The sequence below is a fragment of the Carassius gibelio genome, chromosome A3, assembly GCF_023724105.1.
Source record: "Carassius gibelio isolate Cgi1373 ecotype wild population from Czech Republic chromosome A3, carGib1.2-hapl.c, whole genome shotgun sequence".
Taxonomy (NCBI): domain Eukaryota; kingdom Metazoa; phylum Chordata; class Actinopteri; order Cypriniformes; family Cyprinidae; genus Carassius; species Carassius gibelio.
This window is the reverse complement of record NC_068373.1, coordinates 30467577-30584475: the sequence shown is the minus strand read 5'-3', so window position 1 is coordinate 30584475 and position 116899 is coordinate 30467577. Positions and strand designations below refer to the sequence as shown.

Genomic DNA, 116899 nt, shown 5'->3' with positions numbered 1-116899 from the left:
AGGATATTGCACATTTTTTTTGCATAAGCATTAGTAGGGAACATTTAACTGTTCATGAGGTAGATTGCCTGGGGGAAGAAACTGTTCTTGTGCCTTGCTGTTCTTGTATTTGCGGCTCTGAGGCGCTGGCCAGATGGCAAAAGTTCAAAGATGAGGTGACTTGGATGTGAGGGATCCAGAGTGATTTTCTGAGCCCTTTTCCTCACTCTGGATGTATACAGTTCTTGAAGGGTGGGTAGAGGAGCACCAATAATCCTTTCGGCAGTCCGAACAGTTCTCTGTAGTCTTCTGATGTCTGATTTTGTTGCTGAACCAAACCAGACAGTTATTGAAGTACACAGCACAGACTCAATGACGGCTGAGTAGAACTGTTTCAGCAGCTCCTGTGGCAGGTTAAACTTCCTCAGCTGGCGAAGGAAGTACAACCTTTGTTGGGCCTTTTTCAATTATAAAAAAAGATAAAGGATAAATTAAATTAATGTTAAAGTAGAAATCAGTTCACTTAATAATAAAATTGACTGTTTCACTTCCACTTTAAGGGAATATTTGTGTTGTTTATTATAATTTTTGAGAGCACACCCCTAGTATTTGATGATTTGTAAATTGTATTTTAAAAGTAAACAATCAAAACAATGTTTTCAATCGGCTGTAAAAGGCATTTGATGCATGTTTGGCCAGTTCTTGTACTGAAATACAGTTTTGACCAGCAGGCGTCAACAGCATGACAGTGAATCATTTTGCAAATTAACTGGTTCAATCAGTCAATCAGCTAATAAATGAATTCCTCCAATTAAGTGTGTTTAAATATCGCTGCCAACAGTGCAGCTGATTGAGAGTGACTGTGGAGTTTGTTAAAGGTTTGCAGTGTTTTTGAAAATCAAATCAAATCAAATCAAATCAAATCAAAACAAATCAAAACAAATCTAGTCTTGGCTGATCGCTCTTCATGGCTGTGAAGGAGTTATGTGTTTGGAAAGGGCTCGTTTTAGTCCTTTTTCTCTTTGCTGTTGGTGGACAGAGATCAGGACCGTGAGTAAATGGGGTTTGAAATGAATAATAAAGTGTCTTCTGACTTTCTCAGTTTACGTGTCTATGGAACCTATCTCTTATATATTTACATGCATGTGTTCTGATATGACTTGGAGTGTGTTTGTTTCCACAGATCCTTCTTGGTGATGTTTTCTGCAGTGATCGAGTCTGGCTCTAATGCCAAATTGTGTGCAAGTCTTCTGAAACCCAATGAGAGTCTTGCAATGAACATCTTTCTGGTTGATGACCAGAACCAGACAACACCGCTTGCGCAGCAGAGTTCTTCAACCGTGTTTCACCGTTGTTTTAGTTTCCAGGTCTGTCTCAGTGTGGCACATGCAGTGTTTTTTCTTTCCTGTATTAAAGTGTTTCTCTACAGGCTCCTCAAGTAGATGGAGAATTAGTGCAGAAAGTGAGGGTGGTTCTTCAAGGGAGATTCTTCAAAATGACCGAAGAGAGGAAAGTCATGTTCAGAAGTTACCTGCCTCTGACCTTCATCCAAACCGACAAACCCATCTACAACCCAGGACAAATGGGTGAGCTACAAATGACCTTTGTATTAATATTAGAAGTGATCAGAACTTGTGTAATGGACTTTGAACACCTTCAAGTGCATTATGTAATCCAAGTGAGCTGTTTCTCTTCTGCAGTGAACTTCAGGGTTCTGACCATGGATGCTAAATTTGTTCCTCTTGATCAAATGGTAAAGCCTGAGCTGCTTCTGGTCTTCCAGGATTTTTTTTTTTTAATAGAAGTTGCCTAATGTTATGTTTGTCTTTACAGTACAGTCTAGTGGTGGTGGAGGTGAGAACTTGTTCTGGATCAAGTCTTTGGATAGATACAACACTGGTTCACCTCTACATGTTCTTTGTGGTTTTACTGTTCTTTCTTGGGCTTGCATCATATTCCAAGCTTTTTCCCTCCAAATAGGACAATAATAAGAACCGGATCGGTCAGTGGACAAATGTTTCCTCAACTGGGTGGATATTGCAGCTTTCTCACCAGTTAAACCCTGAGGCTCAGGTTGGGATGTATGCTCTGAGGGCTTTTATTGGTGACCGTATGATTTCTCAGGATTTTGAGGTGAAAAAGTATGGTAAGTTACCACACATGATGTGCAGTGGGTAGTCTTGATGACTGACTGGGGTCCTAATTTAAAGCCTTGGTTTCTGGTTTAGTTTTACCCAAGTTTGATGTCACCTTGACCACACCACCGACGTACAGTGTGGGAGATGAGGGACTGAAAGTTGAGGCTTGTGCCAAGTAAGTGTGAGCTCTTATATTCTTGACTTTTTGGTTGGTTATCTTATTCCTTAACCCTCTACCCCCAGATACACATTTGGGCAACCTGTACCTGGTCAAGCGTTGGTGGAAGTATGTCGTGAGCCGTTCCCGTTTTCTGTGGTACCTGGTGTGTCTCGTGTGTGTCTTAACAAAACCGCTATGGTAGGAGACCACTGTGCAGAGCAGGGTTTTTTTTTTTTTTTTTTTTCTGCAAGTCTACACCTGAATCTTACCACCTCTTTGTTCTGCTACCAGATGAACAACACCGGATGTGCTTCCCTTACTATCAGTACGTCAGAGTTTTTCACCACCAAATTTGAAGAGCAACTGCAAAATTCCTTCCTTGTTAACGTGAACGTCACTGAAGAGGGAACGGGTGAGAACCTGGCTGATTTGAACAATTTTAATTTTTTTGGTGGGGGGTTGCAGATCTAGTCTCAGTATGGCAGCAGTGGAAGAATGTGAACCAACTACTTAATGGCATTAGCACCCAAAAGGTTGGGGATGAGGTGAGAGAATTAAGACCAGATGGGCAGAATCACACTGATAGAAGTGCTATCTGACACCGTCCACTTTAGTTCTCAGCACTTCCAGCACTTGATCCGCGCTCTAATATACATAGCAGTCCAAGTGTCTTGTGTAATGGCTTAGATTTAAGTGACCGTGACTGGGTGGATAAACTGAACATGTCAATATTGCATGCCTACCGTCTTGAAGGGACCGCATTCCTATCTATCCCCATCGTCATAACCAACAAAACATGTTAAATAAAGTACTCCTACTTGATCTGAAAAAGGAGTTTTATTTGTAATGCTCCTGTATTTGTCTTATTCTGCTTTTCAGATATAAAGCTGCTGCATTTTCACTACTGTCAAAGGGATAGTTCACCCAAAAAGGAAAACGGTCATTCGAGTTTTTGAAAATGCAGTCCTTGATTCAAATTTGAGCTAAATTGACTTGGCCTGAAGAGAATGACTTGAGACAAATGTTGGCAGCTACAGCTTGACTAAAAGTTGATTAATGCAGTGACTTAATCCCATTAGTCCTACAAGTCTTATGGGGTTGACAGACTTAATCTTAGCCTTTCTGGATGAAAAGGCCTGGTCTCAAATCCCTGTCAACTAACACTGACTTGAACATTTCTTATTTGGTGCCTTTTTTTTTATTTCTCCAAGGTGTAATGATGTCAAAATCCACAACCGTCTTCATTACGTTTGAAGTTGGCAAGGTCTCGTTTTCGGACCTCCCAGGTTTCTTTAACTATGGATCAATCCTTAATGGGAAGGTGAATAAAGCTTCAGCTCTTCGACCGTCCTCATTGGTTCCCTTTCCTAACCTTTTCTGTCCCAACAGATCTCTGCATCTTATTTCAATGGGACTCCAATAGCAAGGAAGGCAGTCTATCTCCTGGATGTTAGCCAATGGCCCAACAAACTGCTGCTGAATCTGACTACGAACCTGAACGGAGTGGCTTCTTTCTCCCTCAACACAGCTGATTTCCCTAAAGCTGGTCTGAATCTGATGGTACGAAAGGGTTTTCTCTATAAACTGACTTCTGTAAGAAGCTAATTCTATTAACTCGTTCCTCAGGCAAGTGCAACATCACAGGATTTTTATGATTCTAAATCGCCCTACTTCACTACGGAAACGAGGAATGTGCCGCTTTTCCAAACCGCTACAGACTACCCAACGTTTAGTGAACTGACTATAGGGACGCTTGAGCAGCCGCTAAAATGTGGTGCCAAGTATCCAGTGACAATCAAATATTCTTTTGTTGGAGAGACTGGTGACTACAGTGCCGACATCGTCTATATGGTGAGTGGATGCTGGTTTTGATGACTGCACTTGTTGGTTCTCTTTTTGGCACCTCTTATGCCCCAGTCTGTCTCTTGTCAGGTCTTGTCCAAAGGAGTGATCGTCCTGCATGGATTTCAGACGGTTCAAGTGAGGGCCCTGAATGCACCAAGTGGCACAGTGTCGTTCCAGCTGTCTGTCAGTGTCGATATGGCTCCAGTAGTGCAGATTCTGGCCTTCTGTGTTCTGCCCAGTGAGAATGTGGTTGCTGCTACTGCAGCTCTTGACACTGAAATGTGTTTCCAAAACCAGGTGTGTGGACATATAGCACCTCTACTCTGTGGGTTGTGGCAGCATGTCCTTCAGCTTGAGCTTGTTCTTGTTCCAGGTGTCTCTGCAGTTTTCTCCCCCTACAGCTGTTCCTGGTGAGGGAAATGTTTTGACCGTGTCTGCTCAAGCAGGATCCCTGTGTGGCCTCAGTGCTGTTGATCAGAGTGTTCGGATCATGGAGCCAGGAAGACGTCTGACTGCTGAAGCGGTATCCATGTGCATTTCATTAGTCTTGTCATACTTTATTTTGACATCCAGGTTTTGCAGCTGGATCAATTAGACAAACCAAAGCAATTGTTGCAAGCAACCTAATATTTGTCAAACTACCACATCTACAGTCAAAGGCTTTTTCTCCTGTGCGATTTGGTGGTTTAACTTAGCAATAGCTGCTAATCCAGATGAGACTTATTTTATATTTCCCAAGTGATCTTGCGTATTTGCCTGGTATTTCACCAATGTGCCATGGGTTTTATCCTGCAGGTGTTAATCCCTTATCCATAGACCGGTCTCTAGTTTTTAAAAACTAGACCAACACTGCGGTTTGCTACAATACTTGTGTATCTTAAACTGCTCCGTGAGGTGGGTTTGACCTGACCCTTCTCTCCCCTTCCATGTTTTTAGGTGTTCAACCTGCTCCCAGTACGATCTCAATCCTATTATCCGTTTCCTGTTGAGGATGAACAGGAGTGCCTGAATGTTCGACCCCGTCGAGCTGTTCCTACAGACCAAGCTTATGACGCTTTCCAGGTTGGAAATTGTTTGCAGTCATTCAGCCACTTACTGACTGATTCTTCAAATGCATCTTTATGCTTGTCTTTTGACAGAGTGTGGGGATGAAGCTTGCAACAAATCTGCAGGTCAGAGAACCTAACTGCCTGACCTACAGAGGCCTGAATTACTATCGCAACTTTGGCTGTAGGTGTCTTCGGGTGTTTTCCTATATAGGACAGCCTGGTGCATGGCCCTTATTTATCTAATGTGTATATTGAATTTGACGAGACCCAATTGTTTGTTGCAGTCCTGGCTTTTTTTTTCTTTCAGTCCCTGGTCCTGTAGCCTTTCAAATGGCTTCTCTATCAAAGGACTTTGGAGGTGGGGGTGCTGGAGGTGATGTTGGTTCTTCTGATGTGACTGTCCGGACTTATTTTCCGGAAACCTGGATCTGGCAGCTCTCTCAAGTGGGGTCAGTGAAGAATCTTGTTTCAGCAAAATGACTCCCCATCACCAGAGCCTGTCTACCCACACAGCTTTTTGTGGTTTGGCCACTTGTTCACACACACATGCAATATCTGGTCCCAAATGGAACCTTAAACTACTGCCAAGGTGAAGATTTACAGATTGTCCAGTTTCACTGGTTGGACAGCATTGCTGGTTTAAGTGCACTTATTTCCTTTGGCCAGTTACAGACTTGCCCCATGTAAACTGGCTTTAGGGTCAGGCTTTATGCCACCTGCTAGGTTTTCTTCACTGTGTCAGTCTCTGCGTTTTCATGTGGATTTAACTTTAAATGGAGGATAAATCAATGTACATGTGGACTAGGCTTTAAGCAGGTGTCAAACTGTTAAGTTCCAAACACTGCCCCAACACATGCCATGTAGGCTTCAATTGAGCCTGTAGGACTTGTTCTGCTGAATTGTTTTGGTTGAATCTGAACTCTGCTGGGCTGTGGCCCCCCAGGAATGAGTCTGACCATGATCTAAAGCCACTTGGGCTCCACTTACCCCTCCTGGCCCATGTTAATTAATAAATGTATATTGTGTGCTTTTCAGAAACACTGGATCCACAAGAGTTAATCTGATGGTTCCTGACACCATCACCACATGGGAGACTGAGGCATTCTGTGTGTCCTCCAAAGGCTTTGGCTTGGCTCCTCCTGTTCAGCTGACGGTCTTCCAACCCTTCTTCCTGGAGCTCTCCCTGCCTTACTCCATCATCCGCGGAGAGTCTTTTGAGCTGAAGGCCACGGTCTTCAACTATCTGTCCAAGTGCATCATGGTCCGTATTCATTAATGTTGTGTGGGGTGTTTTTTTTTTTTTTTTTTTTTTTTTTTTTTCCTCCTTGTGTGTGGAGGCTTCATATCACCTTGCTTTGAACTTTTCATGTTTAGCTGTAGCCTGTTGTAACTGTCAGAAAAGGCAATTTAAAACTGGGCCACCTTCCACTAGTATTGCACTGTCAAAATTAAGCTGTATCAAGTGCCAGAATTTCAGTACATGATTGTGACTGTCATGGACTGACCACCACACTACATATGAAGACTTCAGTAGACTGTCCCTGTCAGGCCTAAGCTAGCTAAGTTAACCGTGCAAGAACTCCATCTTAGAAATGATGTCAATCTCACCCCTAAATGAAACTGGAGAGACCTCTTTACTGTGTACTAATAATACTGTTTATTGGCAGGTTAAAGTGACTCCAGGGTCTTCCTCTGACTTCAGTCTTCGACCTTTTAATGATCCGTATTCATCCTGTCTCTGTGCCAATGGGAGAAAGACCTTTAAATGGATTCTCTCCGCATCGGTCCTTGGTCTGTTTTCATGGCTTGTCTTCTAAATTGAGGAGTATGAGATGTTGCTCACTTCCCGTCTGTATTATAGGATCTGTAAATGTGACTGTCAGTGCTCAGGCTGATCAATCCCAGGTTCGATGTGGCACTGAAGTTGTGACCGTGCCAACAAGAGGACGCATTGACATTGTTACTGAAAGTCTACTTGTTCTAGTAAGTGTTAACCGTCTTTCTGGAGTTTGATCATGGAGCTCATGCAGTTTTACTGATTTGGTGCACTTCTGCTCTTTATAGCCTGAAGGAGTTGAAAGGATCTTCGCCCAGAGTTGGTTATTTTGTCCAAAGGGTTTGTTTGCACTCCGTGACTTTCTAAATGCATTCTTGCTCTACCAGCAAACTGTAGGGCTCTCTGCTGATCTGTTCGGTTTTGTCCACAGGGAGTGTCCTTTCAGAAGATGTGTCTCTGACATTTCCAGCAAATGTGGTTCTGGGATCTGCCAAATGCTCTGTTTCAGTCCTTGGTAAACTTTCCCTTTAATGAATCGGAAAATTTCAGCAAAATGACTGGTTTCAGGCGGCATTGTTTTCCTTTTTCTTAGGGGACATAATGGGTCGTGCACTAAATAATCTTGATGGCTTGCTACAGATGCCATCTGGCTGTGGAGAACAAAATATGATAATTCTTGCTCCCAATATCTACATCCTGCAGTACCTGGAAGGCACTGCGCAGCTCACCCAAACCATCCGACAGACTGCCACTGGTTACCTTCAGAGCGGTACAGATGACCGAATCCTACAAGTCCTACTCCTCGGAGTTCATTTGGGATAATGTGAATCCTGACCAAGGTTTTTTTTTTTTTTTTTGACTTGAACAGGATACCAAGGACAGCTAAACTACAGGCACAGTGATGGTTCATACAGCACATTTGGCTACGATGCTTCCAATACATGGTGCGTTTCAATCTTTTCCTTTTGTGCATCATTGAATTGGGTTGTAATGCAACTCTTCATGGCCAGGTTGACCACCTTCGTCATGAGGTCTTTCGGCCTAGCAAGGCGTTTCATCTTCATTGATCCCAGTGTCCTCCAGAGTGCACAGGATTGGTTGATCAGCAAGCAGGGTTCAGATGGCTGTTTCATGCAAGAGGGAACCCTGTACCATATTGACATGAAGGTGCATGTTTCTTTAAATGTGGTGTAACTGATCTGAAGTCTACGTCGGACCTAAAGCGTCATGCTGCTCCATTTTTAGGGTGGTGTTGGTGATAATGTGACCATGACTGGCTACGTTGTTGCATCACTCCTTGAAATGGGCGTCCTTGTCACGGTAAAACATGCCTGCCAGTTGTTTATACAAGCTCCTTGACCTTCCAGTTGTGTAGTCTCCAGGAATTACTGGACCCCTCAACATTGCATGTTTTCCCTGTCTTAAATGGCCTCCAGAGACTTTGTTTGGAACCACTGGTGTAGTGACACTTTCTGCTTTGCTTTCAGGATCCGGTCATCACCAATGCTCTGTCTTGCTTGAGGCCTGTCGTTGGGAAGCTGGGAAACACTTACACGACGGCTCTGCTTGCCTACACCTTCAGTCTGGCTGGAGAGACCAGCACTCGCGCTCGGCTTTTAACTGCCTTGAAGAACATTGCCATTTCTGAAGGTGAGGTTCACTAGTCTCTTGACGTTCAGGTTCTTTGGCATCAACTTTCTGTCCTCTCTCGTCCTAAGGCAACAAGCTCCACTGGTCTCAGACGTCATCTGGTGACACTCTGGCGGTGGAGATCAGCTCGTATGTGCTGCTAGCGGTTCTCTCTGTACAGCCTCTCACGACCACTGATCTGAGCTATGCTAACCGCATTGTCAACTGGCTTGTGGCCCAGCAGAACCCTTATGGAGGCTTTTCCTCCACCCAGGTGAGACCGCACACCAAACAGGAGAACAAATGATGTCTGAGGGTTTTTTTTTTTTTTTCTTAAATCTCCTGTTTATTTTTAGGACACTGTGGTGGCTCTTCATGCTCTGTCTCTGTTCGCCACTAAAGTGTTCAGCCTGGAGGGCTCCAGCACTGTTACTTTACAGTCCTCTGTGGCAGGAGAGGTGTATAACTTTGATGTGAATCGAGACAACCGGCTGCTGTATCAGGAGAAGCGGCTGAAGAACATTCCTGGCAGATATAGTGTTCAAGCCAAGGGCTCCACCTGTGTGTCTGTGCAGGTTCGTAAACTTCACATGCTTAACTTCTATGCTTGTCCCTGTTCGGTCATAGTGTAGGTGTTTATTAGTGTGGGTGGGTTTTTATTATCCCCAGGTTGCATGTTTCTACAACGTCCCAACACCCATTCGAGTTTCCAGTACACTTAGTGTTGAAGTGAAGGTGGCAAGAGACTGCAGAGTGCGTGGATCTGATCTCCTGCTGAACATCACTGTGACGTAAGAACCACTTAAATTGTCTGACCACTTCACAAAGCCAGTCCAAATGTAGTTATCCCCTTTAGCCCCTAATAAAGTATACGGTTGGAATAGCTGCACAAATGCAACTTGTGCCAACTCTGAGCAACCTTGAGCTGTTGTTTTTCTCGATGTGCCAAATTGCAGTGCTTGACTTATTTTTTTTTTTTTTAATCAAATTCTTCACTCCTTCAGATACAATGGTGCAAAACCAACTACGAACATGGTTATTGTGGACATTAAACTCCTGTCAGGTTTCACAGCAGATACATCACTGGTTCGTATGTTTTAAGATGACTTGTAACATCGCAAGATGTTTGAAGCTGCTACAGTTAATGGACTTTCTTTCTCAGCTTGGATCCCCACCAGATTCATTTGCTCCACTAGTGCAGCGGGTTGATGCTGGAGATGACCATGTGCTGGTGTATCTGAAAGGGGTGAGATGTGCACAGGGTAGCTTCTCTATCTAATCCTCCTTCATGTGTGCTTATGTGCTTCTCCATCCCTCCCGTCTCGCAGGTTGCTAAGGGTGTCCCCATGACCTACAGGCTACAACTGAAACAGGGTCTTGCAGTGCAGGATCTCAAGCCAGCAGTCGTTGAGGTGTATGACTACTATAAGCCAAGTAGGTGTTCAATGGTTTATGCTTTTTGGCTGAATTCCTGGTTGAACATGCCTGTCAAGCTGACTTGCTGTTTTCACTTTCAGGTGACTCATTTGAGACCACATACGTGCCTCCCTGTCTGTGATTTGTGCTTAATTTCTGGCTATAGGATGTATGAAATAAAACTCCTTTAATCCAGTCCTTGTCACTTTCTTTCATACAAAGCTGACTAATTTGCATAAACCAGGGTTTGTTTACAGCTGGTAACCTTTAAAAAGCAAACTGGCAAATGTGGAAGCTTTTTCAGTGTTGTGGCCCTAGACCCTTTCTCTAGTGACCTGTTAAATACAACATCCTGTCTCAGACCAGCTTCGGTGATCAGACTAAGGCAGTGGTCCCCTGCATGTTTTGGAAGTCTTTAGTTAACACCTGATTCAGAGGTCACCTTGTTAGATCTGAGCTACTTGCATGGACTGTTTGGTCCCTATGATTCCTGTGGTGTTCAATTCTCACTACTGCCCTAGCAAGGAAGTCATTTGAAGTTTACATCACTTTGGGAACACTTCACCGATTTGCTGCAGGGTCTCTTCACACAGACAGAACTTGGTGAAGTGATATTTTGTCTCATACAGTCATGCCACTCTGAATAGAACATGCATGTGAAATGTGCATATTGGGGTGCGATTGACTGGAATTGGTAACCTTTTGTAACATGTAAAGAGTAGGGGTGTATCCCTGAAGTCCTGGCCAAATTCCCTCCACCTGACTCTTGCCAATCATGGCTTCTCAATGCCCATTCATTGAATTGGCTCTCCCTCCACTCCACCTATGGCTGCGATCACATCCAGGTGAATGCTGCACACTGGTGGTGGTTGAGCAGTTGGTTAAGTTTTCCCGTTGGACTTGCTTCAGGTGTGGGGATCTACACAGGCAGGCACACAAGATAGCTGCATGACGTTCACACAACACCCAGGATCACATGTTCTGAAAAGTCACATGACCAATTAGGAAGTAAGTGTCTGTTGGTTGCAAGGCAGATTCTCTTTGTGTTGGTGCTGGACACGGTGCGTGTTGGGGGTCATGGTAGAGTACGAGTAATCACTGCCATTTTAATACTTTGTTTTATCAGGGTAATTTCTAGAAGTACGTGTCTACTCTTCATGGAGGACACGGGCTTCTGCATGGAGTTTTAAAATTTGTTATCCCATTGTGACTTGAGCTGCTGGGCTGCATCGGTAAATGCCTTAATATGCACATTTGTCATTGAGTGTTTTATATCTGCATTGGAACATGTTTTAAAATACTTTTGTCTGTCTGTAGCAACGGAATGTTCACCTTTTGTCTTATGTCAATGAGCTGTGGGACAGTTGAGCATACTGAAAAGTAGGCCTATATTTTCTAGCCATGTTTGAGTTGACTATGCTGTTTAATGAGGCTGGCAACTAACAAGATTTGTTCCAAAAAGGGACCAGGCTAGTCACTTCTATTTTTCTTTTTCTTTTATGGTTTGTTTGATTTGTGTAATGTGATTTTTGCTTCTGGGCCTAACACCCATGTGCACTACTTGTAGTAGCATTGTTCCTTAACTTCTGGTGCCATCAATGTTGGTGGTTCTCCTCTCTAATTATGTCTTCCGCTTGGGCTATCCCTGTACAAGGCCGGATCCACACTGATGCTTTGCCCCTTCTTGCCAAGGGACCACATTGTTACAGACATTGGTTTGGGGTTTATTTATAAGCATAACACGGTGTGAGATTTTTGTCGTGGTGTCTGAAGATCTTGAACGTGTGGTGCTTGCTGTGTTGCATGCTGCTTCTGGAGCTAGGTTGCGGTCTCCTCTTGTTTCTTTTTGTCTCACCAGGGTCCTCCTGAGCAGGGGTTTCTCATTGGCTGATCCGACCTTCCTAGACTGAGGAGAATCCACCAATTGAATAGCAGTATAAGATTCCATTTTAATAACTTTTTTTCCCACTTTTTGTACTAAATTGTAATAAACTTGAAATACATGTATATATCTGCCCCTTTTCAACTGTCCCTTTGTGGGGAAATAGAGTTAGCTACACTACATTAAGGGAAGATTTGTGGGTCCTCCTGCCCATCATCAGGGGGTGGTGTACTCAGACCGTAAAGATTTACTGCTTGATGGGTACCACACAGGTTTAACTTTAGGATTTGAGTTATGATGTTGCTGTTACATTAAACATTTTGACTTTTGTGACCATAACAGACCACAACAGTAGTGCATTTAGTTCAACAATTTTAGAGACGTGTGACATCCCAACACTGTTGTTTCAGGTGTTCAACATGTTCCCGCATGACACCAAATCACCGCTAAAGCATTGTCGTCTACTTTCCGATCACTCCCGCTGCACACTGACCTGTCCGTGCAGTGTCAATGCAGAATGAACAAGCCGAAACGAACAATGAGCAATGGTGGGCATTGCATTGCTATTGATGTTAATGGCTTTGTAAATCTACATCAGCATACACAAATTTGTACGTGTTAGTGTCGCTATTTCAAAAATGGTTTAAAGCTGGTGCATTGTGTCTCGAAAGACATGGAACATGAACTAGGCTCTTGGTCCGAGCCAGCACAAAACTGCCTTGGTGGAAAAGGGGTATGTGAGGTGTTACTCGTTAAAGGACTGCACGGTAATGGTTATACCTGGTAACCACAATTGTTGTAATTTTGATTTTTGATATTTGCATTTCATCTGAACTTTCATGTAAGTACAAATAAACAGAATGACATTTCACATGTATGGTTTATTTTACCATCTAGTTTCCTGGTAATATTAAGTCAAATTATATAAATAAGTTAACGCTATATTATTAAAACCAGCTTTTTGCAAAAGCAAAATACAATTCCAAATAACTCCAAATCCAAATTTTTACTTTCTTTATTAAAACAACAAAAACTTTGTATTGTTACAAAGGTTGTGTCTATTCAACAACATTAAAGAGAAAAGCTCAGATTGAGGGGGGATTTGATTGCTTGGTGCCTAGCAACCACGACCATGAAAGCTTGTGGAGGCTGTTATTTATGATTAACTGAGAGGCAAACATAATCAATTAAAACACAATTTAGCATGTATCCTTACTCAATCCTGTCTGTACTGCTGGGTCTGTAAATGTGATGATGCAAGTGTCAACAAGAGGATGCACTGATACAGTTCCTAGTTATTCCACTAATTCCAAAATTCCAATAGTCTATTTTTCTATCAAAGGGGTTATGATATTGCAGAAAATAACATTAGTATGTGTATGGTGTAATGTTTATGCAGTTTAAAGTAAAAAAAAAAAAACAATATTTTTCCACATACTATACAATATTGTTGCTCCCCTATGCCGCGCCTTTCTGAAACGCGTTCTGAAAAGCGAGGTGTGCTCTGATAGGCCAGCTACATGCATCAAGTGTGTTGTGATTGGCTGAGTACCTCAAGTTTATGACGGAAATGTTACACCCCTTGGCATACTATAATGCTTTGTCCCGGCCACAGTGACAGGACAAAAACATAAAAAGCCATTATAAATGAGGCATTTGTTGCATCTAGTGGGGACATAATTACTGATTATAATGACTTTCTTTTTATGTGTTACGTTGCATCGTGCCGTGTAAACAAAGCTATGTCTGCATTTGTCATCAGAGAAATGACAAACAACATGTGCTACTCTACACTGCTCAAAACTCATGTTTGAAACATCAGTGGCAAATCCTTTAAATATTTAGAAGTACTTACAGTCTGTGAGTCAGAACAGTCGGTATGTGGTCTAATCTTTTAGGATCAGGAAATTGTCCTCTATAAAATGTACTGCACACATCTGAATATTTGGGTTGAACTGTTCTGGAACAGTGTTGTAAAAACAGCTTAACCACTGATTTCTAGTTATGCCCTCTTTTGGAAGGCCAAACTAAGTATTTTCGCTTTCGCAATGAAACCGCACCTTCACAACATGGTGGCAGCAACCATTAATGTTGTGCCTTCTTTGTGTGAATGTTTAGGCGCCGTTATGCAAACCTTCTCACATCATTACATAGACATGTGGGGCATGTTCAAAAGAGGCGTTTTAGGAGGACATGGACAAGTATTAACTTTTGATAATATCTCTTTGGGTTTGAGACTAATATTTGCACTTTAGGGATCTTATCTATTCACGAACAGCTTGTAATACTCCAAAGAGAAGGGAACGCTTTACATCTCATTAGTAAATCTATGGGCTACTATACACAAGCCATCCACAATATTGGAAAGGTCAACTTGAGGTCATTCACCACAAGGAATATTCAACTGGCATTGTCACCTGTGAAAGGTTTCTCTTTTTTAATCAAGAATTTAAATCCCTGCCATTTTTACAATAATCTGTTGCGCAGAACTGTAGCATCTTTTAGTAAATGACTAAGTTGACTGTTGTTAAGATTGCAGGTGTGTCTCTATGCTTGGAGCGGTTGAATGAGGCATTTACTGAATCAGACTATAGAAATGTATTGGACCAAATTTATTTTGCACACTTGATTGAAAGGTCCCGTTTTTCACGCTTTTTTTGAAGCTTTGATTGTCTTTACAGTGTGCAATATAACGTGTTCATGTTTCGCGTTTAAAAAAACTAGTGGTGGACATAGATTATTTTTTTTAATCTATCACTGTGATCATGAAATTAATCTAGATTAATCTAGATTAAATTGGCTCATTCAAATTCTGCCGACTGCATTCAGAATATGTGTGTTACCCAAATAAAATTGACAAACAGTAAGTCTTTGAGAAGGGGTTTATCAAGCTAGATGGTGCATTAGAAAAGGGGCTCACCTCCTGTTTCCAAAATGCATCACAAAGTGCTTGAAAAAGCTGTAAACTAATTCCACATTTCAAAAGGTGCAAACAACCTTATGCCTGTTTCTCACATACTCCGTCTTCAGTGTTTACGTTCCAGTTGCGTTCCAGGAGCATTGCGTCTGCACAGAGCTCGTTACATATAGTGGAAAAGAAAAACGGCCAGCTCCAAATCTCTCTGGATCTAAGAGATCTAAATAAAGCCATCCAGAGAGAGCACTTTAAGTTACCCACTCGAGAGGAAATCATGTCACAATTTGCAGGGGCAAAATGGTTCAGCAAGTTGGACGCTTCTACAGGATTCTGGCAGGTGAAGCTGGACGAGGTGTCATCAAGACTCTGCACTTTTAACACCCCTGAAGGCAGATACAGGTTCCTGAGGTTACCATACGGCATACTCTCAGCTCCAGAGGTATATCAAAAACCCATTAGAATGATCTACGAGCACATAAAAGGTGTGGAAACAATGATGGACGACATCATAGTCTATGGCGCAACCAAAGAGGAGCATGACACCACACTTCTAGAGGTACTTGAAGTGACTCGTAAAGTCAATCTGAAGCTCAACAAAGAGAAATGTGAATTTGGAATGAAATCACTAACCTTTCTAGATGTCATCTCGGAGGAGCGCATAAAGCCTGACCCTAAGAAAACAACTGCAATTGAAAACATGGAGAGACCACAAAACAAAGATGATGTTAGATGCTTTCTTGGCATGGTTACATACCTGGCAAAATAGTCTACTGGAACAAAAAAACAAATGGATGTGGTCACATGAACAAGAAACCTGCTGGAAAACCTTGAAATAAATTCTGATAGCAGAACCTGTGCTAAAGTTCTATGATCCAGAAAGACGCATAAGAATTTCAGCCGATGCATCACAGTACGGTGTGGGAGCTGTGTTACTCCAGCAGTATGATGATGTTTGGCAGCCAGTGGCTTATGCGTCCAGAGCGCTATCTGCTACAGAAACAAGATACGTGCAAATAGAGAAAGAATTGCTAGCCATTACATATGCATGTGAGAGGTTCCATCAATTTGTATATGGACAAGCATTCACTGTAGAGACTGACCATAAACCACTGGTTCCCATTATGGCCAAGTCACTGAATGATTGTCCCCTTAGAATACAGAGAATGGTCATCAGGCTACAAAAATATGATGCAAATTTGATTTACACACCGGGCAAGTACATGTTTGCAGCGGACACACGGTCTCGTGCCGTAGATAGTCAAGAGGAAACAGAAACCTGTGCTACAGAAATCAAAGCTTACGTGGACATGATTGTAGCCTCGCTCCCAGTGTCTGCAGACAGGACTGACCAGATCAAACAGGAGACGGAGAAAGATGAAACAATGAAAGAAATGAAGGTGGCTATTCAGGAAGGATGGCCAGAAGAAAAAAAAGACTTGTTAGAATTAGGGATTACTGGGCCTGCAGATCAGAGCTTACGGTTGTAAATGGAATAATCTTCAAAGGCTGTAAATTTGTCATCCCAGCAAGCCTAAGGAAAGAAATGCTAAAAAAAAATCCATGAAGGGCACCTCGGAGAAGAAAAGTGCAAAAGGAGAGCTAGGGAAGTGATGTACTGGCCCAGGATTAATCTGGACATTTCGCAGTTGACAGCTGCATGCAAGCTTTGTTTAACCTTCAGGCCCAGACAGCAGGCAGAGCCTCTTCTTCCACATCTTGTAACAAGTAGGCCTTACTACAAGGTTGGAGCAGATTTATTTGACTGTGATGGGAAGAGTCACATTGTAGTAACAGATTACTGCTCTTATTATCCAGAGGTGGCCACACTGCACTCCACTGCTAGCAAAGCAGTCATTGCCTTCATGAAGTCCACGTTTACTTGCTATGGTGTCCCCTGTGTAGTCTTTACAGACAACGGACCTCAGTTTTGTAGTGAATTTAAGAAGTTTTCAGAGGAATGGGGTTTTCGCCATGATACATTCAGTCCAAATTACCCCAGATCAAATGGACTGGCAGAGAATGCCGTGAAAATAGTGAAAGGACTCATGCGCAAGGCACAAGCTGGTAATGAAGACTTTCGTAGAAGTCTCATGATTTACAGAAGTGCACCACTGGAGAATGGGTTGTCCCCAGCACAGATGCTCATGGGTAGAAGAATTCGAACAAATTTGCCCATTAGAGAGGATCTTCTGGACACTCCACACACTAGTCAAGTGAAAAGCTTTAAGCTGAAACAAAAAAATCAAACAAAAGAGGTTGTATGATAGAAAAGCGAAACCACTGACAGCCCTGAAACCGGGAGACACCGTCAAAATAAGGAACCACAATACAGGTATGTGGTCTCAAAAGGGCAAAGTGGAAAAACAAGTGGCTCCAAGGTCTTATGAGATTTTGACGGATGGCGGAACAACACTGCGACGGAACAGAATTTATTTATGTCCTAAGCAAAGCTCTGAGTCGATTACAGAGAATGGACAGGTTGCAGAGACAGTACCAGAGACAATGAAGAAACAATAATAATAATAATACATTTTATTTATATTGCGCTTTTCTTATACCCAAAGCGCTACAAGTACAGTACAAAAGTAAATACATTAAAAATACATTAAAAAATAAAAAGTAAACAACAAGAAGTATAATAGAATATACATCGAGTGTCACCAATTAGGACACAGACATCTTAAAAAGATGGGTTTTTAAACTGTTTCTTGAAACTTGTTAGTGTTGGTGCATTCCACAACCTGGGGGCGGACACAGAGAAGGCTCTTTCACCCATCATTTTCAGTCTGCAAGAAGGCTGTTTAAGTATAAGGGAGTTGGCAGAACGGAGAGATCGAGAGGGCATATATAATGTTATTAAATCACATATATATGATGGTGCAATTCCACGTACAGCTTTATACGTTAAGATACGAGTTTTAAAATCAATACGGTCATGGACCGGGAACCAATGCAGGTTCCGAAGCACCCCAGAGATATGCTGACGAAAAGGAGTATGTTTAAGAACACAAGCAGCTGAATTCTGTATATGTTGCAGGCGCTTAATAGATTTTGCTGGTAGCCCAAGATAAAGAGCATTACAATAATCAAGCCTAGAGGTCACAAGTGCATGGACAAGGCTTTCTGCATCAGGTAATGAAAGAAAGGACCTGATCCTAGCAATATTCCTTAGATGGAAAAATGCCGATTTTGAAATGCTCTTGAAATATGTGCTTCAAGTGTCAAGTGAGAATCAAAAATTACTCCAAGGTTGCGTACTTGTGGTGATGCAGACAGTACATTGTTTTCAATCTCCAAATTACATTTTTTACCATTACAGGTAGCTGCAGGGGTACCAACTAAAAGAACCTCGGACTTTGTACCATTTAATTTAAGAAAATTTTGGTACATCCATAATTTTATTTCCTGGAGACAGTCAGAAAGGGTTTCTGATACACCTGTGATAGTTTTTGTGCTAATATAAATCTGTGTATCATCAGCATAGAAGTGGTACCCGAGACCATACTTTCTGATAATCTGCCCTAAAGGAAGCATGTAAATATTAAAAAGTATCGGGCCAAGGACAGACCCCTGAGGAACACCATGACACACCTGTCCAACATTAGATTTATTATTTTCTAAAATAACAAACTGGGTACGATCAGTCAGGTAAGATTTAAACCACTCCAACACTGTTCCAGAAATACCAAGCCAGGTCTCGAGTCTCTCAAGCAGTATAGAGTGACACACCGTGTCGAAGGCTGCACTCAAATCTAAGAGCACCAAGATAGTAAGGACACCAGAGTCAGCAGAGACGAGGAGATTGTGCATAACTCGGACCAAGGCAGTCTCAGTACTATGTCCAGAACGAAACCCAGATTGAAAAGGTTCTAAAAGCTTGTTCATGGACAAGTGTGAATGAAGTTGTGACACAACAACACGTTCCAAAACCTTCCCCAAAAAAGGAAGATAAGATATTGGCCTGTAATTAGACAGATCAGACACATCACACATAGGCTTTTTAAGAACTGGTGTGATGGAGGCAACCTTAAGGGCTTGAGGAACAAGTCCAGTGGTAATAGAAGTATTAACAATGTTCAAAATGAGAGGACTGATAGCTGGCAGACACTCTTTGAGAACATGAGTTGGAATAGGATCCAAGGTACAGGTAGAGGAACTAATAATTACAGTAGAGTCATAACTAATTTGGAAATGTAATCAATGGTGACCGTTTTAAAACTAGAGAACCAAGTAGACTCACAATTTAAAGGCTGAATCTCCGGAGGTGCACTGAGAGAGGCACAAGTAATAGACAGATAAATATTATCAATTTTTTCAGCAAAAAATTTCAAAAACTTATTGCACTGCTGCACAGTGGAACAAATAAGTGAATTGGAAGGTTTAAGAAGTTTGTTGATTACTTTAAACATCTTATTTGGATTAGCAGTACCATCATTAATGATTTGAGAGTAGTATTCAGTTCTTGCTATTTTGAGGGCATCGCTGTACTGAACCAATTGCTCATCATACATAAGTTTATGGACAGTGAGCCCTGATTTTTTTTAATTGTCATTCCAACTGCCTATTTTTTGCTTTAAGAGCCCTGAGCTCAGTAGTAAACCAGGGTGATGATTTCAAAAATGAAACGACACGTTTGTTCTTGGGGGCCAGCACATCTAGAGTTGATGATAAAATTGAATTATAATGATCAACAGTATTTCCTGCAGAACTGTTATTTATCATACATGAAAATTGATTAAGATTTATATTTTTAAGATTCCTAAAACTAATAACCCTCTTTTGTAGTTTTTGCAGAGAAACAGATAAGTTAAAACTCAAGAGCTTATGGTCACTAATACACAAATCTTTACCTTCAAGCTGATTTATATCAGCACCAGCTGTACTTACTAAATCCAGTGTATGACCTTTTCTATGAGTTGGAAATTTGACATGCTGTATCAGGTTAAAACAGTCTAGAATCTCCATCAAATTAGCAGTATGATTACAACTAGGATTGTCAACATGAATGTTAATAACTCCAATAAGAGTCATAGATGGACAAAGGGGATTCACAAATGCAATTAGCTCTGTGAGTTCATCAAAGAACAGAGGGTTACTCTTCGGTGGCCGATAGATGAACAAGATCAGAACAAGAGAAGCACCGCCAATTTTAAAAACAATACTCTCAAACGATAAAACAGAAGGAACAACAATTTCAGTTACAGAGACATCAGAACTGTACACAACAGCAAGGCCACCGCCTTTTCCAGTTGCTCTGGATTTGTCAATATATCTATATCCCGGTGGAGTACATTGTTGGTCCCAAGTTTCAGAAATACAGAAGACATCAAGTTTTTTGTCCAAGATGATGTCATAGAGTAAATCAGACTTTTGTTTAAAGAGCGTACATTGAGATGGGCAAACCTGATGGAATCAGGGCATACTTTATCAGAGTATGTTGTAGACACTTGTTGTGGATAACATAAGTTCGCAGGGCAAATGTTTTGTTTAATATCAGTACATGCGAGACGGGAACATAAGACCTTAATGTCAGTCCCTGTGAAGTTAAAATTCCGCTGTGAACCCCTATGAACATATTTAGAAGAAGGTGACGTAGAAGGTGAAGTGATCGTAAAGTTTCACGAACACGTATATTGAGCACCAACTGGTGTTTCTGTGAAAGCAGTTCAGGCAGAGAGTACCTTATCATAGTGTGGTCCGGGTGTTCGAGGATCCGCTCTCCACAGAGCCCAGTCACTGGCAAAATACAGATGACAGCAGATAACAGACAGATCCACATAGCAATGTCAAAATAAGGACAAAGATGTTGTGATGAACCTAAAATCAGAGACTGCTACACAGGACACCGTTTGATCTAGTCTATAGTCTAAATCCAAAAGCGTTGTAATAAAACAGATCTTCTGAAGCACGGTTACACGAGCAGGGTGAGCACACAGGAGTGAAAAATCCAGGCACTGCGTGAGTGTGTCCGATCCCAGTCAGGAATGTGGTAGCACAACCAAAGGATGGAATCCAACAATAACGTATAATAATAAATAAATAAACAATGAAAAATAAAAAACAATTAAAATTGCAGAGTGGAGAAGCGGCAACCAAACATGCCAGAGTTGTCTCCACCGGAAGTCAAACAGTGATAATGTTGTGCTCTGCTTTAATTGGCTCATTTCAGTGGCTCACACAACAAATACCAAAAAGAAACGTTAAACCTCCTGAAAGACTGATTGAAGTTATGTGAAGTGTTGAGTTGCAAGGGACTTTAGTTTCTATGGTAAAAAAGGGAATAGGTAGTAAAATCAGTTAGTGATTCAAAGTTATCGCATTTGAATATTGTTGTTACTGTTGATTAGACTCACTATGCAATATCAAAGCAATTTCATTTCTTATATATATATATATATATATATTTTTTTTTTTTTTTTCTCTCTTTAGGGTAGAGATGTGTTGTTATGCATGGGTGCTTTAAAGAGGTGTGTCCAGGAAAAGGTAAAAGGTGAGGAAATAAAGATGGTTGACACGGCTAAAGGATGACTGTGTTCGGGTCTGTCTGTAAAGTATAAACACAACAGCCTCCACAAGTTCGTAGTTGGTTTTGCACCATTGTACTACCTAAGAGAAAAGTTAACTTAGCAATTGGGTGCAACTAAAAAAATGGCTTCATGCTGCTCAGAGGTGGGATTAAAAAAGAAAAGAAAAATCATATGAATTAACATTGGGGGCAGAGGTGGGAGAGAACTACATTCAGACTGGCTTTTATGTGACACGGTTACAGAATTGAGTAAGCACAGTGGAGTCTTGGCTCAGCTGTGTAAAGAGTTAAGGGTCAAACAGGACACAAAGTGGTTCTTACGTCACAGTAATGTTCAGCATGAGATCAGCTCCAAGCACTCTGCAGTCTCTTGCCACCTTCACTTCAACACCAAGTGTACTGGAAACTTTAATGGGTGTCGGGATGTTGTAGAAACACGCAACCTGGTGTAGTACTGTACATTAAAATAGAGAAATAAACCCACAAGTGACAAGAACTGGGACAAGCATAGAGGTAGAAGTCAAGTAGATGAAGTTTACGACCTGCACAGACACACAGGTGGAGCCTTTGGCTTGAACACTATATCTGCCAGAAACATTCTTCAGCCGCTTCTCCTGATACAGCAGCCGGTTGTCCCGATTCACATCAAAGTTATACACCTCTCCTGCCTTAGAGGACTGTAAAGTAACAGTGCTGGAGCCCTCCAGGCTGAACATTTTAGCTGCGAACAGAGACAGAGCATGAAGAGCCACCACAGTGTCCTAAAAATAAAAACCAGATTTAAAAAAAAGCCTCAGACATCATTTGTGCTCATGTTTGGTGTGCGGTCTCACCTGGGTGGAGGAAAAGCCTCCATAAGGATTCTGCTGGGCCACAAGCCAGTTGACAATGCGGTTAGCATAGCTCAGATCAGTGGTCGTGAGAGGCTGTACAGAGAGAACCGCTAGCAGCACATATGAGCTGATCTCCACCGCCAGAGTGTCACCAGATGACGTCTGAGACCAGTGGAGCTTGTTGCCTTAGGACGAGAGAGGACAGAAAGTTGATGCCAAAGAACCTGAACATCAAGAGACTAGTGAACCTCACCTTCAGAAATGGCAATGTTCTTCAAGGCAGTTAAAAGCCGAGCTCGAGTGCTGGTCTCTCCAGCCAGACTGAAGGTGTAGGCAAGCAGAGCCGTCGTGTAAGTGTTTCCTAGCTTCCCAACGACAGGCCTCAAGCAAGACAGAGCATTGGTGATGACCGGATTCTGAAAGCAAAGGAAATTTTAGACTACATTACCAGAAGGACCTTGTATAACTACTGGCAGGCATGTTTTTACCGTGGCAAGGACACCTAGCTCAAGCAGTGATGCAACGATGTAGCCCGTCATGGTCACATTATCACCAACACCACCCTAAAATGAAACAGCATGATGATTAAGGCCAGCCTCAGACTTCAGATCAGTTACAGCACATTTAAAGATGTCAACCTGGCTATGAAAAAAAAAGCCACATTAAAAAGTCCCGATTCAATGCACAATAAAAGAACAGTATGAAACGCACCATGTATTGGATGCATCGTAGCCAAATGTGCTGTATGAACCATCACTGTGCCTGTAGTTTAGCTGTCCTTGGTATCCTGTTCAAGTAAAAAAAAAACCTTTCACATTTCACATTACACCAAATGAACTCCGAGGTGTAGGACTTGTAGGATTCGGTCATCTGTACCGCTCTGAAGGTAACCAGTGGCAGTCTGTCGGATGGTTGGGGTGAGCTGCGCAGTGCCTTCCAGGTACTACAAGATGTAGATATTGGGAGCAAGAGTTATCATATTTTGTTCTCCACAGCCAGATGGCATCTGTAGCAAGCCATCAAGATTATTTAGTGCACGACCCATTATGTCCCCTAAGAAAAGTAAGAAAAACGGACAAACCAAAAAACCCTTAGAAAACAAAAGTTAATTTGCTCAACATCTCCGGGTCCATTCCCCCTTAATGAAGTGCCTTACCAAGGACTGAAACAGAGTATTTGGCAGATCCCTGGATCACATTTGTTGGAAGCTTCAGAGACACATCTTCTGAAAGGACGCTCCCTATGGACCAAAAAGGAACAGATCAGCGCAGAGCACTAGGTTACACCAGTTTTACACACTCTGTCTGCAGAGCACTTGCAGCCCGTGTGGGTTACGTATACAGTGCAGAAGCCAGACTCATGCTTTCATATAGGACTCATTTGTAGTATGCTACTGATCCATGGCTGTATATTACAAAACTTATCCATTTTTGATTAAAAAAAAAAAAAAAAAATCCGTCTCACATTTAGTTTAAACTCAAACACCACATTCATTGGATTTAACACCAAGTTGCAAAACACTTCAACACCATACAGCCTACTTTTTAACGTTAAAGCCAAATGTTTTCAAATAAACTCACCACTGACAAGATCAACTCGTGCCCTCTTTTGCATTTAAATCTTTATTTTAAACAATCCCATGAGTCTTGAACGGTTTCTCTACCACCACAAGTGAATCTTATGTTGCCTCATTTAAAAAGTGCACTTTTCCTTCATTTTAAATCTAGCCCAAAAGCTTGTTACTTCAATTTGTGAAATTGGTCTCGATACATGCTCATTTTACCATGAACAATGTGTTGCCACTTTCACTTATTTTGCTGTGCTGCATACTCCTGGAATGCACAGATAGACTGCAACCATGTAAAGTGAGAACGTTTTAATCCATTAACCTCTTTGTACTCAAACCCAAAACACTACATAGCAGACAGTGCTCACATTGATTTCAGTGTCTGCCGTCTCACTAAATGAGGACAGAAACACATGACAAAAGTCTCCAAAACTGCTCTGAGAGTCCAACTGAAAAGTATGAACATGTACAGCACTCAATACTTAGTTGTGGCTCCTCTTGCCTGAATTACTGCAGCAATGCGGCGTGGCATGGAGTCGATCAGTCTGTGGCACTGCTCAGGTGTTATGAGAGACCAGGTGTCTCTTATAGTGGCCTTCAGCTCTTCTGCATTCTTGGGTCTGACATATCGCATCTTCCTCTTCACAATACCCCATATATTTTCTATAGATGGGTTAAGGTCAGGCGAGTTTGCTGGCCAATTAAGAACAGGGATACCATGGTCCTTAAACCAGGTACTGGTAGCTTTGGCACTGTGTGCAGGTGCCAAGTCCTTTTGGAAAATGAAATCTGCATCTCCATAAAGTAGGTTAGCAGCAGGAAGCATGAAGTGCTCTAAAACCTCCTGGCATTCGGTTGCATTGACCTAAGACCTCAGAAAACACAGTGGACCAGATGACATGGCACCCCAAACCATCACTGACTGTGGAAACTTTACACTGGACCTCAAGCAACATGGATTGTGTGCCTCTCCTCTCTTCCTCCAGACTCTGGGACCCTGATTTCCAAACGAAATGTTAAATTTACTTTCATCAGAGAACATAACTTTGGACCACTCAGCAGCAGTCCAGTCCTTTTTGTCTTTAGACGCTTCTGATGCTGTCTGTTGTTCAAGATTGGATTGAGACAAGGAATGCAACAGCTGAAGCCCATGTCTTGCATACGTCTGTGTGTAGTGGTTCTTAAAGCACTGAGTCCAGCTGCAGTCCACTCTTTGTGAATCTCCACCACATTTTTAATGGGTTTTGTTTCACAATCCTCTCCAGGTCAATGTTCGTCTTTTGGACAACTCTCAAGTCAGTAGTCTTCCCCATGATTGTGTAGCATACAGATCTAGACTGAAAGACCATTTAAAGGGTTTGCAGGTGTTTTGAGTTAATTAACTGATTAGAGTGTGGCACCGGGTGTCTTCAATATTCAATCTTTTCACAATATTCACATTTTCTGAGATACTGAATTAGGGACTTTCCTTAGGTGGCTGTCACACTGGCAGTGTGGAACGGGGTACGGTTCGCATGAAAAATCTCTAATGTGAACGCTGTCATTAGACTCTGGTGCGCACTGGGGTAGTGAACCCAACACTACCTGGGGAAGGTGGTCTGAGTTCGGTTGCTCCCAAACTGTGGCACGGTTCACATGAATGTGCAAGCAACACGGACTCGGGTGCGCACTTGTTCAGCAAGTAAAGTACCCACGCAAACACACCTGGGTTTGATACAACTATTGATTGTGAAAGCAGACCAACACTGCGGGCAGCGCCGGGAACAATCACACTCGGGCTCGGACCGCAGCAAACAAGCCAAGTGTAAAAGCCCTCTTAGTTATCAGTTATAAAGATCAAAATTAAAAGAAATAAACATTTGAAATATATCAGTCTGTGTGTAATGAATGAATATAATATACAAGTTTCACTTTTTGAATGGAATTAGTGAAATAAATCAACTTTTGGATGATATTCTAATCATATGACCAGCACCTTTACTTAGCCTACTACTACTTCTACTATTACAAAAATGAAACAAACATTATTTTTAAAGGATTAATCACACAACATTTCTTCCATGTTTTATGTTAATAGTAAATCCCCTTTGTTTGACAAAAAAATAAGTTTCTTAATTTTCAATTAATAAAAGATAAAGGATAAATTAAATTAATGTTAAAGTAGAAATCAGTTCACTAAATAATACAATTGACTGTTTCACTTCCACTTTAAGGGAATATTTGTGTTGTTTATTATAAGTTTTGAGAGCACATCCCTAGTATTTGATGATTTGTAAATTGTATTTTAAAAGTACAATATCAATACAATGTTTTCAATTGGTTGAAAAAGGCATTTGATGCATGTTTGGCCAGTTCTTGTACTGAAATACAGTTTTGACCAGCAGGCGTCAACAGCATGACAGTGAATCATTTTGCAAATTAACTGGTTCAATCAGTCAATCAGCTAATAAATGAATTCCTCCAATTAAGTGTGTTTAAATATCGCTGCCAACAGTGCAGCTGATTGAGAGTGACTGTGGAGTTTGTTAAAGGTTTGCAGTGTTTTTGAAAATCAAATCAAATCAAATCAAATCAAATCAAATCAAATCTTGGCTGATCGCTCTTCATGGCTGTGAAGGAGTTATGTATTTGGAAAGGGCTCGTTTTAGTCCTTTTTCTCTTTGCTGTTGGTGGACAGAGATCAGGACCGTGAGTAAATGGGGTTTGAAATGAATAATAAAGTGTCTTCTGACTTTCTCAGTTTACGTGTCTATGGAACCTATCTCTTATATATTTACATGCATGTGTTCTGATATGACTTGGAGTGTGTTTGTTTCCACAGATCCTTCTTGGTGATGTTTTCTGCAGTGATCGAGTCTGGCTCTAATGCCAAATTGTGTGCAAGTCTTCTGAAACCCAATGAGAGTCTTGCAATGAACATCTTTCTGGTTGATGACCAGAACAAGACAACACCGCTTGCGCAGCAGAGTTCTTCAACCGTGTTTCACCGTTGTTTTAGTTTCCAGGTCTGTCTCCGTGTGGCACATGCAGTGTTCTTTCTTTCTTTTATTAAAGTGTTTCTCTACAGGCTCCTCAAGTAGATGGAGAATTAGTGCAGAAAGTGAGGGTGGTCCTTCAAGGGAGGTTCTTCAAAATGACTGAAGAGAGGAAAGTCATGTTCAGAAGTTACCTGCCTCTGACCTTCATCCAAACCGACAAACCCATATACAACCCAGGACAAATGGGTGAGCTACAAATGACCCTTGTATTAATATTAGAAGTGATCAGAACTTGTAGTGTAATGGACTTTGTACACCTTCAAGTGCATTATGTAATCCAAGTGAGCTGTTTCTCTTCCGCAGTGAACTTCAGGGTTCTGACCATGGATGCTAAATTTGTTCCTCTTAATCAAATGGTAAAGCCTGAGCTGCTTCTGGTCTTCCAGGATTTTTTTTAAATAGAAGTTGCCTAATGTTATGTTTGTCTTTACAGTACAGTCTAGTGGTGGTGGAGGTGAGAACTTGTTCTGGATCAAGTCTTTGGATAGATGCAACACTGGTTCACCTCTACATGTTCTTTGTGGTTTTACTGTTTCTTGGGCTTTCATCATTCCAAGCTTTTTCCCTCCAAATAGGACAATAATAAGAACCGGATCGGTCAGTGGACAAATGTTTCCTCAACTGGGTGGATATTGCAGCTTTCTCACCAGTTAAACCCTGAGGCTCAGGTTGGGATGTATGCTCTGAGGGCTTTTATTGGTGACCGTATGATTTCTCAGGATTTTGAGGTGAAAAAGTATGGTAAGTTACCACACATGTGCAGTGGGTAGTCTTGATGACTGACTGGGGTCCTAATTTAAAGCATTGGTTTCTGGTTTAGTTTTACCCAAGTTTGATGTCACCTTGACCACACCACCGACGTACAGTGTGGGAGATGAGGGACTGAAAGTTGAGGCTTGTGCCAAGTAAGTGTGAGCTCTTATATTCTTGACTTTTTGGTTGGTGATCTTATTCCTTAACCCTCTACCCCCAGATACACATTTGGGCAACCTGTACCTGGTCAAGCGTTGGTGGAAGTATGTCGTGAGCCGTTCCCGTTTTCTGTGGTACCTGGTGTGTCTCGTGTGTGTCTTAACAAAACCGCTATGGTAGGAGACCACTGTGCAGAGCAGGGTTTTTTTTTTTTTTTGTTTTTTTTTTTTCTGCAAGTCTACACCTGAATCTTACCACCTCTTTGTTCTGCTACCAGATGAACAACACCGGATGTGCTTCCCTTACTATCAGTACGTCAGAGTTTTTCACCACCAAATTTGAAGAGCAACTGCAAAATTCCTTCCTTGTTAACGTGAACGTCACTGAAGAGGGAACGGGTGAGAACCTGGCAATTTTAATTTTTTTGGTGGGGGGTTGCAGATCTAGTCTCAGTATGGCAGCAGTGGAAGAATGTGAACCAACTACTTAATGGCATTAGCACCCAAAAGGTTGGGGATGAGGTGAGAGAATTAAGACCAGATGGGCAGAATCATACTGCTAGAAGTGCTATCTGACACCATCCACTTTAGTTCTCAGCACTTGATCCGCGCTCCAATACACACAGCAGTCCAAGTGTCTTGTGTAATGGCTTAGATTTAAGTGACCGTGACTGGGTGGATAAACTGAACATGTCAATATTGCATGCCTACCGTCTTGAAGGGACCGCATTCCTATCTATCCCCATCGTCATAACCAACAAAGCATGTTAAATTAAGTACTCCTACTTGATCTGAAAAAGGAGTTTAATTGGTAATGCTCCTGTATTTGTCTTATTCTGCTTTTCAGATATAAAGCTGCTGCATTTTCACTACTGTCAAAGGGATAGTTCACCCAAAAAGGAAAACGGTCATTCGAGTTTTTGAAAATGCAGTCCTTGATTCAAATTTGAGCTAAACTGACTTGGCCTGAAGAGAATGACTTGAGACAAATGTTGGCAGCTACAGCTTGACTAAAAGTTGATTAATGCAGTGACTTAATCCCATTAGTCCTACAAGTCTTATGGGGTTGACAGACTTAATCTTAGCCTTTCTGGATGAAAAGGCCTGGTCTCAAATCCCTGTCAACTAACACTGACTTGAACATTTCTTATTTGGTGCCTTTTTTTATTTCTCCCAGGTGTAATGATGTCAAAATCCACAACAGTCTTCATTACGTTTGAAGTTGGCAAGGTCTCGTTTTCGGACCTCCCAGGTTTCTTTAACTATGGATCAATCCTTAATGGGAAGGTGAATAAAGCTTCAGCTCTTTGACCGTCCTCATTGGTTCCCTTTCCTAACCTTTTCTGTCCCAACAGATCTCTGCATTTTATTTCAATGGGACTCCAATAGCAAGGAAGGCAGTCTATCTCCTGGATGTTAGCCAATGGCCCAACAAACTGCTGCTTAATCTGACTACGAACCTGAACGGAGTGGCTTCTTTCTCCCTCAACACAGCTGATTTCCCTAAAGCTGGTCTGAATCTGATGGTACGAAAGGGTTTTTTCTCTATAAACTGACTTCTGTAAGAAGCTAATTCTATTAACTCGTTCCTCAGGCAAGTGCAACATCACAGGATTTTTATGATTCTAAATCGCCCTACTTCACTACGGAAACGAGGAATGTGCCGCTTTTCCAAACTGCTACAGACTACCCAACGTTTAGTGAACTGACTATAGGGACGCTTGAGCAGCCGCTGAAATGTGGTGCCAAGTATCCAGTGACAATCAAATATTCTTTTGTTGGAGAGACTGGTGACTACAGTGCCGACATCGTCTATATGGTGAGTGGATGCTGGTTTTGATGACTGCACTTGTTGGTTCTCTCTTTGGCACCTCTTATGCCCCAGTCTGTCTCTTGTCAGGTGTTGTCCAAAGGAGTGATCGTCCTGCATGGATTTCAGACGGTTCAAGTGAGGGCCCTGAATCCACCAAGTGGCACAGTGTCGTTCCAGCTGTCTGTCAGTGTCGATATGGCTCCAGTAGTGCAGATTCTGGCCTTCTGTGTTCTGCCCAGTGAGAATGTGGTTGCTGCTACTGCAGCTCTTGACACTGAAATGTGTTTCCAAAACCAGGTGTGTGGACATCTAGCACCTCTACTCTGTGGGTTGTGGCAGCATGTCCTTCAGCTTGAGCTTGTTCTTTTTCCAGGTGTCTCTGCAGTTTTCTCCCCCTACAGCTGTTCCTGGTGAGGGAAGTGTTTTGACCGTGTCTGCTCAAGCAGGATCCCTGTGTGGCCTCAGTGCTGTTGATCAGAGTGTTCGGATCATGGAGCCAGGAAGACGTCTGACTGCTGAAGCGGTATCCATGTGCATTTCATTAGTCTTGTCATACTTTATTTTGACATCCAGGTTTTGCAGCTGGATCAATTAGACAAACCAAAGCAATTGTTGCAAGCAACGTAATATTTGTCAAACTACCACATCTACAGTCAAAAGCTTTTTCTCCTATGCGATTTGGTGGTTTAACTTAGCAATGGATGCTAATCCAGATGAGACTTCCTTTTTTTTTTTTTTCAAGTGATCTTGCGCATTTGCCTGGTATTTCACCAATGTGCCATGGGTTTCATCCTGCAGGTGTTAATCCCTTATCCATAGACCGGTCTCTAGTTTTTAAAAACTAGACCAACACTGCGGTTTGCTACAATACTTGTGTATCTTAAACTGCTCAGTGAGGTGGGTTTGACCTGACCCTTCTCTCCCCTTCCATGTTTTTAGGTGTTCAACCTGCTCCCAGTACGATCTCAATCCTATTATCCGTTTCCTGTTGAGGATGAACAGGAGTGCCTGAATGTTCGACCCCGTCGAGCTGTTCCTACAGACCAAGCTTATGACGCTTTCCAGGTTGGAAATTGTTTGCAGTCATTCAGCCACTTACTGACTGATTCTTCAAATGCATCTTTATGCTTGTCTTTTGACAGAGTGTGGGGATGAAGCTTGCAACAAATCTGCAGGTCAGAGAACCTAACTGCCTGACCTACAGAGGCCTGAATTACTATCGCAACTTTGGCTGTAGGTGTCTTCGGTTGTTTTCCTATATAGGACAGCCTGGTGCATGGCCCTTATTTATCTAATGTGTTTATTGAATTTGACGAGACCCAGTTTGTTGCAGTCCTGGCTTTTTTTTTTTTTTTTTTTTTTTTTCAGTGCCTCGTCCTGTAGCCTTTCAAATGGCTTCTCTATCAAAGGACTTTGGAGGTGGGGGTGCTGGAGGTGATGTTGGTTCTTTTGATGTGACTGTCAGGACTTATTTTCCGGAAACCTGGATCTGGCAGCTCTCTCAAGTGGGGTCAGTGAAGAATCTTGTTTCAGCAAAATGACTCCCCATCACCAGGGCCTGTCTACCCACACAGCTTTTTGTGGTTTGGCCACTTGTTCACACACACATGCAATATCTGGTCCCAAATGGAACCTTAAACTACTGCCAAGGTGAAGATTTACAGATTGTCCAGTTTCACTGGTTGGACAGCATTGCTGGTTTAAGTGCACTTATTTCCTTTGGCCAGTTACAGACTTGCCCCATGTAAACTGGCTTTAGGGTCAGGCTTTATGCCACCTGCTAGGTTTACTTCACTGTGTCAGTCTTTGCGTTTTCATGTGGATTAACTTTAAATGGAGGATAAATCAATGTACATGTGGACTAGGCTTAAAGCAGGTGTCAAACTGTTAAGTTCCAAACACTGCCCCAACACATGCCATGTAGGCTTCAATTGAGCCTGTAGGACTTGTTCTGCTGAATTGTTTTGGTTGAATCTGAACTCTGCTGGGCTGTGGCCCCCCAGGAATGAGTCTGACCATGATCTAAAGCCACTTGGGCTCCACTTACCCCTCCTGGCCTATGTTAATTAATAAATGTATATTGTGTGCTTTTCAGAAACACTGGATCCACAAGAGTTAATCTGATGGTTCCTGACACCATCACCACATGGGAGACGGAGGCATTCTGTGTGTCCTCCAAAGGCTTTGGCTTGGCTCCTCCGGTTCAGCTGACGGTCTTCCAGCCCTTCTTCCTGGAGCTCTCCCTGCCTTACTCCATCATCCGTGGAGAGTCTTTTGAGCTGAAGGCCACGGTCTTCAACTATCTGTCCAAGTGCATCATGGTCCGTATTCATTAATTGTGTGTGTGTGTGTGTGTGTGTACAGGCTTTGTATCACCTTGCTTTGAACTTTTCATGTTTAGCTGTAGCTTGTTGTAACTGTCAGAATTGGCAATTTAAAACTGGGCCACCTTCCACGAGTATTGCACCGTCAAATTTAAGCCGTATCATGTGCCAGAATTTCAGTACATGATTGTGACTGTTATGGACTGACCACCACACTACATATGGAGACTTCAGTAGACTGTCCCTGTCAGGCCTAAGCTAGCTAAGTTAACCGTGCAAGAACTCCATCTTAGAAATGATGTCAATCTCACCCCTAAATGAAACTGGAGAGACCTCTTTACTGTGTACTAATAATACTGTTTATTGGCAGGTTAAAGTGACTCCAGGGTCTTCCTCTGACTTCAGTCTTCGACCTTTTAATGATCCGTATTCATCCTGTCTCTGTGCCAGTGGGAGAAAGACCTTTAAATGGATTCTCTCCGCATCGGTCCTTGGTCTGTTTTTCATGGTTTGTCTTCTAAATTGAGGAGTATGAGATGTTGCTCACTTCCCGTCTATATTATAGGATCTGTAAATGTGACTGTCAGTGCTCAGGCTGATCAATCCCAGGTTCGATGTGGCACTGAAGTTGTGACCGTGCCAACAAGAGGACGCATTGACATTGTTACTGAAAGTCTACTTGTTCTGGTAAGTGTTAACCAGCTTTCTGGAGTCTGATCATGGAGCTCATGCAGTTTTACTGATTTGGTGCACTTCTGCTCTCTTTATAGCCTGAAGGAGTTGAAAGGATCTTCGCCCAGAGTTGGTTATTTTGTCCAAAGGGTTTGTTTGCACTCAGTGACTTTCTAAATGCATTCTTGCTCTACCAGCAAACTGTAGGGCTCTCTGCTGATCTGTTTGGTTTTGTCCACAGGGAGTGTACTTTCAGAAGATGTGTCTCTGACATTTCCAGCAAATGTGGTTCTGGGATCTGCCAAATGCTCTGTTTCAGTCCTTGGTAAACTTTTCCCTTTAATGAATCGGAAAATTTCAGCAAAATGACTGGTTTCAGGCGGCATTGTTTTCCTTTTTCTTAGGGGACATAATGGGTCGTGCGCTAAATAATCTTGATGGCTTGCTACAGATGCCATCTGGCTGTGGAGAACAAAATATGATAATTCTTGCTCCCAATATCTACATCCTGCAGTACCTGGAAGGCACTGCGCAGCTCACCCTAACCATCCGACAGACTGCCACTGGTTACCTTCAGAGCGGTACAGATGACCGAATCCTACAAGTCCTACTCGGAGTTCATTTGGTGTAATGTGAATCCTGACCAAGGTTTTTTTTTTTTTTTTTTTGACTTGAACAGGATACCAAGGACAGCTAAACTACAGGCACAGTGATGGTTCATACAGCACATTTGGCTACGATGCATCCAATACATGGTGCGTTTCAATCTTTTCCTTTTGTGCATCATTGAATTGGGTTGTAATGCAACTCTTCCTGGCCAGGTTGACCACCTTCGTCATGAGGTCTTTCGGCCTAGCAAGGCGTTTCATCTTCATTGATCCCAGTGTCCTCCAGAGTGCACAGGATTGGTTGATCAGCAAGCAGGGTTCAGATGGCTGTTTCATGCAAGAGGGAACCCTGTACCATATTGACATGAAGGTGCATGTTTCTTTAAATGTGTTGTAACTGATCTGAAGTCTACGTCTGACCTAAAGTGTCATGCTGCTCCGTTTTTAGGGTGGTGTTGGTGATAATGTGACCATGACTGGCTACGTTGTTGCATCACTCCTTGAAATGGGCGTCCTTGTCACGGTAAAACATGTCTGCCAGCTTCTTGACCTTCCAGTTGTGTAGTCCAGTAATTTCTGGAGTCCCCTCAACATTGCTTGTTTTCCATGTATTAAATGGCCTCCAGAGACTTTGTTTGGAACCACTGGTGTAGTGACCCTTTCTGCTTTGCTTTCAGGATCCGGTCATCACCAATGCTCTGTCTTGCTTGAGGCCTGTCGTTGGGAACCTGAGAAACACTTACACGACTGCTCTGCTTGCCTACACCTTCAGTCTGGCTGGAGAGACCAGCACTCGAGCTCGGCTTTTAACTGCCTTGAAGAACATTGCCATTTCTGAAGGTGAGGTTCACTAGTCTCTTGATGTTCAGGTTCTTTGGCATCAACTTTCTGTCCTCTCTCGTCCTAAGGCAACAAGCTCCACTGGTCTCAGACGTCATCTGGTGACACTCTGGCGGTGGAGATCAGCTCGTATGTGCTGCTAGCGGTTCTCTCTGTACAGCCTCTCACGACCACTGATCTGAGCTATGCTAACCGCATTGTCAACTGGCTTGTGGCCCAGCAGAACCCTTATGGAGGCTTTTCCTCCACCCAGGTGAGACCGCACACCAAACAGGAGCACAAATGATGTCTGAGGGTTTTTTTTTTCTTTTTAAATCTCCTGTTTATTTTTAGGACACTGTGGTGGCTCTTCATGCTCTGTCTCTGTTCGCCGCTAAAGTGTTCAGCCTGGAGGGCTCCAGCTCTGTTACTTTACAGTCCTCTGTGGCAGGAGAGGTGTATAACTTTGATGTGAATCGAGACAACCGGCTGCTGTATCAGGAGAAGCGGCTGAAGAACATTCCTGGCAGATATAGTGTTCAAGCCAAGGGCTCCACCTGTGTGTCTGTGCAGGTTGTACACTTCACATGCTTAACTTCTATGCTTGTCCCTGTTCGGTCATAGTGTAGGTGTTTATTAGTGTGGGTGGGTTTTTATTATCCCCAGGTTGCATGTTTCTACAACGTCCCAACACCCATTCGAGTTTCCAGTACACTTAGTGTTGAAGTGAAGGTGGCAAGAGACTGCAGAGTGCGTGGATCTGAGCTCCTGCTGAACATCACTGTGACGTAAGAACCACTTAAATTCTCTGACCATTTCACAAAGCCAGTCCAAATGTAGTTATCCCCTTTAGCCCCTAATAAAGTATACGGTTGGAATAGCTGCACAAATGCAACTTGTGCCAACTCTGAGCAACCTTGAGCTTTTTTTTTTTTTTTTTTCTAGATGTGCCAAATTGCAGTGCTTGACTTTGTTTTTTTTTGTTTTTTTTAATTCTTCACTCCTTCAGGTACAATGGTGCAAAACCAACTACGAACATGGTTATTGTGGACATTAAACTCCTGTCAGGTTTCACCGCCGATACATCACTGGTTCGTATGTTTTAAGATGACTTCAAACATCCCAAAATGTTTGAAGCTGCTACAGTTAATGGACTTTCTTTCTTTCTCAGCTTGGATCCCCACCAGATTCATTTGCTCCACTAGTGCAGCGGGTTGATGCTGGAGATGACCATGTGCTGGTGTATCTGAAAGGGGTGAGATGTGCACAGGGTAGCTTCTCTATCTACTCCTTCATGTGTGCTTATGTGCTTCTCCATCCCTCCTGTCTCGCAGGTTGCTAAGGGTGTCCCCATGACCTACAGGCTACAACTGAAACAGGGTCTTGCAGTGCAGGATCTCAAGCCAGCAGTCGTTGAGGTGTATGACTACTATAAGCCAAGTAGGTGTTCAATAGTTTATGCTTTTTGGCTGAATTCCTGGTTGAACATGCCTGTCAAGCTGACTTGCTGTTTTCACTTTCAGGTGACTCATTTGAGACCACATACGTGCCTCCCTGTCTGTGATTTGTGCTTAATTTCTGGCTATAGGATGTATGAAATAAAACTCCTCTCTTAATCCAGTCCTTGTCACTTTCTTTCATACAAAGCTGACTAATTTGCATAAACCAGGGTTTGTTTACAGCTGGTAACCTTTAAAAAGCAAACTGGCAAATGTGGAAGCTTTTTCAGTGTTGTGGCCCTAGACCCTTTCTCTAGTGACCTGTTAAATACAACATCCTGTCTCAGACCAGCTTCCGTGATCAGACTAAGGCAGTGGTCCCCTGCATGTTTTGGAAGGCTTTAGTTAACACCTGATTCAGAGGTCACCTTGTTAGATCTGAGCTACTTGCATGGACTGTTTGGTCCCTATGATTCCTGTGGTATTCAATTCTCACTACTGCCCTAGCAAGGAAGTCATTTGAAGTTTACATCACTTTGGGAACACTTCACCGATTTGCTGCAGGGTCTCTTCACACAGACAGAACTTGGTGAAGTGATATTTTGTCTCATACAGTTATGCCACTTTGAATAGAACAAACATGTGATGCATGTGAAATGTGCATATTGGGGTGCGATTGACTGGAATTGGTAACAATTGTAAGGTTTTCTTTTGTAACTTCATTTAAAAATCACATGTAAAGAGTAGGGGTGTATCCCTGAAGTCCTGGCCAAATTCCCTCCACCTGACTCTTGCCAATCATGGCTTCTCAATCGCCATTCATTGAATTGGCTCTCCCTCCACTCCACCTATGGCTGCGATCACATCCAGGTGGATGCTGCACACTGGTGGTGGTTGAGCAATTGGTTAAGTTTTCCCGTTGGACTTGCTTCAGGTGTGGGGATCTACACAGGCAGGCACACAAGATAGCTGCATGACGTTCACACAACACCCAGGATCACATGTTCTGAAAAGTCACATGACCAATTAGGAAGTAAGTGTCTGTTGGTTGCAAGGCAGATTCTCTTTGGCTGCGTCCGAAATCGAATACTTCTCTACTATATAGTATGGAAAAAGCAGTATGCGACAAATTAGTATGTTTAATCTTTTGCGTTCATAAGAGTAGGCGAGAATTGCAATAATGCTTACGAGATTCAGTTGTACGTATACTTTGAGTTCTAATATGCCTACTATATAGTAGGGGGAAAAGAGTATGTGAAGAAAGTACGTTCAAAACCATAAAACAGTAGGCGAGTAATCCCCGGATGTCCTACTGCTTCAGCGAAGATTCTGAAGGGTTCATCGAGGGATACTTTTCAATCCCAGAATGCCACGCGAAAGGGATGAATCGTCATCGACCGTGAAGGAGAGCAGCGTAGAGGGTGTTTACAAAGGTGAGTATTATAAAACAAAACACGGTTCCCATGTGATAAAATCGTATTTGTTGAGCTACTGTTGAGTAAACTGTGATTTATTAAGGTGTAAAGACGCTAGCCAGTTACATCATATTATATTTGTGATGAACAACAACATTAAAACATGTTTTATTATGTAAACAGACAGCGGATCTCCAGTAAGCATATGTACGTCTCCAAAGTGGATTTGCATGAACCATATATCCTACATCTTAAAGACGATTAATTGTCTGTTTAATATGAGACAGAGAAATGTTCTAAGAGAACTGCAAAAGAGCAAATCACATGAACAGACATTTGAGTGAGAGATGTGTGTGTTATGTAGAATCAACTGTCTACATTGCTTTAGATGAATGTAAGTAATGTAAATAAATCTACATTAAGTAAACATAAGTTATCTATTTCATTTGAACATTAGTGTTGATAAATTGTTGAGCTCTTGTGTTGGATAAAGTTCGTGAACACATCAGCATCTATCTCAACATGTAAATGCAGTATATCACAGATAAATCACAGAGACTGACTCTTGTCTGGATGTTACAGGGACAGATGAGACACATGTGTTTATCTGCTGCAGAGAGACTGATGAAGAAATGCTGCCATCAAAGATTCTCAGTGAGTACACTACAGTTATCAAAACATATTTTTAATTTTAAGTTGTAGTTTATTAATAAACAGTTATTACAGCACTTTTCTGATTCTTGTTTGCTGTACATTTGATGCAGATCTTTTGTGGTGGAGCAGGTGACAGCAGCATCTGTGGAAAAAACCTGAAAGAAAAATCCAAAGTAAGATCATTATGCTACTTCTAATACAGAAATGAATTGACACTGTGCTGTTAAAATGACTGCTTTTGTTTTGTGTTTGTGCATCTTTGTAGGATCTGAAATGTCTGCAGACTGCCGTGTGCACTGAAGATGGAGAGTCATGGATGAAATGCTCCATCACTGCATCTCCACTTGTTTTCTCATCAGGACCAGATGATGCTGTGTTCTCTTCATCTTCAGTGACCCCAGAGCCAGAGAGAACATCTAGAGAAAGACCAAAAGACACTGAGGATGTGATTTTGGTCAAGTTTGTTCTGCTGGTTTCTGTTCATACAATTTCAGTCAATAAAGCCTGAGTTTCAGAAGTTTCTAAAGTATCCTCAAATAATGTCATGAAGAATCTGAAAGTCAGGCTCCATTGACTGATACTGTATGAACACAAACCAGCAGGAGAAACCTGACCAACATCACCTTTTATGTTCAGGCAAAGGATTGAACAGAATGGAGGCAAGTCATTAATGACTGAATTTATGTTTAGATGACCTGACCCTTTAAAACCCCAAATAGAAACTGTATTAAATGTATGCATGCATTAATATTATAGTAGAACATTGAAGAAAAGAAGCTTTAAGAAATAAGCAGCTTTATTAAGCATTTTTCTGCCCAAGACACAAAAAAAGCATTCACAAAATTCACATTTACATGTATTAATTTGCCAGAGACTTTTATCTGAAGTGACTTACAGTGCTGTTATTATAGGATCTCAATCCCTCTGGAGTCACCTGGAGTAAAGACACACCGCTGGAGATTGATCCAGAAACCTTCTGCTCACCAGTTCAGTTCACTAAATCACAGAAATAATGAAGCTTTATCAAATTAACATGCAATTGTAAAAATATCAAATTTAATTCAGCAATAAATAGAATGCTGACAACATGACAAAGTGTTTTACTCTGTGTAAGTGTTTTCCAGGTCTTGGTGCTCATGGAGAGCAGACACAGCAGCAGTCAGATCGTCCCGCACATGTTCTCCTGCTCTTGTTCAGGGTTGTGTGGTCCAGGGTCTTCATCATGGTCTTCCTCATCCTCTCTCTGCACTCAGACAAGGACTCGATGTCCCTCTCTCATCATGATCAGATTCAGTCTGACTGCAGCAGTGAGGGATGTGATGGACGGATGTGGATTCACCGTCTGTAAACATTCAAATACAGAACTATTTCTGAATAAAGTTTTGTTTCATGTGTTGTTGACTTTTATTTATTATTTTACTTGTTTATTCATGTCTCCTGTTGTTGTCAGTAAATAAAATATAGCCTAATTGTTTCATTAGCACATACATTAATTCATTACTTGACTGAATATTTAAATGTATTCATCTTAGCTGCATTTGTCTTGTGTGACGTTATGCATAGATATGAAAAAAAAATAATAATAATAATTATTAGTCACCATTTATCATTATTATTGTTGATAAGTGTTGGGGTGGGCTAGAAATGCTTTCTGAGGTAATTTTAATTTTTAAGTAGTAATATTTACATTTTTCAAGTGTAAAATCAACATTCTTCTCCAAAGCCGAGATCTTCAAGCACCTGATCAACGTCTTATTTGTGCAGATATCAGCAAAAGCTGAGGAAAACCGTACGAGCTGGGGTTGTGGAGTTACTGATGAAGGGTTTAATCTTCAAGGATTAAACTGTGGGTCATTTCAATAGAGTTCAAACATAAAAACAACACAAATACATTGGTTAAACTACAATAACAATAAAAGGGCATTTGTGTATTCAACAAGACCGCCCACAAAAGGAGCAAATTGCATCAACATCAAAATATTTAGGTAGTAAATATTAAACCTGTAGCAGTCAGTCATATATCTGAAGTTGTTATAACGTCATAGGTCACATGATAACGTAAACATGGCGGAATTCATTCATACTCAACGAGATTTGGCTGTAGAGTACGTACTCTTTTAGCGCTCGTTAAGTAAGTAGGCTACTTATTGAAATGTATTACCTACTCGTTAAGTATGTGATTTCGGACGCAGCCTTTGTGTTGGTGCTGGACACGGTGCGTGTTGGGCTTCCTTTTCATGTAGGTACTGTTGGTCATGGTAGAGTACGAGTAATCACTGCCATTTGAATTTTAATACTTTGTTTTATCAGGGTAATTTCCAGAAGTACGTGTCTACTCTTCATGGAGGACACGGGCTTCTGCATGGAGTTTTAAAATTTGTTGTGATCCCATTGTGACTTGAGCTGCTGGGCTGCATCGGTAAACGCCTTAATATGCACATTTGTCATTGAGTGTTTTATATCTGCATTGGAACATTTTTTAAAATACTTTTGTCTGTCTGTAGCAACGGAATGTTCACCTTTTGTCTTATGTCAATGAGCTGTGGGACAGTTGAGCATACTGAAAAGTAGGCCTATATTTTCTAGCCATGTTTGAGTTGACTATGCGGTTTAATGAGGCTGGCAACTAACAAGATTGTTTTATTTCCAAAAAGGGACCAGGCTAGTCACTTTTCTTGTGATTTAATACGCTTTTTTTTTCTTTTCTTTTGTTTGTTTGATTGTGTGATGTGATTTTTGCTTCTGGGCCTACCACCCATGTGCACTACTTGTAGTAGCATTGTTCCTTAACTTCTGGTGCTATCAATGTTGGTGGTTCTCCTCTCTAATTATGTCTTCCGCTTGGGCTATCCCTGTACAAGGCCGGATCCACACTGATGCTTTGCCCCTTCTTGCCAAGGGACCACATTGTTACAGACATTGGTTTGGGGTTTATTTATAAGCATAACACGGTGTGAGATTTTTGTCGTGGTGTCTGAAGATCTTGAATGTGTGGTGCTTGCTGTGTTGCATGCTGCTTCTGGAGCTAGGTTGCGGTCTCCTCCTTGTTTCTTTTTGTCTCACCAGGGTCCTCCTGAGCAGGGGTTTCTCATTGGCTGATCCGACCTTCCTAGACTGAGGAGAATCCACCAATTGAATAGCAGTATTTAAGATCTCTTTTTGTACTAAATTGTAATAAATTTGAAATACATTTATATATCTGCCTCTTTTCAACTGTCCCTTTGTGGGGAAATAGAGTTAGCTACACTACATTAAGGGAAGACTTGTGGGTCCTCCTGCCCATCATCAGGGGTGGTGTAGTCAGACCGTAAAGATTTACTGCTTGATGGGTACCACACAGGTTTAACTTTAGGATTTGAGTTATGATGTTGCTGTTACATTAAACATTTTGACTTTTGTGACCATAACAGACCACAACAGTAGTGCATTTAGTTCAACAATTTTAGAGACGTGTGACATCCCAACACTGTTGTTTCATAGTTTCAGGTGTTCAACATGCTCCCGCATGACACCAAATCACAGCTAAAGCATAGTCGTCTACTTTCCGATCACTCCCGCTGCACACTGACCTGTCCGTGCAGTGCCAATGCAGAATGAACAAGCCGAAACGAACAATGAGCAATGGTGGGCATTGCATTGCTATTGATGTTAATGGCTTTGTAAATGTACATCAGCATACACAAATTTTGTGTTAGTGTTGCTATTTCAAAAATAGCAGTCATTTCAAAAATGGTTTAAAGCTGGTGCATTGTGTCTCGAAAGACATGGAACATGAACTAGGCTCTTGGTCCGAGCCAGCACAAAACTGCCTTGGTGGAAAAGGGGTATGTGAGGTGTTACTTGCTATAGGACTGCACGATAATGGTTATACCTGGTAACCACAATTGTTGTAATTTTGATATATTTGCATTTCATCTGAATAATTGCACTTTCATGCAAGTACAGATCAACAATGACAATTCACATGTATGGTTTATTTGACCATCTAGTTTCTTGGTAATATTAAGTCAAATTATAGAAATCATAAATTAACACTATCCTCCTGAGAACCAAGGAAAATATTTTTTTCCTAATATTTTTTTTTTGTGATTCCAGACCTGTTTAGGGTTAAAAAAAAACATCCTACAATTTAGACATTTTTATTTTTGTTTTACAGCATGTCAACTGTAGTGGACAATAGGATCATTTGAGTATGAAAACAAACACATTTGGTAAATTTTACCAGATTATAAGGTTTTTTCTTTTTTTTTTTTTTAACTAAGAATACATACATTTTGGGCTGTAAATTGACTATTATCCAAGAATACAGACATTTTGATTATACAATAGACACATTTATCATTCTTCAATCCTTTTCCTTACATTTTGCAAGTATATCTTTACTATTAAAGCTTAACACTTTATGTCTGTATCCTTTTATTGGTCCCATTGAATCATTTTAGTGTTATTTGAACAATGAACATAGAACTAAGGTGAAACTGATTTTTGGGGGATTTTTTTTTTTCCTTTTTTCAAACTGAATCAAATCTAGTTTTTCCTTCACTTTTCATTTGGTTCTTTGTTAGTTCTGATAGTCCTGGAAGCAATTTCTCTTTTTGGTAATGCAGAGGAACATCTTGCATTTGGTACATCTCATGTACGTCTTGCTCTTGCAGCCCTTATTTTTGCATCTTTCTGCATGCTTGGTATCCAAAAATATTCAATTGGACTCCAGTCTGCACGTGTTGTAGGGTCATCTTGACACACAGGAAGCCCAGGTAACACTGGTGCAAATCTGATATGAAGGAAAAAGAATAATAAATGATAAATAATAAGTTTAAATACTCAATGCAGCTGAATTAAAAATTGTGGAGCTGCATAAGACATATATATTACTCCTAGCCCACAGAGGGTGTCGAGTTTCCTGCTCATCCCTTTTGCCATAAAGTGACATATCAACCATTTGGTAGAGGCCGATATTTTAAAAATTATGGGACGTGTTGAAAAAAAATACATTGAGTGTGGTAACTAATGACATAAGGAGATAAGAAATGCAAACAAAAAAATTTTAAAATGTTTTTTTCTTGGTGGGGCAGTTAAAGGGTTAATGAACAAGAAAATATATCATAGTTACAAAACCATAGACAATATTTTACTCACCTTTTATCTTTCCATAAAATGTGCTTGTTCCTATGCCGGCCTCCCAGCCAATCAAATAACATATCACTGAAAAGCCCAGGATGTCCTCTGTACAGTACAGCGGGAATTAAGAGACTTGCACAAAAGATCCCAAGGAGAGGTGTTGAAGCTGCCATCGTAACAAAGGGTAGAAAGCCGACTAAAACATGACAGAGGAATAAACTCACGTAGCCATCGGGTTTCGTTTGACTGGCGTGCACACTCACAGCGGCATGCAGTCATTTATTAAATTGCAACATCTGAACAGCATAATGAATGAACCACAGCCCTTAGACTCACACCCTCTTAGACAACAGTCATAATAAGAGCACATTCAAGATCACCAATGTTCAACACCCCCACTTGCTCTTAGGCTGAATAACATACAGTTATCATGTACATTTACATCACACCAAAAATAAAACACAAATCTATCAAGCATGGCTTTGGTTACAGGTTTGGTCATAATATCTGCAACCATGGCTGCTGTGGGACAATATTCAATAGTTGTCTTTCCATCTTCAAGTGCAGATCGAACAAAATGATACTTAATATCAACATGCTCACACCTTTGACGGCATATAGGGTTCTTGGACAAAGCAATTGCCCCTTGATTGTCCTCATAAATTGTCACTGGTGTGTAAATACATTCATTGTCCATTTTGTTTAATAGCTGGACAAGATATAGGCTTTCCTGTGCAGTAGCTGCCAAAGCCATATACTCAGCCTCGCATGTGGAAAGAGCAACTGTGGATTGTTTCTTAGACCTCCAAGAAATAACAGGACCAGTGGCAGACAAACTAAAACAGTAACCAGATGTACTTCTTCTATAATTTTAGTCTGCTGCCCAATCAGCATCACTAAATGCAAAGAGATTAAGATTTACATCATTTCTCCTATAACACAATTCCTTGTACACAGTTCCCTTTAAATATCGCAATACATGCTTAGCAGCTACCCAGTGTTGGTTCTTTGGTTCAGAAAAGTGTTGTGACAGCTTACTGACAATGAAACCTAGATCTGGTCTAGTACAGGTCATTAGATAGATAACGCTACCAACCACTTCTCGATACAGTTTTGGATCAACACGTTAACCTTCATTATCAAACTGCATTTTGTTTTCGCATGGAGTTGACCTCGGTTTACAATTAATCATATCAAACCTCTCCAAAATCTTAATAATGGACCTTTTCTGGTTCATTTTTATTTCACCATCTCCTTGTGCAAAATCAATACCCAGAAAATGTGTAAGTTTACCAAGATCTTTCATTTTAAATCTTTCCTCCAACATTCTTTTCACATTTCTGAGTGTCTGACTATCGCTTGCTGCAATAAGAAGATCATCAACCCAGACTATCAGTATGATTTTCTCACCTCCAGTTTGTTTACTGTAAACACAATGGTCAGCAGGATTTTGACTAAAAACATTTTTAATCAAAAAAATCATCTAGCATTTTATTCCAATTCTGCCCTGACTGTTTCAAACCATAAAGTGATTTGTTTAGTCTACAGACAAGCCTCTCACTTGTTTCTGACTTGACCTCAAATCCTTCTGGCTGTTCCATGTATAATTCAGTATCAATAGGAGCATGCAAATATGCAGTCTTTACATCCATTTGATGCAGTTCTAAACCATATTGAGCTGCAATTTGCATTAAGCTACGTATTGATGTCACATCAGCAGTTGGAGAAAAAGTTTCATTATAATCAATGCCTGCAACTTGACTATACCCTTTTCTCCACACTCCGAGCTTTGTATGTTGTTCCAACTGGGTTTTCCTTCACTGTGTAGACCCATCTGCCCCCCACTATATTTTTACCTTCAGGTAATGTTGTAAGGGTAAACGTATCATTCTCCTTAAGAGAGTTCATCTCCTCCTGCATGGCTTTACTCCACAACTCTGACTCTGGTGAGCTTATAGCTTCCTTTAGAGTGTGGGGTACATCACATGCAACTCTATAACAATAATCAATACTGGTTAGTGCATGGTCATCATCACATTTTATTCCATACTCATAATCCCTCAAGTACTGTGGAGGCCTCTTCTCTCTCTGTGGATAACGCCTGCTCTCAACCCTTTCCCTTTCACCTGTATTGGGGCTTGGGTCACACGTTTCAGATCTTATGTCCTGGGAATTTATTAATTATATTATCTCAGGTTTTGGTAGGTGAGTTTCAGCGCTCTCCCTACGCACATCATCTTCACACATTGACTGACATTGACTGACATTGACTGACATTGACTGATATTGACATTGCATTATGTCCCACTCTTTGTGAGAAATTCCACCAACCTGTTTTTGTTCACTTTTCCTGAGTCTGGATAGAAAACTAGATTTTTCACATCGAGAGTCTAACTTTCTCTTGTTCTGTTTGTATGCATAACACTGTGACCCAAATATTTTCATTCTTGAAAGATCAGGCTTCTTTCCAGTCAGCATATAATATGGGGTCTGTCCTACACGTCTGTTATAACATCTGTTGCGAATAGCAGCTGCAGTCTGGATTGCATACGTCCATAACATTTTTGGTAAGCTACTCTCGATTAACATACACCTTGCCATGTCAAGCAAAGTTCTCCAGCTCCTCTCAGAAGTCCCATTCTGATGGGGTGAATAGGGGGCTGAGGTTTCGTGTCTAATTGCATTTTTACTGAGCAGAGACTGAAATTCCCTGGATGTAAACTCGGTGCCATTATCAGATCTCATACATTAAATTTTGCCATAGGGTGAAACATCAGCAATGAACTTCTCTTTTCCTTTGACTGTATCACTCTTTGCTCTCAAAAAATATGTAAATATTGCACCTGAATAGTCATCAGTAAATGCCAAGATATATCTGAAACCATCTTTTGCTATCTGCTCCATAGGTCCAGCTAAATCTGTGTGCACAAGTCCAAGGGGAATTTTTGCTTTTTCATCTGCCTCCCTATTCCTGCTCTGAACAAATTTACCCTGTGTGCACACTTCACATTTTAGATTAGACATTTCAGTTCTACCTTTGATTTTCATCCCTTTTGTAACATTTTCCAGCTTCAACACGTCCTCATAATTACAGTGACCGAGAATTTCATGCCATGTGTGGATATCATAACATCCATGACATTGATCAACATCATCTGTAACAGTGCTTAAATAGAACAGTCTATCATACACCTGGATGTTAAATGTTACACCGTTCTTATGAACAAGTCTGTTCTGACCTTCTTTGAAAATGATGTGGCTCCTGTATCAACCATGAGGACTTTTTCCTTCACTCCGCTGACCGAAACGGCATCCACTTGGCCCACCTTAAAAGCAAAGTTGTGGTCTTCCTCATCCACCACCCGCTTCACGTTGTCCCGCTTTCTCCGTCTGCAGTTCACATCCTTATGCGTGGAACTCTTGCAAAGATGACACCACTGTCGCTGTTCTCTATGCTCGCTCATAGCAGAAGTGCACTCCACAGCCTTATGTCCCTTCTGTCCGCAGTTAAAACAGGTCAGTTTCATGTTCCACCCGTCTCTTGCTTTCACCTTCATCACGCTGTCATCCTCTGAGCAAGCAGCACTAAACTTTTCTGTGCTCTCAAAGCTCCTCAGCTTTGTTTTAAACTCCGTGAAAGTTATCGTTTCATCACTTTGGGTTATGTGAATGGAAAATGGCTTAAAAGAGTCCGGTAGGCCCTTCAGAATCATTGCGATCAACAAGCCATCACTTAAAGTCTCTTCCACATTTCTCAAAGCTGTAATAGCGGTCTCTGCGCGAATGACATAATCTGTGACGCTCTCATTGACAGCTTTCTGGAGAGACATAAGCTCTGTGTATAAGCTGATCACTCGTGGTTTCCCTTTACCAGCATAGTGTTCTCTCAGAATCTTCAGCGCCTTTCTTCCATCATCCGCTGCATCTCTCATCACAAGGGAAAGGCTTTTATCATCCAACAGCTGAACCAGTTCTGCATACACGTCCTCATTTTTCTTTGCGTCTTCTTCTGCACCGTCACCGTCATCATCAGGTGGTTCGCTCAGTATGGTTTTCTTCAAACTGAGCAGACGCATGTGCGCCAGAAACTTAGTTTCTCACAGTTCATAATTTTTCTCATCCCCGTCAAAACATAAACGGTTCCACCGGCTTCCAAACTCCTTCCTGGGCCCATAACCTGTTGAAGCTGCCATCGTAACAAAGGGTAGAAAGCCGACTAAAACATGACAGAGGAATAAACTCACGTAGCCATCGGGTTTCGTTTGACTGGCGTGCACACTCACAGGGGCATACAGTCATTTATTAAATTGCAACATCTGAACAGCATAATGAATGAACCACAGCCCTTATACTCACACCCTCTTAGACAACAGTCATAATAAGAGCACATTCAAGGTCACCAATGTTCAATAAGAGGGATGAAACTCAAATGTCCACTACAGTGGACATAAGTCAATGGGCTGGGTCTCAGGAGCTTTTCTCAAAAGCAAAAAACAATACAATTCCAAATAATAACTCCAACAATTCCAAATTTTTACTTTCTTTTCTATTAAAACAACAAAAACTTTGTTACAAAGGTTATGTCTATTCAACAACAACTACTGGATCTGTAAATGTGATGATCCAAGTGTCAACAAGAGGATGCACTGATATAGTCACCCGAAGTCTACTTGTCCTGGTCTGTGTGTTTACCAGATTTCTGCATAATGGAGCTCATTTTGGTGAGGTGTTTATTGTTTTTGTAGGCGGAAGGAGTTGAGAACCATTACCCTTTGGTAACTGTGTTCAAAGGGTTTGTTTGTGCTCATTGACTTCCCTAATGCGTTCTCCCTGTACAGTCAAATATTAGCCTAGCACTCTGTGCTGATCCGTTCTGTTTGGTCTGCAGGAAACTTTGTTGACATTTTATACAAATGTGATCCAGGGATCAGCCAGGTGCTCCATTTCAGTCCTTGTTTAAGTGATGCATTTAAGGGGAAAGAAACACTGTTACATTTATCAGAATAACTTGGGCTTTTATTGTGGTTTTGTATTTAGGTTTTTTTTTTTTTTGGCTTGACCTCTTCTATCTCTTTCTCTCATAGGGGACATAATGGGCCATGTGCTGAAGTATCTTGATGGATTTTTATGGATGCCATATGGCTGAGGAGAACACTATATTTCCAATACTTACATGCTGCAGTATTTATAAGTCATGGCACAGTTCACCGCAGCCATCTAGCAGACCTCCATTGGTTACCTTCAAAGAGGTGTGGAAGACAATATTCTTCTTTTTTATTACTTGGGAGACTAAATCCCAAGGATGTTAATTTCTTATCTTCCCACTAGAGCATGTCAGGTTATCCACTTATGTACTCTTTGACCTTAAGATATCAAGGACAGCTGAACTGCAGGCATAGTGATGGTTCATACAGAACATTTAGTTACGATGAATTGAACACGTGGTGAGTTTCATGCTGTTTTTCTAGTGTTGTGTATCATCCATTGTGGCACCATGTTTGTATGTTCACTTTGTCAAGAAACTTCCTCCATGGCCAGGTTGACGGGTTTTGATATTTTGGCCTAGCAAGGAGTTTCATCTTCATTTATCCAAATGTCCTTCAGAGTGCAAAGGATTGGTTGATCAGCAGGCACGGTTCAGATAGCTTTTTCATGCAGCAGGGAACTGCAGTACCACTATGCAATGAAGGTGGTCATGTTTCTTCAAATGTGCCATAACCAATGGTTTTAAGGGCTGAGATGTTATTCTAAATCAATACTGCTAACCGCATTGTCAACTGGCTTGTGGCCCAGCCGAATCCCTATGGAGGCTGTTTTTCTCTACCCAGGTGACTCTGACTACCAAACATGAAAATAAACCATGGCAAATATTATAACAGTGAAATTCCTAGTAATTCCACTAATTCCAAAATTCCAATAGTCTATTTCTCTATCAAAGGGGTTATATGATATTGCAGAAAATAACATTATTTTGTGTATTTGATGTAATGAAATCTTTATGCAGTTTAAAGTTAAAAAAAACTTTATTTTCCACATACTGTACAATATTGTTGCTCCCCATGCCCCGCCTTTCTGAAACATGTTCTGAAAAGCAAGGTGTGCTCTGATAGGCCAGCTACATGCATCAAGTGTGTTGTGATTGGCTAAATACCTCAAGTTTATGACAGAAATGTTACACCCCTTGGCATACTATGATGCTTTGTCCCGGCCACAGCGACAGGACAAAAACATTAAATGCCATTGTAAATGAGGCAATTGTTACATTCAGTTGGGACATAATTACTGATTATGATGACTTATACTTTTTTACATTTTATTCTCGCTTTCGCAATGAAACTGGGCCTTAACATGGTGGTCGCAACAATTACATTTGGTGCCTTCTTTGTGTGAATGTTTAGGCGCCGTTATGCAAACCTTCTCACATCATTACATAGACATGTGGGGCATGTTAAAATGAGGCGTTTTAGGAGGACATGGACAAGTATTAACTTTTAAGAATATCTCTTTGGGTTTGAGACTTTAATATTTGCAACTTTAGGGACCTTATCTATTCACGAACAGCTTGTAATACTCAGAGAAGGGAACACTTTACATCTGGCCTCCTTCCCAACATACCAAAGCTGCAACATTTGCATTAGTCGTTTTTTTTTGGGCTAAAAGTTGCAGGCATATGTATACGTAGATGCCTCATTAGTGAATCTATGGGCTACTATGCACAAGCCATCCACAATATTGGAAAGGTCCACTTGAGGTCATTCACCACAAGGAATATTCAACTGGCATTGTCACCTGTGAAAGGTTTCTCTTTTTTAAATCAAGAATTTAAATCCCTGCAGTTTTTACAATAAACTGTTGCGCAGAACTGTAGCATCTTTTAGTAAATGACGAAGTTGACTGTTGTAAGATGGCAGGTGTGTCTCTATGCTTGGAGCGGTTGAATGAGGCATTTAATGAATCAGACTATAGAAATTTATTGGACCAAATTTATTTTGCACACTTGATTTAATGTTTGAGTAATATTCAAATTAGTGCTGCACACATTGTCTTCCACTGTCAGGATTGTGTGTGTGTGGGTTCGGTTCACCACTGCAGTGAGACATTGCCACCTCATATGTACACTAACTGAAACAGCTGATCCATCAGACACCTCTTCAAAAACCAGCCACTGACCAGATACAGTGGTCTTAAAAACAAAAGAAAAAGGATCTCATGAACTGTGCAAGTTCCAGTGAAAGAGGCAAACAATGACTAGTTAAGAGTTTATTCATGCGTCTTATAGCCAGAAATGAAGCACAATCATGGACAGGGAGGCATATACTTGGTCTCCGATGAGTCATCTGAAAGTAGAAGAGGAACAGGAAGTTAGCTTGACCTGTTCAGCAGGGAATTCAGCAAGCAGCACGAGTTAGCAGAAACACATACTTGGCTGATAGTAGTCATACACCTCAACGACTGCTTGCTTGAGATCCTGCACTGCAAGACCCTGTTTCAGTTGTAGCCTGTAGGTCATGGGGACACCCTTAGCAACCTGCGAGACAGGAGGGATGGAGAAGCACATATGAAGGGGAAGATAGAGAACCTACCCTGTGCACATCTCACCCCTTTCAGATACACCAGCACATGGTCATCTCCAGCATCAACCCGCTGCACTAGTGGAGTAAATGAATCTGGTGGAGATCCAAGCGGAGAAGGGAAAATGGTTCAATATCGGAAGCAGCTTCAAGCATCTTGGGACTTTACATACAAGTCACCTTAAAACATACGATCCAGAGACGTATCTGCGGTGAAACCTGACAGGAGTTTAAGGTCCACGATAACCATGTTCGTAGTTGGTTTTGCGCCATTGTACCTAAGAGAAAAGTTAACTTAGCAATTGGGTGCAACTACAAATAATGGCTTCATGCTGCTCAGAGGTGGGGATTTAAAAAAAAAAAAAAAACATGCAGAAATCATATGCATTACTATTGGGGGGCAGAGGTGGGAGAGAACTACATTCAGACTGGCTTTTGTGTGACATGGTTACAGAATTGAGTAAGCACAGTGGAGTCTTGGCTCAGCTGTGTAAAGAGTTAAGGGTCAAACAAGACACAAAGTGGTTCTTACGTCACAGTAATGTTCAGCATGAGATCAGCTCCACGCACTCTGCAGTCTCTTGCCACCTTCACTTCAACACCAAGTGTACTGGAAAATTTAATGGGTGTCGGGATGTTGTAGAAACACGCAACCTGGTGTAGTACATAAAATAATAAACCCACAAGTGGCAAGAACTGGGACAAGCATAGAAGTAGAAATTTACGACCGGCACAGACACACAGGTGGAGCCCTTGGCTTGAACACTATATCTGCCAGGAATGTTCTTCAGCCGCTTCTCCTGATACAGCAGCCTGTTGTCCCGATTCAAAGTTATATACCTCTCCTGCCACAAAGGACTGTAAAGTAACAGTGCTGGAGCCCTCCAGGCTGAACACTTTAGTGGCGAAGAGAGACAGAGCATGAAGAGCCACCACAGTGTCCTAAAAATAAACCGATTAAAAAAAAAATAAAAAATAACCTCAGACATCATTTGTGCTCCTGTTTGGTGGGCGGTCTCACCTGGGTGGAGGAAAAGCCTCCATAAGGATTCTGCTGGGCCACAAGCCAGTTGACAATGTGGTTAGCATAGCTCAGATCAGTGGTCGTGAGAGGCTGTACAGAGAGAACCGCTAGCAGCACATAAGAGCTGATCTCCACTGCCAGAGTGTCACCAAATGACGTCTGAGACCAGTGGAGCTTGTTGCCTTAGGACGAGAGAGGACAGAAAGTTGATGCCAAAGAACCTGAACGTCAAGAGACTAGTGAACCTCACCTTCAGAAATGGCAATGTTCTTCAAGGCAGTTAAAAGCAGAGCTCGAGTGCTGGTCTCTCCTGCCAGACTGAAGGTGTAGGCGAGCAGAGCAGTCGTGTAAGTGTTTCCCAGGTTCCCAACGACAGGCCTCAAGCAAGACAGAGCATTGGTGATGACCGGATCCTGAAAGCAAAGCAGAAAGTGTCACTACACCAGTGGTTCCAGACAAAGTCTCTGGAGGCCATTTTATACATGGAAAATGTGCAATGTTGAGGGGTCTCCAGGAATTACTGGACTACACATCTGGAAGGTCATCAAGGAGCTTTTATAAACTACTGGCAGGCATGTTTTACCGTGACAAGGATACCCATTTCGAGGAGTGATGCAACAACGTAGCCCGTCATGGTCACATTATCACCCACACCACCCTAAAAATGGAGCAGCATGACGCTTTAGGCCAGACGTAGACTTCAGATCAGTTACAACACATTTAAAGAAACATGCACCTTCATGTCAACGTGGTACAGAGTTCCCTCTTGCATGAAACAGCCATCTGAACCCTGCTTGCTGATCAACCAATCCTGTGCGCTCTTGAGGACACTGGGATCAATGAAGATGAAATGCCTTGCTAGGCCAAAAGACCTCATGACCAAGGTGGTCAACCTGGTGGAAAAAAAGCCACATTAAAAGTCCCAATTCAATGCACAATAAAAGAACGGAATGAAACGCACCATGTATTGGAAGCATCGTAGCCAAATGTGCTGTATGAACCATCACTGTGCCTGTAGTTTAGCTGTCCTTGGTATCCTGTTCAAGTAAAAAAAAAAAACCTTGGTCAGGATTCATATTACACCAAATGAACTCTGGATGAGGACTTGTAGGATTCGGTCATCTGTACCGCTCTGAAGGTAACCAGTGGCAGTCTGTCGGATGGTTGGGGTGAGCTGCGCAGTGCCTTCCAGGTACTGCAGGATGTAGATATTGGGAGCAAGAATTATCATATTTTGTTCTCCACAGCCAGATGGCATCTGTAGCAAGCCATCAAGATTATTTAGCGCACGACCCATTATGTCTCCTAAGAGGAAGACAAACAATCAAACCCAAAAACCATCAGAAACCAAAAGTTAATTTGATGAACATCTTCAGGTCCATTTCCCCCTTAATGAAGTGCCTTACCAAGGACTGAAACGGAGCATTTGGCAGATCCCTGGATCACATTTGTTGGAAGTGTCAGAGACACATCTTCTGAAAGGACGCTCCCTGTGGACCAAAACAGAATAGATCAGCGCAGAGCGCTAGGTTACACCAGTTTTACAAACGCTGTCTGCAGAGCACAGGCAGCCCATTTGGGTTACATATACACGGTGCAGAAGCCAGAAACCAGGTCCTCAAAGTACTGTAACAGGTCACAGACGTTTGGTTTAAACTCAAACAACGCCTTCATGCATTTGACTAGGATTTAAAAACCAGGTTGCAAAATACTTAATGCAAAAGCCTACATATTGCATTAAAGCCAAATGTTTTAAAATAAACACCACTGACAAGGTCAACTCGTGCCCTCCTTCACATTTAAGTCTTATTTCAGTCTTGAAAAGGTTTCTACCACCACAAGTGATTCTGTTGCCTTCTAAAAAGTGCACTTTTCCATCATTTTACAGTCTAGCCCAAAAGCCAGTTACCTCATGTTGTGAAATAAGTCAGTACATGCTCATTTTTCACCATGAACAATGTGCTGCATGCTCCTGGAATGCACTGATAGACCACAACCATGTACAGTGGGAACAATTTAATCCATTAACACTGGTATACTCCAACTCAAAACACTACATAGCAGACAGAGTGAAAAACCAGGCTCTACAGTTTACTGGTACAAGAAGAATGCACTTAGAAAGTCACTGAGTGCAAACAAACCCTTTGGACAAAATAACCAACTCTGGGTGAAGATCCTTTCAACTCCTTCAGGCTATAAAAGAGCAGAAGTGCACCAAATCAGTAAAACTGCATGAGCTCCATGATCAAACTCCAGAAAGACGGTTAACACTTACTAGAACAAGTAGACTTTCAGTAACAATGTCAATGCGTCCTCTTGTTGGCACGGTCACAACTTCAGTGCCACATCGAACCTGGGATTGATCAGCCTGAGCACTGACAGTCACATTTACAGATCCTATAATACAGACGGAAAGTGAGCAACAACTCCTATTCCTCAATTTAGAAGAGACAAACCATGACAAACAGACCAAGGACCGATGCGGAGAGAATCCATTTAAAGGTCTTTCTCCCATTGGCACAGAGACAGGATGAATACGGATCATTAAGAGGTCCAAGACTGAAGTCAGAGGAAGCAGCTGGAGTCACTTTAACCTGCCGAAGAATTACATTAGTGCACATAGAGTAAAGACAAGATTCCTCTATGAATTTTTAGGGTGTGATCTTGAAAAGCTTCGTTTTCTGGGATGGCATTTTTGCGCTAGCAACTTGGCTGGTTTAGGCCTGTCAGGGAGAACGTCAACTGAATTGTCCAGATTAAGTGGTGGGCAGGTCATAGTGGTGACCGAAATTAAGCTGAAATCATTCTTGCACATGATATGGTTTAGTTTTCATGGAATACGAGACTCATGGAAGGTGGCCCTGAATTTGTTATTGCTAATTCTAACAGCATTACTATAGGCTACATCTTTCTGTGAAAGACTGGAGCAATGAGATGCTATCAGCTTGCACATCTCTAACCAAATTCAAACACCCAAAACACCCATTACACTAATAAATATGTATCCAGACCATGATGCACTTCGACAGGTAGTTGAAGACTGTGGCCTTCAGCTCAAAAGACTCTCCACGGATGGAGTAAGGCAGGGAGAGCTCCAGGAAGAAGGGCTGGAAGACCGTCAGCTGAACAGGAGGAGCCAAGCCAAAACCTTTGGAGGACACACAGAATGCCTCCGTCTCCCATGTGGTGATGGTGTCAGGAACCATCAGATTAACTTTTGTGGATCCAGTGTTTCTGAAAAGCACACCAGAAGATCAGTGAGGGCAACTGCAGTTCCTTGGAGGACCACAGCCCAGTAGAGTTAATCTTAACACACCATACACCCAACCCCCCCCCCCAAAAAAAAACCCTTGTCCACATGAAAAATGCAAAGACCCTGAAGTGCTGTCAATAGCATGCCAATCCAACAAGTGGCAATATAAACCCAAACATAAAGTCACAATGGCCAATTACAGACTAGTCATGTAAAGAGGAACTAACAGTGCACCCCAATGTGACAAGCCAAAAATCTCCAGTTGCATCGTTTCTGAATATTCTTTTTGGCAGTGGTTCAAGAGGGTTTCCTTTCAGTGACCCAATACTGCAGGTGTGCTTCAAAAGCACCAAACTGAATAGAAAAAGCTGCAGTTTTGAAGATACCCATGTTCGTGGACAGGGCCTAAGTTTGCTGAAATGAGATTCTTCACTTACCCCACTTGAGCAAGCTGCCAGATCCAGGTTTCTGGAAAGTCCTGACCGACATGTCAAAGGGGGAGCCGTCATCACCTCCAGCCACCTCGATTGCGGAAGCCACACGAGGATTGTCTAAGCCTATAAATAAATAGACAAGTCAGGACTGTGCACCATGCCATCCTATAGCAAGAACAACATTTTAGTAAGACTCCCTGTGCAATGGAAAAGCACCATATTACAATGAGACATGCTTTTTTTGGGGGAAGGGGGGGGGGGTCCACTGTGTACAGTACATGGTACTTTTATACCACCTTGGCTGAGGTTCTAAAGAATCCATACATTTACAAGGAGGTGTAAACCTAGATCATCGGTTGGCCATAGAGAAGTAACTACCTACATTAAACTTCCAACTTAATCTGTGAAGTTGCTTTGCAGTGATTTGTATAGACCCCTTAAAATCGCCTACGTCACTGCTCTAGCTGGAGGCAAAACAAAGGCAACACTCATAGCAGGTGCGCTAAAAGTTTGAGGTTTTGACTTTAAAATTTCTTTTTGTATGCCAGAATAGAAGGAAAAGCACTTGAGTTTCAAAACTAAAAAGTTTTACCAGATCCCGGCAGACATTCCGTCACAGAAATCAAGACAATTGTGGTTGAATGCAACACGGCGTACAGACTGGACAGAGAGGATCATAAAGCTTGTGTTTGAAGTGCACACTTCATATCAGGTCAAATAATCTATGCAGATGAACTGATGTGTTGGTTTTATCTAGTAAATCAGCAAGTTTCTGTTTTATAGGTGAAAAGTCGCCAACCTTCAGCACACTAGCTAGTTTAAAAGTTAAAAATACAGCGATAGATGTGTGTGCCAGCCTTTGATGGTCTCTTAAAATACACATTGCTAATCATAGTTAGTCCAGTGATAGGTTACATTAGAAAATAAGCCTTGACAATTCCCCAAGCCACCCAAAAAGTAATAAATATGGCCATATGGCATACGTGTCAGGTAGCCTGCTTCCATCCACGAGAGTTGATTTACAAAAATAGCCGTCACGGTCCCGCGGAGTCAGTGACTGTACATATTCAGACAGTTCCGAACCTTCTTCTGTATCCAGGTTTAATAAATCCCTCCTTAAACGTGCTAGCTTACGCTTGTCAACATTGCGTCCACACGTCTTTTTGCCTCCAGCTAAGCCCCACCCAGAGACGTTGCAATGTTTACAAACATTTAAGGGGTCCATTGTAGAAAGCACGATACTTAAAAAAAAATAAATAAATAATAAATCCCAGCGAACCCTTGAGGAAAGAAAAAAAAAAGGGGAGGGGGGGGGGGGTGTGATCTAGATCAAGAACCTAAAAAGCCACGGAAGTTGCGTTAGTAATTCAGGCCTCTGTAGGTCAGGCAGTTAGGTTCTTGGACAGCCAGATTTGTTGCAAGCTTCATCCCCACACTCTGTCAAAGCAAAGCATAAAGATGCATTTGAAGAATCAGTCAGTAAGTGGCTGAATGACTGTAAACTACTTCCAACCTGGAAAGCTTCATAAGCTTGGTCTGTAGGAACAGCTCGACGGGGTCGAACATTCAGGCACTCCTGTTCATCCTCAACAGGAAACGGATAATAGGATTGAACTCGTACTGGGAGCAGGTTGAACACCTAAAAACATGGAAGGGGAGAGAAGGGTCAGGTCAAACACCTCACTGAGCAGTTTAAGAGGAAAGCCAGATGGACATGTAACAAGCTACGGAGTGTTAAACTCTTTAGTTTTAATGACTAAACCTAACAGACCTTTGGATGAGACTGAGACAACGGATACAAAGCAGAAAGATACAGCCATTGCACATTGGTGAAATACCGTTCACAGACGTGCCAAAAAGAAAAAAAGCATGCCAACAGGCAGCACTTAAGTTGTTTTTTTTTTTTAAGTCACATAGGTCTGAGTTTCAATACAATATTTAGTGGTTTTGTAATAGACCGGTTTAAACATGTGACAAATGAATTTTAAACAAAGTTTTGATGGCACCCAGTGGCTGCAAGTAGTATAACAACCTAAATAATCTCAGGAAGTCCAACCTTAAGGCGGGCGTACACAGTGCGATTTTTGCTGTCATACGAGTTCGCATGCGTTTTTTTTCAATCGTGTGGTCGCGGCTCGTATCATTTGCGATTAATTACGAGCCGAGCAGAGTGGCTTATGAGCACTTCCCGACCATTTTTAAACCGGTCTAAAAAGTTTGTGAGCTATCGGTTTGAATTCGTGCCATTTGTGTGGTTGAACGAGCCGATTTGTTGATTTATCTGAAGTTGACCAATCACGAACTAGGAAAACCACAGAAGAAGAAAGACGGCAGTGACACGGCGAATGTGGACGACCAGGAGGAAAAACCTCGCTGAAGTCTGACAGGAACAGCGAGCACTGTATGAGGTTTCTAGCAACGTGTTCCAATGCCTTTTTAGTTCTCGCTTTCACACACACGCACATGTAGTTTACAGGGACTCTTCATAAACGTAACGGTATTCATACACTGTCTAACGTTACCTCTATCCATCACGGAAAATGCAGGATTAAAATTTCTATTAAACGCTGTATAGTATTTTTTAAAGCCATTTGGTTTACGAGGGCACATGAATTGTCCTCACAAACCATGTTTACATTGTAATACCCATTTCAGATATTTATAAATCATATACAAGAACACACACACACACACAAACCAAAAGTCCCGGTTTCCTATTGCTGAAAAATAACCTGTACATGTAGGAAACAGTCACGGCTCATATCAATTAGGACTGCCTATGCATAGGGCCCGGGATCTTGTGCAGCGCCCCTGGGTACACCCCCAAAACACTTTAAATGAAAGTTTATAAAAAAGGATTGAACAGAATGTTAATTCAGGAACACCACACAGTCATTGCTCTCAGGAGATGCAAGTTACAATTACTTGTCAAAATAGAAAAGACCATATTGGGTCTAAAACGCAAGTCTTCGTTTTCTTGCTGCTTTAAAAAAAAAAAAAGAAAAAGAAAAAGGGCGGGGGTGGGGGTAATAGTAACACGAGTAAACGCAATTCACCACCTTCCACCTCTGAATAGGTAGGCAAATAGTACCACTAAATTCAGATCAGCTTTAGGGAAGTCAGTAGTGTTGAGGGAGAAAGAAGCCACTCCATTCAGGTCCGTAGTCAGATTCAGCAGCAGTTTGTTGGGCCATTGGTTACCATCCAGGAGATAAACTGCCTCCCTTGCAAGTGGAAGAACGCCATAAGATGCAGAGATCTGTTGGGATGGAAAGGTTAGGAAAGGGATCCAATGAGGACGGTCTAAGAGATGCTTTACTCACCTTTCCGTTGATCACTGATCCATAGTTAAAGAAATCTGGGAGGTCCAAAAATGAGACCTTGCCAATTTCGTATGTGATTAACATGGTTGTGGATTGACATCTTAACACCTGGGAGGAAACCGGAATAAGGAAAAAAATAAAATAAATAAAAACTGGTCACTGGTTCAAAATCAACCAGCTGCTCACCGGTTCCCTCTTCAGTGACATTCACGTTGAGGAGGAGGGAATCTTGCAGCATCAATTCAAAATTGGTGGTGAAAAACTCTGACGTACTGATGGTAAGGGAAGCACAACCGGTGTTGTTCATCTGGTAGCAGAACAAAGAGGTGGTCAGATTCAGGTGTAGACATGCAGGAAAAAAAAAAAAAAAAAAAAAGTCCTAATCCTGCTCTGTACAGTGCCATACCATAGCGGTTTTGTTAAGACACACACGAGACACACCAGGTACCACAGAAAACGGGAACGGCTCACGACACACTTCCACCAACGCTTGACCAGGTACAGGTTGCCCATACGTGTATCTGGGAGTAAAGGGTTAAGGAACAAGATCACCCAAAAAGTCAAGAATATAAGAGCTCACACTTACTTGGCACAAGCCTCAACTTTCAGTCCCTCATCTCCCACACTGTACGTCGGTGGTGTGGTCAAGGTGACGTCAAACTTGGGTAAAACTAAACCAGAAGCCAAGGCTTTAAATTAGGACCCCAGTCAGTCATCAAGACTACCCACTGCCCATCATGTGTGGTAACTTACCATACTTTTTCACCTCGAAATCCTGAGAAATCATACGGTCACCAATAAAAGAACCTCAGAGCATACATCCCAACCTGAGCCTCAGGGTTTAACTGGTGAGAAAGCTGCAATATCCACCCAGTTGAGGAAACATTTGTCCACTGACCGATCCGGTTCTTGTTATGGTCCTATTTGGAGGGGAAAAGCTTGGAATATGATGCAAGCCCAAGAAAGAACAGTAAAACCACAAAGAACATGTACAGGTGAACCAGTGTTGCATCGATCCAAAGACTTGGTCCAGAACAAGTTCTCACCTCCACCACCACTAGACTGTACTGTAAAGACGAACATAACATTAGGCAACTTCTATTTAAAAAAAAAAAATCCTGGAAGACCAGAAGCAGCTCAGGCTTTACCATTTGATCAAGAGGAACAAATTTAGCATCCATGGTCAGAACCCTGAAGTTCACTGCGGAAGAGAAACAGCTCACTTGGATTTCATAATGCATTTGAAGGTGTACAAAGTCCATTACACTACAAGTTCTGATCACTTCTAATATTAATACAAGGGTCATTTGTAGCTCACCCATTTGTCCTGGGTTGTAGATGGGTTTGTCGGTTTGGATGAAGGTCAGAGGCAGGTAACTTCTGAACATGACTTTCCTCTCTTCGGTCATTTTGAAGAACCTCCCTTGAAGAACCACCCTCACTTTCTGCACTAATTCTCCATCTACCTTTGGAGCCTGTAGAGAAACACTTTAATACAGGAAAGAAAGAACACTGCATGTGCCACACTGAGACAGACCTTGAAACTAAAACAACGGTGAAATGCATCTGAAGAACTCTGCTGCGCAAGCGGTGTTGTCCGGTTCTGGTCATCAACCAGAAAGATGGTCATTGCAAGACTCTCATTGGGTTTCAGAAGACTTGCACACAATTTGGCATTAGAGCCAGACTCGATCACTGCAGAAAACATCACCAAGAAGGATCTGTGGAAACAAACACGTTTAATAGAAGGTCAGAAGTCCGATCAGCACACATTCATGTAAATGTATAAGAGAAGTAGGCTCCATAATAGAGACTTAAAACAAACTTTGAGAAAACACATTAAAACATAAAGACATTTTATTTCTCATTTCAAACCCCATTTACTCACGGTCCTGATCTCTGTCCATCAACAGCAAAGAGAAAAAGGACTAAAATGAGCCCTTTCCAAACACAAAACTCATTCATAACTGTGGATAATGATGATAATCCAAGACTAGAATCAAATCAAGTGCCTCTTTCAGAAACCCTGCAGTACTTCTACTGCTCTAGTTACTCTCAATCAGCTGGACTGATGACATTTATATTTAAACGCTTTTAATTGGAGGAGTTCATTGAGCTCGTTAATGTCAATAATTAACCTCCAGCTAGTGATGGGAGAAAGGAACTTTTTCAAAGCTTCGACTCAATTGAACCAATTGCTGCGCAAAATGATTCACTGTTTCAAAGTGCTCGAAACACCACACTCTAGTGACGCCTGCTAGTCAAAACTGTGTAAATGCTACAAAAACTCAGGCTAAAACATGTTAAAAAATGCTTTTTGTAAAACACATGCAAATGCTTTCTTTAAAGTATAATATATGAATGCAATCAAAGTAATGAAATACCATTAAATATTAAGTGTTTTATGTGTATAATATATGTTTTAAAATACGTATTAATCATTTGCAGGGTTTGTTTTGTTTGTTTTGTGGAGAGCTTAAACAGGCCAGTAAGAGACTACAGCTCATCCTTTAATTATACAAATGTCTCGTTAAAAATGTCTACAAATTGATACAACTGATCTGAGATCAGAGACAATCAATGGTTCGCCGCTGGGAGGCGAGCTCAACCAATACAGAATGTAAATATATACTATGTAAAATATATTAATTTCCGATATATGTCCACATATAAATTCTTAAAATATTGCATGTATACCTACATATTTTTATAAATGTAAATAAATTTTAAAACATTCAAATATTCAATTAATGCTTCTTTTAACTGTACATTGCATATAAGTAAATAAACTTAAGCATGTTCACATAATATACTGTAAATAAATCTACATCTACATATATATATATGTGTGTGTGTGTGTGTTTATTTTATATAGATTATAATTTGCCCCTTAATAATAAATCAAACAGAAATTGGAAAAATCTCCAGACAATGCAACTTAAAAAAAGTGAGAATATTAATTGAATTAATTGACATTCATCAACACCAGTTCAGCATGAAACAACAAACAAAAAGTATGAATCCTCTTGATGTTTCTGGCACATAGATTAATAAGCTTCTGCTGCCCATACAATAACCCCACCACCACCATGGGCCACTCGTTGACATCAGCAAACCGCTCACCCACACTGTCTGCCATCTGCCATGTCCAGTGAAAAGCGGGATTCATCCGTGAAGAGAACACCTCTCCAAAAAAAGCATTTGCCCCCTCAAGTCGGTAACGACGACGCACTGCAGTCAGGTCAGCTGAGCTTCCCTGAGATGGTTTCTGTCAGTTTGTGCAGAAGTTATTTGGTTCTGCAAACCAATTGTTGCAGAAATTGTCTGGATGGCTGGTCTCAGATGATCTTGGAGGTGAAGATGCTGGATTTGGAGGTCCTGGGCTGGTGTAGTAACACATGGTCTGCTTTTGTGAGGCCACTGCAAGTGAACGTCACTTGTGTGTGTGTAAAGAGCTCTAACACTAACTTGTATACAGTTTTGTTTCTAATGCTTCTCTCTCTCTCGCACACACACTGTCCTATGTTCGGGTCCCATCATATATTTAATTCTCATGATATATTTTAAGTACTAATGTAAAAATTTTTAATTATTTCCACAGATGTATCGATGACCACCAGTGATGCAGTGGACAACTGTGAGGGTGATCAGATCCACATGCCCCCTATCTTGCTGAAAGTAACCAGAAGTTAACTGCTGTAATAGTTATTTTTACGAACCTTTACAGTGTCACCTGACATTACCTGCTGTGAAAAGTTTTTATTTATTTATCTTAGTTTGATTTTTTTTATCTTTAATCTCCGATTTGAAGGAATAAGTCATGTCAAGTTTGCAAGTTAATTCCATCTTGGTTTATTACATATGGAAATTAAATGTTGAAATTTTTCAAACACAAAACACAGTCTGTCTCTTGTTTAAAACAACTGATTTAAAACAACTTATTTAATATAGTTACAGTCTTCACTCACACCCTCTACATCCCACCCCAATTACCTAATATCCTATCCTTAACCCTAATTATTCTCATCCCTGCTTCTTTACAAAGCTGCAAGTATCTTGTGGAGAGCAGCAGGTCGCCTGCCTGAAACTCATCTGACACGAGGAAGAATATACTTAAAATAAAAGGTTTTTAGTCTAGCTACAGTCTTGGCACAGAATTGCTCATTGTATGGCACATGTAACTTGTAACACTTACCTTACTTCACTGTACAATTAAGATATTATACAAAATACTTAAGTCTGATGATGTTCAGCAGCTGTGTATGTCACAAACACATTAATATACTTTTAAAAACATTTATAACTTAGTGTATGTTAACAACACAAACAACTAACCAGCACCCACGCTGAGAGGCTTGGACTGCTCGACTGGCTGGTTGCACGTTCATTTTTAAAAACCCTGACTGTGTAACAGTACACGACCCACTTTCTCACTATGTAAATTCTGGTAGGCCTCTGTACTTTTATAATTTTTCCTTGCTGCTCCATCAACTCCTTCTGACAGGATGAAGTAGTTAAATATATAACGTTAGGTTACCTCTGGCCTCTTCTTCAAATCATTTAATGTTACCCCTGTTAACAGCGACGATGGATGGGACAATTTGAGACCATTTGATCGTCGTAAAAAGTTTTCATCGTGCTTTCAATTTATAACATTTACGGTATTAAAGTTCTTTGTCATTTCGTCACAGTTATAGCTAGCTATAAACAATCGTACAACTACTGAACTAGTTACCTGATGTGCCGTATCAGTTTAGCGGGAGTCGGATCACAAAATGCGGAAATGCGAAGTATTAAAAGTGGGTGGGGCGTAATAAGGTGAATAGCAACAATATAGTAGAATATACTGGATATACTGATCCAAGATGGCGCCATTGTGGGTGGCTTGCCGTCTGTCGCTCAGTGCAGCACTGAGTTTGTCTGTTTTAACCCGTTTTATGCTATGTCTAATGCATTGTGCTTCATCAGTCTTAACCTATGATCGATATTCTCTTTTAAATCTCTTTTATCAGCGGTTATCAGACCGATGTGTGTACTTCTAACATGTTTGGTTGGTAAAAATAATTGTTGTAAATTCAAATCAGTGAGTATTCCGTGTCTAGAAAGGATGCATTCTTGAGTCTATAAGGTAACAATAATATAATTTTGTTTGAAAAGGGTTTGGCTAAAAGAAAAATTTGGTTTCGTCAATATTAGGTATAGGGTTAGGGTAGGGTTAGGGTTAGGGCTTATACTATATTGACTGGGTTAAATAGAAGTACATTACTAAAAAGAGACTAAAATACAGACTAAATGTCATCAGTTTTCATGGACTAAAATAAAGACGAGCATGACTAGACGACTATAGCTGTGTCCCAAAGTTGAGTGTATGCACTTTGAAGGCCATGGACTTCGAAGACTGGTCTCCGAAGTGCACGAAGGGCCCTCCGAAGTGCGTGGATGCTCCGCCTTCGCAGGATTTCCTAATTCCTCCACCAGGTGTTTCCAATTAGCGCTCTGTCACATAGCAACGGTGCGAGCGAGAGGTGGAGCCAGAGCGGTTTTTGTTTTTATGTTTTACGTCAAAGTGGAGAAGCCTCCAACATAACCAAGACCGAGGCCAAGTTACACTGATTTGCTGTCGGATTACAGCTTTAAATGCAGGTACTGGTTTGTAACGTACTTGAATAATTTAACGTTAATGATACATATGAAAAACTACAAAATACACGAACACACATCAGTTAAAATGCTTACTGATATCTTACAAAGGTGCGATTTTATGTAATTTATTGTCTTGACCATGGTGATCATATGTAGACATGTTTGCAACTTGTTTTTATTAAGCAGTTAAGCATGAAAATAAAACTGAAAAAAAGCGCATAGTATGAACAGTGCTCTGTTTGATTTTAATATTCAGACAATAAATGTTGTTACTTTAATCAGACGTGGACTGTAAGGAAGTACTTTAAGTTAAGTTTACTCAAATAAACAAATATAAAGTACTGTGTTTTATTTTTCTCATAGACAGCAGCACTACAAAAATATGGTATTTTACAACATAATGCATTGTTGTAGAATAAACTACCCAACAGTCTATTAGTAGGCAACTTTAAATTGAATACATTGAAACTTTTTTGGAAATTAAACATTATTTTTCAGAACAATACTGTACATACCTTTACTTTTACTATGTAGTAAGTAGTATACAAGATAATACTTCTACTTAAAGGTTAGTTCAGCGAAAAATGACAGGATCTGTGATCCTTTGCTCACCCCGTTGTTCCAGATTTGTAATTTTCCTTTTTGGGTTAACTGTCCCTTCAGCTAAGGTTTTAAACATGACTAGTAGATTTTAGCCAATATGGTATTGGTAGTTATTAAAAGTAGTTTACTTAAGTATCTCAATATTTCTTCTACTAATTACATTGTCATGGAGCTAAACAATTTATCTTTTCCTTCTTTCCCTAAATCAGACTGTACCCCTGTACTGCAGGATGAAGCTGAATGTGGCAGTGCTGGACAGGTGTTTAATGGTCTTGGCCCTGAGAGTGCTGCTGGATCTTCTGAGAACAGAATGCCAACAGTGATGGTTGCCACAGTCCAGACCCTGGTGTTTCTCTTCTGTCCGCCAGTGGTACATCATAAAGATGGTCTCCAGAGTGTTTGACATGTGCCTCATTCCACTGTCACTGCATTGTCCTCCAAGTCTCTGCTTCACCAAGAGATTCACCTCCTGAAGACCTCAGAACACATGGAAGCAGTTCTGGGCTTAAATTGATGTTGTTTTTCTGATTTTAAACCTAAACTATGCTGTAATTGGTTGTAAAAAGTACTTTCAATTATAGAGCATTTTGTTTTAATGTGTAAAAAAAATATTTACAGGATGAAAAAATAAAATAATGTTTTGAGAAAAAAATGTATAAGCTGCATTAAACAAATGAACAACGTTCATAAGTACTTCTTTTATTTACACGTGAATATGCAAAAAAAAAAAATATATATATATATATATATATATATATATATATATATATATATATATATATATATACAAAATGTACTTATTTACAAACAAATTACACACAAAAAAATAATAATGTATACAACTTGCACCACAAAAATAAACTACAGAAATTAGGTTGTTTCATTGACAATATGATATTTAAAAAAGATACTGAAAAACTGTAATGTACCCATTTTTCCCCACTGTTTTCTCTTGATTAATCAAGAATATTTTTAAGCATTCTCTCAAGAGAGAGCTCTCTCTCTCTCTCATTCTCTCTCATTCATTCATTATCTCTCTCTCTCTCACTCTCTCACACATTCTCTCTCTATCTCTCTCTCTCTCTCTAGTTTGATGTCCTCCCTGAGCAGCTCCACTCGCTCCCTCACCTGTCCCAGGACACTTACCAAATAAACCATGCCTGTTAACAACGACAGCACAATGAATTTCAGCAATAAATTGTCTATTAACTTTGTATTAAGTCTTTCCCCAGCAGGCTCACTTTCTCCAGAATAGTACTAAAATGAGAAAATGGAAACACAAAAAAAAACAAAGAGATCTTAACATTAGAAAATATGACAAAGCAGGACATGCATACAAAATACTGAAGTGCTAACATTTGTAGACATCTTTTGCATGACAGCACTTCAAAAACACAACAAAGGGAAAGACAATTGCCTTATACTATATATAATCTTGACTTGACTGTCTTATTGTTTGTGGGCTTTATGTAAAAAAAAAAAAAACACTGCCTTGTTATTTGAATATAAACACCATCATCGTATGCACGCAAGTGATTCTGGGATATGGCAGTGTACGAAGTGTCTATCACATGTACACTTCGTTTTCATGGGAACTGAAGGGCGCATTTGAAATTCGTCAGCCTTCGTCGCGCCACGGTGATGCATTCGCACTTCAAATGCGCCCTTCCAAGTGCCCATTCTGACTTTGGGACAGCTTACGTCGTGACGCTGTGACGCAATCACACTCCACATCCGCACTTCGGAGTCCACGCACTTCACTTTGGGACACCCTTCGTCACGCTGCTGTGACGCATTCGCACTTCAAATGCGCACTTCGGAGTCCACGCACTTCACTTTGGGACACAGCCTATGAGTCACTGCATCACAATCACTTTGCCACACCTGCACCTCATTCATCAGCCACTTTCCTTGCCACACCTGCACCTCATTTATAGACACATATAATCACTCTCACTCACTCTGAAGTCTTGTTTAGCCTGTCTGACATTTCTGAGCGGTTTTCCCCTGTGTTTGTTATTATGTGTGTGGAATTGGACTGTGTATTCGACTCTGATTTCTCTGCTGCATGCCCTGATATCCGCTTGTTTCTGGTTTTGATTCTGGTTATCCATGACACACCTGACATTATTCCTGATTTCTGCCTGTCTGACCATTCTTGAAATAAATACTGCATTTGGATCCGAACGCCTCTGACTCTCTTCATAACCAGACTAAAACTGAAATTAAAACAGGCTGCCAAAAACAACACCATTCATTATGCTCCACCTCCCTTACTGATGTTGAAACCTGACTGTCTACACCGTTAGCCATGCTCCCTACAAGATAGAAGGCTTTTGCGTGGAGGTGGAGGTGTCTGTACGGGCCATCTTCATTTGCTATCTGATGCAAAACAGTCTATGGATTCTTCTGAACACCCACCTTGGCTTAGGATTTTTGTTTTTTTAGTTCACCATTTACTATGGGATGAGGTGGAGGTTTGACCTCCATATAAAAAGACATGTTTTCCTGCTGTCCCATTGCTTCAAATTAATATAATAGTTTTGAACTGTAGTTGTTTGCACTGGAAGTGTACAAGCCTCTTTTGGTTGCACAGATTTATTGATTATTGAGATTTTAATGTTCATGTTTGTTGTGCAGTTGATTTTTTAGCAATGGAATTTATTAACCTTTTAGATGCTTTTGATTTAACTCTTCAGGTCACTGTACTCATTCATCAGCATGGCCATACACTTGATTTAGTGTTAACATGGTTTCTCTCTGTGTGACCTAGAGGTGTGTAAAAATGGTTTTCTGATTATAAGACTTTGTTTAATGTTGATTGTCGAACCGATTTCTTCTGCTTGCTGGTCTCTGTTCATTATCCCTACTACAAAATAGAAGTTTGTCCACTGCTTGAAACACAGGGCATGCATCCCACCGTTTTTGCAAATTTTAGGCCCATTTCAAATTTGTCATTCATTACAAAAATTCTGGAGAAAACAGTTCTTGAAAAATAGCAAACTTCTCTAGCTGACAATATGATCTTTGAGGTATTTCAGTCTGGTTTCCGAAAATATCACTCTACTGAGCATGCAGATATTATGGGCTGTCATTCCATTGTAATGCTGACTATACACAAGTTTATCTGCCCATAAAATGGAATTCGGATGGACTGATCTGACTTAAATCGGAAGCTATTGTTTTTTGCCCTTGCCTCGGTACTGGGCTCTAGTTTTTTTCATCTGCGCTCTTTTTCCAAAATTAAATCTTTCCTATCTAATGATTCTCTCGAATTTGCTATTCATGCCTTTACAACATCCAGGCTAGATTATTGCAACTCTCTTTATTATGGGATTTCCAAGAATCAAATCTCTAGATTACAAATTGTTCAGAATGCAGGAGCACGTCTTTGGAAGGATGCAAAAAATTTGATCATGTGACAACTCTTTTGAGATCCCTTCACTGGTTACCTGTCCAATATAGAATCGACTAAAAAAATTTACTATTAGTCTACAAATCCTTAAATAATCTTGCACCATCATATTTATCATATTTACTCCACCCATATACTTCAAAGAGAGAACTGAGATCAGGAAAAAATCCCTCCTTAATATTCCTAGAACCCGCTTGAAAAAAAGGGGGAAATAGAGTTTTTGAAGTGGTGGGCCCTACCTTATGGAATATTCTTCCTATTCATCTTAAAATGGCTTCCACTTTATCGGAGTTTAAAACCGCGCTAACAACATATTTGTTTGGAGTAGCTTTTAATGTGTGATATACTTGAACTTATCTTTTAATGCATTTTAATTGATTGTTGATAGTGACGTTGTTGGTTAGTATGTATTTTGTCGTGATTACTGTAAAGCACTTTGGTCAGCTAAAAACCAGAAGTAAATGTGCTCTAGAAATAAACTTGACTGGATGCCCTCTTGGCCTGTTTGACAGATGTAAAGGCATTGTCACTAAACTTCAAGAATGTAATTGATGAAAAAACCCACTCTCTTGGTGGGTTGTCATGTGTTAAGATGTAAAACATTTAAGTGTGGTACTTCATGAATGCCTGATGTTTTTAAATTGTAGGTCCTAAAGTGAAAACTTTACTTTTACAAAACTTGTGCCTTTATTGCCTCTAGAGTAGATAACTGCAACTCACTGTATGCTGGGATTAGTCAAACATCTTAATCTAGTACTAGTTCAAAATGTGGCAACTAGACTTTTGACAGGGATTCATGTGCATTAGAGTGGACTTAATTTTACTACTGGTCTATTAAGTCACTAAATGGTATGGCTCCCTCGTATACATTGGATTTATTATGCACTATGCAACTAGACTTCTTCAGTCCTCCAAAGACTCTGGTTTATCCCCAAGACAACACTGAGTGGATCACACTTGTTTCAAATTGCACGAAGACTCTGGAATCATCTGCCAATTTTTATTAGAATGGCTTCATCTGTGGCCAGTTTTAAATCCTAAATTAGAAACCTAGCTGATAAGTAAGGCCTTTAAATCTGGTTGAAGAACTTAATCTTTGTATATATTGCTGCATTTTAAGGCCCCCCCCCCCCCCATTGCAGTATTTGTAGAGCACATTGGTCAACACTGGTTGTAAATAGTGCTATAGAAATAAAACTGCCATAGTATTTTGATTTCATATGTTGACCAGCAAGAGAGTCCAAAGTAAAAGCCATTGCAAGAAAAAAAAAAAAAAAAGCCACCATGCAAGAAACTCATATCACAGGGTTAAAAAGGAACCCATTAACTGAGTTTAAGATGTCCAGCTTTAGACATGGCATCTGTTCAACAAAGAGGCAAGTTATTTTAAAGGAGTTTTATTTTGTTCATGCATCCTGTAGCCAGAAATGAAGCAGAAATCATGGACAGGGAGGCATATATGTGGTCTCAAACCCATCACCTGTAAGTGAAAGGAACAAGAAGTCAGCTTGACACGTGTGCAACCGGGAATTAAGCCTAAAAGCACAAGTCACTGAATGCATACTTGGCTGATAGTAGTCATAAACCTCAACGACCGCCGGCTTGAGATCCTGCACTGCAGGACCCGGTTTCAGTTGTAGCCTGTAGGTCATGGGGACACCCTTAGGAACCTGCAAGACAGAAGGGATGGAGAAGCACATAAGCAGATATGAAGGAGTAGATAGAGAAGCTACCCTGTGCACACCTCACCCCTTTCAGATACACCAGCACATGGTCATCTCCAGCATCAACCCGCTGCACTAGTGGAGCAAATGAATCTGGTGGAGATCCAAGCTGAGAAGGAAAAATGGTTTAATATCTGAAGTGGCTTCAAGCACCTTGGGACTTTAAATACGAGTCCTCTTAAAACATACGAACCAGTGATGCATCTGCTGTGAAACCTGACAGGAGTTTAATATCCACAATAACCATGTTCGTAGTTGGTTTTGCACCATTGTACCTAAATGAAGAGGTTTCAAAGTTAAAATAAGTAATTGGGTGCATCTACCAAGATGGCTTAATGTTGCTCAGGGGTGGCATTTAACCCAACACACGTCGTATGCCTGGATATTGAGGCCAGAGTTGGGAGAGAACTACATTTAGACTGGCTTTCATGTGACCATTACAGCGTAAGCACAGAGAAGTCTTGACTCAGCTGTGTAAAGAGTTAAGGGTCAAACAGGACACAAAGTGGTTCTTACGTCACAGTGATGTTCAGCAGGAGATCAGCTCCACGCACTTTGCAGTCTCTTGCCACCTTCACTTCAACACCAAGTGTACTGGAAACTTTAATGGGTGTCGGGATGTTGTAGAAACACGCAACCTGGTGTAGTACATAACCCACACATGACAAGAACTGGGACAAGCATAGGAGGTAGAAGTCAAGCAGATGAAGTTTACGAACCTGCACAGACACGCATGTGGAGCCCCTCGCTTGAACACGATATCTGCCAGGAACGTTCTTCAGCCGCTTCTCCTGATACAGCAGCCTGTTGTTCCGATTCACATCAAAGTTATACACCTCTCCTGCCATAGAGGACTTTAAAGTAACAGTGCTGGAGCCCTCCAGGCTGAACACTTTAGCGGCAAACAGAGACAGAGCATGAAGAGCCACCACAGTGTCCTAAAAATAAACCAGAGGTTTAAAAAAAAAATTAAAAAAAAAACCTCAGACATCATTTGTTCTCCTGTTTGGTGTGCGGTCTCACCTGGGTGGAGGAAAAGCCTCCATAAGGATTCTGCTGGGGCACAAGCCAGTTGACAATGCGGTTAGCATAGCTCAGATCAGTGGTCGTGAGAGGCTGTACAGAGAGAACCGCTAGCAGCACATACGAGCTGATCTCCACCGCCAGAGTGTCACCAGATGACGTCTGAGACCAGTGGAGCTTGTTGCCTTAGGACGAGAGAGGACAGAAAGTTGATGCCAAAGAACCTGAACATCAAGAGACTAGTGAATCTCACCTTCAGAAATGGCAATGTTCTTCAAGGCAGTTAAAAGCAGAGCGCGAGTGCTGGTTTCCCCAGCCAGACTGAAGGTGTAGGCGAGCAGAGCAGTCGTGTAAGTGTTTCCCAGCTTCCCAACGACAGGCCTCAAGCAAGACAGAGCATTGGTGATGACCGGATCCTGAAAGCAAAGCAGAAAGTGTCACTACACCAGTGGTTCCAAACAAAGTTCCTGGAGGCCATTTAAGACAGGGAAAACATGCAATGTTGAGGGGTCTCCAGGAATGACTGGACTACACAACTGGAAGGTCAAGGAGCTTGTATAAACAACTGGTAGACATGTTTTACCGTGACAAGGACGCCCATTTCAAGGAGTGATGCAACAACGTAGCCTGTCATGGTCACAGTATCACCAACACCACCCTAAAAACGGAGCAGCATGACGCTTTGTCAGACAGACTTCAGATCAGTTACACCACATTTAAAGAAACATGCACCTTCATGTCAATGTGGTACAGGGTTCCCTCTTGCATGAAACAGCCATCTGAACCCTGCTTGCTGATCAACCAATCCTGTGCGCTCTGGAGGACACTGGGATCAATGAAGATGAAACGCCTTGCTAGGCCAAAAGACCTCATGACGAAGGTGGTCAACCTGGCCATGAAAAAAAAAAAAAAAAGCCACATTAAAAGTCCCAATTCAATGCACAATAAAAGAACGGCATGAAACATACCATGTATTGGAAGCATCGTAGCCAAATGTGCTGTATGAACCATCACTGTGCCTGTAGTTTAGCTGTCCTTGGTATCCTGTTCAAGTAAAAAAAAAAAAAAAAACCTTGGTCAGGATTCACATTACACCAAATGAACTCTGAGGTGTAGGATTCGGTCATCTGTACCGCTCTGAAGGTAACCAGTGGCAGTCTGTCGGATGGTTGGGGTGAGCTGCGCAGTGCCTTCCAGGTACTGCAGGATGTAGATATTGGGAGCAAGAGTTATCATATTTTGTTCTCCACAGCCAGATGGCATCTGTAGCAAGCCATCAAGATTATTTAGCGCACGACCCATTATGTCCCCTAAGAGGAAGAAAAACAAAATCAAAAACCCTTAGAAACCAAAAGTTAATTTGCTGAACATCTCCGGGTCCACTTCCCCCTTAATGAAGTGCCTTACCAAGGACTGAAACTGAGCATTTGGCAGATCCCTGGATCACATTTCTTGGAAACATCAGAGACACATCTTCTGAAAGGACGCTCCCTGTGGACCAAAACAGAACAGAGACAGCACTGTGTTCAGTGACAAGTGTAAAAGTGCTTCATAAATAAGGAAGGAACAGATCAGCACAGAGAGCTAGGCTACACCAGTTTTACACACACTGTCTGCAGACCACATGCAGCCCGTGTGGGTTACGTATACAGTGCAGAAGCCAGACTCGTGCTTTCACATAGGACTCATTTGTAGTCTGCTATGGATCCACGGTTGTTTAGGTCCTCACAGTACTTTAACAATCACAGCCTTTGAGTTTAAACTCAAACGTCGCATGTATGCATTTGACTTCTAGGATTGTATACCAAGTTGCAAAACACTTAAAGCATACAGCCTACATCTTGCGCTAAAGCCAAACGTTTTTACCATGCACTGATAGACCACAACCATGTACAGTGGGAACGCTAGTCCATTAACACTGGTGTACTCAAACCCAAAACACTACATAGCAGACAGGGTGTGAAAAACCAGGCACTACAGTTTACAAGGAGAAAATCACTTCAAAAGTCACTGAGTGCAAACAAACCCTTTGGACAAAATAACCAACTCTGGGTGAAGATCCTTTCAACTCCTTCAGGCTAAAAAAATAAAATAAAAAAACAGAAGTGCACCACATCAGTAAAACTGCATGAGCTCCATGATCAAACACCAGAAAGCTGGTTAACACTTACCAGAACAAGTAGACTTTCAGTAACAATGTCAATGCGTCCTCTTGTTGGCACGGTCACAACTTCAGTGCCACATCGAACCTGGGATTGATCAGCCCGAGCACTGACAGTCACATTTACAGATCCTATAATACAGAGGGGAAGTGAGCAATAACTCACTCAATTTACAAGAGACAAACCATGAAAAACAGACCAAGGACCGATGCGGAGAGAATCCATTTAAAGGTCTTTCTCCCATTGGCACAGAGACAGGAGGAATACGGATCATTAAAAGGTCGAAGACTGAAGTCCGAAGAAACAGCTGGAGTCACTTTAACCTGCCAAAGAATTATATTAGTGCACACAGAGTAAAGACAAGATTCTTTGAGAGTGTGATTTTGACAAGCTTCGTTTTCTGGGATATAATTTTTTGCACTAGGAACTTGGCTGGTTTAGGCCCATCAGGGAGAACGGTCAACTGAAGTTTTCCACATTTAGTTGTGGGCAGTTCGTAAACAGTGACCGAAATTAAGACTTGAAGTCATTCTTGCACATGATACTGCTTTGATGGAACACAACTCATGGAAAGGGGCTCTGTATTTCAAATGGCTTATTCTATCAGCATTAAAATAGGCTACATCTTACTGTGAAAGCTCGGACCATTGAGCCGCTATCAGCTTGCACATCTCTAAAACAATTAGAACACCCAAGACACCCGTTACACTAATATGAATCCAGACCATGATGCACTTGGACAGGTAGTTGAAGACTGTGGCCTTCAGCTCAAAAGACTCTCCACGGATAATGGAGTAAGGCAGGGAGAGCTCCAGGAAAAAGGGCTGGAAGACCGTCAGCTGAACAGGAGGAGCCAAGCCAAAGCCTTTGGAGGACACACAGAATGCCTCAGTCTCCCATGTGGTGATTGTGTCAGGAACCGTCATATTAACTCTCGTGGATCCAGTGTTTCTGAAAAGCACACCAGAAGATATAAATGAGGGGGCAGGAGAGGCAAACAAGTTTAGCCCAAGTGGCTTTAGGTCAGTGAGCTCAACCGCAGTTCCTGGGAGGACCACAGCCCAGCAGAGTTCAACACACCATACACCCAACCCCCCAAAAAACCTTTTTCCACATGAAAATGCAAAGACCCTAAAGTGCTATAGATTCTTCACTTACCCCACTTGAGCAAGCTGCCAGATCCAGGTTTCTGGGAAGTAAGTCCTGACAGTCACGTCAATAGAGGAGCGGTCATCACCTCCAGCAAACTCGTTTTCAGGCGCCTTTAAAAACACTGAGAGAAACAAAAGAACAGCCACACTTTATACCAGAACTGCAACAGCCAATTGATTTGTTTAAGCCTATAAATAAGTGGGCAAGTCAGGACTGTGTGCCAGGCTAGCCTATAGTAAAAAAAAAAAAAAGTTTTAAGTGCCACAGTACAACATGTACATTTTGGGTCGGGGGTTACCCGGTGTACAACATCTGGCACTTTAGTACCAGCTTGGCTAAAGTTCTAAACAAGCCATACAGTTACCAGAATGTGATGTGTAAACCCTGATTTGCCAGAGAATGCCCATCCCAGAATTTTATTTCTGAAAGTCTGGAAGAACACTATTCAGGCAGTGGTTGTGCCACTTCACCCAGTAAAAACCTTTACCAAAAAAAAAAAAAAAGTGTGTGGGTGGGGGGAGGGTGGGATGTCTAGATCAAGAACCTAAAAAGACTTACTGCCACGGAAGTTGCGATAGTAGTTCAGGCCTCTGTAGGTCAAGCAGTTAGGTTCTTGGACAGCCAGATTTGTTGCAACCTTCATCCCCACACTCTGTCAAAGCAAAGCATAAAGATGAATTTGAAGAATGGATCAGTATTCAGCGACTAAAATGACTGCAAACTACTTCCAACCTGGAAAGCTTCGTAAGCTTGGTCTGTAGGAACAGCTCGACGGGGTCGAACATTCAGGCACTCCTGTTCATCCTCAACAGGAAACGGATAATAGGATTGAGCTCGTACTGGGAGCAGGTTGAACACCTAAAAACATGGAAGGGGAGGGAAGTGTTAGGTCAAAACACACCTCACTGAGCAGTTTAAGAGGAAAGCCAGGTGGACACATAGCAAGCTACCAAGTGTTAAACTCTTTAGTTTTAAGTAATAAATTTAGGCATTTGGATGAGATCAGTTACCAAGCAGAATGAAATACAACCATGGCACATTGGTGAAACACCAGTCAAATAAGCTCTCAGGAATCTCAGTTTCTTTTTCCTCACTCTTCAAACTGGGAACACAACTTAAAGCAAACGTACCATTTTTCATCTTTAATTTAAACCATATTTCCACTTTGAAATTCCACTTCTGCAATATGCAGTTTTTTTTTTTTTTTAAACAAAGTTCAACCTTAGGTTGGGATTCTAAAGAATCCATGAATTATCAAAATCAAAGTCTGAACCGGGTACTCGCATCTATATTCCAAAAATGGGTGTTGGCACTTAATGGATTACTGAGAAACAGATGTTTTTCCTAATAGGCATTTCAGCAATGGATGCGAATCCAGGTAAGTTTAACCAGCAATTGCATCAGAAGTCAGTGAATCACCTGGGACTGTCAAACAATAATTTGACACGTTTTATGCAAAGTAATGTATGACAAGCCACAGTAGCTTTGGTCCGTCCAATTGATCCATCTGCAGAACTCAAATTCTGAGACTAAACCAGGATGTCAAGTCAAGTCTGACAAGACTAATGAAATGCACATGGATACCGCTTCAGCATTCAAACGTCTTCCTGGCTCCATGATCCGAACACTCTGATCAACAGCACTGAGGCCACACAGGGATCCTGCTTGAGCAGACACGGTCAAAACATTTCCCTCACCAGGAACAGCTGTAGGGGGAGAAAACTGCAGAGACACCTGGAACAAGAACAAGCTCAAGCTGAAGGACATGCTGCCACAACCCACAAAGTCGAGGTGCTAGATGTCCACACACCTGGTTTTGGAAACACATTTCAGTGTCAAAAGCTGCACTAGCAGCAACCACATTCTCACTGGGCAGAACACAGAAGGCCAGAATCTGCACTACTGGAGCCATATCGACACTGACAGACAGCTGGAACGACACTGTGCCACTTGGTGCATTCAGAGCCCTCACTTGAACCGTCTGAAATCCATGCAGGACGATCACTCCTTTGGACAAGACCTGACAAGAGACAGACTGGGGCATAAGAGGTGCCAAAGAGAGAACCAACAAGTGCAGTCATCAAAACCAGCATCCACTCACCATATAGACGATGTCGGCACTGTAGTCACCAGTCTCTCCAACAAAAGAATACTTGATTGTCACTGGATACTTGGCACCACATTTCAGCGGCTGTTCAAGCGTCCCTATAGTCAGTTGACTAAACGTTGGGTTTTCAGTAGCAGCTTGGAAAAGCGGCACATTCTTCCTTTCGGTACTGAAGTAGGGCGATTTAAAACCATAAAAAACCGGTGAAGTAGCACTTGCCTGAAAGAACAGAAAAAAAAACCATTTAGCTTCATGCAAGATAAATCTTAATTGATAAGTGGGATCAGAGGTGGAGATTACAAATTCTACTCCAGTACTATTATTAAAGTGAACTTACTACATATAGTATCACACTTCATGTACTCAGTAAAAATGAGTTGGTTAAACTTTAACAGTGGGGAGGCAAAAACGGGATAGGCTAAAAGGTGTCAAACTCCAAAACCGGAGGGTAACAGCCCTGCACAGTTTAGATGTAACTAATTAAACAATTTAATAGGCCTGGGATAGACCTACAAAATCTGAAAATCTTTGATATACGAGACATTTTACATGAGACCTCAAGACCACCAGAATGTGGAAGTCACTTAAGACTCTGCAATTGAACGGAATCATTCAGATATTGAGTCATTGAGGAATGCCACACATTCATTGCTCAAGAGATGCAAATTTCAAATTACTTGTCAAAAATGGAACGAACAGGCAATATGTGGGTCTAAAAATATGTATCTTAACTCATGCTGCATGAGAGAAGACAAAAACCCTTATAGTAGCACAAGTAGATGCAATTCATCACCTTCCACCTCAGAATAGGATTAAGGCAAATCGTACCACCAGAGTAAGACCAGCTTTAGGGAAGTCAGCTGTGTTGAGGGAGAAAGAAGCCACTCCATTCAGGTTCGTAGTCAGATTCAGCAACAGTTTGTTAGGCCATTGGCTACCATCCAGGAGATAGACGGCCTTCCTTGCTATTGGAGTCCCGTTGAAATAAGATGCAGAGATCTGTTGAGATAGAAAGGTTAGGAAGGGGAACCAATGAGGATGTCTTAGATGTAGCTTTACTTGCCTTTCCATTGATCACTGATCCATAGTTAAAGAAACCTGGGAGGTCCAAAAATGAGACCTTGCCAACTTCAAACGTAGTGAACACGGTTGTGGATTTTGACATCATTACACCTGGGAGGAAACATTGCGAATAAAGACGTACCAAACAAGTCACTGGTTTAAAAAAAAAAAAAAAAAAAATTCCAGCTAGCTGCTCACCTGTTCCCGCTTCAGTGACATTCACATTAACATTGAAGGAATTTTGCAGGTTCTCTTCAAATTTGGTGGTGAAAAACTCTGACGTACTGATAGTAAGGGAAGCACAACCGGTGTTGTTCATCTGGTAGCAAAACAAAGGTGGTCAGACTTGGGTGTGGACAGGTTTAAAAGAAAAAAAAAAAAAAAAAGCTAATCCTGCTCTTTAAAGTGGTCTCCTACCATTGCGGTTTTGTTAAGACACACACGAGACACACCAGGTACCACAGAAAACGGGAACGGCTCACGACACACTTCCACCAACGCTTGACCAGGTACAGGTTGCCCATACGTGTATCTGTGAGTAAAGGGTTAAGGAACAAGATCACCCAAAAAGTCAAGAATATAAGAGCTCACACTTACTTGGCACAAGCCTCAACTTTCAGTCCAACATCTCCCACACTGTACATCTGTGGTGTGGTCAAGGTGACGTCAAACTTGGGTAAAACTAAACCAGAAACCAAGGCTTTAAATTAGGACCCCAGTCAGTCATCAAGACTACCCACTGCACATCATGTGTGGTAACTTACCATACTTTTTCACCTCAAAATCCTGAGAAATCATACGGTCACCAATAAAAGCCCTCAGAGCATACATCCCAACCGGAGCCTCAGGGTTTAACTGGTGAGAAAGCTGCAATATCCACCCAGTTGAGGAAACATTTGTCCACTGACCGATCCGGTTCTTGTTATTGTCCTATTTGGAGGGAAAAAGCTTGGAATGATGAAAGCCCAAGAAACAGTAAAACCACAAAGAACATGTAGAGGTGAACCAGTGTTGCATCTATCCAAAGACTTGATCCAGAACAAGTTCTCACCTCCACCACCACTAGACTGTACTGTAAAGACAAAACATAACATTAGGCAACTTATTTAAAAAAAAAAAAAAGAAAAAATCCTGGAAGACCAGAAGCAGCTCAGGCTTTACCATTTGATTAAGAGGAACAAATTTAGCATCCATGGTCAGAACCCTGAAGTTCACTGTAGAAGAGAAACAGCTCACTTGGATTACATAATGCACTTGAAGGTGTACGAAGTCCATTACACAAGTTCTGATCACTTCTAATATTAATACAAGGGTCATTTGTAGCTCACCCATTTGTCCTGGGTTGTAGATGGGTTTGTCGGTTTGGATGAAGGTCAGAGGCAGGTAACTTCTGAACAGGACTTTCCTCTCTTCAGTCATTTTGAAGAACCTCCCTTGAAGAACCACCCTCACTTTCTGCATTAATTCTCCATCTACTTGAGGAGCCTGTAGAGAAACACTTTAATACAGGAAAGAAAAAACACTGCATATGCCACACTGAGACAGACCTTGAAACTAAAACAACGGTGAAATGCATCTGAAGAACTCAGCTGCGCAAGCGGTGTTGTCTGGTTCTGGTCATCAACCAGAAAGATGGTCATTGCAAGACTCTCATTGGGTTTCAGAAGACTTGCACACAATTTGGCATTAGAGCCAGACTCGATCACTGCAGAAAACATCACCAAGAAGGATCTGTGGAAACAAACACGTTCAATAAAAGGTCAGAAGTCCGATCAGCACACATCCAATATAAATGTATAAGAGAAGTAGGCTCCATACTAGAGACTTAAAACAAACTTTGAGAAATCACATTAAAACATAAAGACATCTTATTTTTCATTTCAAACCCCATTTACTCACGGTCCTGATCTCTGTCCATCAACAGCAAAGAGAAAAAGGACTAAAATGAGCCCTTTCCAAACACAAAACTGATTCATAACTGTGGATAAGGATGGTAATCCAAGACTAGATTCAAATCAAGTGCCTCTTTCAGAAACCCTGCAGTACTTCTACTGCTCTAGTTACTCTCAATCAGCTGGACTGATGACATTTATATTTAAACGCTTTTAATTGGAGGAATTCATTGAGCTCGTTAATGTCAATAATTAACCTCCAGCTAGTGATGGGAGAAAGGAACTTTTTCAAAGCTTCGACTCAACTTCACCAATTGCTGCGCAAAATGATTCACTGTTTCAAAGTGCTCGAAACCCCACACTCTAGTGACGCCTGCTAGTCAAAACTGTGTAAATGCTACAAAAACAAAACATGCAAAAAAAAAATTATAATTAGAATATAATCAAAAAGTTTTATTTATTTCACTAATTCCATTAAAAAAGTGAACATTGTATATTATATAAATTCATTACACACGGGCTGATATATTTCAAATGTTTATTTCTTTTAACTTTGATGATTATAACTGACAATTAAGGAAAATCCCAAATTCAGTATCTCAGAAAATTTGAATATAACACACTAAAAAACGCTGGGTTGAGACCGCTGCGTTGGACTTTGGGTTGTTTTAATCCAAGTTTGGGTTGAAAATGAGTCTCGATTTTAACCCAGCGGCGCAGTGTTGGGAACGCGGATGTGAAGGAGAGCACGTACGTATGTCTCCGGTGCAAGCAGCCGCCATTTTCTCAGCATGAAAGAAGCGAGAAGCGAGTGAGAGACTATGGTAAGTAAAGATTCAAAATGTAAAGTTATCGTTGTTTGTTTACCCGGTTGTATTAAAGGCGGAAAGTTTTATGAAAGGCAGAAACAAAGGAGCTTAACTTTTTATTTGTAAAAAACATGGACGCGGTTTTCGCCTCAGACACGGAGGACTTAACGGCCTCATTTAACGTTACTGAACGGAAGAGCTACTTTTAATATAACGTTCGTGAATGTCTTTTGTCATATTTACATAAGATTTTACATTATCTGCACTTTTTCAGGTGTTAATAGACGGATATGGTTTTCGCGGTTAAACTGAATGTATGTTAGTCTCCTAAATCAAACGGCATTGTGTAGTAAAGTCTAGCATAATTATTTTGAGGGTGTTGAAGTGGTAATTGTTAAAAGTATTTTGCATGTAATATTTCAGACTTATCGAGCTTGTGTCTTCATTGTCCCCACAACGAGAGTTAAAGAGACAGAATCTGTTTGTGTGAGAGATAGCAAACATGTATGTTCAAAATAAAATACTGGTCTTCCTGACTAGCAATGGAGGACACAAATTAAGAGAATATTAATGTCTAATGGTTAGAGAGTCGGACTTGCAATCGAAGGGTTGTGAGTTCGAGTCTCGGGCCGGCAGGAATTGTGGGTGGGTGGAGTGCATGTACAGTGCCCAACTGCTCCACGTGCGCTGCATAAATGCTCTGGGTGTGTGTGTGTGTGTGTGTGTGTGTGCATTTTGAATGGGTTAAAAGCAGAGCACGAATTCCGAGTATGGGTCACCATACTTGGCTGAATGTCACTTTCAATTCACTTTTAATATATTTATTGTTTTCCAAAAATGAGCAAAGTTTGTATGGGTATGGAATAACATGTGGATAGTAAATTATGAGCATTTTTATTATTTGGTGAACTAACAGTTTGAAGAGCAGTCCTCCACGTACATGAACATTTGTGAGGTATGTGAATGTCATGTCTGTTTTAATGTTTCAGTAAAGAAGCTTTCTGAAGCCCAGAAATAGCATAATTATTTTGAGGGTGTTGAAGTGGTAATTGTTAAAAGTATTTTAGAAGATTTGTAGGTTTAATGCCTAGCTCAATTTGGGTTCATTTTAGCCTAGCAATGCATTGTTTCCCACAACCTTAAACTCAATTCATGGCACCACTCCGCAAGTTCATTACATGCTAAATGAAATCGAACATTTTCTAGTAGGTTTCCTTCTGAAATACAGTGATAAAAAAATACCCGCTCTGGATTTTGAAACCCTGCAAATGTAATAATTTTAAACCATAAAATAAGCAACCCAAATTAGGTTGTTTTCAACCCAGCAGTATTTAGAGTGAACTTAAGACCAATACAAAGATAGGATTTTTAGCAATCTTGGCCAACTGAAAAGTATGTACATGAAAAGTATGAGCATGTACAGCACTCAATACTTATTTGTGGCTCCTTTTGCCTGAATTACTGCAGCAATGCGGCATGGCATGGAGTCGATCAATCTGTGGCACTGCTCAGGTGTTATGAGAGCCCAAGTTGCTCTTATAGTGGCCTTCAGCTCTTCTGCATTCTTGGATCTGGCATATCGCATCTTCCTCTTCACAATACCCCATCGATTTTCTTTGGGGTTAAGGTCAGGCGAGTTTGCTGGCCAATTAAGAACAGGGATACCTTGGTCCTTAAACCAGGTACTGGTAGCTTTGGCACTGTGTGCAGGTGCCAAGTCATGTTGGAAAATTAAATCTGCATCTCCATAAAGTTGGTCAGCAGCAGGAAGCATGAAGTGCTCTAAAACTTCCTGGTATACGGCTTTGTTGACCTTGGACCTCAGAAAACACAGTGGACCAACACCAGCAGATGACATGGCACCCCAAACCATCACTGACTGTGGAAACTTTACACTGGACCTCAAGCAATATGGATTGTGTGCCTCTCCTCTCTTCCTCCAGACTCTGGGACCCTGATTTCCAAAGGAAATGCTAAATTTACTTTCATCAGAGAACATAACTTTGGACCACTCAGCAGCAGTCCAGTCCTTTTTGTCTTTAGACACTTCTGATGCTGTCTGTTGTTCAAGATTGGATTGACACAAGGAATGCAACAGCTGAAACCCACGTCTTGTATACGTCTGTGTGTAGTGGTTCTTGAAGCACTGACTCCAGCTGCAGTCCACTCTTTGTGAATCTCCACCACATTTTTGAATGGATTTTGTTTCACAATCCTCTCCAGGGTGCGGTTATCCCTATTGCTTGAACAGTTTTGTCTACCACATCTTTCCCTTCCCTTCGTCTCTCTATTAATGTGCTTGGACACAGAGCTCTGTGAACAGCCAGCCTCTGTTGCAATGACCTTTTTTGTCTTGCCCTCCTTGTGAAAGGTGTCAGTGGTCGTCTTTTGGACAACTGTCAAGTCAGAAGTCTTCCCCATGATTGTGTAGCCTACAGATCTAGACTGAAAGACCATTTAAATGCCTTTGCAGGTGTTTTGAGTTAATTAGCTGATTAGAGTGTGGCACCAGGTGTCTTCAATATTGAACCTTTTCACAATATTCAAATTTTCTGAGATACTGAATTTGGGATTGTCCTTAGTTGTCAGTTATAATCATCAAAATTATAATAAATAAATATTTTAAATATATCAGTCTGTGTGTAATGAATGAATATAATATACAAGTTTCACTTTTTGAATGGAATAAATCAACTTTTTGATGATATACTAATTATATGACCAGCACCTGTATAATATGTTTTTTAAAATATGTATTATTAATTAGCAAGGCTAAATTTGTTTTATATATATATATATATATATATATATATATATATATATTTAAACCTGTTTAACAAGGGAAAAAAACTTTTACAGGGTTTTAAAAGAGATAGGAAGACAAAATAGCAGAAAATAATATATAAAATAACATACATAAATAAAAAATTTAAAAACATTAAAAAAACATTTATAGACTTTCCACAAGATGGGTGCCAATCCGGGGCATCGTCCCGTCATTCAATTCTGAGAATTTTAACACAAAAAAGAGAAAGAAAAAAAAACTTATTTGTAACTGTTTTACTACATTAAATACATAATTTATAAAATGTAATTATAAAAGTGCTCTTTAAAATAATACCCAAATTGATAAGACAATTAGTACATTTTATTTCTAAAGCATATTTGAAGGTCAGCTGACACTGACCAGAACACATAATAAAAACACTTAAATTAGGTAGTTCAATACAAAATCAGCTAAAAACAACAACAGATACACAGTGAATAAGATAAATATGATTAAATAAAAATAAATTAATATACAAATAAAACTGTATAATTTTATTTTACATTTAGAATTAAATGAATAACAAAGAAACACATTACAAGCAATAAAATGAGTGTTGAGGTATTTGAAAGTTTTCAAACAAGAACAGTGAGCAATTTTCTAAAATTTTTATTTTATCAACATTATTGTTGTTTGATTATTATATACATATCTTGTGCAATGAAGTCTGCTATTATTTTACGTCCACTTTTCAGAATTTCATAGAGTTTCAGAAACATTGGACATTCGTGTGGAATTGGCAGCAAACTATGGAAATTTGTTTAACATATTTTTTTAAAGTGCTACATGAATGAATCTGACTTTTATTTTGTATGGACCTTTAATTACTTTTATCTTCCAAATACATATTATTTAAATGTCAAATCCACTTTCAGTGGGCAAACAAAACTAATAAGCATAACATCCGTGTCATATATATATAGAGAGAGAGAGAAACAGAGTAGTATGATTAGTAGATTCCACACTGAGACTACAAACACCCCAGACACGCAAAATTAAATAAACATCTATAGAAATTATTAAAAATGTCATGCAATAAATAAAATGTTAGCACAAGTAAATAAGGCATGAAATATGTACTACATTTTTCTTTCATGAAAAATACATATATGAGTATAACAGTTCATTATATAGAACTAAAAACAACTGAAATAAATGTATTACAATAAACTTTCTTTCTATCTGAGCGTTAATACTTTATGCATTTATTTCAATGTCTATACAGATTTGTAAACATTTTTATTTTATGTCTGAGTGGTTTTAGTATAACAGGTTTTTATCAACATTAATTTATACATTTGTTCTTGCTCAAAGCATAAACCCACATATTTTGATAAATCTGTGGTATTCACAAACTGACATATCTTTGATAAAACTGTTCTTGTTTTAAGCATAAACCCACTTCATTTTGAGAAAATATGTTCTTGTTTTGAGGATAAACTCACCCAATTTTGGTGAGACATTTATCATGCTCACAGTGTACTCCGCATGCAAATAATGTTTGGATTACATATTTAATATACATAAGTGATGGGGGAGAGAATCAGCTGAACTGAATCAACTGAACAAATTGCTTTGCAAAGTGATTCACTATTGTAAAGAGCTCAGGAAGCATGTTGATGACACTGGCTGGTCACAACTGTGTAAATGCAATTACAGGAGCAACCGAATAATGCTGAAAGACTCCTATCGCAAATGTTTTCATTAAGGAGTAATTTTATTAAATGGAACCTAAAAATGCAAAATGATTCACTCTTTTGAAGCTCTTGAAGCTGGACAAAACAGTGTAAATGCAATAAGAACTCTATCCATAAACGCATAGTAACTTTTTATAAAGCAATTGAAAATCTCTTCTACAAGTGTAATCTATTAGACACAGTCTGCCTGTGCTACATGATTCACTCTTTTAAAGCTAGTGAAACTGGTCAAAATGGTGTACATGTAGGAAGAAAATGCTGACTTTTTCAAAGCAATGGCATATTTTTACCATGATTTGGTTACATAGTATTTAGTTAATTAGTTAGTTTTACCCATTTATGCAAACATTTGTTATTAAAACTGAATCTTGATTACATATGTGAACCCAAATTAGTTAAGAACCTGTTAGACATTAGTTAATTGAATTCACCAGATGTTTTTAAAATGCAAATTGCAATAGCAAAACAAACACATGGAATATATATATATTTTTTTGGTTATACTTTATTTCGATAGTCCACTTTAGACATTCTCCTAACAGTAAGTAAATTTGCAACTACCGTATTTTCCGTACTATAAGTTGCACTTTTTTTAATTGTTTGGCTGGTCCTGCGACTTATAGTCAGGTGCGACTTATTTATCCAAATTAATTTGACATGAACCAAGAGAAATGAACTAAGAGAAAACATTACCGTCTACAGTCTCTATGCCGCTCAGTGCTCCTGTAGTCTACACTGAAATCATATAGGCCCTCTCGCGGCTGGAGACGGTAATGTTTTCTTATAGTCCAGTGCGACTTATATGTGTTTTTTTCCACATCATGTCGTATTTTTGGACTGATGCAACTTGTACTCAGGTGTGACTTATAGTCCGAAAAATACAGTACATGTCATCTAGCAGTTAGTAGAGTATTAGTAAACTGTCTGCTTAATATCTTCTAACATTTTCTTTGTCAACTTATACTAACCCTAAACCTAGACCTAACACTGACACTAACCCTAAACCTACCCCTAACCAGAGATGTATAGTAACGAAGTAGAACTACTTCACTATTGTACTTAAGTACTAAAAGGCGGTATCTGTACTTTACTAGAGTATTATTATTTTTCTCCTACTTCCACTTTTACTTCTTTCTGACAGTTCGATTCAATAAACCAGTTGAAGAAAACAGTTCACCGATTCTTTTGCGCTCGACGCAATGGCGTCATTGGCGTTGACTGCACCTGGGCTCATAACATTAACACAGAATTAGTTCAGAATCAATCACCAAAAGAATCAGTTTGTTTCAGACGCTCTGTGTGTCGGTTTGCTTCACGCTAAATCACACATGCGCAGTATCATCAGCTCCTCGGTTCACGAATCGGACGCGTCTGACAGAAACGGTTCTTGACTCGTGAACGAGTCATTATCTGGCTCGGCTCGGTGTTCATCTTCAGTTCTCTCTTCACAGCAGTTCAGTCAGTGTACTGTTTGAGTCAATGAATTACTCCGGGATATTGGTTTGTTTTAACTCAGAAGGAGTGTCAGACACATTAAACAAGTTAACAGCTTAATTCATCTGTGGATTAATGCGTATTTGAGACGCGAACCGTTTAAAACGATTCAGTTCGATTTGGTGAACTGTTTCAAAAAGATCCGGTTACGAATGATTCGTTCGCGAACCAGATATCACAAACTGCTTTGTTTTTAACTGTCTTACAACAGACACGGAAGAGAAGACAATGCTGAATAAAGTCGTAGTTTTTGCTATTTTTGGACCAAAATGTATTTTCGATGCTTTAAAAAATTCTAAATGACCCTCTGATGTCTTATGGGTTTGAAACAACATGAGGGTAAGTTATCAATGACATCATTTTGCAAATTGGGCTAACTAACCCTAGTAACCCTTTTTTGTTTACAAGAAGTTACAGTCAAAGGAATTGTGATTGTCCTTTAGGTTAATCATTTGAAAAAGTAAAAACAATATGTTCAAACTTTTGACTACTTTCTTTAATAGCTACGTAACACAATACTTCTACTTTTACTTTCAGTACTTGAGTAGTACATTTTAAAATAGACTACTTGCAATACTTAAGTACAAAAAATATTGAATACTTTAGTACTTCTACTTGAGTGTGGTGTTTAAAGAGCACTTCAACTTCTACTCAAGTCACTTTTTTGATAGAGCACTTGTACTTTTACTCAAGTATGGGTCTCTAGTACTTCATACATCTCTGCCCCTAACAGTCTAGTCTGAGAGTTAGTAGACATGTAGCAGCAAATTAATGATAATTAGTTGACATGTAGTTAAAAAAGTTACTTCTAGTGAGTAGAATGTCTAAAGTGGACTATCGAAATAAAGTGTAACTTTTTTTATCATGACTAAAATTCTCATATTCATACATTATTTACTAAACTTGATATTTTTTAAATAATAAACCGTCCCCTCTTTGGGTGAAAATCTGCTACTGTCAATTTTTCTGTTTGGTCTTTGACAGTCATAAAAAAAAATTATTAAAAACTCAAAAACTACTGTCAGTATAGATGTTTTATCTCTGGCTTTTGGTGTGTAGTTTCGTGAAGTCCTTTGGCGTGAATGACGACGCAGTGTTTGGAAAGCATGTGTCATGTTTTGCATCTCCCCGGCTCTGATGATTCTCTGTGGATACTGACTGGAGTTCAGCACCTCGTCCTCGTCCTGCTCGTCGATCACCTTGTGTTGTCTCAGACACAGTCTCAACATGACCAGGTTTAAGATGCGAATCAGTTTGTGTCGCACTACTTCCACAGCTCCTCGTGCTGCTCCTCCTCTGACGGAGAAAGGAGTGAACTCGCCTCTCCCAGCAGCCATTCGCCATTCAAAACAAAACAGAAGAGTTTTACGATCTTACAGTCATAACACGAAACAGCTGTGACTCAACACAAACCACTTCTCATTCAAACCTGACTTGCTTAAATCACATTTTAGAGAAAAAATAAATAAAATGCAAACGAATGATGGAAAAATTATTTGTTTCTATTCAGGTCCATTTGGTAAAAGCACATTCATTGCAATATTTATTTATTTGAAGTTCAGACCTCTTTGGTTAGACTTGTGCAGACTTCTTATATCAGTAAAGTTAATGCACCTTCATACCAATGAATCAGTGAACGAATCTGAGCAAGATTGTCTGATTCAAATCTCATGCAGTGATTGTACATCACTACTAACAGAACACAAGCACAATGAGTCCAAATGTCGAACAAATGCATGCAACACTCTCACGGAAATTCAAAACTATTTTATTCTGTAAAAAAAGTTTTTAGTTATAAGTTGTAAATAAAACAAAAAAATATTTGAGTATGTTTTAAAAGAAAAGACTATTTCATTCTTTCTTATCAATGTTAACTAATGTGATACTTGCTGTTTCTTTGTAATTGAGAACTTTACTAGCTTCTACTTTTACTAGTTGCTACACTAGGTTTTTATTTACTTTTATTTATTTACTTTTTTCCAGTTTATGTTTTGGTGATCTGCTATCTTTGTATGATAATGTACAATCTCATTCACTTTGTTTTTGTATGATATCAGACATCCCAACCTGCAAAAAGTCATTTCCAGGAGGTATCCCGAAGACCCCACCCCCCACCCCCCAAAAAAGGAAGGAAATACATCTCAGATGTAGTCACCACCTCAGTGAGACTTTGTCTATCTGAATTGGAGAACTTCCCTGCGCTTAGCCTCCCTAACATGTTGTGGTCCCTAAAAGATAAGCATAAAATATTATTTCTATAAACTATAGGCCTATGTAATTATTTGTTAATTATGTTTAAATATGTAGATTACTTATACTATTTATATAATCTGCTTATACAATTTATGTAAACTGCTTTTATTTATTTTCCATTGCAACTTTAAACAGGTCTAAAGAGTTTGTTGTTTTCATGTAGCCTTGGCAACAAGTCTGAATAATATGCAGATGAAATGAAACTTGTCAACTCACCTCAACATGCCTTTTGCAATCATTTAACCCGCCATGGGCAATGCTTGAGCAAGACTCATTATGTTTTACATCTATAAGACGGGTACACATTCGTGTAGTCTGCCGTAAAATGTGTCTTATACTTTTTTTTTTTTTTTGTGGCACTTTCCCTCTGCCATAGTGCTCCTGTATCTAGATAGACTTTTTTTTCTTCTTATCATAATAAACAATGAAAACATCTGACAAAAAAGAAGAAAAAAAAAATTACATCCTCAAAATGTACAATATCTTAAATCTTATTGTATCATAAACTAAGAGTCACACCTCCAGCAAATAATCTGAGAAGACATTTTCTATAATGTTCACATGACAAGGGAGAACAAATTAGATTGAGAAAAAAAAAACAATAAAAATAAGCTAAAACAAAGTAAATAAAATAAAACAAACCAAATAAAAGGGACTCAGCATATCTGAAGCGTTATTGAATGTTTATGCAGTTTTTTTAGCCTGGGCATTCTCAACCTTTATGAGACAGTTTTGGAACAGCAAAACTTCATTGTTTCTAGATAGACATAACTGATTAATTTTGTTCGGGAGAAGAGATAAAAGCCCGCCCACACTGAAAATTGATTGGTTGATTTGCAGAAACAGGCCAATCAGGACGCTCTCTGTCTGAAATGCGCTTCGCACACACGCACATTAGCACACACACGCAAGGTCTCTCGCTCCCTCTCCCTCTCTGCCGTGCGCGCGCTACATGCACGCTTTTGCTCGCTCGGTCTAGATTCCGGGAGATTTTAACTAATTTGCGGGTCTCAGTGAGCTGCTTTCAAAATGCGGGAGAATCCCGGAACTTCCGGGAGACTTGGGATGTCTGTGATATTTATGACAACAAACTGTTAGAAAAAAAGGGATAATTGGGGTTCTTTACTCAACTCCAAAGAACCTTTTATGCTAAAAAGGTTCTATAATGACAAGAAAGAACCCTTTTGGCACAAAGGGTTCATATCTTGAATTTTGTGATCATTCACATCCTTTCATATATGCATTTAAATACACCAAATAATGCAGTGAAAGAACGCACTCAAAATGCGCACGCGCACTAGTATGACTTTATCATGTAACTTTAAATTAGCCTAGATGCATGCACTTTTTAGGCACGATTTGTTTAGTTTTTGAATATATTTGATACTGTTAAAAGGCACATCATTAAAACAAAAAATACGAGTTCACATTTCACACCTTAACAAGCGTGGAAATCGTAATTATAACTAGCTACTAAATTAGTTAAAAATGCCTATCCATATACAGCTATGATTCGCGAACCCCAAACTGACTCAAATGATTCGCGAAACCGCTACGAACTCCCGAACTGACTCAAATGATTCGCGATCCCGCTCCAACTCCCAAACTGGAGTCAGATGACTCAAGAGATTCGCGATCCCGCTACGAACTCCCGAACTGATTCAAATGATTCGCGATCCCCAAATTGACTCAAATGATTCGCGATCCTGCTCCGAACTCCCGAACTGACTCAAATGATTCGCGATCCCGCTCCGAACTCCCGAACTGACTCAAATGATTCGCGATCCCGCTACGAACTCCCGAACTGACTCAAATGATTCGCGATCCCCAAATTGACTCAAATGATTCACGATCCCGCTCCGAACTCCCGAACTGACTCAAAAGATTCGCGATCCCGCTACGAACTCCCGAACTGACTCAAATTATTCGCGAACCCACTACGAACTCCCGAACTGACTCAAATGATTCGCGATCCCGCTACGAACTCCCGAACTGACTCAAATGATTCGCGATCCCGCTACGAACTCCCGAACTGACTCAAATGATTCGCGAACCCGCTACGAACTCCCGAACTGACTCAAATGATTCGCGAACCCGCTACGAACTCCCGAACTGACTCAAATGATTTGCAAATACATGCTATAAAAGTGTGCAGATCGAGAGAAATAAACAGAAGATGTTCATGTTGACAACTTCTTTAACTTGAGCAAACGCGGCTAATACACATACATTTGTTAATAAAGTAAATTAAACGAAAACATGAATGTTTTAATGCTACTGAATAAAAATAAACGATCCATTCGAAAGTCTCTGCTCATCATAACAGGACCTGGATCAGTGAGCTGCATACACGCCCCCGTCCATTGACTCCGCCCCCACGTCAAAACAGTGCCACAAAGAGAGATGTGCAGAAAAGTGAAGCGCAAAGGGAAAATGGTATTGCAAGCTCAAACTAGACTGACTCGCAAAATAAAAGCAGAGTTGCAAATAAATTAATAGACCATGGAAAATATGTAGGCTATTGCAAAATCATTGCTTTCGCGCTGTTTCATTTGTTTTGCAATTCTTAATTTTTGTTTGCAAAAAGCAAATGTATTTTCCTCAATACTTTAAATAACATGTTTTAAATTTGTTTTTGTTTTTATTGTTCTTGTATATTTTAAACAAGGTAAATCTTTCTGATTTATTAAAATAAAAAGTCACATACATGGATTTTTCTGGGCCCCGGATCTTCACTCACCCTAGACCACCCCTGATATTTATGGTCCAATAACACCGCTGGAGGGAAACACAAACTGCACTTTCATCCAGGCCTGCTTATAAACCTGCACAGCAAAATATTACTGCTCTGAGGTTACGATTCATTTAACCATCACCTTTGCCTAGATACTTCTAAAATTCCTTCACAGGAATGAAAACACACTCTAACGACACAATTGCCATCATCTAGTGAGAGCGCAGAGCTATAAAATCACTCATGTTGACATCTCCAACTTTTAATTGCAGACTCAAATCTGAGCACAGTTTGAGGCATTTAGAAGATCTTATTTGTGATTGTCTTGTCTAGAAACACAGCAATACACTGTTTCCATGGTCTTCCTCCTGAGAGATGATGAAGATAAGGTCTGTGTTCAGGTCAGGTAGGTCCAAACACATGCAGGAATCTCAGGGAATGCTTCATAGTGAAGGAATGTAGTGTAGGTAGCTACTGTACAAAACATTACTGTACACTAACACACATACACTATAACAGATCATCTTATATAAACAAGACACACAACACTACAGCAATATTAACAGTGCTAGCATAAAAATACTAATATGCTAAACTTAAGTTTAAAGATTACTGAAAAAATAAAAGTATTTCAGTCTTTCTACGGTCACATTTAATTCACTTGTAATTACTTGTGAAATTTACTACAAATTTTTAAGTGAAATTTGATGCAACATAAATCCTTTTTTTTTTTCATTAAAGTACACTAAGTGACACTATACTAGCAAACAGTCGGCTTCACTACACACTAATAGTGAATCATAATTAGACACCATTACGAAAGGAAAATATATTTACCAATATATTTCTTAAAATATATTGTGATATATTGTAATATATTATTTTCCCTTTTTATTTTCTAATATTTTATAGAATTGAATACATTTAATAATATATTGATGATACATATATTATATAATATATTGCAAAATATACAAATGATTGGCACTTTTAATATATTGCAATATATTGGAAAAAATAAATATATATAAGAATATATGCCTAATATATTACATGATATTTTCCAATATACTGCAATATATTTTTGTTTCATACGGGCAATCACCCCCATAATGCTAAATGGATCATTGAATCAAACATTTGATTCATTAGTTGATCTTATATTAACTGATCTTAAAGAAGGTCTTACCGCTCATGATCCACAGGTGATGGACGAGTGAGATGAGAGGAATGAAAACAGCAGCAACATTCAGACAGACACAAACGCCTCTCTCTCTCTCTATCCCTCCATCTCAGTCTCTCTCCCTCTCAGTCTCTCTCTCTCTCTCTCTCCCTCTCAGTCTCTCTCTCTCTTTCTCCCTCTCAGTATCTCTCTCTCTCCCTCTCAGTCTCTCTCTCCCTCTCAGTGTCTCTCTTTCTCCCCCCCCCCCCCCTCTCTCTCTCTCTCAGGAGTCAAAGCTTCATTGACATGATTGTTTATGCACGTCTCTCCTTCACCTGTCCTATTTTAATTTAAACTTCTTGACTCGATTTAATGCAATTAAATTCCACTCAAAAAATGTTCTTTAAGATTTTGGGTCTTAACAACTTTCCCCGCTATGTCTATCTTTCCTCAAAAAAAAAAAAAAAAAGTATATATAGGTACATTTCTGGCACAGAATTACCTAAATATCTTAAAGTATGAACTTGAAAGCAATACAAAAATATGCAGTATTTAAGATGTTTTATTTACTTATTTATTGTCTTTTTTCTTTATATATACCCCTGACATGTTGGCATATGTATTTTTGTTTGCACAGAATGCTTGGTTCTCAATAATAATAATAATTATAAAACAATTTATGTATTAACTGTACCTGCTGTAGAAAGTCTTCTTTAGATGCCATATTGATTTCTACATGGACGGACAAAGTTTTAGTAAAGATTTTTCCTCAGCTGAATTGTTATGTTGTTAAACAGCAGCACCCTGTCCCTCTATCACCGCCTCATCTTAGTTCCTGGCAGATTCAGTACGATGCCACCCTGACTGAGCTCTATTGTGTTGATGATGTGTTTCAGATGTTCACCTCGGCGTTTGACAGTTTTATAGTGTCTCTTCATGCTTCTTGGGTTCATTCGTCTGTCTTGTGCTCAATGGGCTCTCTGTGCCACCAGCACAGCTCTGAACACTGGACCAGAAGCAGAAGAGACGTCCAGCGGTCCTGCGAGGGAGGAATGCAACAAAGGACAGCCCAGCGTCCAGCAGCTTCTGTCCGTCTGATCCAAACACATAATCAGAGCTTTGTGCTGCAGAAGAATGACGCTTTATGACTCCTTTCAGACACATTTAACTGCTGTTGAGCCATTAATAGACAGCTGAATAAGATCTGACATCATCAGAGCGGCTGCGGATGGAGAAACACATTACCGTTCCACTGCTCAGAAGAAATAGAAAAGAGCATCTTTTTCAGATCTTTCTGTTCATATGTATGAAGCACGGACACAGATTAATCAATCGGTATCATACAGTATAAGAAAAAATAATAATGTAATGAGAAATGTTGGAGTTCATATTGAGATCTGTGACTATAAGTTTGATATGGTAGAATAATTTGAGTCATTTCAATAAACTGATTCAAATAACAAATTAATGCGAGTCATCAGTGCTCACACTGTCCCTAATGTGAAGTCTGTTTTGTACTAAGTTAAAATTGTTGTAAATACTTTTAATTATGAGTTGATTGGCAAACTACACGTCAAAAAAAAAAAAAAAAACTTCACCATGTTCAACCAGTCAGAAAGTGACTATCTATAAGCTTTTAGTAAATCTTGCCCACTTGATTGTTTATATTGATGCAATAAAAAAATAACTAGCCTACTGCACAGCTCTAGGCTATAAAGTTGAATATATAATATATTTTATCTTTATTCTCATACAGTACACGAGTAATGTGATATATATGTACATACAATATATCCTACTTTATAGCAAATATGAAATGCTTGATTTTGTATTTTGTTGAAAAACTTCACATCACCTAGCTCTTTATATGAAGTTGGGTGTGTTAAACTTTATTGGGATGCGTACAGTAGGCTATACTCACATAAAGCAATATAAGTGTGATATACCAACTCTCAACTGCCTGATTGTTTGTTTCATTCCAAAATATTAAATACAACACAGATCTCTAAATGTTCTGTTTTTATCAAAATATCTGAAAACTTTTAATGCATTTTGGCGATTCACATGAAAAAGCTTTTTGAGGGCCTAAAAACGCAAACTTTTGAAAATGGGTTTTTAAAAATGCATGTTTTTGAAAACCATACCGTTATTGTCTCAGTATGAACTACAAAAACACACATTTGTAAAAGCGTCGTGCACATGCATATTACATTTTCAATCCAACACTTTTGTGTGACAGATCCATGTGAACGGGGTTCGTTTCGACAACATTATGATTTTTCTCTTCGTATAGACATATTGTAGACGAGCAAACACTAAAAAACATGTTTTGCAGATGCCAAATAGACATTTCCGGGATGTATGTGTGCTATCAGGGTGTTGTGCAAGATTTCTCTCCTGCGGCTGCTCAGCACACAAACTGTACAGTGAGTGTTATCTCTGGACTCTAGTTTGTGAACTTGTGAAAACCAAACCAAGGAGACGGCGCTCGGCTCGCTGTGGAATTCTGCTGCGGAGGCTAAAATAAAGAAATCTCTGACTGTGAGCTTCCTTCTGCAGTGATTGATTCCTCAAAAACATGGGAATGTCCTCACGCTTCCCCGAGCGCTCCAGTTGTCCCGACACCAGCTGCAGAAGCAACAATGTTTCCTGGAAACATGGGGGAACATTCATGAGACCGGTTTAATTTGATAATTAAATATACAACATCTTAACTTGAAACACACAACAGTCATAGAGAAGCTGGGTAGCCTACAGCAGGTTATGTGCAGTTTCTTTAAGAGTGTGTTCATATCTACAAAGTGAGTTTCCAGTGAAAGACACATTGAGGGAATCCTGGGATTGCTGCCGAGTCATCCGCGATCAAAATCCCCCAAAACACAATCATCCTCTTCATTACTAGAGAATCATTCTCTTCTCTCTATCTCTGCATGATGTCATGGTTATGGATGAGTGGTGCGGGGAAACCTCAAACCCCTCAAACAGACCTACTCTCACACAAATGCCTCATGTATTAGTAATTCAGGCACAGAAAGAAGGTTTTATATAAAATTTTATTCAATTGAGGCAATGGTTTTTTACTATTTTGTGGGAACTGGACAGTCCAGAGGTTACAACATCTCTTTAAAAACCATCAGAAACACACTATGATATTTTTTTTTATTTTGTATTTATGCATTCCGTAGATTGTTTTATTCTAAGTGCATTTTAACAGTCAATATATTTCCTGGGAATCAAACCTATAACCTTTTTAGTTGCTACATGTCACCACTTCTAAGCAACAGAAACACTATTACACTATTATTCACTTTAACAATGTTGTATGGAAACATTGGGATCGTCAAAACCATCAGCCCACACCAGAAAATACCAGCAAAACCATTTCTAAGCATAACCGGACCGTGACGGATCCTCGTGTGACGTCTGGAGAGTTTGAGGCTTCATAAACCCGAGTGGCAGTACGCAGACACTATTAAAAGTTGCATAAATGTTGTGAGAAGGTGGTAAAGTGTTCTGGAAAGCCAGTGTGGGCAGTTTGGCTCGAGGATCAGGGTGTGTCTGTGGTCACAGACTTTGAGAAGAAACAGCAGCTGGAGGAGCCTGACGGTTCACAAGCATCAGAGCGGAGGAATCGGCCTGTGAAACAGAGAATATGCACAGAAGAAAGATCACAAATCCACACAGTGATCTTCACAAGAACAAGAAAAAGAAACGCAGATGACAGCAAAGAAATTTTGTCCTCGCAGTGGGAGCGCTCATCCGCCGTCAAGTCCTTTTTCACTTCAAGCTGAATAAAGTTCCTCGGCTGGAGATTGTTTTACTTGGAGATGAATGGAATGAGAATCAGAGGGAAAAGAAGAGAAAGGAGGAGCAGAGTAAAAAAAGATGTCTAGGAGAAGTCACGTTCATTCTCCTAATGCACTTACACCAAATGCACACAAACATATCCCAACTAACAAAAATGAGTTTCATCAAGTCATGAAAACCTTAATTCTGAATGCCCTCTGACCATTCAAGTTGTATAGTGTTTAAACGTTTTAAAAAAAAAAGTTTTTGAGAATATTAGAGAAAACATTAAGGGCATATTCCATTTTAGAATTTTCTAACGTTATGGGAATGTTACTTTTGAATGTTGAAACTACTAAGTATTAAATTTTATTTTATTATTTTTATTTTATTTTTTTTAAGTTGCACAAATGACCAACTAATAATATTTTTTGTGCTAACGTGTTGAGAAAAGATTAATTTGAACATTCCATTAATATTACTGGAAGAATGTTTGTCCATAACTTCATAACATCAGCTGTTAGCTGCGTAGCACAAACCTCTTACTGTAAACACCTTCAGTACACTCTTCTGAACCTCTGCACAAAAACACCTCCTTAAACTCTTCAAAGCCTGATAGCAGATACTTTGTGTTTGGGAGCTTCATGTTCAGAGGTCGAATGTCCCTGAAGGTCAAAAGGTCATGGCTGATCCAGGATTAGAACTGAAACGATCAGTGTGAATTCATCCTGGTCTTTTTGAGAGTGACTTGGACTTGGATCATTTCACATTTCACACGTTCACAAACTTCCTGTAAAATGTTTGTATTATTTGTCGTGTCTCTCGGAGTCTTTACAAAACAAAAGTCAACTCTGTTTTCCAGAAGCACGCGCATGACTGTGAATCCGCCGTGCGCATGCGCGTGGTCCTCGCCTCTCGGGAGCGCGCTCAGCGGTGGCGCGTCTGGTCTGGAGTTTATTCATCAACGCTCTCAAACTTCGGTATTAATCTGCGTTTGAGGTAAGATTAAATGTGTATAACGTTAAAGCAATATAAAATTGGCTTTTTAATGAACATTTGATCAGAAACATTAGAAACTAATGTGAAAGATTAGTTATTTTATTATGTTATTATGAGTTCGGTTATTGTAAGTAAACAAGTGTTCTTTCGCTAAACTGAAGAGTTTTAAATAAACTGACACGTTATACAGACAATGACATGGTTCAGTTATTAGTTGAAAATCTTAATAGTTTATATATATATATATATATGCAGGTGTCTCTATGATTATGTGTTGCATATGGATCTGCTACGTCATATAACTTGTAATGTTTTTAGCCAGCTTTTGTAGTAAAAGATTGACTGCAAATTAAAAACTTTTCTTCTGTAAATAAAAACAGATTTTAAAAAATATTTAAAATATGTTAATGATGTTGCTAGATATTGTCAGGCTGCCAAGGAGTTGATATGCACATGAAAAATCGTGATAAAAAGCATAATGCATGGTCTTTGAGTGAGAGAGAGCAGCACGAGCTAAATACATCACAGACTGTTCCCATTACTTCCCACTCACTTCCTCAGACTGTCTGATGGGCTAAACCAGTGTGTGTGTGTGTGTGTGTGTGTGTGTGTGTGTGTAGAGAAACACACAGAGGTGTAATTAAACCCCAACAATAACAGTCTGGATGGAGAAGTGTGTTTGTACTGTATGTTAATTTGTGTAAATGAGTGTGTCTGTCAGGAGAGACTTTAATCTTTCAAGTTTTTGAAATTAAATGAGAATATAGGTAAAAGAAATACTACCATGTGCATACATACCATACAGTATACCATATGCATATACATGCCACAAAAATGTTCATCATTACTGTATAAAGATGACCTGGCATCGCTCTAGTCATCTGCTGTTGACTCTCTCTTTCTCAGGATGCGTGTCACGGTGTGAAAGGAAAATACTGACTGACGTGCGGCTAATTGGATTGAGACGGTCCGCCGAGAGGAAGAATAAAAGAAGTGAGTGAGAGGGAGAGAGCGAGGACGAATAATCCAGCTAATCCAGCCGTTCAGACTCCTCTGAGCCACAGACCAAACACAGCGGATCATATGTGCGTCTGATGCGCTTCAGACGGGCTGTTTGGGGAGATCCTGCGATGCTGAAGTCCTGCGGTGGGATTCGGAAACACTAAAGTAACTTCTCCGAGCGCTGGTGGACGTCAGGTGTATCGGGACAAAGCCGAAGGAAGAGGACAATCCTGGATGTCACTCATCTTACAAAACCTCACTTTTCTGGAGAAACGCTGTTCAACTTTGGTGTGGACATGCACTCAGATGCAGCTTTAAAGGAGACGTAAAAGACGTGATGGTGTGAAAGTGATGTTTGGAAGAAGTTCTGCTTGATGTAAATCTGAACGTGTCTCTAAAGAGATTCAGTGATTCTTTTACAAGCATGGCGACATGTTAGTTGGTTTTTGAAGTGTTTTTGTGCAAGAAACATAATTTAGTTCTACCATCAGAGAGGGTGCAGGGTTTCTGCATTCGCTAGAAGGTGTTTAAGTTCTTCGTAAATCCTATTAGGCTTCTTTAACAGGTTATTTATAAACTCCGGCTCGGGATGGGCAGCAGCTCACAAACCGGTGCAGCTCATATATTACAGACGTCTGAGCACTTAAAAGCATTTGGTTAATTGTACTAAGTATTCATTAGTAGTTATGATGGCGTTCATATCTTTCACCTGAGAGTTTGTCACAGTGCTTCAGATCTTCAGTGACATTTTTGCAGGATATTATAATCAAAGTGAGAGTTTTTGTGTTTCTGCTGCTCTTTCTAAAGTGAATCTGATCAGCTCACAGAAAAACACTTATTAGCTTATTAGCAATTAGCTTAAACTACTGTTTGAATTAATGTCTTTATATATACAATTATTTTCTGCCATTTTTCTCTCTTTAGATCTATAAAAATTATTATTTGAAGTTAATTTAGCATTTTTTTTTTGATTGCTTTGTCGAGGTAGATTTTTTAAAGTATTTTTCCACAAATAATCTTCCTCTAAATATCTTTTAATGATTATTTGACATTAACATGTACTCAAGTGAATTTTTCCTGATTGATTAATTGCTTCATAAAACTAACATTAATCTTTTTAGTATTTTTTCCACCAGTGTTTTCTCTCTGGATCTGTTGTCAGAATGATTTGATGTTAATTCTTCTGGGTATTTAATCACTTCGTTAAACTAGTTTTTTTATTTGTAAACAATTTGTTCCACGTGACTTTTTTTTGTAATATTTTCTGATACTTATTTGACATTACTGTACTATTCATTCTGCTGCAGTCACATCTGGCATCGGTTTTAATTTGAGTAGTACGTCATCATCAGCTTATATTTTTGACAGACTTTTTGGCTTTGATTTTAAGGATCATTCAAGTCATATTTCTCGCCATGAGTCTGGGAAAGCTGCCGGCGATCAAGGGCCTGGTGTCCACGTCTCAGGGCAAACGGCGGTTTAAGAGCGACCTGTCGGTGGACATGATCAGTCCGCCGCTCGGAGACTTCCGCCACACCATGCACGTGGGCCGCGGTGGGGACGTCTTCGGTGACACTTCGTTTCTGAGTAACTACGGCGGATCAGGTAACAGTGATGGGATACGGTACCCGGATTCGCCCTCAGGCTCCAAACCAACGCGCTTTTTATCGCGAACCCTGCAGCATGTGAGAAAGACTCCTATGCCCCGGCTGAGAGGAGGGTCACGTGACTTCTCGTCCCCTCCGCCGCCCATCTCACCCATCATTAAAAACGCCATCTCTCTGCCTCAGCTGAACATGAACGACGTCGGCCTGATGAGGGCGCTGTTGCCCACCTCCACCAGCTCACCGGACGAACCGCTCTGCTCCTACGGTACCAACACAGACACCACACTTACCAATTATACAACATATATCATCACGTTTATCACTAGTCATCGTTATAGTTCTTGTTGTAGATATTGTAATAATTATCATTATTGCTATTTGCCTTGTCAAAAACCACTCTGCTCACACCAACCGTTTTGGTGCATGTCTCTTTAAATGATAATGAGTTACTGTGCACCCCACCCCCCTTCTGGGATTTCCACAAAAAATAAAATAAATCCACTCTTCTCTCGTCTCCTCTGAGACTGGGACTCTAAATAGTGATTTGTGTTCGTCTGTGCAGCCACCGGGAGAAGAGTTTGCATGTTTTCTGCTAACTTTTGCCGAGGCGTCTGAACAAGTACACCGCTGTCGCTTTAAGAACCCCTTCATACATCCCTTCAAGGAGAGAGAAATCTGATCGGCTCATTTACTCACATGCTTGCAAAGAAAGGCTTACAAAACCAAACTTACTGGGTTCTTCTTTTTTGAGACTTACATCTGTAACGAAATGCAGTTGCTGGTCCCTAAAGCTGACAACATGAACACAAGACATTCAATTATAGCATTTAAACATGGAAAAAGTTAAGATTTTCATCTAATGACCCCTTTAAAATCCTATTTCGTCATCTTTTATATATTTTTTTTTCCATCACCATATCCATTTAAGTTCTCTATAGAGCACTGGTACTCCAGATTTGGAAATCTGAAAAAGTGTGTACTTGGATCATAATTTAGCTTACATTTTTTGATTTATGAGTCTTGGCTTAAAAGAGAGATCCATGACCAACCTGAGAGCAAGTCAAAGTGAGGAAAGATTGTATTTGAGTCCCTAACATGGTTGCGTTGTTGCATGTCATGCGTAGTGTGCAGTGCATTTCTTCTCCCTCTTCATGTTCCGTTGGTTTTCTCCACTGCTAAAGAAAATCTTAAGCCTTGTCAAAACTCCTAACATTTTAGCGTCTTAAGAGTTCTTTTAAGGGTTAAGATTTTTTCTGAATTACTTTCTTCTTTACTAGGATCTTTTCTTAAATTTTTAAAGACAACACCCGATTTCTAAGAATTTTGTCACAAGGAGCAATTCTTAGCACCAACAGTTTTCATGAATACGGCCCCAGGACCGTATTCTCCACCCCTCTCTCCTCACCTGTGTTTCTCTCAGGAGGAGACACCTCCTGCGCCACAGTTTTAGTCATGGCTCTGTTCTTTTTGGTTTCTCCACCAAAACAACTAAACTTACATAATGGTTCAGCCGGAAATGAACAGATACTGCAATCATAATCAAATTAAATTCCAATACACCATTTCTAAGTGAACACTTAATATGTTTTTCCTTATGTAAATATATCTCTTTCTAATTAATCTTGATTGGTCTGTTGTTTGAAACTGACATTGATCTGCCGTACTATGTTTGAAGTTGAGCTATTTTTAACTTGACACTGTATCTTTAAACAATCCTACTCGAAAAGGAGACATTGAGAAAACAGTGATACGATCTATAATGACCAGATACAAAGACAGACTGACCTGTGATCAGTTTGTGCACAAACACACACACACACCTGCAGAAAATTTAGCAGAGACTCATATAGTTGAGTGTATGAGGGAAAAGTGCAGTGATGATTTCGGTGGTGTGTGTGTGTTTAATGTCTCTGGAATTCTGGAATTTCCCTTATTCTGGGAGCCCAAAACCAACTCTGAAAGACTGAAATAAAGAGCACTAAATGAAACCCACATACTGCACATTGGTCTTGTCCTGCCACTTACTGGACATTGACTGCAACACAAGAGTCAATTCAAATACACTGTAAGTGAATAAATGACTCTCTGATGTCTTTTTATCAGGATCTGTTCACGTAGCTCCTGTGTGCTGCTGTCAATAAAACAAAAGATACACAAAACAAATATGCAGATATTATATTTCATTAACATTTATGCATTTGGCAGGCACTGTTATTCATAGCAAATTTTACTCCAATTAAGATATAAATTTAATTTAATTTTGATTCTCAAATTTATATTCGTTTTTTCTAATACAACTTCTCACTCAAACGGTTATGCCGAGAATATATCCTTTGTGATGAAAATATGAAGTGCATAAAGATTCAAATAAATAAACATAACTTTTACGGACCTCCTGAATATACATGCATATTAATTTTTAGTACCATATATGGTAACACTTTAGAATAGGTAACACGTATTAGTTGCTTATTAGCATGCATATTACTAGAATATTAGCCATGTATTAGTGCTAATTAAGAACATACTACTTGGCCTTATTCTTTATCCCTAATCTTACCCAATAACTAAACCTAACAACTACCTTACTAACTATTAATAAGCAGCAAATTAAGATTTTATTGAGAGAAATGTGGTAGTTAATAGTTAACAAGTGTTACCTATTCTAAAGTGTTACCCAAAAAATCTTACTAAAAGGTGTAAAGTGTATAATAAGCCCCAAGAGATCTTGTTTTCTCAAACGTTATGCCAAGGATATACTTTGTAATGAAATGTTTTTACAGTTTTTATTATTAAAATATACACACTTATCTAATGTGGTAATGTTTTAAAGTGTCTGCAGAAACATGTGATTTTTCCTCTTGTCTCCTGCAGGTCTTCGTTCTGGTTTTGTCACACTGCCTCGTTCATCTCGTCTCGACCAGAGCTTTGCTGAAACGTCTGAGTTGCTCAGCTCAGATAGTCGACGGAGTTCCTTACCTGAGAACAGCGAGGTCTCAATGACACGATCTGATTCGCTCTCGTCCTTCACGGTGGACCTCGGCCCCTCCCTCATGAGTGAGGTGTTGGAGTTGATTGACAGCTCATGCTGCCTCAATAGGAGCCATCGAGATCAGGAGGAGGAGGAGGAGGAAGAAGAGCAGCAGAGCTCTGTGTTTGAGATGGATCATGAATGTCAGACAACTCCGATCGCAGCAGACGTCACCATCGAGCCCAGGAGGTTTCAGCAGGCTGCTAGCGTGCTAGCACGTCACTTTGGAGGAGGAAGACCTGAAGAGGAGCATCAGAGACCGTCCTCTTTCAGACACACAAGGACGCCATACAGCTTCACTGAAACAGAGGATGAAATCAAAGTATGAATATCAGAAATAAAACATAAGGACAATTATGATATTAAAAAACAGATTGATTTTAAAAAATGTATTACAATCTTTATTTATAAGTCCAATTGAAATGTGTTTTGAAAATAAGAATCCAGGGATTTTTATTTGGACAATTTAAAGGACTTGAAAGAGACGAATGGAGAGCCATCTTTCTCTATTAACGAACATCATTCAGATGAACAAACATTCAGCTATAAACTGATTTAATCTTTGAATCAAGTATATATTCATTAAAACTGTTCTGTACGATATTTTCACAAGTACATTTATATTTTAATGTTGTTTAAATATGCATATGCATTTACAAAACCAAAAGGCAATTACCAGGATCTTTAGCACCTACAGTTAATTAGATCTAGAACTATCTATCTATAGATCTGTCTGCTAAAGCCAGTGTGTATTTGTATTTTTTTTTTCATTGTGACATTTAGATTTTATAAACCAATTCCAGTTGTATATTTTACCAGAATAATTGGTCCAGTTTTATACTTAATGCTGACAGATATTTGTATTTCTGAGCGAACAAGTAATATTAATCTCAAATTAATAATATTCATATATGCAGAATTAATTTAGGAGTTTCTTATATAGTAGAAAAGTGTATATAATTTACGGTTAATAAGTGTTAAATAAATATAAAACAAATTTAGGAACATGTACATGTCATTGTTTTTAATTCTTAATGGACAAAGTGCTTTGAAAAAAATATCTCTTGACATTTTTTTTTTGTTTTACAAATAAAGGGCCAGTGTGTGCTGTGATTGGTGAGCTGGGCCAGTGTGTGCTGTGATTGGTGAGCTGGGCTAGTGTGTTGTGATTGGATTTGGGCGAGGGAGTTTTAATGCTGGGCTGCGTTCAGCCCCGACAAAACGTTGCACAACATTTTTTAAACAGAAACGGTGATGCGTTGTACACACTGTTCTGATGACGCAAGAGTTGCAACTATGTCGGCTGAGAAGGCCATTCTTTGTGTTCTTTGTGAAGAATTTTCGGAGCCATCTATTTAGCCTCACATTCTGACTTTATTTGTAGTTCATACGGTTTTAATACCCTGTATTTTCTTTTTCATTAAAAAAAAAAAAACATTTAATTACCATTGTTTATTTCTATACCAAATGTCATACACTTGCAATGAAGCTCAAAATATAAACAACTACTTCATTATGTTGATATCCTATATTTTTACAATAAAACTTACGACAAACATGTCTTCTAATATCCTCAGTTGTGTCATATACCGAGCTGCAACGAACACATTTGTACATTATTTTCCTTGAAGCCATTGTGCGAGTTCACTTTAATACCGCGTGCTTTATTTACATGTTGCTGCTGATTGGACTGCAGTTCTGACACACCCACCAAACAAGAGAAAACACATCTCAAACCCCGTTGCACACGGGTGCACGCCGTTTCCAGGAAACATGACGTTCAACCCGGAAACCGTAGCAAAATGTTGCGCACCGTTTTGAACTTGAACATGCCCCTGGTGTTATAGCTGTTATCGTTCAGAAATGATCCGCAGCGCAGACTCTTTAATTTTTTAGAAGCTCCCGAACAAAAATCATTATTATATTTTGATGACGTGCTATGCAGGGCTAAACTCTCGAGACAAGACTTATGACAGATAAAATATGTTATTAAATAAATACACAATTGTGATAGAGAATAAGAAACTGACGTCTGATTTCTCCTGGTTGCATTTACCATGTTTACTATGGTAACGTTAATGTTTAGCGTGCTCAGTCTTTTACATCGCTTATAAATATTTCTGCCTTATTTAGTGATTGTAGTCCACATCATTTCAAACACTCGCTGCTGAGTAAGAGGGATTTTTTTACTCTTATGAATTCTCCCCCTTAAATCTTATTTTAAAAAGTCTTTAATGCTGATGTTATAGCTGTTATCTTTCTGAAATGATCCACGCTGACGCTCTCCAGACGCGAGAAACTCCGCTTTTGTTCAGAACCACTCCTCTAGCCCCAGCTGGCCCGCTTTGGCCCAAGGTTTTCGTTGGGCCAGAAAACCCTGGCTGTTGGCCCTGAGAGGAAGCCCCAACGAGACACGATCAAGCCCCGGAAGTGACAGTGGAAATGCGACTGGCATGCACCAGCAGGTTTAAGCTCGACAGTGGAAACACGGCTATTGTTGATCTGGGCCAGGGTGTGCTGTGATTGGATTGCTGGGCCAGTGTGCTGTGATTGTTGAGCTGGGCCAGGGTGTGTTATGATTGGTTAGCTGGGTCAGTGTGTGCTGTGATTGGTCAGCTGGGCCAGGGTGTGTTATGATTGGTTAGATGGGTGAGGGTGTGTTGTGATTGAAGTGAAGTGAAGTGAAGTGAAGTGAAGTGAAGTGAAGTGAAGTGACATAAGGCCAAGTATGGTGACCCATACTCAGAATTCGTGCTCTGTTTTTAAACCATCCAAAGTGCACACACACATCGTGAACACACACCCGGAGCAGTGGGCAGCCATTTATGCTGCGGCGCCCGGGGAGCATTGTGGGGGGTTCAGTGCATTGCTCAAGGGCATCTAAGTCATGGTATTGAAGGTGGAGGGAGCACTTTACATGCACTCCCCCAACCCACAACTCCTGCCGGCCCGAGACTCGAACTCACAAGCCTTCGATTGCGAGTCCGACTCTCTAACCATTAGTCCATGACTTCTCAACTACTTCCCGACTTGGTTAGCAGGGTGAGGGTGTGCTGTGATTGGTCAGCTGGGTGAGGGTGTGCTGTGATTGTTAAACTGGGCCAGGTTGTGCTGTGATTGGTGAGTTGGGCCAGTGTGTTGTGCTTCAAAATCAAATCAATTTGAGTGCGATTTAAGCAGGAGTTGTAGGTGGGGGGAGTTAATGAACAGTGCTCTCTTCCGTCCTCAACACCCATGGCTGAACTGCCCTTGAGCAGGGCACTGAACTCCCAGTTGCTCCCCAGGCACTGGATATAGCTGCCCCCTGCTCCAGGTGTGTGTTCACTTCTCACTACTGTGTGTGTGCACTTAGATGGGTTAAATGCAGAGCACCTATTCTAAGTATGGACTACCATACTTAGCAAATGTCATGACTTTCACTTTTTTTCACTTTCATTATTAAGACATTTTGTTGGATGTTTATAGTACTCTGCTTGTCTGCGAATGTCATGTGACTAACGTGATTTGTATGAGTCTTCAAATGCATTTGCACATGTTACAGGCCTGCTGATAAGAGCTGTGCAGGAAAACCTCACTCCCTTGATCTCAAGAGGTGCATTAGAAACTGACACTATAGAGGCAACGGACTAGAGTCCTAGTTAGCGTCCCTGCTTCCCATCCCAGAAATGCTGGTTTGAGAGCACATGTTACTCACAGAGGAAACAAAACTGATGGTCCAAATTAAAGTTGCTACAACAACTGTAAAGTATTTTACAGAAACACAAAATTCATTTGCATATGCATTGATTTAATGAGCAATTATTATCATTGAAATTGAAAATCCACAATCAGCAATCATAGATAACATTTTGAAACAAATCTGGCAATTTGTACATGAGTACGGGAGACTAGATGAAAATTCAGTAACTGTCATTCTAAAACAGTGTTTCTCAACCCTGGTCTTGGGCGGCGTCATGCAAATTTTCTGTGTCTCCCTAATCAAACACACCTCATTTAAACTCATTAGAAGAAACTCCAGAAACTGAATTTGGATGCGTTAGGCCGGGCATACACTGTGCGATTTTCATCGGATTTTTAGCCAAATTCTGACTTTTGGGTCGGGCCGATTTTCAGCATTTTCGTGCGTCGTTTGTCGTGCAGTGTTCGTGCAGTGTACAAGGGGAAACGAGAGGCGATTAACCTCTCCCAACCGGCAATCGGTTGGTCGGATGGATTTCTGACATATCAGAAATTTTGGTCGCCTCTCGTGAGGTATCGCACTATTGAAGCAGGGCTACGGACCGATTTTCCGCGTTTCCCTCACTGCGCGTGCGGCAAACCATAAACAAAACCATGGTGACACAGCGTGTAGCGTGGACTGAAGTGATGGAGGGAAAACTTGTGGTGTTATGGCAAAGAAAAATAAAAAAATAGGGAAGAAAACGCCTGCTTTCCTCCAGTTCACGTTGCAAAATGGATAAACCATATTGGCCACGGCCTCCGAGCCACCTGCGCGTCTAGATATGCCTACGCCTTTTTTTTTTCTTTTGACGTTTCAGCACACAGAATTGCGCATAGAATTTCCTGCATTCTGAGGGATCCTACGTGTTGATTCGGCTGATTCCTCACATATAGTGTGAGCAGTCAAATCGCAACCGTACAGTGAGCGCATTAAAAATCGTGAGCTTTGGCTTTACATCGCAAGCGATCTACTCGTACAGTGTGAGTTGGGACCTTGCCAAAATCGCGCCGAAATCGCACAGTGTATGCCCGCCTTTAGATAAGGGAGATATGCAAAATGTGCAGTGTTGGGGTGCGCTCAGAATTGAGAAACACTGTTCTAATACATACTATCATAATTTCCTATATTCCATTTGGAATGTATGTCTAAGTGTTAGTTATAATTTGTAAATCTGAACAGTTCTAAAAGCATTCAAATTAGCTTGATAATAAACATTGACCTGAGTGATATTATATTCATCTCATGTACTGTTGATTTGGATTTGCCAAATTTAATCATTGGATAGAAAGGCACACGAGAGATAAAAATCAAAAATATTCAGATGTTTGACATTTTAGAAAATGTTAATCTGTTAGTTCAGCTTCCACAACTTCATTTGGGCTCTCGCTTGCATCTGGATATCTAGATTTAAAGAGAGAAAAAAGAAGAGCTTTCCATCTTCCGTGCGGCCTTTTTTCATCAAGTCCCACCAGTCTGAGAGATGACAGAAAGACAAAAAAACAATTATTGCTTTGTTTACTCTGCCTACAAATTCAGTGTGTCGATTTTTATACATCCAGTACAAGTAGGCTTTGACTTTTTAATTTTACTCAACATTATTTTATTCATCCTTTATACTGAAGAGACCTTTTTGAAAGATATTTTTTTTTCTTTTTTTTCTTTTTTTTTTAGTTTTAGAACATATAAATGATTGCTTTTCTTACAAATCAACTCTTTCTTTTTTTCACTGGCATCGTCTGTCTCTTTGACGAGTGCATCTTTGAGTTTATTGTTACATCCTGTGATGTAGTCTTGTGTTTGTATTGTGCTGGTGAACGCGTTCTCTTTTATCTCTCTTTCTTTAATGCAACACTCCAAATCGTCCGCAGCTGATGTTAATTAGCAGGAGCCTGGTTTTTCTGTTGGCAGCCTGCAGCATCCACAGGAATCCCTCTCCAGTTATCACATACATCGGTTGAAAAGATAACTTTTATTCTGTTGTGAAACCTGTTGTCAGAGTACAACGACCTTTTAGACTGGGTGAGTTTTAAACCGTGTAGGGAGACTGGCGCTAATTAATTTGGATTATCCATCCCTAAACTTTTCTCCTGTTTATTTCCTGCTAGTCAGGGAGAAAGTTAAGATGGCTGTCTTTTACTTATTTTATTTTTTAGGTAATTTATCTGGGTTTAAACTTTTAGGACTAGGATCAGATACTCTAAGAATTTTACTGAAGTTGTAATGGAGTCATTTTCTCTTAAGGCTGATCCTCTTATATGGCTACTACACCTAAAGCCATTGTTCAGATGATGCATTTTAAAACTGTTCTTTTGTCCTTCAAATGCTCTTGTTTTTTACAGTGCCACTGTTGTTAGTTTCAAAACTTGAGAGGCTTGAGTTGATAGCATACAAAAGCAGTTAAAAATAATTTCCCAGAAAATATTAGCACACCTTAGAAAATTTGTCAAAGATCAGATTCAAGCATTCAACAGCCCAGTAGTATAATGTGAAGATGCACACTATACAAAGATGTCTATCTGTCTCTCTCTGATTTGAAATGCTAAAACAATAGCTGTAGGATTGAAAATGAAGATCAATGTTTGTTAGAGGATCATGTTAATGTGATTTTTGTACATGTGTGAACTTGAGGAGAAAATAGGTGTGTTTGACTTGAAGCGGCACTGTGCAGAATGATCAGTGTATGACAACGAAGTAGCACAAGAGCGAATCAACAGTTAATAAAGATGATTTGACTTGACTGGGTGAAGATGGGTTAGATGAGTTCTGTACCTGAGAAACCTGGGGCCATCATTATTCTTCCAGATCTTCTCCAGCAGCTGCACACTGGCAGCAATGGCAACGTCTGCAGCTTTATTATGCAGTGGACCATGACAAGAAGCACTGAAATCCTTATTAATACCACTCGAGAAATCACGAAAACCTCCATGGCTGCACTTCCCTGTCAAACATGATTATGATGTTGATACGGTCACTTTATTTAACAGACCAGCATTTGGAGGCTTTGAATAATGTGATTAAGAGTTTTACCTTTTGGGTTTGATTTTCTTGTGTATCCTGATGTCAGTATCTTTTGCCTTAGAATGTCTTCCTTAACTTTTAAATCTATTCCTTCGGGTTTGTCCTCGCATGTTTCTGTGTTCTCATCTTTAAACATTTCATAGACTTGGGTTTTATACTGAGCAAATTATCTATCAAATAATCATAATTTTAACAAATGAGGATGTTCTAAAAGCTGCTTCTGTCAGCTTTATCTCACCGCTGGGTGCACATGTGTGAGCGCGCGCACACACACACACACACACACACACAGACACACAGACACACACACACACACTTACCTGCAGGGTTGGGTATGTTCTCGTCATGATTGATCAGGGCAGTACAGGGTTCAGTGTTTCCCAGCTCTATCCAGTTACTGTGACTGTAGAAATCCTTTCATTTACAAGACAAGTTATTAGATATTCAGATGTTCAGATCATATGTTTAATGAAGTATCAATCAAACTTTATACCTGTAAAGTATGCATGATTTCCCCAAGTGTCTTTCTTGCATCATCAAATAGGTTTCTATTCATTTGGTCTATAGTTGTATTTATTCCTTCGGTTATAAGCTCTTTTCCCTCCTTAAACATCTCATTGTCAAAGTGATGTTGTGGACTATCAGAATGTGTCAAGTCTGTCATCACGTTATAATAGCAGATAACTCTTATACCTCTTTTAAAATGACTTTCATGCTCCTTTTTCTGGCAAGCACTTGCCAGTGACTCTACATCCAGTGGATTTGGCTGTGTTCAGACAAAAAAATAAAAATAAAAGTGTGTATATATAATATATAAGTTATTGGAAATCTAACATACACTGATTATTTTCAATCAGTTTGAACATAGAGATAGTTAATAACCATATGTGAATTTTACAAATTTACAGCAAGTAACACATTAAACTTATTTTTTTTAAAAAGTGTGAAACTTGGTAGCAATTAGTGAAATAATAATAATAAATTAATAATAATAATAATAATCTCTGTTTAAAGAGGATGCTTTTTTTCAAAGTGAGAATTGTTTCAAAGTTTAAAGGTACAGTATAACACATCAGTTTGAATTGAAATACAAATGAACTTTAAACACTATCAAGACAATTTTTTTGCAAAAACACATAAAATAATATTTACTTTTAACATATTTAGTTACCAGGACCCATGAAAAACCTGCTGGAAACTATTTTTTCAAAAACATCAACAGCAAAAATGCTTTTCAACTACAGTACTTGATTGGTTCACATTCATGATTTTGTCTGTTATCCTGCACATTTTATGTAATCACATTAATCGTGAGCAAATAAACAGCTAAAAATATACATTTTGTTTTGTAGATCACAAATAATATGATTGAAAAAAGGACAATCTGTTCATATTGTCAGTTTCATACCTCTTGAAATTGACTATCCATGCTCTTGCAGACTTCTTTAGTTGCACGTAAAATGGCAATTCTTGTGATCTCTTGATGATTTTTGGAATTATGTTTTCTCAAGATATAAAAGCCCTGAACCCCGATCAGAAAACTCAGCAGAACAAATAGGCTCCTCATTGTCAGATGATTATGAATATGAAGAAAAACTCACAATATCATTGATTTTCTAGAAATACAGAACAGTGTTTTATTAAACATTCTTAAGTAAAGGAAATAAATTAGAATTAGTAAAATGATTTATTAATAAAATAAAAAAATGTAACATAACTTTTTAAAAATGTGATATTTTATTATTTAGTACTTTGTTTTAAATATGTAGAATCTTACCTCAACGTTCCCTCAGTCTCATTAAGTTAATCTTAAACTGGTGAGTAGAAATATTTATATACATTCTCAGTGAGCTGTTAAATTTGCACATTGCCTAAAGATATGAGCTTTTGCATGACTATCACAACATACATTGTGATAGTACTTAGCCAGTACTTTGCCTAACTGGCTCTCTTTATCACACTATAAACAAGGCAAGCTCATTTACATCTTATGCTAGATAATTCAAAGTGTTCTAAGAAAGAGTAAAGGGTGGCTTGTCTCCAAATATTTGATCGATGAGGGTCATAAAAGACATCTGTTTTGCACACCATCTTGCACACACATTTTGTGTTCAGTGATCAGAGGGTGACAATTTCAACTTTATGACGTAGACCTGTGAGCGTGAGGTTAGCTGAAAATTTGTTTACTGGTCAGAAGGATGTGAGATCTTTTAACCAGTCAGACCATGGTATATAGGTAAATGCTGTTTTATTTGAGTTAATTTAGCCTATTTTAGTTACATTTATAAGTTACATGTATAATTTGTATTACCCCCCCCCCCCCCCTAGATCTTTCATCCTCAACATAAACGTACTGAGAATGCAAACAAGTACACAAACACAAGCATACAATCACACACACACACACACAAGCGTAAACATACAGAAAACATGAACATGCAAGCAAACAAACACAAATATACACCCAAACAAGTACATAAATACACAAACAAGCAAACACAAAAAGCCCTATATTAGATTTTTAAATTAGTTGTCATAAGGTTTCTTTGAAACCAAAAGTGCTTTTTATACAAGTTGCTACAAATGTCTCATATTACTTTTACAACAGATCAGACTTTCTTTCTCACTTTACAATTGGTGTTGTTAACCATGCTAAAAATAGTTTTAAAAAGTATTATTTTTAGCTTTCATGTAGGATTCATGTCCGCACTCAAGTGTTTTTAGTAAGAGCCCAGAGACAAATGAAAATAGATGCGTGAAAAGACTTTTCTCTTTAAGATGTTTTTAACAACTAAATGCTTTAGATTGTTTAAAACAATTGAGTATATGCATTTCTCTTGAATATGTGTACAGTAAACAGTGCGTACATGAAGTGGAAGAAACACATAACCTCATAAATGCATTGTGGTTGATGTTAATCAATAATAATATATATATATATATACTGTATAAAAAAACTTACTTTCATAACTTACTTTCTTTTCAAAACACAATAAACATTATTATGTCTTTTTAACTGTGAACAACTGGATTTGTTTGGGAAAAAAAAAATAATAATAATAATAATAAAAGCTAAAACATTTTTCTTTGAAATCACCCTCATGCACCACGCAGCTTTCACAGATACTCCTCACAAACTGCCAAAAAGGACCTTAAGTTTTGTTTTTAACGTTTAGCTGTAGCTGAGACCTTGGTGGAATTATTTTACGTACAGTTTTGGGAGGTTACTATGAACTTGTAATACGTTATAGATCTCAAATTACCCTATTTAAAATCTAAAAGGTAGTGTCCCAGCTAGAAATTTTTCATGTTCTGGGAATGTTTTCAGCGGCAAGTTTTATTTTAGTTCCTAGAATGTTCTTTCAAAAGTTAGGATAACATTCTCTAAAAACATCACACTAGATGGGGCTCAGAAGTCGTGGCCTAATGGTTAGAGGGTTGGACTCCCAATTGAAGGGTTGTGGGTTCTAGTCTCGGGCCGGCAGGAATTGTGGGTGGGGGGAGTGCATGAACAGTTCTCTCTCCACCTTCAATACCACGACTTAGGTGCCCTTGAGCAAGGCATCGAACCCCCAACTGCTCCCCGGGCGCCGCAGCATAAATGGCTGCCCACTGCTCCGGGTGTGTGCTCACAGTGTGTGTGTGTGTTCACTGCTCTGTGTGTGCGCATTTCGGATGGGTTAAATGAAGAGCACAAATTCTGAGTATGGGTCACCATACTTGGCCTTATGTCACTTCACTTCACTTTAGAAGTCAAATGTTGGTTGAAAATGAAAACCCAACCTTTGTTTAATGTCAAACTCAAGTGTAAATTTAAAATTTCACTTATTATAAACAAGATTGACTTTATTTCTGTCATAAATATAAAAAAAAAATTCTTATAGAGATTAACAGAGGTCTTGATGGCTTATTGAAAATAACAGTTTATTTTGACGTCACCATTATGGTGATCAGTACTTAGGCAGTATGACTCTTTTCAATGTTACTTTTTGTTTAACTGATGTAACTATATTTGTTACAGTGAAAGCAGTGAGCATTTAAAATATCATCAGGTGATATGGGCTACTTGCTGATGTTAAAAATTTCATCATGTAATGATCTGATCAACTGAAATGCAAAAAAAAAATGCAAATCCTGCAGTTTAAAAAATATATTTGTGTCTATTCTTTTTAAATTACTTTGTTCATGAACCTCTTTGTAACACAGAATGCTTAGACACACAGAGACCTCAAGATTTAGTGTATGAATCTCAACAATGGTGACATGCTTCATGCTGCAATGCATTCTGGGTGCAATGGATGAGTTTTGTATGACGTATCAAAATACAGTGCTGCATGAAGCATGTCACCATTCTTGAGAGTCATATACTGAATCTTGATGTTTGTGTGACAAAGTTTTTTTTTTTTTTTTTTTTTTTGGATTCTTGAAATTATATGCTTTATATTCAGGGTCTCAGGCTGTTGACCCATTGAGTCATTTTAATAAATAATACACAACGAACACCATACATTAGGTTTGGTGACACCATCTAACCAGACTAACCTAATCATGCACATGTCCTCTTGCTGTTTTTGCCATAATAAAGATTACAGCAGCTAAAGAACAACACTGACAATTTAAGTGTCAAATTGCACAACTAAAGCCAACACTTATCACCATTATAGTGACATCAAATCACACTATTATTTTGAAACTGACATCAACATCTAAACCTCTGCTTAAATCTTAATTAGAATGTTAGAGGATAATGTTCTAATAATGTTATTAATAAACATTTTTAGAATGTTTTTAGAGAATGTTATCCTATCTTTTGAGAGAACATTCTTGGAACAAAAATAAAACTACCCGCTGCCACTTCCAGTTCTAACTCGTCACCAGGAGTTTTACATGAACTGGGACACAGCACAGCTCTCTCAGGGTTAACACCTCACAGTTCTTTTAAGCAGCAGTCGTACACACACGATCTACACCAAGGAAGCAGGAGGGTGAGCTCGACAAACAGACAATCCTCACTGCTTATATCCACACGTTGACATGCTTCAGCTGCGCCCACTTAGCAGCTGCACCTGTTGCTCTAATGAGCAGGGAGCGAAAAAGAGAGAGAGAGAGACAAGAAAATACACACCACTCACAGGTTAACACTTGTGACACCACAATTACGTTCTAACACGTAACACTCCTCCCCTCCCCAAAAGATTAATGGTCACATCACATTGACCTTTTAACCTACTCGAAATTTTCAGCGGTGTGTGCTCTGGACAGCGCATCAGCAGTCAGATTTTCAGTACCACGCTTATGGACAATCACCAAATTAAACTCCTGAAGAGCAAGAGACCAACGCATTAAGCGTTGGTTTGAATTGTACATGCGATTGAGAAAAACCAACAGATTATGGTCCGTATAAACTTTGACAGGGAACGTGGACCCACCCAGATAAACCTCGAAATGTTTCAATGCCATCAATAATGCGAGAGCCTCTTTTTCAATAGTGCTATACTTGTATTGACAGCGATTAAACTTTTTCGAGAAATAACACACAGGTTTCTTGATGTTCATTTCTGACGTCTGCAGAAGGACAGCTCCTGCGCCTACCATACTCGCATCAACCTTAAGTTGGAAAGGCCGTTCAAAGTCAGGGGCGGCCAGGACTGGGACATTACACAAAAGGTCTTTCGTTCCAGAGAAAGCACGTTCACAATTAGAGGTCCAGTTAAAACCTGGTGACGGTCAGAGAAGGTCCGTTAGGGGTGCAATAAGAGTGGCAAAATTGCGACAAAACCCCCGGTAATAACCAGCCATTCCGATGAAGCGGTGTAACTCACGTTTGTTTGTGGGTGTAGGAAATTCAGTTATAGCCATTACCTTGGCATCTATTGGACAAACCTGTCCTTGACCCACACGTTTACCAAAATAGGTGACGTAGGCATTGGCGAACTCGCATTTTGTCAGGTTCACAGTTAGCGATGCACCAGCTAGTCGGGAGAAAACCTCATGTAACGTTTCAACATGTTCTTCCCACATGGAAGAATACACAACAATATCATCAAGGTAAGCAGTACAATTCTGTACATCACGCAGTACCAACTGCATTAGGTGTTGGAATGTGGACGGGGCATTCCGCATACCGAAGGCCATCACTGAATATTGACAGAAGTAGTCTGGTTTGACAAATGCTGAGATTTCAGAAGCACGCGGAGTAAGGGGCACCTGCCAGTAGCCCTTCAGCAGGTCAAGTTTCAAAACAAAATTTTCTGGTCCGACTTTATCAATGCAATCACCTATTCTTGGTAGGGGAAAACAGTCAGGTTTAGTAACTGAATTAACCTTTCGGAAGTCAGTACAGAATCGAAATGATGAATCACTTTTAGGTACCAACAGGCAGGGAGAACTCCACGTGCTTTGAATTGGTTTTGCTAAACCGTTTCGTAACATGTATTCAACCTCAGTTTTCATGATACCACGCTTATAAGGATTAACTCTATACGGGTGTTGTTTAATAGGAACCGCAACTCCAACGTCAATGTCATGGAACAACACATCAGTACAAGACGGGGAGATCAGAGAAAATACTGAGAAAACTGTCAATCAATTCTGTAATATTTTTTCTTTGGTAATCTGGTAAGTGACCAAGAAAGGTATGCAAATTGTTGAGCACGTTCGAGTTTTGTAAGCCTTTGCCCAGCCCTGGAATATTCACTCCAATTTCATCCTCGACAGAGCTCTGGAGAACAGGAGCCACCAACGTCACTTCCTTAACTGATGCTACAACTTGATCTCTAGCGTGATACGGCTTCAGCATATTAATGTGACACATTTGCATTTTCTTCCTACGATCTGGCGTTCTCAGTACATAGTTATTTTCACTCAGTTTTTTCTCAACAATCCAGTAAATCTGGATTGCAAAGGAGACCCAGGAACTGGAAATAATGCCAGCACCGACTCACCCGGAGCAAACGAATGAACAACGCTTTTGCGATCGTAGTAATCCTTCATAACATCCTGTGAACCTGCTAGATTAGACTTGGCGAGTTCACAAGCGCAGTTCAACCGTTTACAGAGATTATCCACATACTCAGCCACTGGCACAAGTGCAACCTCTTTCTCAAGTATTTGCTCACTAAAAAGCCTAAGGGGGCCACGAACTGAGTGTCCGAACACTAACTGCGCTGGGCTGAAGCCTAAAGAGTCTTGCACGGTTTCTCGTACAGCGAAAAGTAGTAAGGGCAAACTGTCAGCCCAGTCTTTGCCCTCCTCAACGCAGTAGATACGCAACATGGTTTTGAGCGTTTGATGGAACCGCTCCAATGCTCCCTGAGACTCCGGATGATAGGCACTGGACATCTGATGCGACACCGAAATTCTATTTAGCACCTGCTTGAAAAGCTTTGATTTAAAGTTAGTTCCACGGTCTGTTTGAATTACTCGAGGTAAGCCAAAAAGAGAGCATAATTTGATTAGTTCCTTCGCAATAGTCTTCGCTTTTATATTACAAAGAGGGACCGCCTCGGGAAACCGAGTGGTTGCACACATCAGCGTGAGAACATACTGATGTCCGCTTTTCGATTTCGGGACCGGGCCAACACAGTCTAGTATTAATCTTTCGAACGGCTCCCCCACCACAGGAATTTGGTGTATGGGCGCGGGGCGCACAACCTGGTTAGGTTTTCCTGGGATCTGACATGCATGACAGGACCAGCAATATTTCACTACACAGGCTTTTATTACGGGTGTAGAGGTGGAACCTCTGGATTGTTCTGATAGACCTTGGAAAACTGGTGACTCCGGTTAGAGAGTAAAGGGCTCAGAGAGTAACATCCAAGAAAGCTTTAATGAGTTGGG

The 116899-nt window shown here is 40.1% G+C and overlaps 5 protein-coding genes and 2 long non-coding RNA genes across 16 annotated transcripts; 3 read left to right on the top strand and 4 right to left on the bottom strand.

The window, feature by feature from the left end:
• Positions 1-828: 828 nt before the first annotated feature.
• Positions 829-35523, top strand: LOC127942358 (alpha-2-macroglobulin-like protein 1). Of its 5 annotated transcripts, none has more exons than XM_052538086.1 (35): positions 832-887; positions 918-1029; positions 26540-26723; positions 26786-26942; positions 27060-27112; positions 27190-27210; positions 27332-27497; positions 27577-27661; positions 27730-27844; positions 27946-28066; positions 28845-28954; positions 29023-29193; positions 29262-29486; positions 29568-29777; positions 29854-30003; positions 30420-30545; positions 30623-30713; positions 30849-30990; positions 31576-31801; positions 32175-32298; positions 32370-32491; positions 32575-32626; positions 32718-32801; positions 32881-33057; positions 33156-33231; positions 33298-33454; positions 33533-33607; positions 33762-33924; positions 33993-34177; positions 34258-34476; positions 34570-34691; positions 34913-34994; positions 35075-35158; positions 35238-35343; positions 35427-35523. In XM_052538086.1, the coding sequence occupies exons 2-35, from the start codon at positions 947-949 to the stop codon at positions 35465-35467; spliced, it is 4305 nt and encodes a 1434-aa protein (XP_052394046.1). In that variant the 5' UTR covers positions 832-887; positions 918-946; the 3' UTR covers positions 35468-35523. The 5 variants fall into 5 exon arrangements, with proteins under 5 accessions (XP_052394024.1, XP_052394046.1, XP_052394031.1 ...); XM_052538071.1 differs by lacking the exons at positions 26540-26723; positions 26786-26942; positions 27060-27112; ... (28 more) ...; positions 35238-35343; positions 35427-35523 and adding exons at positions 1163-1346; positions 1409-1565; positions 1680-1732; ... (28 more) ...; positions 9906-10011; positions 10095-10188; XM_052538064.1 differs by lacking the exons at positions 26540-26723; positions 26786-26942; positions 27060-27112; ... (28 more) ...; positions 35238-35343; positions 35427-35523 and adding exons at positions 1163-1346; positions 1409-1565; positions 1680-1732; ... (28 more) ...; positions 9906-10011; positions 10095-10188 and having other exon boundaries at positions 829-1029.
• On the bottom strand, positions 21621-79102 carry LOC127942379 (alpha-2-macroglobulin-P). Of its 2 annotated transcripts, XM_052538094.1 has the most exons (34): positions 78928-79101; positions 78576-78759; positions 78357-78513; positions 78190-78242; positions 78080-78100; positions 77793-77958; positions 77626-77710; positions 77446-77560; positions 77227-77347; positions 77030-77139; positions 76795-76965; positions 75961-76185; positions 75670-75879; positions 75444-75593; positions 74592-74717; positions 74418-74511; positions 73866-73980; positions 73433-73658; positions 72907-73030; positions 72717-72838; positions 72572-72623; positions 71953-72036; positions 71679-71855; positions 71514-71589; positions 71278-71434; positions 71129-71203; positions 70799-70961; positions 70546-70730; positions 70242-70460; positions 70039-70160; positions 69716-69797; positions 69548-69631; positions 69363-69468; positions 69180-69278 (listed from the first exon to the last, which is right to left on the bottom strand). In XM_052538094.1, the coding sequence occupies exons 1-34, from the start codon at positions 79002-79004 to the stop codon at positions 69238-69240; spliced, it is 4275 nt and encodes a 1424-aa protein (XP_052394054.1). In that variant the 5' UTR covers positions 79005-79101; the 3' UTR covers positions 69180-69237. The 2 variants fall into 2 exon arrangements, with proteins under 2 accessions (XP_052394055.1, XP_052394054.1); XM_052538095.1 differs by lacking the exons at positions 69180-69278; positions 69363-69468; positions 69548-69631; ... (3 more) ...; positions 70546-70730; positions 70799-70961 and adding exons at positions 21621-21761; positions 21861-22079; positions 22152-22336; positions 22405-22567 and having other exon boundaries at positions 78928-79102.
• Positions 39699-40605, top strand: LOC127942752 (uncharacterized). Its single transcript, XR_008149393.1, has 3 exons — positions 39699-39830; positions 39916-39978; positions 40478-40605. It is a non-coding gene; the product is annotated as an uncharacterized LOC127942752 (long non-coding RNA).
• On the bottom strand, positions 49778-54930 carry LOC127942465 (alpha-2-macroglobulin-like protein 1). Its single transcript, XM_052538180.1, is given in 20 exon segments — positions 49778-49869; positions 49955-50060; positions 50132-50199; positions 50284-50381; positions 50636-50757; positions 50832-50931; positions 50933-51045; positions 51125-51309; positions 51378-51540; positions 51711-51785; positions 51864-52020; positions 52089-52164; positions 52256-52432; positions 52534-52617; positions 53269-53320; positions 53403-53524; positions 53598-53721; positions 54139-54361; positions 54818-54857; positions 54860-54930. Coding segments are annotated over 20 exon segments (2136 nt in total). The 5' UTR covers positions 54870-54930; the 3' UTR covers positions 49778-49828.
• Positions 57893-60196, bottom strand: LOC127942580 (ovostatin homolog). The gene is given in 12 exon segments (XM_052538393.1): positions 57893-58073; positions 58138-58245; positions 58324-58444; positions 58544-58658; positions 58724-58808; positions 58891-58942; positions 58944-59057; positions 59184-59204; positions 59286-59338; positions 59456-59612; positions 59675-59858; positions 60026-60196. Coding segments are annotated over 11 exon segments (1062 nt in total). The 5' UTR covers positions 60103-60196; the 3' UTR covers positions 57893-58073; positions 58138-58162.
• A 4047-nt stretch (positions 79103-83149) lies between the features above and the next one.
• LOC127942766 (uncharacterized) lies at positions 83150-92079 on the bottom strand. Its single transcript, XR_008149403.1, has 2 exons — positions 91924-92079; positions 83150-90778 (listed from the first exon to the last, which is right to left on the bottom strand). It is a non-coding gene; the product is annotated as an uncharacterized LOC127942766 (long non-coding RNA).
• Positions 92080-96544: 4465 nt separating this feature from the next.
• cdc42ep1b (CDC42 effector protein (Rho GTPase binding) 1b) lies at positions 96545-103879 on the top strand. 5 transcript variants are annotated; one of them, XM_052538483.1, is made up of 5 exons: positions 96545-96681; positions 97588-97674; positions 97787-98059; positions 99074-99555; positions 102165-103879. In XM_052538483.1, coding segments are annotated over exons 3-5 (969 nt in total). In that variant the 5' UTR covers positions 96545-96681; positions 97588-97674; positions 97787-98057; the 3' UTR covers positions 102650-103879. The 5 variants fall into 5 exon arrangements, with proteins under 5 accessions (XP_052394443.1, XP_052394457.1, XP_052394454.1 ...); XM_052538497.1 differs by lacking the exon at positions 97787-98059; XM_052538494.1 differs by having other exon boundaries at positions 97588-98023.
• Positions 103880-116899: the final 13020 nt, after the last annotated feature.

Excerpts from the sequence above, each read along its gene's own strand:
- LOC127942358 (XM_052538086.1), top strand. The coding sequence starts at position 947 with ATGGCTGTGAAGGAGTTATGTGTTTGGAAAGGGCTCGTTTTAGTCCTT. Across the intron at positions 32,492-32,574 it reads CTGAAAGTCTACTTGTTCTG|CCTGAAGGAGTTGAAAGGAT; the intron begins GTAAGTGTTAAC and ends CTCTCTTTATAG. Across the intron at positions 35,344-35,426 it reads GTATGACTACTATAAGCCAA|GTGACTCATTTGAGACCACA; the intron begins GTAGGTGTTCAA and ends TTTCACTTTCAG.
- LOC127942379 (XM_052538094.1), bottom strand. The coding sequence starts at position 79,004 with ATGAATCAGTTTTGTGTTTGGAAAGGGCTCATTTTAGTCCTTTTTCTC. Across the intron at positions 73,981-74,417 it reads CTATCGCAACTTCCGTGGCA|TGTTTTTAAAGGCGCCTGAA; the intron begins GTAAGTCTTTTT and ends TGTTTCTCTCAG. Across the intron at positions 72,839-72,906 it reads TCTCTCCGCATCGGTCCTTG|GATCTGTAAATGTGACTGTC; the intron begins GTCTGTTTTTCA and ends TCTGTATTATAG.
- cdc42ep1b (XM_052538483.1), top strand. Across the intron at positions 99,556-102,164 it reads CGAACCGCTCTGCTCCTACG|GTCTTCGTTCTGGTTTTGTC; the intron begins GTACCAACACAG and ends TGTCTCCTGCAG.